At 42.0% G+C, this 127,550-nt stretch overlaps 3 protein-coding genes across 7 annotated transcripts; 1 reads left to right on the forward strand and 2 right to left on the reverse strand.

Annotated features, from left to right (window-relative positions):
* Positions 1-15,490: 15,490 nt before the first annotated feature.
* LOC111149996 (general transcription factor IIH subunit 1) lies at positions 15,491-54,613 on the reverse strand. 2 transcript variants are annotated; one of them, XM_022507297.1, is made up of 15 exons: positions 54,371-54,613; positions 45,404-45,572; positions 42,252-42,444; positions 41,387-41,549; positions 40,148-40,241; positions 38,549-38,698; positions 38,343-38,422; positions 32,210-32,337; positions 32,015-32,102; positions 28,015-28,103; positions 27,533-27,650; positions 23,503-23,593; positions 22,936-23,051; positions 21,396-21,488; positions 15,491-15,965 (listed from the first exon to the last, which is right to left on the reverse strand). In XM_022507297.1, exons 2-15 carry the CDS (start codon positions 45,555-45,557, stop codon positions 15,879-15,881), a joined length of 1,644 nt encoding a protein of 547 aa, XP_022363005.1. In that variant the 5' UTR covers positions 45,558-45,572; positions 54,371-54,613; the 3' UTR covers positions 15,491-15,878. The 2 variants fall into 2 exon arrangements, with proteins under 2 accessions (XP_022363005.1, XP_022363006.1); XM_022507298.1 differs by having other exon boundaries at positions 45,404-45,589.
* A 254-nt stretch (positions 54,614-54,867) lies between these two features.
* LOC111149707 (HPS5, biogenesis of lysosomal organelles complex 2 subunit 2) lies at positions 54,868-102,110 on the forward strand. 4 transcript variants are annotated; one of them, XM_022506933.1, is made up of 23 exons: positions 54,868-55,013; positions 60,810-60,973; positions 66,289-66,399; positions 66,566-66,630; positions 67,526-67,718; positions 69,356-69,489; positions 73,112-73,324; positions 73,809-73,880; positions 78,456-78,544; positions 82,055-82,233; positions 82,695-82,853; positions 83,636-83,822; positions 84,487-84,610; positions 85,854-86,003; positions 87,331-87,408; positions 87,906-88,483; positions 91,170-91,290; positions 91,486-91,641; positions 92,414-92,533; positions 94,202-94,315; positions 95,688-95,794; positions 99,095-99,365; positions 101,202-102,110. In XM_022506933.1, exons 2-23 carry the CDS (start codon positions 60,866-60,868, stop codon positions 101,260-101,262), a joined length of 3,390 nt encoding a protein of 1,129 aa, XP_022362641.1. In that variant the 5' UTR covers positions 54,868-55,013; positions 60,810-60,865; the 3' UTR covers positions 101,263-102,110. The 4 variants fall into 4 exon arrangements, with proteins under 4 accessions (XP_022362641.1, XP_022362644.1, XP_022362642.1 ...); XM_022506934.1 differs by lacking the exon at positions 54,868-55,013 and adding an exon at positions 55,092-55,110; XM_022506935.1 differs by lacking the exons at positions 54,868-55,013; positions 73,809-73,880 and adding an exon at positions 55,092-55,110.
* Positions 102,111-113,963: 11,853 nt separating this feature from the next.
* Positions 113,964-116,255, reverse strand: LOC111149536 (serum amyloid A-2 protein-like). The gene is made up of 4 exons (XM_022506629.1): positions 116,222-116,255; positions 115,677-115,768; positions 114,660-114,798; positions 113,964-114,273 (listed from the first exon to the last, which is right to left on the reverse strand). The coding sequence occupies exons 2-4, from the start codon at positions 115,762-115,764 to the stop codon at positions 114,111-114,113; spliced, it is 390 nt and encodes a 129-aa protein (XP_022362337.1). The 5' UTR covers positions 115,765-115,768; positions 116,222-116,255; the 3' UTR covers positions 113,964-114,110.
* Positions 116,256-127,550: the final 11,295 nt, after the last annotated feature.

The following is a 127,550-nucleotide window of genomic DNA, read 5'->3' on the forward strand; positions in this document are numbered from 1 at the left end:
GATCTCTGCCTACTTGTGATCTCTCTCTCTGTCAAATAAATAAATAAATAATCTTAAAAAAAAAATAGAAGGGCGCCTGGGTGGCTCAGTGGGTTAAAGCCTCTGCCTTCAGCTCAGGTCATGATTCCAGGGTCCTGGGATCGAGCCCCACATCAGGCTCTCTGCTTAGCAGGGAGCCTGCTTCCTCCTCTCTCTCTGCCTGCCTCTCTGCCTACTTGTGATCTGTGTCTGTCAAATAAATAAATAAAATCTTAAAAAAAAAAATAGAAACAGGAACTGAGTCTGAGCCAGGTGAAGGAGCTTGCCCACAGTCCCACGGCCAGATGTGCGGTAGCTGGGCTGCAGAGGCCTGCGATCTGAGAGGCGTGGGGCAGGCTCCAGAGTGGAAATCAGGAGCTTCCACCCCTAGCAGCAGGAACAATGGAGAGTTCCTCTCAGCAGCCTCTCAAGGACATTGCCAGGCCATCCTGAAGAGGACTCTCTCCAGAGCGGCAGACTCTCACTGAACTAATGAAGCAGAAAATGGATGGGGTTTCCATGAGGCATTGCTGCCTAGAAGCTGCTCCCTCACTGATGTGAGCAGAAGGAATGTATGGAGCGCCAAAGTGATTTTCTCTGGGGCAGCTCCCGCCAACCTGTTTCGGGGCCATTTTGCTAAGACCTGAGGGTGGAGGGGCTGGGGAACTCACAGCCCAAGTGGGCCCCTCGGAGGAGGAGGCCCTGTGTGTCTCTCTGTCCTGACCATTCAGAACCCAGACGTCTCCCTCCTGCCCCTGCCACACAGAGAGACGTTTTCTCCTCTCCAGGAGAGGGATGCACAGCGGGGCCTCCGTCTACGCGGGGCTCCTCTAGGCTGCATCAAACTCCTTACCCTTCAGAAAGACGGTCTCAGTGGGAACCTCCACTTTGGGCGCCAGACAGGACTTGGGTTCTAGCCCTGACTCTGCTTCTACTGCCCATATGTTTCTGGGCAAGTCACTTCACCCCTCTGAGCCTTATGCAGATGTGAGAGAGAAAAAATAAAAGAAGCCATCTGATAGTTTTAATGCAAGAAGGACTTGGCACAGGACACTTGCTCAATAAGCCATTTCCTTATCTCAGGAAATGAGCTGAGGAGAGAGTTGGGTTTGTGGTCTCTGTTCTGACAGTTTGTCATTTATTTTGGACTGTAACTGGTTCACAGACTTCTTGGCCCTGCACTGAGACCTGGCCTAACCTCTTCCTCAGGTGAGGGCTGCCCCAGGACCTGCATATAATGCCTCCCTTATTCAAGTTTGTTTTGGTTGGTTTTCTTGGGGGAAGTGGTGTTTTGATTTTTTTTTTTTTTTAAAGATAGACAACTTGGGGTGCCTGGGAGGCTCAGTTGGTTAAGTGTCTGACTTTGGCTCAAGTCATGATCCCAGAGTCCTGGGATAGAGCCCCACATCGGCTCCTAGCTCAGCAGGGAGTCTGCTTTTCCCTCTCCCTCTGCCTCTCCCCCTGCTCATGGTCTCTTTCTATCTCTCTGTCTCAGTAAATAAATAAAATCCTTTTAAAAATTGTTAAAAAATAAAAACCATTTTTTTTTTAAGATTTTATTTATTTATTTGACAGACAGAGATCACAAGTAGGCAGAGAGGCAGGCAGAGAGAGAGAGGAAGGGAAGCAGGCTCCCTGCTGAGCAGAGAGCCCGATGCGGGGCTCGATCCCAGGACCCTGGGATCATGACCTGAGCCGAAGGCAGCGGCTTTAACCCACTGAGCCACCCAGGCGCCCCAATAAAAACCTTTTTTTTAAAAAAGATTGTATTTATTTATTTGACAGACAAGAGATCACAAGTAGGCAAAGAGGCAGGCAGAGAGAGAGAAGGGGAAGTAGGCTCCCTGCTGAGCAGAGAGCCAGATGTGGGGTTTGATCCCAGGACCCTGAGATCATGACCTGAGCCGAAGCCAGAGGCTTAACCCACTGAGCCACCCAGGTGCCCCCCCCAAAATAAAAATAATCTTAAAAAAAGGGGAACGTCTTATTACTTAGGATTATAGTCATATATATATAAGCTGGGCCGGGCTGGCCAGGGAAGGACTACCAGTTCCTAATTTCTTATAGTGCCTCTAGTCCAGGGTATAAAATACATGGGTGTTCCTTGACACCCTAAGCTGGCCATGCTGCCTGGCCATTGCCAAATGCAGGCCAGTTTCTGCCTCTTGCATGCATTCAGAAAGGCAGCCTCTGCCTGGGAGGCCGGCTTTCCTCAGCTTTTTTCTCATGGGTTGGAAAGACAAACAGCCATGCAATGTCCAGACAGCCACTAAGGGAGGGACACATCTCCAGGAGACAGGTTCTGATCAGTGTCTTTCCCCAACTATGGCTCTTTGCTTTGGCCTCATACTACTCTGGGTTTGACTCCTAGCTTTGCTACTTACTGTGAGAACGTGGGCAGGTTATTTGATCTCGTGGAACCTCTGAGTTCTCGTGGAACCTCCTCTAGAATGGAGATAATACCATTTTCATAGATTGTTGTGAGGTTTAAATGCAAAGCTCTGGGCATAATAAATGGTGCTCAAGGGACGCCTAGGTGGCTCATTGGTTAAGTGTCTGCCTTGGGCTCAGGTCATGGTCCTGGGGTCCTGGGATCAAGATCCCTCTGCTTGTGTGCTCTCACTCTCTTTCTCGGACAAATAAATAAATAAAATCTTTAAAAATAAATAAATAAATAATAAATAAATAAATAAATAAGGGGTGCTTGGGTGGCTCAGTTGGTTGGTTAAGCGACTGCCTTTGGCTCAGGGCATGATCCTGGAGTCTTAGGATCAAGTCCCGCATGGGGTTCCCAGCTCAGCAGGGAGTCTGCTTCTCCCTCTGAGTCTCCCCCTTCTTGTGTTCTCTCTCTCTCAAATAAATAAAATCTTAAAAAAAAACTAATAAAACAAAATAAATAAAATAAAATACAATAAAATAAATGATGCTCAAGAAATATTAGTTCCCTTTTCTCTTCCTTTGGGGAGATCTGGAATGTTGCACTCTGGGACACTTTCTGGGAAGCTCTCAAGAGTTCCATCTAATAAGGGGGACAACCTGCAGGAGCCAGGAAAGACCTTTGATACCACATGCTTCCCAACTGGCACTGCCTTGTTGGGCTGGAGATATCCCAGGGGCAGTTCTAAGACAGGCACAGAGCCAGTTGCCTTCCCTGAGGCTAAGAACTAAACACACCGGAAAACTGTCAATTACCAATTCCTCCCATATGCTCACCTGGCAGCTCAGGGCAGCAGGTGCAAAGGTGCAAAGGAAGGGAGGTCCCTGGCAGCAGAAATACAGCCCTAAGATGGAGGCAGTTTCTAGGAGGTCTACTTTGTTACTCCAGCTCTGGCCCCCCGCAGATAGCCTCTTGCCATTCAGAATCAGCTAACTCAAACCAGGGCAGAAGCATTTCTAACACTCATTCCACAGAAACAAACTGATTTCGGTGAGGAAGGCTACCACTGGGTGGTCCTTAGTTTCCATTCCAGTTTGTGGACCAGCAGTAGGAGACGAGCATACATCCAGGGCTATTTTGGAAAGCGATGTGTTAAGTCTCCCTTCTGGATCATGCAGCATTAGTTCGTTGCAACTCAGGATTAGTGTTTACCAAATTTTAGTCATCCTCACAATGCTTACCATGCCTGACTAGCACCTATACTAAAATTTATTCAACAATTTCCCCCTTCCTTCTTCCCTCTCTCTCTTCTCTTCTTTCTTTCAAGTAGGCTCCATGCCCCATGCTGGGCTCAAACTCAGGACCCTGAGATCAAGACCTGTGCTGAGGTCAAGAGTCACATGCTTATCTGACTGAGTCACCCAGGCGCCCCTGAACACTTTCCTTTAAATAGATTCACTGTTTTTTAATTCATTCTTAGCAAAATATGGGCCTGATATACTAGTTATACACACACACAGAGTAAAATACACAGCTATTACAATTGTGAAGTGCTCTTTCATCTGATACTTAATCAAGCCCTTGGAGGTGTGCTGACCATGATTTAGAAAACACTGGGCTAGTGAAGAACTTAGTAAGAGAATACTTAGGAACATGTTAAGAACTTTGGCCTAGGGGTGCCTGGGTGGCTCAGTTATTGGGCGTCTGCCTTCGGCTCAGCTCATGATCCCGGGGTCCTGGGATCAGGCCCCGCATTGGGATCCCTGCTCCATGGGGAGCCTGCTTCTCCCTCTCGCATTCCCCCCTGCTTGTGTTCCCTTTCTCGCTGTGTCTCTGTCAGATAAATAAAATCTTTAAAAAAAAAAAAAAAAGAACTTTGGCCTACTGTATCACAAGGAACTGAGGCCAGCTAATAGGGGTGTGTGTAATACTGATTCAGAGCAATCACCTTCTGGGGCCTCTAGTCATGAATTGATGACCATTCACCTAGACCTAAATAAAATAAAATAACTCCCAAATTCATCACTAGTGGACCTTTGGTTAAACATGGTGGATTGAATTCATATGTTTATCTTAGCTTAACTAAATTGATAGGAAAAGAACACACAAAGGTATAATCACACAAAGATGGAAGAGATTGGGAGAGGAGACCACCACAGGTGATGTCTGCTGACAAGCTTTTACAAAGTTGAAATCAGCATGACTCACACCAGAGTGAAATCCAAGCATCCCCAGGACATGGTGAAAAGGGAGAAGCTGATTTCCCCTGCAACTAGGAACTGGAGGTAGCAGCTACTGTGGAAGGTAGAAGTAAAGTGTGGGGCTGGAACAAGGGATGCAAGGGACTGTTGGGACCCCTAGATGCCTATCACCACCCTGTGAAATGAAACAACTCTTTCCCGTGTCTACCCTCACTGAAAATGGGAGGTTTAGTCTTTGGGAAGATGAATCAGGACCCAGGCACAATGAGAGGTGTGGTGAGTGGCCCTAAATACAGGAGCAGAAAAGAATGTCTGTATGCTGAATAGAATTCCTGAGGCAATTCCCAGAAAGCAACTAGGCTAAAACATTCCCAGGTAGATACATGGAAGCACCTTCCCCAGAGAGACTAAATGGCCTCAGAGAGAAGTCCCCCAATACTGACATTTGCAGTCGTGGGTGGAAAGCAGGCTTCCCTCCCCAATGACCCACAGGAAGCCCTCTACCTGACAGGCCTGCCTCTGCACATTGAGCTTTGAAGCTGCTTTCAAGTATCTCACTCAAATACAAGAGCTAGCTGAGGGGTTTTATAGTTTTTTCACTGTTTGGAGAAGTAGTCACAGGAGTGTCAGAAGATCAAGCAAGCTGCAGACTATGATGAGGTTTTCCCAGGAAAGACAAAAATGTTGGTCAATGCTAAGTGAAGTCAGTCAGAGAAAGACAAATACCATATGATTTCACTCATATATGGAATTAAAAAAAAAAAAAAGCAAAGGGAAAAAAGAGAGAAAAAGGAAAACCAAGAACAGACTCCTAACTATAGAGAGCAAACGGATGGTCACCAAGGGGAGGAGGGGATGGGGGGGGATGGGGAGATGGGAGAAATAGGTCATGGGGATTAAGGAGCACACTTGTCGTGGTGAGCACAGGGTGACAGAACTGTTGAATCACTATACTGTACATCTGAAACTAATATAGCACTGTATGTCAACTAATTAAAAACTTTTAAAAAAAGAAAGAAAGAAAACACAAGTTGGTTCTAGCCCCCTGCCTAGCTGCAATGTTGGTCTTCTGTTTGCCCTGCCGGGCCACTCTCCTCTTCCCCAACCCTGCTCTGGGCCCTGGGGGACGACCCGAATGAACCACACAGCAGCGGTGCCCCACGCCCTCTGCCTCTGCCTTCCCTGGAGGAGACTGGGAGAGAGGGAGAGGCAGACCTTCTCCCCATGGGACCATGGGTGGGCTGTGTTCCTCCTGTCTTCTCTTCTGGGAACCACTACGTCAGGCCTAGGCCTGGTAGGTTGGGGTACTACCCTATTCCTACAGTTTCTCTATACTCTGCCCACACCTTTGTAAATAGTCCCTTCATTAACCTTCTCAAATTCCCCAATTTGAGGGTGCCATTTGTTTCCTGCCAGGACCATGACTGTGGCATGGAGCAATATTTACATAATCAAAATGTAAACCCTGACTATTGATTATCAAAAAGCTGTGAAATAGGGGGAGCCTGGGTGGCTCAGTCAGTTAGGTGTCTGCCTTCGGCTCTGGTCATGATCTAAGAGTCCTGGGATCCAGCCCCACGATGGGCTCCCTGCTCAGCCCGGGAGTCTGCTTCTCCCTTTCTCACTCTCCCTGGACTCTCTCTCTCCCTCTCTCTCTTTCAAATAAATACATAAAATCTTAAAAAAAAAAAAAGGCTGTGAAATAATTATATTGGGATGGAGAGAGGGAAATGGGAATAATGATATAAGAACACTAAATCCTCTACTACCAAAATAGAAAGTCAGCAGATAATAACAAAATTCATAAATTAAGAAAAAATTGTATGTAAGTGAAAGGAGTTGAAAGTGATTGATTCTGTGAAGAGAGAATACAGAGCAGGGAGCAGTGGTTTGGTAGACATGTTTTGGTATGTGCCTTGTAGTGCTCTTTTTTTTTTTTTTTAAAGATTTTATTTATTTATTTGACAGAGATCACAAGTAGGCAGAGGGGCAGGCAGAGAGAGAGGGGGAAGCAGGCTCCCTGCTGAGCAGACCCTGGGATCATGACCTGAGCCGAAGGCAGAGGCTTTAACCCACTGAGCCACCCAGGCGCCCCTACTTCTGACTTTTTAAAATCACAAGCAGGTTGGGGCACCCGGCTGGCTCAATTGGAAGAGTACATGACTCTTGATCTCAGGATTGCGAGTTTGAGCCCCACATGGGGTGTAGAGATTAAATTAAAAAAAAAAAACCACTTAAAAAAATAAAATTATGAACAGGTATATCTTTGATAGAGAACACAATTTTTAAAAGGTCCAATGTCAGGAGAAAACAGGACAGTGAAGGCCCTTTTATTCTTTTGAGGACCTCGCATATAATGGATGCTTAGTGGTACCAACAGAAGAGTTTAAGCCTGTGTGGCTCTCCCTACCAGCTTTATTATTTATTATTTTTTTAAAAGATTTTATTTATTTATTTGACACAGAGAGAAAGATAGTGAGAGAGGAATTATAAGCAGGGGGAGTGGGAGAGGGAGAAGCAGGTTTCCTGCTGAGCAGGGAGCCCAAAGTGGGGCTTGATCCCAGAACCCTGGGATCATGTCCTGAGCAGAAGGCAGACGCTTAACGACTGAGCCACCCAGGCACCCCTCCCTTTTAAAAAAAAGTTTATTTAATTATTTGAAAGAGAGAGAAAGCGCACAAGCAGGAGGAGCAGCAGGCAGAGGGAGTGAAAAGCGGGCTCTCTGCTGAGCAGGGAGCCCGATGTGGACCTAATGCAGGACTCGATGCCAGACTCGATCCCAGGACCCTGGGATCATGACCCAAGCTGAAGGCAGACACTTAGCACAGTGAGCCACCTAGGCGCCCCTCCCTGGCAGCTTCAGCTCCAAGAATCTGTCCCCTTCATTGCACATCAGGAGAATGAAGCAGTCTCTCGGCTTCAGAGCCATCTGTGCTTGTCAGTGTGTGGCCTGACAGAAATAAAATAGCTCTCCCTCGCTCCATTATTTATAGCAGGTAGAAGAGAAAGTTCCAGCCTGCCTGAGCAGGGTGGGGAGACAGGGCCCAATCGTTTGCAGCTGCACAGATCTTACATTCAAGAGCGGCATTCGGCATTCGAGTCAGCTCTCTGCTCCCAAGTTCGGAGTCAGGGGCTTTAGGAGAGTTGTTTGACCTTCTCAAGCCTCGCTTTATTCTTAAGTGAGCCTGCTGAGGGCACGGTCGATTTTACCCATCATCTAAGTGCCTTTTCACAACTGGAGACTTTATAAGGTGGGGACTGCGGACTGACCCATAGTAGGAGCTTGGTAAACCACTGCTGAAAGAATCCTGAGCGTTAAATAAGAATATACTTATGCATGGCGAATATCTGGCAAATAGACCTAACAGATATCAGTATCTTTCTTTCATTCTCTGCCTCAGCTGCCTATCAATGTTGATATTATATACTCGCCGGAGTTAATAAGATTTGAGCTGAAGATGATGATGATGAAGATGCTGATAATAAATGACACGCAGAGCATTTATTGCTTAATTTGTGCCAAGCAGTATTCTAAGTACTTACATTTATTAACTCATTTAACTACAATAAATCTACAAGTACTATTAGTATGCCCATTTTACAGATGAAAAAACAGGCATGAAGAGACTAAGTACTCACACCACTAGTAAGTGGCAAGGCTGAAATTTGAACCCAGGCAGCTAAACTGTAGAGCTTGACTGCTTAATCACGTTAGGCTTTTTACCAGTCTATTCATGTACCACAGAAAATGGACCACTATCATGTTTTTAAAGAAATTACTTCTTGTGGGGTCCCTGGGTGGCTCAGTCGGTTAAGCATCTGCCTTTGGCTCAGGTCGTGATCCCGGAGTCCTGGAATGGAGGCCCGCATCAGGCTCCCTGCTCAGTGGGCAGTCTGCTTCTCCCTCTGCCCCTCATCCCATTCGTGCTTTCTCTCTTGCTCACTCTCTCAATTAAATAAATCTTTAAAAGAAATTAAAAAAGAAATTCCTTCTTGCCTAAGCTACAATTGTAGATATCAAATCACCACATCGAGGTCTGTGGACGTGTTCACTGAAGCCTGTTAATGACCTTGTTTTGAAAAGAAACCCTTTGTACCTATTGAATCAAGTTTCAGGGTTGCTCTCCAGGTAACTTTCTCTTTTACCTCAAGTTTGGGCCCAACCTCTATCTTTTTATTTTCATTTTGTGATTGTTAGTATGTACTGTTAAGGAGTCCACTTATATCACTGTCACAAAGCCCAGGCTGGATCCTAGTGGGTCCTAGAGGCAAGTACACCCTGCTCTGGGCTTTCTGGTTATACCACTGTCTGCTCTCCATCTCAGCTGAAAACCCAGGCTCAGGGGCACCTGGGTGGCTCAGCCGTTAAGCATCTGCTTTCGGCTCAGGTAGAGATCCGAGGGTCCTGGGATGGAGCCATGCATTGGGCTCTCTGCTCAGCAGGAAGCCTGCTTTTCCCTCTCACACTCCCCCATTGAATTCCCTCTCTGTCAAATAAATAAAACCTTAAAAAAAAAGAAAAGAAAAGAAAAGAAAAGAAAACCCAGGCTCACGAGGCCTCAAATCCTGACTCCCTACTCCAGGAAGATGCCCAAATCAACTACGTAGGAGGCTTTTTCAGTGGAGAAGACGACTTTGTCTTCCTAGCAGACAAACCCTCTACTTTAAGAGGCAAATGGCAATCCCAAACCACGGACAGTTGGGACCTGCACATGCCTCAATCCCACTACTATTTTAAAGAAAGTCTCAGCAAGTAGTTAAAAGATAATAGTATGTGCTAGTATGTGCTTTCCTTACACTCATAAATGCAAATCTTTTTTGCTCTAAATATCAAGCAGTATGAAGTGCAACATTAATTTGGAATGCATTTTGGATTCTAGTTTATAGTATCCTTTGGTTTGCAGCTGTTCTTTGACTTGTATTTACATGTTACACCTCAGGCAAGAACACAGAAGCCTCTTGTTCCCCAATGAAAAGAATTTATTTTATAAATACTGCGAGGTGTGAAATAAGTCATAAGCAATTTATACATAAAAAAGTTCCTGGGGCACCTGGGTGGCTCAGTGGGTTAAGCCTCTGCCTTTGGCTCAGATCATGATCCCAGAATCCTGGGATCGAGCCCCACAACAGGCTCTCTGCTCAGCAGGGAGCCTGCATCTCCTTCTCTCTCTGCCTGCCTCTCTGCCTACTTCTGCCTACTTGTGATTTCTCTGTCAAATAAATAAATTAAAAATCTTAAAAAAAAAAAAAAGTTCCTAATTTGGAGAATGCAGGGTACCACACAAAGTGACTTTGGAAGGTGAGCCATGATAAGACTCAGGCAGTACTTTGGGGGATTAAAGTACAGAAGAAAGCACTTTTACTGTTCTTTGGGACAATTTTCTTCCTTTTAGGTTTTCAACAATGAAGTCAAGCCACTGTGTGGCTCAGTGAAAACCGGTATCAGCTTTAAGGACAGCAAATACTCACACAGCTCTCACATGTGCTGGACTCTGCTCCAAGCGCTTTATCACAATGTTACGATATTCTATCACAACCACCTTATCAATAAAGTACTATTATAATGCCTATTTTATAGATGAAAAAAATGGAGGCACAGATTAAATTGTCCAAGGTCACACAGCTAGTGAGCTATGGAGTTGCAATTCGAACCCAAACAGCCCTGCTAGAACATGTCTCTACTGCTCACGAGGCTGCAACCACTCCCAGCTGGGCACACTGTTTTTCTCTACTCCCTATATCTGTGGATGCAAATGTTCTTGGTGATAGGATCTGATTGTACATATAAGGCCAAGCAATTTTTGTATTCAGGCCAAGAATAGCCTGTTCTAATGGATAACCAGGTGCCAGAACAGTACACTAATGGATAGGACCAAAATTTACAAAAACTTGGCTTGCAGAAGTAGGACCATAAATGGATTCTCTAAAGAGACCCATTATCAAGGTTTATCTTAAAGATCATGAATGTATGCACAGACATCTCTTGCCAGAAAAATCTCAGGTTGTAGACTAGAAAAACAATGTTTTTTTAGATTTATTTATTTGAGAGAGAGTACACACGTGCACACGAGAGGGCAAGGGGCAGAGGAAGGAGAGACAGACTCTCAAGCAGATTCTGCATTGAGTATGGAGCTTGAATGGGGTTTGATCTCACGACCCTGAGATCATGACCTGAGCTGAAATCACAAGTCAGATGCTTAACCAACAACTGAGCCACCCAGGTGCCCCAGAAAAAAAAAAAATTAATTTTGAGTGAAGAGAAAAATATCCATGAGAATATGCACTGAGGGGCGCCTGGGTGGCTCAGTTGGTTAAGTGTGACTTTAGCTCAGGTCATGATCTCAGGGTTCTGGGATCAAGCCCTGTATCAGGCTCCCTGCTCAGTGTGGAGTCTGTCTTGTTCCTCTGCCACACCCCCCCGCCCCAACCCTGCCCATGCTCTCTAATAAAAAAATAAAATCTGAAAATTAAGAAAGAGAGGTGCTGGGTGGTTCAGTCGGTTAAGTGTCTGCCTTCAGCTGAGGTCAAGATCCCAGGGTCTTGGGATCAAGCCCCACATTGGATTCCCTGCTCATTGGGAAGTCTGCTTCTCCCTCTCCCCCTACTCATGCTGCCAAATAAGTAAATAAAATCTGAAAAGAAAAAAAAGAAAAGAAAATGCACCGAAGATTGTCTCAGCAGAGTGAGATTTGGTGATAAGGGTATAGAACCACCTTCTAGTTTATATACTTCAATACTGTTCGACCCTTAAAAAAATTGTACTTTCATAATAATTTTTAAAATGACACCAATGGTAATGATTGTATAAGTCATTCATTTTCACAGATCTGTTCACTACAGTTAGCTACTAGAATGAGAGAAATAAATCTGAGTAATAAAGAACTTTGAGCTCTAACACCTAGTGAACTTGAATTTGACACCTGATGGGAGGGCAAGTCCAGTGAGGTAAATGTGGACGTTTTTGTAATTATAACTAGTGTATAACTGAGGGTTATTTTTTAATCCAAACTGACCAAATTTTGTTTTTTGAAGTGTTCAGTCTGTTTGCATTTAATATAATTGTTAACAGGTTGGATTTAAGTACCATCGTGCTATTTATTTCTATGACTACAGAAAAGTATAATTTAAATTTAAGCCAGAATTTATCTTCGACTTCAGTCTATTCCTAATATCAGCCATCACAATACACAGACCAGGCTGCTAGGTGGCCAGAGAGAGTCTGTTTCTCAGGTTGTATTCTCAGTACATTGTTGGGATGGGGGTGGGGGAGCAGTGAGAGGAATTGGAATGAGTCTCTACCTCAACAGGTCCAATTCTACATTTGTCGTATGTATTAGGAACTCTATGAAAGATGATGGAAACTGGATTCTATGGTTCCAAAGCTGGAATTCTAAAGTCTTTTCAGTGACTTGAATACCCTCAAGCAAGAACACAGACTGCAAACTGAGGGCTGACCACCCCTGAACCCGGTTCTAGACAATGCTCTAACTCTGGACAGTTTAAGCACTGAAAATAACTGAGATTCCCTTGGCCTCAGGAACTGGGAGAACAGCTGAGTCTTCAAGAAGCTAAACTGGGAAAGGGCAGAGGTAACACACTGAGGAATCCCATGCAAGTCTTGACACTGGAGACAGCAAATCTAAGTTTAAAACGGGCAGCTTTCCATCCCAGGGCCGCTGTTGGCTCCAGATGGTATATATACCAACTGGACATCAATTTCTGCATTAAACTGCACCCCCCGGAGGAGTGGGTTACCTATCTATTTCTAGGTACAGGTGTAAAAGAATTCTTTAGTTTCCCAGACTGAAGTGGGCATCACAACATGGCTATTCATTTTGTAGTGTAAGTCCAAAGCAAACTAGCATTACGGACTTTCTTCTTCTTTCCAGAAGAAACTCATCCTCCTAAGGAAGGAAGCGCTTCCATTATATTCTGCAGCCCACCGGGCTAATGGGACCCATTAGGCAGACTAACTCTATACTGTGATTTGATATAAAAGCAATACAGGGGGCACCTGAGTGGCTCAGTGGGTTGAGCTACTGCCTTCGGCTCGGGTCATGATCTCAGGGTCCTGGAATTGAGCCCCGAGTTGGGCTCTGGCTCAGTGGGGAGCCTGCTTCCCCCTGCCCCTCTCTGCCTGCCTCTCTGCCTACTTGTGATCTCTCTAAAAAAAAAAAAAAAGCAATACAGAATAGAATCAGAGGTAGTAATAAAATGGCAGTCAAAAGAAAAACTAGCCAAAGGAGGCATGAGTTGGGGAATAAAAGCTTCCAACTACACAAGGATCTTATTCCTAAGGGACTGCACAGCTTAGAAGTTCGGGGTAAATCCCAGCTCTGGCACTTACTGGGTCTATGAATCTGGGTAAATCACTTAACATCTAAACCATTTCTGGGGTTCCTGGGTGGTTCAGTCGTTAAGCCTCTGCCTTCAGCTCAGGTCACGTTCCCAGGGTCCTGGGATGGAGCCCCGCATCAGGCTCTCTGCTCTGTGGGAAGCCTGCTTCTTCCTCTCCCTCTCCCCCTGCTTGTGTTCCCTCTCTCACTGTCTCTCTCTCCCTGTCAAATAAATAAAGTCCTTAGGGGGAAAAAAATTCTAATTTGTAAAATAATCTGTTTAACCTACCCACTTCACTGTTATTGTGAGAATGAAGTTGACATACAGCCAGAAAAGCACTATCTTTTTCCACAGTGGAAAGGTAGGAAAAGTAATAGGCCTAAATGGCAGCCAAAGTCCACTTTATTTATTTTTTTTTTAAAGATTTTATTTATTTATTTGACAGACAGAGATCACAAGTAGGCAGAGAGAGAGGAGGAAGCAGGCTCCCTGCTGAGCAGAGAGCCCGATGCGGGGCTCGATCCCAGGACCCTGAGATCATGACCTGAGCTGAAGGCAGAGGCTTTAACCCACTGAGCCACCCAGGCGCCCCCCAAAGTCCACTTTAAAAAGACACCAAAGATCAAATACTTTAAACACAAGCTAGACATGAAATTGAGAGCTATTTCCGGTGAAATCACCCTTAAATCCTTCATTTCCTGGGAGAGTTGGTCACATACCTTAAGAATGTCTTTACTTATCCCCTCCTAATTTCCAGAACTCCTCTTTAATTTGGACCTAATTTCCAGTCTGATTCTTTTAGGGGTTTGGCCTTCCTAACTGTCAGACTTTTAATCTACAACCATCCAACCCACCCTCATAAAAACAACTTACTCAAAATTTTCTCTGACATAACCCATGCCTAAAGGATAAGGTCTGAATTTCCTACTTTGGCATGCAAAACCATTCACAACCTGAATTACACTGATTTCCCCAGTCATTTACTTGTCATTCCCAATCCTCCAATCTAACACACTAGGGTCTTTTTCCAAGCCCTCCTACCTTCATCATGCTTTGCCCTCTTCAACCTGCAAGGCTTAGCTAAAATATTACCTCTTTAGTAAAGAGGTACCCAGTTCCCCAAAATGGTTTCTTTTTTCAGTCTCCATTACATTGATCACTTAATCTTTAACAGAGCACTCAACAGAGCATTTGTTTACAACTGCCTTTCCCAACAAACAAACTCTTCTATTTTGAACATTCTTCTACCTGACCCATCACTATTGCTTAGAGTAACTGTCGAGATAAGACATTTGAAAAGCACTCTGTAAAACTGTAAGGTATAAGAGATTACCACTACTATACGGATCTGAAGGAGAAATGGGAAGACTGAAGCCAAAAGGGAGGTTGCCCCTTTTCTTTTACCAGTTCAAAGTTCAGGTTTTCAGCCTGTTGTAGCCATTATATGAAAGATGATCAGGGTTTCCAGTTACAGAATCAGTCACAAGGATGGAAGGTACAGCATACAGAATATAGTCAATGGTACTGCAATAAATGGTGACAGATGGTCGCTATGCTTGTGAACACAGAGCATAACATGGAGAGTTGCTGAATTACTATGTGGTACACCTGAAACCCAGATAACATTGTATGTCAACCATACTCCAATAAAACAAATTTTTTTTTAAAAAGCAAGAAAAAAAAGGAAAGACAACCAGCTTGTACAATGGCTTTAAAAAAGAATGAGTGGCCCACCCAAATAAATGTAACCCATGAGAAACCACAAGATGTCTTAACAGTTAAAAGAGTATCTATAAAAAGTTTTACTTTTTAAATATAAGACATCTATAAAGTCTTAAACAGGGGTTGATCCTATTAGGAACAAAATATGGCATGATTCCAGAAACAATGTTTTTTTGTTTTGTTTTGTTTTTTTGTTTTTTTTTGCATTTAGGCTTTTCAGTCACTATGCAATGATTATCGGTTCGCCAAGGACAGTAACAGATACTGGAGAAAAGGAGATATGAGAAACATCTTTTATTTTTTTCTAAAGAAGTGAAAATAAGTAAGATTTCTTATATTTCTCACTCATAAGATTTTTAAACTCTTAAAAATGCAATTTCCTCTTTTCAAAGCACATGCCATCTTAAAAAAAAAATCTTAGCAATGTACATTTGCACTCAAAGAAAAACATGCAGCGCCATTGTCTTCTGACAAAATTCTGCATAAAAAACCCCCACGCAACTTTCTGCAAGTTATGTTCCCTCTTAATCATTTAGGGACTCCAAACCACAAACATTCAGTGCAACATTTATTGTTTCTTATTTCCGTAGGAAACACAGGACCAATGATGTCTTCTGACTATAACTGTTTCCTGATGGTTGAGCAACAGTCTCCTTCTGCTTTACTTGAAAGTACTCTCTTAACCTGCTGATGTAAGGGACAACTAGAATTCAGTACAGCTTGAGGATCCAAGTGGAGGACGGAGGAGAAATACTTAAGGTGTACCCTGTGCCATAAACTTAGGAAAAAAATTTACAAAGGAAAAAAAAACACCTCAGATTTTATCAATGCACCCTTTTAAAAAGTTTTTTTTTTTTTAAGTTTCTGAAAGCAGCTTAATGTGAATCAAAAGCAGTTCCTGAGTAACTGCAGTAAACAGTGTCTCTTTAAGATATATATATGTGTGTGTGTGTGTGTGTGTGTACACACACACACACATGTATCTGCAACTTAGCTCATTTTGGTTCTGCCTTAATTTACCTCCCCAGCTTTGAGTTTAGTCACAGTTCCTTTCCTTTCAGGTCACAATGTGCAAGTACAACAGCATCAGCTCCAAGAGTTGGCATGGTGCAGATGTTCGTCACTTCTGTGTGATCACTGGCATGTCTCAGGCCAGGTTTCCAGAGTCACTGCAGGTCACAGTTCTCTCAATTTCACAAAAACTTGCGAGAGCCACAGATCCTTCACGTTTTCTTCATGAGACGCCGTGACTGCCACTTGTGGAGCTTGTTGTAGGCGGTCTGCAGCATCTCTTCTATGTGACTTACCAACTGAAAAACACAGCAAGACACTTAAGCAATAACTGGGCAAAGGCAGGGGAAGTGAATGCCTCTGATCCAGATCTGGCACATACTTCGGAGTGTAGTTTCCAAGCTCATTTGTATTACCCCAATGAGGCAACTTGCAAGCCCTCGGTGAGGGTATCTGCAGACAGGTTTTGTATAAAAGGTTAAGAGAGGGTGGGATAGAGGCTGGAGTTCGCCTGCTTGGTTTGGACTGCAGTGTCTGGCTTGTCATTAACCGGCTATAAGACAACAAGGAAGTTGCTACTGGGCTCTAGGCTCAGTTTCTTCTGTCAAGTGAAGGAGGTGTACTAATATGATGACTTCTAGATTAAACACTAGTCTGTGGGCTAAAACCAGGAGGGTGGCATCAACATTATTTTATAGAACAGGTGAAAAAAATGCCTTGCTCTCCTGAAGATTCTGATGTAGCAGGTGTGGGATGAGATCTTTGATGTTCAAAAAGCTCCTGTAGCTAATTTTGCTGCACAGCCCATCTTGTGAAGCACTTTTCCAAGTTTTTAATGGTCTTTTCCAGCTCCAATGTTACAGAATTTCAATATAACGCAGTAGATTAAAGAAAATATAAATGGTGTCAATGCTTCACATAGGTACTATTGTCATACCTTAGGTCAGGACTATGTATCTTGAGTAGAAAAGGATTTTACCCTGTCATGGATATAACTAGCAGTCAACAAGACCACACCGATTTAAGCTGCTAAAGACTCCTGAAGGAAAATGTCTTTTTTTGAAGGAACGTTTCTTTGTGGAGATGGACAGTGTTTATGTGGTTGGAAGTTAACAGTCTTATAAAATCTGTAAATCAGTTCTGGCAGTATGTGGATAATGGACAGGAAGTCCTAAATCCTTGTAGTATGGCAATGAATTAGATTCAATCTGAGGCAGAATTAAAATAACAAGGGGCACCTGGGTGGCTCAGTGGGTTAAAGCCTCTGCACTCCACTCAGGTCGTGATCCCAGGGTCCTGGGATCAAGCCCTGCATCAGGCTCTCTACTCAGCAGGGAGCCTGCTTCCTCCTCTCTCTCTCTCTGTCTGCCTCTCCGCCTACTTGTAATCTCTGTCTAATAAATAAATAAAATCTTTTTTTTTTCTAATAAATAAATAAAATCTTTGGTGAAAAAAAAGAATTAACAAAACAAAACACTCTTATTTACCCCATCTGCTATCACTATGGTGGGGGAGGCGATGAAGTATTAGGCTATTTAGTTCTGTCTGGAAAATACATAAAAATAATTTAATTTGCTTGATGGTCACCAGTGGTTCCATAATGCCAATTAGGAGATGAATGCCATACCCTCATGTAAGGCTGTACAGGCATACCTTATTATGCAACATTTTATCATGCTTATGTGTTTTTATAAACTGAAGGTCTGTGACAGCACTGCACTGATTAAGTCTATCAGTACCATCTTCTCAGCAGCATTTGCTCACACTCACTGTCACATTTCGGTAGTTCTAGCAACATTTCAAAGTTTTTCATCATTATACTGTTATGGTAATCTATAGCCAGTGTGACTTTGCTGTTTCTGCAATTGTTTTGGGGCACCGTGAACCATGCCTGTAAGATGGCAAACTTAATAGATAAATGTTCTGTGTTCTGACTTCCACTGAATGGCTGTTCCCTACCCTACTCCAGGACTCCCTATTCACTAACACGTAATACTGAAATGAAGCCAATTAATAATCCTATAATGGCCTCCAAGTGTTCAAGTGAAAGGAAGAGTCACACATCGCCCACTTTAAATCAAAAGGTAGAAATGATTTAGGTTAGTGAGGAAGGTGTTGTTGAAAGCTGAGAAAGCCTCACTGTGCCTGTTCGCCAAGTTGTGAATGCAAAGGAAAAGTTCTTGAAAAAAAATTAAGTGTTATTCCAGTGAACATATGAATGGATGGTAAGAAAGCAAAACAGCTTTATTGCTGATATGAAGTTTTAGTGGTCTGGTAATGAAGAGGAAGGCCCTAATTCTCTTCAGTTCTATGAAGGCTGAGAGAAGTGAAGAAGCTGCAGAAGAAAAGTCTGAAGCCAACAGAAGCTGAGTCATGAATTTAAGGAAAAAAGCAGTCTCTGTAACAGGAAAGTGCAAGGTGAAGCAGCAAGTGCTGATGCAGAAGCTGCAGAGTTCTCCAGAAGATCGAGCTAAGTTACCTAATGAAGGTAGCTACACTAACCAAAAGATTTTGAATAGAGACAAAACAGCCTTCTACTGGAAGATGCCATCTAGGACTTTCAAAGCTAGAGAGAAGGCAATTCCAGGCTTCAAAAGTTCCAAGGACAGGCTGATCCCCTTATTAGGAACTAATGCAGTTGGTGACTTTGTTTTAGCCAATGCTCACTTACCATTTGATTACCCTAAGGCTGTTATAATTATAATAAATTAGAATTTATTATAAGGCTGTTAGAATTATAATAAATCTCTTCTGCCTGTGCTCTATACACAGAACAAAGCCTGGATGATAGCACATCTATTTATAACACGGTTTAGTGAATATTAAGCCCACTGTCGAGACCTACTCAGAAAAAGATTCCTTTTGAAATATTACTGCTCACTGACAACGCACCTGGTCACCCTGGAGCTCTGATGGAGATGTACAAGATGAATGTTGCTTTCATACCTGCTAACCCAACATAATTCTGTAGCCCATGAATTTGAGTAGTAATTTTGACTTCTAAGTCTTACTATTTAAGAAATACAATTCATAAGGCTTTAGATGCCATACATAGGGATTCCTCTGAGGGATCTACTCAAAGTAAAATGAAAACCTTCTGGAAAGGATTCACATTTCTATTGGCACCTGGGTGGCTCAGGTGGTTAAGTGACTGCCTTCAGCTCAGGTCATGATCCCAGAGCCTGGAGTTGAGGGGCTCTCTGCTCAGCGGGGAGTCTGCTTCTCTCCCTCCCTCTGCCTCTCCCCCTGCTTTTGTGTACTCTCTCTCCCTCTCTCAAATAAATAAATAAATAAATAAATAAATAAATAATATTAATTAAAAAAAAAAAGAAAAAGAAAAAGAAAGGATTCACCATTCTAGATGCCATTAAGAATAGTCGTGATTCATGGTAACAGGTCAAATATCAACATTAACAGGAATTTGAAAGAAGCTGATTCCAAACCTCATGGTTAATTCTGAATGGTTCAAGACTTCAATGGAGGAAGTAACTGCAAGGTGGTGGAAACAGTAAGAGAACTAGAATTAGAAGTGGAGCCTGAACATGTGACTGAATGACGGGCATCTAAGGAGTTGCTTCTCAGGGACGAGCAAAGAAAGTGGTTTCTTTCTTTTTTTTCTTTTTTTTTTTTTAAGATTTTATTTATTTATTTGACAGAGAGATCACAAGCAGGCAGAGAGGCAGGCAGAGAGAGAGGAGGAAGCAGGCTCCCCTAGAGAGCAGAGAGCCCGATGCGGGGCTCGATCCCAGGACTCTGAGATCATGACCTGAGCCGAAGGCAGCGGCCTAACCCACTGAGCCACCCAGGCGCCCCAAGAAAGTGGTTTCTTGAGATGGAATCTACTCCTGGTGAAGATGCTGTGAAATGACAACAGCAGGTTTAGAATATTACATAAACTTAACTGATAAAGCAGCAGCAGGATTTGCGAGGACTGACTCTGAAGAAGCTCTAATATGGGTGAAATGCTCACACACAGCACTGCATGCTACAGAGAAACTGTTTATGAAAGGAATAGCCCATTGAGGCAGTATATTTCACTGATGTCTTATTTTAAGAAATGGCCACAGCCATCCCAACCTTCAGCAGCCACCAACACAGAGGTAAGACCCTCCACCAGCAAAAAGATTATGACTCTCTGAAAGTTCAGGTGGATAGAAGTTTTAGCCATTTTTAATTAAGGGACGTACTGCAGTGCCTCAGTTGGTTGTGCGTCTACCTTTGGCTCAGGTTGTGATCTCGAGGTCCTGGGATCAAGCCCCATATGGGGCTCCCTGCTTCTCTCTCTCCTCCCTGCTTGTGCTCTCTCAAGTAAGTAAATAAAATTTTAAGGAAAAAAAAAAAAAGGGATATACAATGTTTTTTAAGATGTAATGTTACTGCACACTTAATAGACTACAGGAAAGTGTAAACCTAACTTTTACATGCACTGGGAAACAGAAAAAATCATTTACATCACTTTACTGCAGTGGTCTGGAACCAAATCTGCAACGTCTTTGAGGTATTGCACGTACATGGCCTGAGTCCTTTTTACCACAGTGTTCCAGGCAGTTACAATCAAGAAGGGCAAGTGAACTGAAACTTATGTGTTGTCCTTGCTCTCTTGTAGGAAGGTACTTCAAGCTGCTTTCCTGATTGTAAGTAGTACTATCATTTTGAGAAAAACCACTTAGAACATTTAGGGAATAAACACCAAAAACCTTACTGATGAAGAATTTTCAGCTTTCAATTGTAAAACACCTTTTGATTAACCTACTTATTGAAATACTAAATCCTAAATTTGTATATACTCTTCCCCTTCATCTCAGAGAAGACCGCCGGCATAACAGATACAAAAAATTGTCTCCTGCAGGTTGCTCTAGCCTTGCATTAAAAACAATGTTAAAATTCCTGGACACAAAATGACACTTTTCATTTGCTCCCTCACCCACAGCCCCACCCTACTGTAAGCAATCAGGGAAGCAGAAGGCAGACCATAATGCAGCCACTCTGAGGTCTCCTGTTATAGAGTAGCAATTCTGTCCTTCTTTGCAGGGTTAGATTTGTGCTTGCTCCTCAGGTTTTCAAAATAGTAAATTTTTAGGGACATACACATAGGTTCTAAATCTACAGAACAAAGTGTAGAGACGATTGGGGCTTTTGGCGGGCTCAGCTGGTAGAGGATGCAACTCTGGATGTGGGGTTGAGTTCAAGCCCCACCATGGAGACAGAGTGTTTTAAGTAAACCAACCAACCAATCAACCAACCTCATGGAGTTATTACAAATGCTGGGGTTAGTGGTGGCCTTGGAAGACTGTGAAGAGGGAGGGGTAGGCAACTGGATAGGGAATATCTATGGGTATTGGTATTGTTTCATTTCTTATGATGGTTTGTGGGTAAATACTTGTTTTATTGTTTTAAAAAGTGTTAGGTATTTTATACACTCTTCTGAATGTATGATACATTTTGTATTTAAAAACTAGTACTCAGAGGGGCACCTATCTGACTCAGTTGGAAAAGCATGCCACTCTTGATCTCAGGTCGTGAGTGAGAACTCCACACTGGGTACAAAAATTACAAAAAAAAAAAAAAAGCAAAAAACCCCCAACAACAAAAAAACATACTCTGAGCAACAGGGAAAAAAAAAAAAGAAACCCCAAATGTATCTACTCATTCACATGAAAACAAAGTTAATTTCACCATTTTGCAACACAGAGAAAGAAAACCAGGCCAAAATCATATTGTTGCCTTACATTTGTGCTTAAATACTGTCTCCGAATTTTTTCTTGGAATGGGCAGAGCTTCGTAACTTGAAATCGTTCCAAATTACTTTTCATTTTTACTACCTACAAAAGATGACAAAAATAATTATACAGAAATCTAAAAGAACCTATAGGGAACAAGAGAAAAACACACATAGGAAGGTTATTATTATTACTTTTTTCCACTAGATTAACTGGCTTCAGGCAAAGAAACAGTATTTACCACCACTCAGTGGTTCATAAACACTGTGGTTCATAATTCACACCCCTCTCAATATTTTTTATGTATGTGTATAAACATATTTATTATACTGTTTTAAAATTTTACTTAACACGAACATCTTTCAGTCATTAAATACTCACTTAAGTCATCATTTAAAATGGATGCATTGTATTTCAAAGTATGCATAGCAAATGCTTCTTAATTATACCCCTTCTGGTAGCTAATTAGGCTACTTCCACATTTGCTTTCAGAGACAGTGGTAGAGGAACATCTCTACTGCTAAATATTCTTAATTATTTCCTTAGCTTAAATTCCTAAACACTGAATTTCTGGGTCAAAGCATTTTTTAAAAAGGTAGTATGAGTAATGGAAGAAAGGACTCTTAGCAACCTGGCCATCACTGGTAATTTTAAATTTTTTGTTATTTTAAAAACCACAGATTAAAAAAAGTTCTTTCACTGTAGCTTTAAAGATAATTTATTTGACTACTAATGAGTATGAAAATTTCTTTCTTCATCTCATTCTTTAGTGAGATGCCTGTTGAAAGTCCCTTGCCTATTATTATTATTATTTTTTAAAGATTTTATTTATTTATTTGACAGAGATCACAGGTAGGCAGAGAGGCAGGCAGAGAGAGAGGAGGAAGCAGGCTCCCCGCTGAGCAGAGAGCCCGATGCGGGGCTCGATCCCAGGACCCTGGGATCATGACCCGAGCCGAAGGCAGAGGCTTAACCCACTGAGCCACCCAGGCGCCCCTTGCCTATTATTTTTAATGGTGTATTTAACCTTTTCTCTTAAGAGTTGTTTAAAAGAGTAATCTATATAGTTAAACTATTACTATTAATACTATAAATATTTTCCCATTTGTCAACTGTCCTTTAATTGGTTAAAAGAGTATTAGTGTTAAATAGCTAGTGCTATATTTGTTGTCAATCTCAGTCTGAATTTCATTATTTCTACAAAATATACCAAATAAGTAATTTTATTGATGTGACTTGTTTGGGATCTCCGTTCTTTATTTGCTCCCAGTGGCTTACAGCTTGACACAAGTTTTAAGATGTACAATCATTAAGTTATAAGCTTGTCTGAATCTCAAGTTTCATCATCTATAAAATGGGTTTGAATACCTACTCCATTTAGGGTTTGAATACCTACTCCATTTAAGCTGTAGGCTTAAATTAACGTATGCAAGTAGCTATCCGAGTGTCTAGCACATGGTAAACACTCAATACAATTTTTTAATTTCAAAATAACACGTCGCTAAGTGATACTACCACACAGCTGGCTGTGCTTGGAATCAATTCTGACCTTTTCTTCTAGGAATGGTGTATTAACAGGGAAGCAGGACCAGAAGTGCCGTAGAAGTTCCCCAACAGCCACATAAAGGTGTTTCAATTCAGACTGAATATCATTTGGCACCATCTCTGCAGAAAAAAGAATAGGATAAAAGTTATTTCCACATATGGACACTCTCTGAAAGAAGGACCACTCACAGAATAAATCTGCACATGTGCACTTAGCCTATGCCAAGCCAGGACGTGCTAACCTGAGGTAAGGTAATGATTTTGTTGCTATGTTAGAATTCAAATTCCCTGAGATTTTGGAGCAATTTTCAGGTTTCCCTTTATTCTAAGAGGTTAGAAAGCAAAAAAGAAAGCTTTTCATATGATATAGGGAGACTAACAATGTACCACTGTTTGTAATATTAAGATAATCATGAAACCAAAGCTCTTTTCTAAATAGATCTCAGGATCTATATGCATAAAAACAGAAGTGTCAGAAATGCCCCAAAGAAAATCCAATCTAATTACTTTAGCATTCCTCCCAACTCGCTCTTTAGCGCTTTAATCAGTGAGAAAGTGGCTCCACACGTACGGTTTATGGCTTGCTGGGTCCCTCCCTGCATAAGTGCTCCTCCGGGTGACAGCGTTGTGATCGTACTACTGGCAGCGCTACTTGAGAGAACCTGAAAGAAACGGACACACAAAGTGGGTTTCCTCTTCCTGCCATCTTCCTTACTTCATTATTTCAGTTTTACAGCATACATCTTTATTCCTGTATCACAATACATAATTTATAGCAGCCAGAGTGAAGGACTTCGCTTGAGGCCAGAAACACAGTGCGCACAGAAAGAGAGTATCTACCAGTCTTCCAGCAATACTGGGCAAGACTCTAGACCTCAAAACTCACCCTTTTGCTGAGTAAAAGCCCTTTCTTAAGCACCAACTCAACTTGCGAAGTAAAACAACACATTAACATATACTTGCCGGCAGCTGGGGAAACAAAAACCTCAACAGAGCAGAAATAGATCGTCTGTTACTTTCCAAGGAAGTGAATACAACTAGCCAAAGGGGAAAAGCATACTCCCCACTCTGTCAGTATCAACAGTTAGGGAAGTAATTGGCCTATCTATTCAGTGACTGCCTAACAAGTGCCAGGCACTGTGGTTACAGAGGAACAAATCATTCGGTGAATAGCTCAAGTGCAGGGTTAGTATGTCTAACGCTTTTCTTTCTTTCTTTCTTTTTTTTTTTTTGAGAGAGACAGCAAGAGAAGGAACACAAGCAGGGGGAGTGGGAGAGGGAGAAGCAGGCTCTCTGCGGAGCAGGAAGCCTGATGTAGAGGCTCGATCCTAGGACCCTGAGACCACAACACGAGCCAGATGCAGATGCTTAATGACTGAGCCATCCAGGCGCCCCCGTCTAAGGCTTTTCAATGATGTTTTTGTAAGCAGAAATCCATGTGTATATGGACTGGATGAAAACAAAATTTCAACTTGGAGTAAGCGTACAGAACATGACAACCATGAGTCAAGGGAACATGGGCGTTCATGCCATTCCTACTTCCTTTTGTCAGAAATGTTATGACATGTCAGAAACAGAAGCTTCAGTGATTGATGACTAGCCCTGGGCTGCACTCAGGTATACACACCCAAGGACAGAGAACTTCTTGGGCCTTTCTGTCTCAATCCATGCATCTAAGATACAGCATTATTTCTGGGATGCAGAATAGGTGTGGGGAAGAATTTAAATATCTAAGATGGACCACAGCTTAAAAAAGTTAGGATGGTCTACTTGGGCCCAAGGGCCAGATGTTGGACAATTATATTCCAGAAAGAAAAAGTAGCCAAGTAATGCCAAATTTATTATGTGTGCATATATATACATATATGTATTTCTCAGCTCTGCCCATGGAAGGGACAGTAACACCAGCAGCAAATGATACCCCAACAGCAATGAGTACACTGTACCCAGGTCGTGGTTTCTTTTCTTTTTTTTTTTTAAAGGATTTATTTATTTATTCTACAGAGAGAGAGAATCTCAAGCAGACTCCATGCTGAGTACAGAGCCTGATGCGGGGTTCAATCTCACGGCCCTGATACCATGGCCTCAGCTGAAATCAAGAGTGGGATGCTTGACCAACTGAGTCACCCAGGCACCCCCAAATCTTGGTATCTAAATCTACCCAGCACTAAAGAAGATTTTGTGGCTGGAGTGGGGAAAGCTTAAGACAAACCTAGAACATCTATCTCATTGTTCCATAAAGTAAGGTACTCAAAAAGGAGGTGCTCAAAAATTGAAGAAAACACTGCCAGAATGTTGATGTTTACAAGAAGCATGGGTACATTTCTGGGGGTGAAAAAACTGCTTTTTTACTTGATTGTGTAAGTGGTTACACAACTGTTTATGTTTATTAAAATTTCCAGGAGACTGAAAAAAGGTAATTTTACTGTATGTAAATCATACCTTGGTTTAACAAAAAACCAAAAAACAGCAACAGTTCATAACCCAAAGAATAACCTAAGAAACCATGACTCCTCTGTGATATAATTAATATGCAAGAAGGAAAGGGAAGCTCTTTGTCTTAGCAAAGTGTCACCACATGTAGAAGGGATGATGGAATTAGAAAATCACCATTTGGGGCACCTGGGCAGCTTAGTCAGTTGGGCGTCCAACTCTTGACTTCAACTCAGATCATGCTTTCTGGGTCGTGAGACTGAGCCCTGCATCAGACTCTACGCTCAGTGTGAAGCCTGTTTAAGATGCTCTCCCTCTGTCCCTCCCACTGCTTGTGTACTCGCTCACTCTTACCCCATTTAACCACCACTACAGTAGTAACTGTTTCTGGTAAGAATCACCAATGGATTCTACAAAATTCACGGCTAAGAGTTTGATACGAAATACAGTTTTTATATAGTCTCAAAGTATCTCTCAAAATAACTCAGTACAAAGGGAAAAACAGTAACGTTTTGGTTGAGAAACCAGGTAGATACTACCTTACCCGAGTGATTGGAAGTTAGGAAAAATAAATACACGCCTCCTGATATGATACACTAAGGATGACACCTCACTTCTGTGATATTCCTGCCAAAAACGCATAATGTGAATCCAATCATGAGGAAACACTAAAGAAACTCAAATTGAGGGAATTTTACAAAAAACTGGCTTTTACTAAAATATCAAGATCATGAAAAAACAAAGATTGAAAAATGGTTCCATCTGAAAGGGCACTAAAAAGACATGAGAACTAAATGCAACTTATGAACCTGACTTGGATGCTGGACCAAAAAGTTTTCTTTGCTGTAACGGAAATTGGTGGTATAACTGGTAAAATTTTCCTAAGACCTAAAAGGTTGGATAATAATGATAATAATGCTTTATCAATGTTAAGTCATCATTTCTCTAACTGCATTATTTATGAGAGTATCTTTAGTAAATACAAACTGAAATATTTCAGAGTTTCTACTCTCAAAATGGGCCAGAAAACTTTTTTTTCCCCCAACTTTCTATAAATCTGAAATCACTTCAAAATAAAAAGTAAGAAAATAACTTTCAATATGTGACAAGCACTACAAGACATGTATGAACTCTGCCTCAGGGTTTATGAAAACAGACACCCTCCCTGCCCCTGCCCCAAATTTGTTACTGAGCATGTTGAGATTGCTTTACAGAGACAATGAAATCTGACCTGAGTTTTGGGTAATTATTAGGTTGCAGAGGCAGAAACAGGTTAAAGGTATTCTAAGAAGAGAGAAAGCCTGAGCTTTCTCTCTCAGGCTTTCTCTCTTTTCTAGATAGTTTAGTGTATTAGGCTGGAGAGAAGACTCTTGGTTGTATGTGGAAGGGAATGGTAGAGATACAGCTGGAATTGAAACTGGAGACGTGGATTAGGGCCAGACTGTAAAAGCTCTGTGTGCCAGACAAAGGCATTCAGACAATTGCTATGCCAATGAAAGGAGGCAGTGAAAGTTTTAAGCTGCAGAGTGGTAAGATTAAATAAAATTGATCATGTCTGCCTAAACCAAGGAGTCAAGAAATACTGAAGAATGGACAGGACTTCCAGATCAACTTAAGTATGAATAAGAGGGATGCCTGGGTAGCTCAGTGGGTTAAGCATCTGCCTTTGGCTCAGGTCATAATCCCAGTGTCCCGGGATTATGCCATATCAGGCTCCCTGCTCAGGGGGAGTCTGCTTCTCCCTCTGCTTGCTGCTCCCCCTGCTTGTGCGTGATCTCTCTTGGACAAATAAATAAATAAAATCCTTAAAAAAAAGAAAAGTATGAATAAGAGCTATAGATAATAAGCTCAATTTTATGTATTCTAGTTTGAGGTTATGTAGAGTATCTAGACAGTGATGTCCAGTTTTTTGGAAATCTGGGAAATTTCCCCAATAACACTGTGTACGTGGGAGGAAAATAATTAGCAATCACAAAACTCATCTATTTTTCATTATCATCTTAACTTTAGATACTTCTGGAATGTGCCAAAAATTTTTTTTCAATTTATTTGTAGAAATATGTCTTTAAACCCAATTAAAACAGTTTATATAGTTCAATTTGGCTATACTCATAAACTAAGGAAAGAACTATGGGAATTCTGGTTTTCAAACAGTACAAGTCACCCACCTGAGTTAATTTGGGTGTATAAGCTTCCATTTCTTGCCTAATACTTTGAAAAGAATTAATAATGTCCTGACTTGTTGCATACTGTAGTGACTGGATTGGAGTTGGACCGTGATAATACCTAAAGATTAGCAAAGAAGAAAGAAATTACTAATCACACAGAATAAACAGCTGTCCTTCAAATATTTTAGCAGTCTCCATGTCCCCAAAGCAAAAAATAATATATTTAAACAGATTTGAGTAAAATAACTTAATTCCCATAAGGGCAGTAAGAAAATTGCACAGAGAACTACATTTTTATCTTGGCTTTGATCATTTAAGCATCCTTTTCTGAAATGCACAAATTAAGTTTTCAAGGAAAAAAGATAGTTTATTCTTATGGTAACAAAGAGACTTAAAACTTGAGTGCTATACTTGTGGAATATACTCTGCAGTGATTTGTGTTACGTAACTGTTGTGCCCAAGTTAATATTGACCAAACTTACCTATCTGACTTCTTGAGGTTTAGTGCAATCGTTTTTATGGAATTATTTTTCCCCAAGTCTTCATATTCAATAGACTCTTGTAACTTTGCCTGCAATTATCAACATAGCACTTTTTATGGTACTTTTCCTTATAAAAGTAATGAACATGATTGAAAAAGTACAACTATACACAGGGTAAAACATGAAGTTTTACCACCATGAACTTCAATTCCTAGAGATGACTATGCTAACAACTGGCACAACTCGTTTTCTCACCAACCGCTTACAATACCTGCTTTCCTACAATCTGGCAGGTGAAAATGGTGTATTTTCCTATTCTTCCACCAAATAAGCAGGACTAATTTATTACGTGTTGTAAATACTTTTTCTTCTCATTTGGTGTTGTTTGGTTTTAATTATTCCCTTACTGCTTATTCTTCTGTGGATTAATTTTTTGCTTAAATCTTTGATCCATTTAGTATTTAATTTGGAATAAGGAATCTGAAATTCTTTTTACTCATCAGTTCTCCCAACACCATTTGTAAAATAGTGTGTCATTTCCTGTGGATCCTGAAATACCATGTTTACTATATGTTATTTAATTTCTCCAGGTATTTGGGTTTACTTCTGTGCTCTTTATTTTGGTTTTACTAATCTGTTTTCTCCTGTGCTAGTAAAAGACTGCTAAATTTCTATAGCCCATGTTAATTAAAAAAGATATAGGAAAGCAATCTACATGGTCGTTTGTGAAATTAATTCTACAATATTTCATCCCTTATATAGCTATGAAATTCACCTGATAAACCCTCATCTGTAGCTACCAAGAGTAGAATCAAAACATTTCAGTTATTAAATATCTCTCAAAAAAGGTCAACCTGAAAACTTAATTTTTTTTTTTACTACTTTCTCAACTCTCCACCTTTCCACCAACTTCAAGGCATACCAAAATCTGACCTTCATTACTTTTTACAAACATCAAGCTCATTCCTATCCCTGCTGCTCCCTACCTAAGTCATGTCTCTAACCTAACCTCCCATGATAACCCAAATCCTACACTTGTGCTAAGGCCTCATTCGGTGACCTGACTCTTCTACTTAACTGGAAACTCCATTAAAGTAAGGACTCTATTACTACTTCTGAATCTCCCATTCTATAAAACCCTTCTGTAGAACACACAACAGACTATTTCAAACTATTGATTTGAAAGAACATCTAGAGTCAGCATTTATTATTGAACATAGTGAAAATTCACAGAAACCATGATTTTTGACAAATCTTTAATGACCAAAAATCAAATGTACTTAGTGCCACAGTATCGCAAAGAAAAGCATCATTTCCTAGATTTCATCTTAAACTCCTCTTTCATTTTAATTTCACTTTCCTTAGCCAGAAAAAAAAGTATTTATTCAACTCACAAATATTTTTTAAAGGAGTGCACTTGTGATGATCACCGGGTAATGTAGTATGTAAGCACTGAACCATTAAGTTGTAGGGATGCCCAGGTGGCTCAGTCAGTTAAGTGGCTGCCTCTGGCTCAGGTCATGATCTCAGGGTCCTGGGAGTGAGTCCCATGTTGGGCTCCCTGCTCAGCAGGGAGTCTGCTTCTTCCTCTCCTCTCCCCGACCCCTGCTCATGCTCGCTCTCAAATACATAAAACCTTTAAAAAGAATAAACTGTATACCTGAAAACAAATACTACACCATATGCTAACTAACTGGAATTTAAATAAAAACTTAAAAAGAAAAAAATCTTATTGGCTTTGTTAAATATTTATTCATTTGAGAGTGAGAGAAAGTGAGAGCATGAGAAAAGGGGAAGGTTCAAAGGGACAGAGAGAAGCAGACACGCCACTGAGTGGGGAGCCCAATGTGGGGCCCAATCCTAGGACCTCAGGATCACACCTGAGCTGAAGGAAGACGCTTAACTGCCTGAGCCATCCAGGTGCCTGTGGCTTAGTTTTAAAAGTGTATATGCGAGGGACGCCTGGGTGGCTCAGTGGGTTAAAGCCTCTGCCTTAGGCTTGGGTCATGATCCCAGGGTGCTGGGATTGAGCCCCACATCCAGCTTTCTGCTCAGCAGGGAGCCTGCTTCCTCCTCTCTCTCTGCCTGTCTCTCTGCCTACTCATGATCTCTATCTGTCAAATAAATAAATAAAATCTTAGAAAAAAAAAAAGTGTATATGCGGGGTGCCTGGGTGGCTCAGTTGTTGGGTGTCTGCCTTCAGCTCAGGTCATGATCCCAGGATCCTGGGATTGAGCTCCACCTCAGGCTCCCTGCTCGGCGGGAAGCCTGCTTCTCCCTCTCTCACTCCTGCTTGTGTTCCCTCTCTATGTCTCTCTCTGTCAAATAAATACATAAATTCTGATTTAAAAATAAATAAAAGTGTATATGCCTGTAGAAACATTAAGTTACTGAAGCATGAACCAAAGACTCATCTGTAATTCCTTTACAGAAAGATAACCATTTAACGTATTCTTTTGAAGGTGTTTTTAAAAAGTTCATAAAGTTTTTTTTACAAGTGAAATTGTATCACATAGTCTGTTCTGTGAACTTTTCATTTAATTTATGAATTTTTATTTTCTTTGATTCCTAGTATAAATAACACAAAAACTACAAGTTTTATTTTGAAAGACTTTTGATTTCCTCTTCCCTATAGACACTAAACTCTCTGAGGATAAGAACTCTTACTCATTTTTGTTTCCCACCCCTTAATACTTGTAGCAACTCAAAAATGGTTTCTTGAATTTATTTTTTTTTTCTTAGATTTTTATTTGACAGAAAGAGAGAAAACAAGTTGGCAGAGAAGTAGGCAGAAGGAGAAGGAGAAGCAGGGAGAAGGAGAAGCAGGCTCCCCACCAAGAGGAGAGCCCGATGTGGGGCTCAATCCCGGGACCCTGGGAGATCAGGACCAGAGCCTAAGGCAGATGTGCAACCAACTGAGCCACCCAGGTGCCCCTAATTTCTTGGAATTTAATTTTTTTATGAAATAAACTTTTTTTTTTTTTTTAGATTTTTTTTTTTTTTTTTTTTTGACAGACAGATCACAAGTAGGCAGAGAGAGAAAGGAGGAGGAGGCAGGCTCCCTGCTGAGCAGAGAGCCCGATGCGGTACTCGATCCCAGGACCCTGAGATCATGACCCGAGCCGAAGGCAGAGGCTTTAACCACTGAGCCACCCAGGCGCCCCTTTATGAATTAAACTTATGTGAACTCTTTTTTAAATTCAGAATGTCATTAATCCTTTTCAAGTTATTCATGACCGCATCAGTCTCTACTATATGGACATACCAATGATATTAGTACTGGAATGTTTGCGATTATAGTAATTGAAATAAGTATTTGTATCTAAATATATGCACATCTTTTCCTCTTTAAATAACTCTCCAAAATGAAATGCTGTCCCAAAAATGGAATAAGGGCAAGACAAAAATTTTAATACATATTGCCTGATTGCCCTCTAAGAAACCTTTATTGTACTTATTTTTATAATTGGGGAGGAATTTGAAAACACAGAGAGGTAGAGTAGCTTGGCAAAATTGCAAGGAAGGAAATATGGAAGTAGATAATTCTGTCCATATTCCCACACAGCCCCAAATGATTTCTTCAACATTTAGTAAGAACACATTTCTAACTCTGAAATGCTAGGTTTGATATGAGGCCCCAATCCTATCTTTTAAAATCATATACACAAACCTTTAGGTTTTCTTTCTGTTATTTTGCCTTTGTTGAATACTCTTGCCCAGAACACAAACTGTATGTCAATATGTGTGTACGTGTCCATGTGAAGGAAAAAAAGAGTACAAAACCAGTAAGAACAGTTAACAGGAGTGCATGGAAAGCTGGTTGGCAAGTTAAAACCGAGGAGGTACTCTTTAAAATGTTCTACAATTTATGCCAAATGCTTAATGTCTTGGTCAGAAGAATGGAGTCACCTGAGGTAATCGAGGATTAACATAAAATTCTAGCAGTTATACAGGCTGTCAGAAGAAACCTGAGCTCTAAACCTGAACTTTTTACCCGTACCCTTTTGACTGCTGGCTGGAAGCAATCTGCATCTCCAGAATTTCCATCGATGCTGCTGGGCTCACCATTTTGTTCATTTTGTGCTTCTCTTAAAACAAAGGAGGAAATGTTAAAAATCACAAGCAGAACAATGAGAAAATTTCATCTGGCTACCTTGAAAAGCTCAGTTATTGCACTTTTGCATGTATACTTAACTGTTTCCTGAGACCTGCTGCCAGGACCATGGCACTGTGATGGTTAAACCTCTTGATGATGGCAGCATTACTATTCTCCTTTATGGACTTAGAATTAGAAGTAGATGGCATGGAAGAAATGCCATAGCCCTAAAAGAAACAATTTGGAAGATTAAAAATCAAAATAAAGTTCTGGTTTTCTTCTCCATTATGAGAGACACACTTAGCTGAAAATATTTTCTGGAGGATTGGACTGTATTAATTCTGAGCATTACTCAATTTTTACAGATAAATATTTTTAAAAGTTATGTACACAAAAAATACAACATTCTCCTTCTGGCATCAAAAGAACAATCTTAATCTAAAATGATAAATTTTGGGGCACCTGGGTGGCTCAGGTCATGATCCCAGGGTCTTGGAGTTGACCCCACATCGGACTCCCTGCTCAGCAAGGAATTTGCTTCTGAACCCTCTGCCTCTGCCCCCTGCTTGTGCTCTTTCTTCCTCTCTCAAATACATAAAATCTTTTTTATTTATTTATTTATTTGAGAGAAGAGAGAGACAGTGAGAGAGAGAGCATGAGCAAGGAGAAGGTCAGAGGGAGAAGCAGACTCCCCATGGAGCTGGGAGCCTGATGTGGGACTCGATCCCGGGACTCCAGGATCATGACCTGAGCCGAAGGCAGTCGTTTAACCAACTGAGCCACACAGGTGCCCCCTCAAATACATAAAATCTTAAAAACAAAACAAAACAAAACAAATTTAAACTGCATATTTAAAAAAAAAAAAAGAGTTAAGTCATCTCTACACCCAATGTGGGGTTCAAACTTAACCCTGAGATTAAGAGTTGCATGTTCTACTGACTGCCCCAAACCGTAAATTTTTTTAAAAGAGTTTTGGATAAAGTTAGCAAAATATTTTTTTTTTAAGATTTTATTTATTTGACAGACAGAGATCACAAGTAGGCAGAGAGGCAGGCAGAGAGAGAGGAAGGGAAGTAGGCTCCCCGCAGAGCAGAGAGCCCGATGTGGGGCTCGATCCCAGGACCCTGGGATCATGACCTGAGCTGAAGGCAGAGGCTTTAACCCACTGAGCCACCCAGGCGCCCCTAAAGTTAGCAAAATATTAAATGAAGAAATAGAATACAGTGAAAAAAAAAAAAAAAAAAGGCATGGACTCTGGAATCATATAAATAGGGATTCAAATTCTAGCTATATAATTTTTTAAGTATTATTTAAGCAAGGATAGTCAATTTTTCCAAGCTCTGTAAAATAACTCAAATGTATATATATATTTTTAAATAACTCAAATATTTTCAAATATGTACTGAGTTTGTGCTAAGCCTTACAGACAGCAAGTTAATATTTTGTGCCAAAGGAGCCAGAATACTAGTTAGTAGGGTCCTGGGCTGTAAGCCAGTACACAGTTAAGGCTTCTATGTGCTAAAAGAGAGGAAGTAGCTAATCCCACTGGAGGAGAGCAGAGGTAGGTTCAAAAAAGCTTGAGGGAGCATCATAACTCGATCCAGTTCTTACAAGCCAGACACGAAGACAGTAACATTTCAGGGAGAGGAAACTGCTTAAATATAGGTGTAAAAACAACATAATGCATACTGTGTCACCGGCTTTTTCTGTACTGCAGTCACATCTGGAATGAAGGGTGGGTCAGGGATTGGTGAAACATAAGGCTACAATGGCTAAATGAAAGATTATGAAAAGACTCACAGCATTCATCCGTTTATCACATAATTACTGATGCCTTTTCTATGCCATGTGTAGGGGACAGGCCAGTAAATAAGAGGTACCCTCACAAAACTTATACTCTACTAAGAGAAGATCTCTTTTGAAAATGACAAGTGGCATCAAGAAAATAAAGAAGGGGGGCACGATACAGCGGCTGGACGGAGAGGATGAGCTACTTCACACAGTGCTTAGGGAAAGTCTCTCCTGAACCAGTCTGAACAGCTGTCTTAAAGATGGTAGAAGCTGGTTAGGGAGGGACGCCTGGGTGGCTCAGTTGGTTAAGCCGCTGCCTTTGGCTCAGGTCATGATCGCAGGGTCCTGGAATCAAGTCCCACATCAGGCTCCTTGCTCCGCAGGGAGAGTGCTTCTCTCTCTGCCTCTGCCTGCTACTCTGCCTGCTTGTGTGCGCGCGCGTGCTCTCTGACAAATAAATAAATAATTAAATAAAATTAAAAAGAAAAAAAAGAAGCTGGTTAGGGAAAAGAGCAAGAAGGAGGAATAGCATGTGCAGAGACCATGAGGTAGAGAAAACTTGGAACGGACCTGAAAGAAGGTATCTAGAGCATAAATGAGTGTAAGTGGCCCATACTGAGGTAGAAGCAGGCAGAGGCCAAATCAAGAAGAGCCTTGTAGAAGTTTTAAGTTCAATGAGAATCCACCAAAGAGTTTTATGCAGAAAACTACTATGATCTGATTTATAACTTTTCCTGTTAGGGGAAAGTAACTACAGGGAACAAAAGTGGAAACAGGAGTCTCAATTAGGAAGCTAATGAAAGCAATCAAGACAAAAATGGCGGTAGCCTAATAACAGTGAGAGGATCTAAGTGTGGAGATGGACAGATGTAGACAAACTGGAGATGTATTATACAGGACTTGCTAACGAACTGAATGTTGGAGGTGAAGGAAGAGGAGGAATCAAGGAGGTTCCCAGGTTTCCGCTTGAGCAACTTAGTCCGCGGTAATTTTTTTTTTTTTTAAGATTTTATTTATTTTAGAGAGAGACAAAATGTGAGCACGGGCGCATGTGCATAAGTGGCAGGGGCTGGGGTCAGGCAGAGGGAGGAGAAGCAGATTCCCCATGGAGCAGGGAGTCCAACGTGGGGCTTTAGTCCAGGACCCCGAGATCATGACCTGAGCTGGAGGGAGACACTTAAACGACTGAACCACTAAGGAGTTCTGATGGTAATGTTTTTTTGTGTGTGTGACACAGAGAAGACCCAGGAACAAATAGGTTTAAGAGAGGAATAAAAGGCTCCATTTTACATCTATGCGGAGGTGTCTGTGAAGTATTTAAGTGAAGACTGCAAGTAAGTAGGTGGGATGTATAATTTTGGAATTCTGGGGTCAGAGAGACAGGGTTACCTGGATTCATCATTACATATTAGTATGTATGTATGTATGTATGTATGTATGTATGTATGTATTTATTTATTTATTTATTTTAAAGATTTTATTTATTTATTTGACAGAGATCACAAGTAGGCAGAGAGGCAGACAGGAGAGAGGAGGAAGCAGGCTCTCCGCTGAGCAGAGAGCCCGATGCGGGGCTCGATCCCAGGACCCTGGGATCATGACCCGAGCCGCAGGCAGAGGCTTTAACCCACTGAGCCACCCAGGCGCCCCTACATATTAGTATTTAAAGCAATGGAATGAAGACAACGTATTCAGAACATGTACCAAAGTCTTATCAAGGGAGAATTACAACACCCAGAGGATGATAGAGGAAAAAGAGGCACCAAAGGAAAAACTGAATCACCTAACATTTCTATTATGGGGATTGGTTATGTAAATGTTTACATTTCCATAAAACGGAATACAGGGCACTAAAAAACATAAATGACAGTAACACCTATTATTTGCTGAGCACTCACTGTGTACCACACTCTTCTCTTGTAGCAATCCTATAAAGTCAACACCTTCTTTGTATTGGATTTTTTCAATTGAGTTATAATTGACATATTAACATTTTATAAGTTAAAGGTATTAACTTGGGGTGCCTGGGTGGCTCAGTGGGTTAAGCCTCTGCCTTCGGCTCAGGTCACGATCTCAGAGTCCTGGGATTGAGCCCCACATCAGGCTCTCTGCTCAGCAGGGAGCCTGTTTCCCCCCACCCTCTGCCTCTCTGCCTACTTGTGATATCTCTCTCTGTCAAATAAATAAAATCTTTAAAAAAAAAAAAAGGAAAAAAGGTATTAACTTGCTATTTATATATTGCAATAGGACTAACCTAAAGCTGACATCTGTCATGTCATGTAATTATCATTTCATGTTTTGTGGACAGACAACTAAGATGTGGCAACTCTGAAGTTTATAAAACAGCACTGTTGACTATATGCTGTGCATTATATCTCTAGAACTTATCTACCTGCTAATGGTAAGTTGGTACCCATAACAAACATCTCCTCAATTTTCCTACCCCCTGCTAAGGTCAGTGGGGAATTCCGTGGGGAATCTGCTTCTCCTCCCTCTGCCTGACCTCATTTTATAAGAAAACTGGGCTTAAAAAAGTAAAAAAAAAAAAAAAAAAAAAAAAAAAAAAAGGGAGCATCTAAGCCAGGTAGTTTGGTTTTATAGTTTATCTACTTAACAACTATGGTTTAGCTGGAACTAATAGTGATAATAGGCAAAGTGAAGAACAAAATCACACATAAATATGTGTAATATATAATTTTTTTAAAGTTAAAAAATTTGAGTAATCTATACCCAAAGTGGGGCTCGAACTCAAAATCCCGAGATCAAGAGTCGCATGCTCTTTCAACTGAGCCAGGCACCCCAATATACCATCATTTTCATTTTTATTTTTAAAAAGTACTAATGGTGTGCCTGGTTGGCTCAGTCAGTTAAGCGTCTGCCTTGGGCTCAGGTCATGATCCCAGGGTGCTGGGATCAAGTCCTGCAACGGGCTCCCTGCTCAGTGGGGAGTCTGCTTCTCCCTCTCTCTCTGCCTACTTGTAATTTCTGTTCTCTCTTTTTCAAATAAATAAACAAAATCTTAAAAAAAATTAAAAAAAAAGGCACTAAAATCTCTTCCCCGTATTAAGCTATACCTCTAAGCTTCACAAAGCTTCATTTTTTTTCAGGATGATTTAGGAGGGCCATGTTTTAATATGTTGAAATTCACCAAGGAAGTGCCTGAAGGTGGAGAATTACCAATAAAACTCAATCTCATTAAGGAAACAACTCATTTTGGCACCAAGGATTATTTTCCGCTAGAGACTGTAGGTCAAAAGTTTAACACTGATTTCCTTACCTTGTGAGTACCATACACTAAAATAAAGGAAAAAATTTAGAAAAAGAAGACAGGAAGGTTTAAGCATGTGTATATGGCCAGCAGAAGAGGAGCCAAAAGAAAGGTAAGAAAACGAAAATCTGAGTGTTAAGAGAGTAACTGAGGAAGGTAGGCTCCTAGTTTATAAGTAGGCACAGGGATGGAACTTGCCTCAATCAAAAGGGATCCCATCTTTCCCCATGACTGGATACATTTGTAAGTCTACGGTCAAGATGCAGAGGTAGGTGGTACATACTTGGTGGTCTACCTGTTGAAACTTAATGGAACTAGTGTGCAGCCAAGGGTCACAGGTGTGCTCAGTGGGCTACAGAAAAACGGTTATCTTTCCTTGGCCTACTGATATTTATTCACATTTCTTTAGATTAACACCAGAGAATAAAGCTGGACTCATAAATATGTTAAGCCTTCACATTACCTAGAGATGTACCAATGGGGGAAAAATTCCTTTAAAAAAGTTTGAGCAAGGGGCGCCTGGGTGGCTCAGTGGGTTAAGCCGCTGCCTTCGGCTCAGGTCATGATCTCGGAGTCCTGGGATCGAGCCCCGCATCGGGCTCTCTGCTCTCTAGGGGAGCCTGCTTCCTCCTCTCTCTCTGCCTGCCTCTCTGCCTGCTTGTGATCTCTCTGTCGAATAAATAAATAAAATCTTAAAAAAAAAAAAAAAAAGTTTGAGCAATTCATACAGGGATTTCAATTTTTCAAGGCAATTTTAATAGTAAACAGTGCTACTGACAAGCACTTCTAATAAAGACTGTTTTCTCTCGTAAGTTCTTTTTAATTAAAATTTGTTTTTTTGTGGGATGCCTGGGTGGCTTGGTCGGTTAAGCATCTGATTTTGGTTCGGGTTGTGATCTCCGGGTCCTCAGATCGAGCCCTGCATCAGGCTCTGTGCTTTAACAGGGAGGCTGCTTGTCCTTCTCCCTCTCCTTCTGCCCCTCCCCCCACTCATGCTCTCTCTGCCTCTCACTCAAATAAATAAAACCTTAAGAAATATATATGTTTTCTGTTTTTAATCGGCTCTATGCCCAGCATCGGGCTCAAACTCACAAACTCTAGATCAACAGTCTCATGCTCTACCAACTGAGCCAGCCAGGCACCCCTCTCAGAAATTCTTTTAATACCACTTACCTCATCTAATGATTTATCTTCCAAAGCTGTCAAATCAAGTAATGGGTTTTTTACTCCTAATGAAACCATTGTTTTTAACCCTAGAAAATGAATGAAATAAAAAGTTGGTCAAGTCTGGCCTTTTTTAGGAATAAAAAATTCACTAACAACATTATGACGAGAGAGCAGCAAATTAAATTTAATGTGTGTCAGGGATGAACAGTTACCTTTTTCATCTATTTTGGCACATTCTGCAAAGAGGTCCTTTGACCCTGTATTCAGCCGGTCCCTGTGAAAATAGTGGGACTGAAAGAAACGTGTCCAAAATTCCTTTTCTGTCATGTTGTGGGGAACATTTTCGGCATATTTCATTTTTACTGTAGAAAAAAACCGTTAATAGTTACATACAGAATTTCCATTTCTTAAAATCTCTCAAGTTAATTGAAATAAAAACAACAGCAAGAACTAGACTGAACTGCTCAACTTCATATACTCTATATAATAATCCTACTGTAAATAAAATATGTAGCTTGAGAGAACAGGTGATATACTACCTTTATGAATCTTAACAAATTACAAACAAAACCTTATCTTGCTCCAAGAGAATTAAAAGTTTCAAAGTTTTAGTAGAAGTACCAAGAATCAATACCCAACAGACTATCAGTTCAGCACATTCCAGAAGCTCACAGTCTAATCAGCAAAGAAGTTAAGAGCATGAGTCTCTTGAGCCAGAGAGCCCGAATTTAAAATTCTAGGCCTGCCACTTATCATCTGTATGATCTTGTGCAAATTACGTAATCTTTCTGTATTTTGACTTCCTCTTCTGTCATGTGAAGGTAATAAGAGCACCCACTTCATAGGGTTATTTGTAATGACTAAATGAGTTAATATAGATAAAGACCTTAAAATGGTGTCTGATATGTAATAAACGCCATATAATTATTACTATCAGAAAAATATGAAAATAATTACAATTTAGTAACTTTTTGAGGCAGACACAAGTTCCTACGGAAGCAAAGGGGAGGCTTGTACCTACCCAAAGAAGTCAGGATTTTATAGAGGTGGCAGTGGGGCAAATACTTAAGCCTTAAGGATTCTCGATATATATTTCCAAAGAAGTAACAGAGAGCAGGAGTGAGGAAGTGTGGAGAGAGAACTGTTTAGTCAGCAGAATAATTGAAGTGGTGACTCTCAACCTTGGCTGCACAGCATAAATGAGTAAGGCTGGGATCAAGTCATTTATACTTTTAGGATGGTTTCTGCAAGGGTTAGGATCAGTGTGTTAGAAAGGTCACTCTGGAGGCAGCCTAAAGGATGATCTGAATTACAGCAGGAGAAACTCATTTATTGATGCCTCTGGAGCAGATCATTTTGTGCAGGTATACTAAAGGGTAAATAAAGTTTAAGAGCCGCTGATGGAAGAATGGGAAAGTCATTATACTAATGTAACTGATGACAGCACATCATATACTGACCCATTAGTAACTACCATATGTTTTCACGTATTTTATTGCACTTCATCAGGAATAAAAGGTAAAGCTTTTTGTTTTTCACTGATGTATTACTGAATTCATCCAAAGAAATATTTTTCTTTCTTTTTAAAGATTTTATTCATTTATTTGACAGAGAGAGATCACAAGTAGGCGGAGAGGCAGGCAGAGAGAGAGAGGGGTGGAAGCAGGCTCCTTGCCGAGCAAAGAGCCCGATGCGGAACTCGATCCCAGGACCCTGAGATCATGACTTAAGCCGAAGGTAGGGGCTTAACCCACTGAGCCACCCAGGTGCCTGAAATATTTCAACTATATGGAAAAATGGATTCTTTTTACCTGCTGGATAGGTCCTAAATATGGACTCAATGATATCAGAAGTTAAATTGTATCTCAGACCATTGCATCCATCCGTTTGGGGCCGGACATCAGCCTAAAATAAAGACCACACATATATGTTCATTAGAATATTGAGGGAAGATGTGTAAGCTCATAATAGACACTGGACAAAGGTGGCAAAACAGACTTTCTGAATAAACTAGAGACAGAAATTAAGTTCCTCACTCTTAACTGTTGGCATTGGGAGAGGACTCAAAGAAACCTGGCTTGGTTTCACACAATATTACTTATGTGTAAAATCTGCTTCCTTGAAAATTCAACATGGTCAAACAGGTATTTTTAAGTGTGGCCAAAGGCAGACAGCTAGAGGAGCTTTACCATAATACTTGTAGAGTTACCAAAACAACTATAAACCTTGGTTACTAAATCAATATTATCTGACTGGTTTCTTTAGGAAAAGGCTTATTAATTCAATTCACTACTAAGCAACCAGGAAGATACTAAATATATAACTGGTACTCAAGTTTTTGTTAAATGCATAAATACCGCTTTGGTTCCACCAGGGTATAAACTAAATGAATGTCACTTTCTAATTCTACAGGTAAGGTATTCCCAATTTTTCACTAAAATACATTTTATAAATCTTATTTCTTCTGTAATACATTTAACTCTGCATTACAAATACAGCAATCGTAAAGACACTTACCAGAAAGTTCTAAATTTAAAAGAATTAGGGGAAACAAGTATTAGTCCAGTTGCTAAAAGATTCTATTTAATTAAGGTCCATTTAATTTCCAGCATGTTAGGGTGAAGTCCCCAAACCAAAAAAGTACAGCTAGCAAAAAGTATCTATTTAAAAAATACTGCATTTATATATATTTTTTAATTTTTATTTATTTATTTGAGAGAGAGAGAATGAGAGAGTACAAGCAGGGGAACAGCAGAGGGAGAGGGAGAAGCAGACTTCCTGCCGAGCAGTGAGCCCAAGGTGAGACTCTATCCCAGGATCCTGAGATTATGACCTGAGCTGAAGGTAGCCACTTAACTGACTAAGCCACCCAAGGGTCCCAATATTGCATATATTTTTAAAATACTTTAGAAGAATACCATAGATAGCAAAGTGCCACTGATTTACTTTAAGGAAATGCTAAGTTTTACAAAAGAAATGGCACTGTTAACACATATACCAGGACTTTCTTTTTTTTCTTTTCCCTTCAGAAATCTGGAAGGGTAACATACCAGAAATGCTGCAGAAATGCCAACGTCTTGCTTATGATTGGATGTAGAACTCTCTGTTGCATTCACATTTAAACGATTGGCCCAGAATTCCTCAGCACTGATCACTTGACTCACAACAAGGTCTTTATAAAGCTGAAACAAAACAGGATCTTCTTGCAGCATTCTGGTGATAGAATATATTGAATATATTGAACTTCTAGAATAAAATGCTATTTATGTAACACTTTAAAAAGACCTTAAGAACATGAAACCCTGAGACACTCAACCTTTTATGAGGCTAGAGCAGCAGAGGTCATTTAGTTCATTTGTTAGTAATTAAAAGAAAAAACATTTTTGGAGGAACAAATGAAGATAAATGGAAGTCTGAAGAAGCAAAGACTAAACTCTTTGAGGGTACAGATTTGGTGTTATTCATCTATCTAGTGACAGCAAGATCACCATGTATTTGTCTGTACTGTATTCTCTTTCACAAATGAAGGTGAAAGGGGAGAGAGGAGGTATGGTTGAGATTTTCCGGCTACCAATTTCTCACGGATAAGCACTTGGAGACTTAAGCATGGATGGCCTGCAAGATACTGGCGATGGAATCATTGGTCTTATCAGAAACTCATTATTTTATATGCATTTTCAACTTTTTTTACAATGTGATTTCTCTCAGGTTCCTCATTCACAAACACACTTCTAATGGTTTCATGTCATCTTTGTGACAGAGAACTGGGAGAAGGAATAAAAGGACCTTATCACCTTTGAGTCTCAGTTGTGTTCCCTGTCAGATGTTAGCCTTGAGGCAGTTAAATTACTTAATGCAGCACAAGGGATAAGAAATAACAAGCTGTTACATGTCTTTATTCTTTTCCCCCTTCACCTGTTTTTCTCTTCCAGCTCTTTATTTGCTTTCCTCTTGAATTTGGGCAGCAGCTGCTGAAGAAGGTCTTTTACTGCATCTCGCTCTTTGACGGCTGTGCTTTCATTGGAAAAATGGAAGTTAGTTGTGTCCCCTGCATGCAACACCAGCTGAAGCTGAATTTTAGCTTTTCCTTCTGGACTGATTTTCTGGCCTAAAAAGAAGCATGAGACAAATTAGATGAGGACACCCAAACTGGAAACTGTCCTACAATAGGCTGCTTCTCCTCCCAAGAAGATTCAGAATTCCTTTGGGCTTTAGCTGCCCTGTTCCAATCTTAATGCTTTTGCAGAAATACCCTCTTCTCAAATAATCCCATATAATCAGAGCACAGTTTAACAACTGCACTGCTAACACTCTGCTTCCTTCTTCAGTATCCTCTTTGTGTGGCACTTCTCACCCACTGCCTCCACCTCAAGATACTAAAGGGCTTTTGTTTCCATTCAACCGGGGCAGATCTCTAAATAGCCAACTAGGAGTCCTGAACCCACCCTGAACATCTGACACCAAAAAACATCATTAATAAAAATGATCTGTCATAATTTAAAAAACTCCAAAACACACCCTTCTCCCTCACTGCCAAGAAGAATACATAATTTTACATTTGAGAGATGTGGTGTCACCACTTCAACCAAGTGATGAAACTTAGTCTCTTCCAAAGTGGGTGTCACAACCTCACACTATTGGCTTTCTGCGGGGATAGAATAGTAAGTAAACACCACCACCCATGTGTTGTTCTTGCTGTGAGGGTTTAATCTGAGTACAATCAAGCCTGTAGACGTGATTTTCAGTTTCTGAGAAATACAGGCCTACACAAATAAATTAAAGAAAACCTTGAGACAAGCAAACAATCAGAACATATGTGACAAGCCTATAAAGACTGAAGAGACTACAACTCCATCTGTGAAGTTAGACTGGTTAAAAAAAAAAAAAAATCAATGCTACAGAAAACATTGGGACAACTAGGGAAATGTAACAGTGTTCTGGATATTCTACGATTAAAAATTTCTTGGTGTGAAAATATTACCTAGCAAAGTGTATGCACACGGAATCTTAAGTGGGACATATCGTATAGGTATGTACTGTGCCATTCTTAAAATTTTTCTTTAACTTTGAAACTTTTCATAATAAGCTGAGGCTGGGAATGTCAAAATACACCAACATAATGGAGAAATTGTACTTCTGAACTAGTGGGCCTCATGGCAATAGTAGATCTTGTCTCTGTCAGAGGAAGAGAGAGAGATGGAGGGGCTTGGTCCCATGAAATTGGAGACTCTTGGAAGTGTGAAACAAGCTCCCTAGAGCTCACAACCCAAACCACCTATCTCCTAAACAAACTTTTTCAATAAAGATGCAGCTTCCAGACCCAACAGTTTGGATAAAATATCTTAAAACCAAAACCAGCAATACAGGGCAATTTACACTGTCAGCCAGCCTACTCCAGTCTTCTATTCTGTTTCTCCAAAACTACCACCCCTTTCTAGGCATCTTTTCTCAGTCATTGCTTTATCCTTTCACCATCTTAGACTTCGCCTCTGAAAGGCGTACTTCTGAATTGGCTTTTTTTGTTTAAGATTTTATTTATTTGAAAGAGAGAAAGAGAGAACACATGTAGGGGGAGCAGCAGGCAGAGGGAGAGGGAGAAGCAGGCTCCCTGCCGAGCAGGGACCCCAGTGTGGGGCTTGATCCCAGAACCCAGGATCATGATCTGAGCTGAAGGCAACTTAACTGACTGAGCCACCTGGATGCCCCCTTAAGTTTTTTAATTAGGTTACTTAACTGCTGATTTTCACCTTAGTAATTTACTACTGGTAACTTTCAGTGGATTCTTTCAGAAATGGGTATTATTTCAAATATTCAACTTAAAACAAAAACTGATCTGGGGCAGATGTAGATTTGGGTCTGTGCTCTCATTCTCAATAACAGAAAAATTGTTGAGAAATAGGAAAAACATATATTCTTTATTGTATGTTGTGGGTATCACAATGAGTGTGTGTTTTGCAGAGCTACAGGATCAGCTTCCTGTTTAAGAGAAATGCTAATAGAGGCAGTTCCTAATTTATGAGTTTCTTCTGGTACAAATTTTAGTTTGTAAGAATACTAGGAGGAACTTGGTGAGGCACTTTTCCACAGAATTTTGAAAGGAGGTAGTATTACCAGAATAGTGGACAAAACACCAGCTAGCTTAGGCAATACCTAACTATGATGAATTTTAAACAGTATTTCCTTTTGAAAGTTAAAAATCTAAGTTGTTTCAGTGGAGACAGAGAAAATCTTGGTCATTTCCAGCAGCAAGTGGAGGTAAGTTCTTAGGGCCACTGTTCACACACAAAGAACATTTATAAATTGAGCCCTTGAATGTGTAAGGTTGACTATTTTTTGAGGTGTCATGTTCCTTGAAATCTACACAGGATTTTATCTAGGGGAAGAATTTTATATCAAAGAAAAAAAATGAATTTGCATTAATGGTTATAGTTCAGATACCACAATTTGCTAAGGATACTCTCTGTATATCTCCTATCTATGTCCAATAAAAAAGTGAGTCAAAAAAAAAAAAAGTGAGTCTATCTTCTCAACAGATGGTGGCCACATAACCAAAGATTAATTAGACAACTTGCTTAAATGATACAATTTTATTAAAGGGCAATCTGCCATAATCCATCATTTTAACGCATTTAAATGCATGAACCATCTGAACCAGTAAATCTACCTCAGGATGTACCTCACACATACAACTTCACAAAGATATTAGCCCACAGAACTATGCTGCAGTACTGTTTGCATTAAAAGAATCATGGAAACTTCCTAGCTGTCCTTCAACAGAAAATTAATTAAATACATGACTATATCCGTTTAGTGGGCTATTATGCAACTCCTAAAAGAAGGTTCACGTGGAGATCTTTACATGACGTAGATTTACATACATAAAACTATACAAACTCCATTATTAATCACAGGTTACAGAATAACATATATTCAGGGAACCCACTTTATATATACTTCAATATGATTTTTTTTGAAACTATAATGAAAAACCCCACAAAGACGGTATGAGCAATCTTTTTATAAAAGACTAACAAATCTTCCATCAGACCTTAGTATAGCTGACTTACATTTAATATCTGCATACATATGGCTGATTGTAAATCTATCTTTGCCTTCAGGTGCCCAAGCGATTCTTTCTGCCATGAGGTATAAAGCTCCATCCTGCTTCTTCTGACGCACCTTCTTCACAATCAGCAAAACTTCTTCAGATGAAGTTGCCATGATGCCTAGAAAGTGCTAACCGAGACAAAAGACTTCACATCTCAATTAAGATTAGATCTGTTGACTTCTGGAGTCCTTTCCAAATCTAAACCTAAACTAATAATGAGAAGGAAAAAAGTCCCTGATTGAAAGTTGAAGATAAAGTTGTATGGCATTATTTATTAAAATCAAATTTAACCACTGATATCATAGGTGTGAATTTACACAACACAGTTTATGACACTCGGAAGTTCTTAAACCATTTCTACATATTCTATTCAGACTATTTTATATTTTACTTTTAGTTCCCCCATAATATTCCTAAGTTTTAAATGTATGATTTGACTACAGATATGCTGGTCTTTTATCTAATCTATATCGAGAATTAGAACCCTACTGAACTTTAGTTCAATTTTGTTTCAGCTGAAACAACTAAGTGCCACAGGGTTTGGGTGATCTTCCCAGAACCACTCTCAGAGCTGATAGCACACCCACATTTCCTGATTCCTGGTCTAAGTTTCTTCCTGTGTGCTTTAAAACAAAACTTTTAACCCTTAACATTTCAGATGCTATTTCACCGATCTTTTAACAAGCAAATGTCTTCAACTGTTCTCCAGGTTTGGGCTGAAAATTCACTTGTATATAGCTAATTCATTACCTAGGAAACAGCTTTTAGTCTCCCTACCTCTACCCCTTCCTTCCCAGTCCCGGGAATCTTTTTTTTTTTTTTTTTAATAATTTTTTTAAAATTTATTTATTTGACAGACAGAGATCACAAGCAGGCAGAGAGGCAGGCAGAGAGAGAGGAGGAAGCAGGCTCCCTGCCGAGCAGAGAGCCCGATGCGGGGCTCGATCCCAGGACCCTGAGATCATGACCTGAGCCGAAGGCAGCGGCCCAACCCACTGAGCCACCCAGGTGCCCCTAGTCCTGGGAATCTTAAAGATTCAACCCAAATCCTTGCGGCTTGGGTGTAGCTAGGCTAGGCTGGAAAGGAATGTGAGGCTGTATGGGCTTAACAGGAAAGAAGCCATGATCTATGGCAATGTCTCTCATGGGCTGAGATGGGGAAAGTGATAGCACAAATGCCCCATATATGTCATTTCTGGTGAAGTTATGACTTTAAGTTTTAATTTCCAAAGAAATGATTTAAAGTTACTTCTTCAGGGATAGCTTAAAATACAATTTCAGAGAAATTAATGTATCTAGGTCTAAAAATTAAATTTGCCATGAGCAAACAAGCAAAACTTTAAAGAAACCCTTTTCCTGGAAGTTAAAACAATTAGGAACAATGAAATACTGAATCCGCCATTAGTTATTCAAATACTTGAGGAACACTTCTATTTGGACATAGTCGGAAAGTAAGCATCAGGAAGAGTAGCAGGCTTTAAAAAAAAAAGGAAAAAAAATAAAAATAATGGAAATCACCGATTCTTCCATTACCTCTTAGGATCAATGAAAAATATGACTGGATTAAAAACACTTTAATTGTAGTTGACACATGGTATTACATTAGTTTCACACATATGTATAATATAGTAATCTGACAAGTTATGCCCACAACTGTAGCTACAATCAAAAAATTCACTCAAGCAGTAATTTAGAAATAAAAAATACAAGTGAAAAGTGAAATCTTAATTTCTCTGAAGTTAATTTTCTGAATTTTGAGTAGCCAAATATTAGCAAGCTACTCTACCTAAGGAATAGGAAGAAAAAAGGGTCAATGTGAATACTTATCATTCAATAAATTTGTTCCGATCCAACAAGTTTAGGGTTATCCAAAGATGAATGTGTGACAATAATGATTTCTGTCTTTTTTTTTTTTTAAGATTTTATTTATTTACTTGACAGAGATCACAAGTAGGCAGAGAGGCAGGCAGAGAGAGAGGAGGAAGCACGCTCTCAAGCAGAGAGCCCGACGTGGGGCTCGATCCCAGGAACCTGAGATCATGACCTGAGCTGAAGGCAGAGGCTTAACCCACTGCGCCACCCAGGTGCCCCATGATTTTTGCTTCTAAAGAGCTTCCAGTTAGTGAGTAAGATATGTATCAGTGTATACAAATTAGAATGTGTGAAGTTCCTAAAGGGAGATAAAAAAAAATGTTCTGAATTACGACTCAGAGGCCATTTCCTCACAGAGGAGGTTTTGCCAAAGGTTTGTCATAGATTTTTTTTTAGTGCGATTAAAAAAATTCAGGTATAAAGACACAAATGTAGTGATCCAAAGGGGCACGTGCACCCAAATGTTTATAGCAGCAATGTCCACAATAGTCAAACTATGAAAGAACCTAGATGTCCGTCAACAGATGAAAGGATAAAGAAGATGTGGTGTATACACACACACACACACACACACACACACACACACACACACACACACACACAATGGAATACTATGCAGCCATCAAAAGAAATGAAATCTTGCCATTTGGAACAACGTGGATGGAACTAGAGGGTATTATGCTGAGCGAAATAAGTCAATCAGAGAAAGACAATTATCATATGATCTCATTGATATGAGGAAGTTGAGAGGCAACGTCAGGGGTTTGGGAGGTAGGAAAGGAATAAATGAAACAAGATGGGATCGGGAGGGAGACAAACCATGAGAGACTCATAATCTCACAAAATAAACTGAGGGTTGCCGGGGGGAGTCGGGTAGGGAGAGGGTGATTGGGTTATGGACATTGGGGAGGGTATGTGCTATGGTGAGTGCTATGAAGTGTATAAACCTGGCGATTCATAGACCTGTACCCCTGGGGCAAATAATACATTGTATGTTAATAAAAAAATAAAAATTTATTAAAAAAAATTTCAGGTATAATTATCAAATCACCAAAATGTGTACATTTTAGGTGGTCTATTTGATGTATTTCAACAATTGTATACATGCATGTACCTTTACTCAAAACAAGACAGAGAACATTTCTGCCACCCCCCAAAATTCTCTCACGTTCCTTTCCATTCAATTCTCTTTCTCTCACCCTCCAACAACTATTTTCTGATTTCTATCACCACAGTTTAGTTTCTGTCTCTTCTAAGTTTTCGTACAAATGGAACCATGCACCATGTACTGTCTTTGACCTTTCACCTAACCTGTTTTTTGAAATGCACCACATTACTTCACGTATCAGTAGTTTGTTCTTTCTTATACCTATGTTAATCATGAGTTGGGTCTTAAATAAATCATGAGTTCAAGTCCCACGCTGGGTGCAGAGCTTACATTAAAAGAAAAAAAAGTACTCAATGCTTACTAACATGTGCCAGGCACTGGGCTAAGTTCTTTATAGGTATTATCTCATTCAGTCCCCAGTTAACAATCCCGAGGTAGGTTCTATTATTAGTTCTATTCTGCAGATAAAGGAAACTGGGTCTAAAAAAAATCAAGATGCTTTCCCAATGCATCAAGGAAGTAGAAGGTTTGAATCTGGGTCAGCCTGACCTTGGAGTTCCACCATGCTATTTTGCAAATATATGTAACTGGAGGGACATATACCCAACTTCATAGTGGTTACCTACTGGTGATGGAATTACAGACGACTTGAATGTTCTTTTTGTTTTCTGGATTATCTATAATAATACATTTTTTTTTCTTTTTCAAAGATTTTATTTATTTACTGACAGAGATCACAAGTAGGCAGAGAGGCAGGCAGAGAGAGAGGGGGAAGCAGGCTCCCCGCCGAGCAGAGAGCCCAATGCAGGGCTCGATCCCAGGACATGGTATCATGACCCGAGCTGAAGGCAGAGACTTTAACCCACTGAGCCACCCAGGTGCCCCTATAATAAATACATATTTTTTTTTAAGATTTTTTTTTTTTTAATTTATTTGACAGAGAGAGATCACAAGCAGTCAGAGAGGCAGGCAGAGAGAGAGGAGGAAGCAGGCTCCCTGCTGAGCAGAGAGCCCGATGCGGGGCTCGATCCCAGGACTCTGAGACCACGACCTGAGCCGAAGGCAGCGGCCCAACCCACTGAGCCACCCAGGCGCCCCAATAAATACATATTTTATAATGAGAAAAATAGTTTTTAAGAAAGTCTTTCCAAGAGTTTATTCCCTATCAAGCCAGAGGTTTATAAGGTAACATGGAAAAAAGTGTTAGTAGCGTTAGTGTAAGAAAACAATTGTTATTTTGTATATTTCTGTAATACATATCAATTGTTTCTTATTTACTTTAAAAATTTAATGTATAGGGGCGCCTGGGTGGCTCAGTGGGTTATGCCTCTGCCTTCGGCTCACGTCATGATCCGAGGGTCCTGGGATCAAGCCCCACATCAGGCTCTCTGCTCAGCAGGGAGCCTGCTTCCCCGCCCCCCGCCTCTCTGCCTACTTGTGATCCCTCTCTCTCTGTCAAATAAATAAATAAAATTTTTAAAAAAATATGCATTGTTAACATTTAAAAAAAACCTTAATGTATAAAGAAAAATTTATAACATTCATGAACTATTTAATACTTTAATACTAATTTTTATATTCATTACAATACAATTAATAAGTTTAAAAAGTCTGTACTATCAGAAGTTACACTGTATACTATACAAACCACATTTTAAGAAACATGAATCAAAATCTGAAAGATAGGAGGGGAAGCTTTATGGACAGGGGAAAGCAGACAATTGTAAGACAATTTTAAGTATGTCCATATATGGGAAAAAAGCAGTGAGCAAGGACCACTAGCTGATAGAGCAAGTCTCCAATTAACTGAGCTTATAGGCACAAATAAAAAGTGCTAGCTTTGGAAAAGAACAGAAAAAACTTTTCTGAGACAAGAAGGTAAGAAAGAAAAGATGAATGAAGACAGAGAAACTGTAAAATGGAGAATAAATCAGGGGATGGAGAGAACCATTAGAGTCAGTCACCAGCACGTAAAACCATTCATATTAAAATACATTTGGTGGGATGCCAGGGTGGCTCAGTGGGTTAAAGCCTCTGCCTTCAGCTCAGGTCATGATCTCGGGGTCCTGGGATCGAGCCCCACATTGGGCTCTCTGCTCAGCGGGGAGCCTGCTTCTCCCTCTCTCCCTGCTGCCTCTCTGCCTACTTGTGATCTCTATCAAATAAATAAATAAAATCTTAAAAAATAAAATAAAATAAAATACATTTGGGAAAACATTCAAAATAAATCAGAGATAAGTAACTGAACATTGGGATGACTAGCCAATTGTCTCACAGCTAACTTGCTTGGCAAATTTCCTTGTTCATTTGTAGCACCTCTGTTAATTGCTCAAGACCAGTTTTAGAAAGTTTAATAAAATTGGTGGGGATATCCTACAATGTCTTCTGTGATTTCCAGATTTTTCTTGAAGATGGCTCCTTCTCTTCTAGAAAGAAGCAAAAACTTCTTCCCAATAAACCTCTGTAAGAGCCACAGAATGTATTGTTTATGAAAAATATTGGTTAGCTCCATCTCAACAAATCAGCTTGAAGATCTAGCTTTACTTAAGAGATTATTTTTTTAGGGACACCTGGGTGGCTCAGTCGGTTAAGCCTCTCCCTTCAGCTCAGGTCATGATCCCAGGACCCTGGGATCAAGTCCCACATCTGGCTCCTTGCTCAGCGGGTAGCCTGCTTCTTTCTCTGCCTCTACCTGCCACTCTGCCTGCTTGTGCTCTCTCCCTCTCTCTTGCTGACTTTAAAGATTTTATCTTTATTTATTAGAGTGAGATCGTGCAGTGGGGGGGAGTTAGGGGGCGAGGCAGAGTGGTAGAGGGGGAAGGACAGAGACGAGCAGACTCTTCACTGAGCACAGAGCGGGTCTCGATCCCAGGATCCAGACGGAGATCATGACCTGGGCTGAAACCAAGACTTGGACATTCAATCAACTGGGCCACCCAGGTGCCCCTGCTTAAAAGATTATTTACTTTATGAAATTATCTGCCACAAGACTACTTTAAATAGCAAGATCCTCCAGTAAAGGGATTAATTCATTTGCAGTTAAATATTTGCTTGAAGTAAATGTACATGCCTTGCTGAGCCTTTGCACATTCTCCTCCTTTCTTATCAACTGGCTTTTAATCATTTTTTTGGTAGTTAGAGTACTAAGTTTCAAAATTACTAGACAAGACTTTCTGTTCTCTGGATAGCACTTATCCCAACTATAATTAATTTTTTTTTAAGATTTTTATTTATTTATTTGACAGAGATCACAAGTAGGCAGAGAGGCAGGCAGAGAGAGAGGAGGAAGCAGGCTCCTTGCTGAGCAGAGAGCCCGATGTGGGGCTCGATCCCAGGACCCTGGGATCATGACCTGAACCGAAGGCAGAGGCTTAACCCACTGAGCCACCCAGGTGCCCCTATAATTAATTTCTAAAGTAATTCTTTTAATGCTTGTCTCCACTGACAGACTACAAGCTTCATAAAGGGAAGAGGATGCATGTAATCACTGTAGTACAGCACCCAGCCACCTATTCGGCCTACATGAAGTCTAGGCCTACATGATGTCTACTTAAAGTCCTTCTTGTTAAAAGAACATTAGCTTGGGGGTGCCTGGGTGGCTTAAAGTGGGTTAAAGCCTCTGCCTTCAGCTCAGGTCATGATCCCGGGGTCCTGGGATCGAGCCCCACATCGGGCTCTCTGCTGACCGGGGAGCCTGCTTCCTCCTCTCTGCCTACTTGAGATCTCTGTCAAATAAATAAATAAAATCTTAAAAAAAAAAAAGAAAGAACACCAGCTTAGTAAGATACATAAGACACCTTTACACATATATCCTTGGCTAACCTCCAGGAAGCATTATAGCTCTTTACTCAGAGATTACAGTATCATTCCTCAGAGATCCCAATAACTGGCTTATAAGGAAACAGGGATAGGAAAAATTTGAAACTGATCAACAGAAACCTTTAGATTACATCTCTTTCTAATGTGCAGAGACAAATGGGGCAGAAACAAGGACAACAGGTGAAATATAAACTCTGTATCAGCTTCTAAAGGAGAATTATTATTAGAGAGAGCTGCTGTATCTGCCAGCATACAAAATGGAGATCTGGAATGCTGCTTGCTATGAGGCAATCCAAAAAAATTTTAACAATTCAGCATTACAGGGAACAAGACCTCGGAAGTATGTAAAAAGCGAACAAAATTGACCATTTTAATGAAAGTTACACACACAATGAAGCTATTAAGGGGAATAACTGATGTAGCAATTTTGAGACCAAGCACTTTTTCATTTTACAGCAGTGCAGGGAGAGGCAGGAGGAGGAAATGCGACAGAGACCAAGACAGAACGAAATGTATGCTCATATTCACTAATAAATACTGCATGCCGACAAGAGTACTACATCAAAATGAGAGAGCAATCAGTTGGTAATCAAAGTGGGGAAGGGAGAGATATTACTTATTAGTTGGATGCCTGATACTGCCACACTGAAGACAGGCTAAGAGAGAAAAGAGGAAGGGCATAAGACACCTCTAGTAGCCATATCCAGAAGGTACAAATAGTGGTCAAAATGCTAGGAAAGCTCAGTCTGGTATTAGGAGGGAAAAACCCCAGCAGCACAGAAAAGCAAGGCTAAAAGGCGGAAAGATAAACCAGCAGGCAGAAGATAAATGCCTCCATGCAGGAAGCCAATCATTTGGTTTATTAAACAGACTCCTCTCTGCACCAATATTCCTAGTATTTTTAAAAAGCTCTCCCTGCATTTCCATGGCTAATTTACATTTGCACGACTCTATGTATATAATATCACCTAAGAGAAACTCACACTTTTAATCTGCTGCACTGCTAGATGTCAGCTGAGTGAGGGCAAAAAAACCAGGTTTAATGGCCTCAAATTCTCTCTCCCTCCTTCCCAAATGAGGGATGTAGGTCTGTTAAAAGGTACAAAGTTCTTTCCAGAGCCCAGTCCTTCTGTAAGCCATAGCCCTGATACTGGAGATTATCTTCCCTTCTGGTGTGACTTCTCCATCTCAGTTGCTGTAGTTTTGACTTTAAAATCCATTTTAGGGTTGGCAATTTTGGCTTATTTACCAAAGCTCAGTTAAGTGGTTTTCAAACTCTTCCAAGAGGGGAAGCCGACTGGGTGGGGCTTAGCCATCCCAAATCCAATTCCACCATGGAATGCTGTTTTGTATACTGGAGTTCACAGTAAGAATTCATGGAGAGAAACTTCTACTCCTTCATGGAATAAATACTTACTTCAAGGTGTAGTTCAAACCACTGAGTTTTTGTATGTTTTTTTAAAATTCGGTCTTCTAATAGACAAAAAGGGTAAGTTTTTATATCTCTCCCCCGCCCCCCACTTGCCGCCAAAATGGGCGTTTAAGAGTCAACTGAATATACTCCCTTAGTTAATTTTGTCTCTGAGAACATTGGGGAATTTATAAAAATAATTATACATTTCTATGGGTTGGTGCTCTATTTTTCATCATTACAAGACAATCAGATTGGGAACAGACCAAAAATGGTCGAGTGGATTGGCACAAGTGTTAAGAAGGTTTTAAGAAGCGGTAGGATTGACAGATGAAGCAAAAGGTGTGCAGACACTACGGTCAAAGCAACAGAAACTGAAAGACTTAACAGCGCATTTCCTAACGGAAAGGGATCCTCTGTCAGGAAGAGGCCTCCACGTCCTTCATTCTCCGGAGCCAAGTCTGATCCTGGCTTTCAGTAAATCTTCGAGTCCCTTGCTCTTAGTAATGGGGCAGACTTCCTACAAGCCAGCAGATTAGGGGTCGCCTATCCCCCGCTTCAGGACAATTGAGGGCTAGCGAGATGCCAGGCTTAGGAGTCGTGGGGACGGCAATAGGGACACAGGGAAAAGGAACAGAATCCACGCCGTCCTGCGGCCCCCGGGCCTGTCAGCTCCTCACCCACCCACCCACCCCCATTCTTCGGTCTAAACTTACCAGGTGGAAGCTACGGCCTTGGGCAGGGAATAAATTAACTGGGCTGAGTCGGGTCGAGTTCCGCTGCGCTTCTTATAGACGCTGCCGGGAAGACGCTGAAACCCAGTAGCCACCGCCGTCGCCACCGCCTCTGTTACTGGGGGGTCTCGCCTCCATCGCTGGCTGCGAGGACTCTGAGGGCACGTGACCGGAAGTACCAAGGCGGGCCTGCCGGGCACGTGACCCAGAGCGCGGCCGCCATGACACCTTCCGCTAGTTCCCTCCCTCCCCCGCCGGTTCCCGCCTGTTTCATTTCCTTTCGCGGGTCTCAAGCTGTGAAAAGTCCCGGGATCCTGGCTGGCTCACCCCTTTAGCCTAAACGTTCTCCGGTCCCCGTTGGCGCTGCGTCTTCGGCCAGCAGCAATCCGTGAACTGCAGGCCGCAGAGAGCGTAATTGCGACCGCGGCCGGAGGGGGAGGGACCACGCGCAAGCAGGGGCGTAACCCGTCACGTGACAAGGAAGTACCGTTAATAGCGTTGTCCCCGCGGTCTCGGCGCTTGTGGATGACGTAAACCGGGGGCCGGGAAGTGCGGAAGGGGAGAAAGACTCACCGGTGTCGCTCTTAGTTGCTTGTGGAGTGTCTGTACCGCTTTTAGTTGCTGGGTGAGTGTCACGGCGGTTGGCCGTGAGAGAGGGTCTGATTCACTGAGAATTGGGGGCTACCGGCCTGGAGATGGAGCGGGGCTGAGCGGTGCTGCTGGTCAGTCAACCTTGCTTTGGAAAAATTGGTTGCCGATGCTTCTCTCCTGGAGAAATTTGAATATAGTATTAAAGACATCGCTGCCAGAAAGTTATTGGTTCCACTAGAAAGCTTCTTGTGCGTAGGGACCGTGTGCAGCGGTGGGTACAAAGCGCGCCGAATGCACGATGCATTTATGAGTGAGTCTCCATTTCTCTGACGAGTTTCTCTGAGGAATTCTCGGATTATTACGTCTTGGGTAGAACGATCCTGTTCTGGAATGGTGGAATCTCCTGTTACTCTTAGCATAGTATCTGTAATTTTTGCTTGCTTCCTTCTCTTTTCCTCCTCCTTCCACGTAGCTAGTGGGGGAAAGAGAACGCTGTTGTTTTCTTTTGACGTGTGAGCAGCAAACACTGGTCCATTGGTAGAGTAAGTATTAGGGTGATGAGAAAAACCTTTTCTTAATCCTACTACTTGTTTATGTTATCATCAAGTTATGCGTGGACGTGGAAAAATGATTATTCGATTTGAACTCAGGAGAACTGGATTGTAGTCTCTGCTCTGGCTTAGCAGAGTTCTGTAACCTTGGGCAAGCCAACCCTTAAGATTGTTGCACTGACTTTGGTAAGCATTTATAGCCACCGTCTATTTGTTTAGGTTTTTTTTTTTGTTTTGTTTTGTTTTTGTTTTTGTTTTTTTTTTTGCTAGGCTAGAGGTGTGCAGGCTTAACAAGTAATATTTAAACTCAACTTTGCAGAAAGGGTTTTGTTAGATGGATGAAGGATCAAAAAAGAGTATCTATTAAACCATGGAGGCACCAAAAGTTTATACAGTGAAAGAGAGACAAAAGATAATCTTGGTATAGTTGGAAAATGGTATAAAGTGGAAGATGAGGCTGGAAAAAGAAGTAAGGATGACATAATAGATTATGTAAGAAGGGGAACCTTTGAAGATTTGTACAGAGATTTCTTTTTAAAAGTATGTATTTGGGGCGCCTGGGTAGCTCTGATGGTTAAGCGTCTTCCTGTGGCTCAGGACATGATCTTAGGGACTTAAGATCAAGCGCCACATCGGGCTCTCTACTCACCGGCGAGTCTCTGCTTCTCTCTCTCCCTCTCCAATCGCTCTCACTTTCCCGCTCTCAAATAAATAAAATCTTGAAAAAAAAAAAAAAAAAGTATGTACTTAAAGGGGCTCCTGGGTGGTTCAGTTGAGCTTCTGACTGTTAATTTGGGCTCAGGTCATGATCTCAGGGTGGCGGGATCGAGCCCCCTGTTGGGTTGAGCGCAGAGTCAGCTTGAGGTTCTCTCCTCCTTCTAACACCTCCCCCACCCCATGCTCTCGCGCGCTCTCTCTCAAGTAAATAAATAAAATCTGTAAAAAAAAAAAGTTCTTAAAAAAATCTTGTTATGGAAAATTACAAACAGACAGACAAAAGTAGATAGGATAATAAAATGAACCCCATGCACTCAGAACCGATCTTTAACAATCGTCAACATCGTGCTATTGTTTTTACAGAGAATTTAAATATGTGAGTACTTTTTATATTCATTGTCACATTTGATTAATAGCAAATTTCAGGTTGAGTTCAGTTCTATTGTATATAAATACTAGGTAGAAAGATTATATTCATTTTATGTGAAAATGTCTTTGGGTTTTAGTTGAGTCAAAAGTGTGACATGGCCACTTCAGAAACACATCAGATGGTATTTTAGGTTGTAATATAGAAACCTAGTGTCCAGAGCCAGGAGGTTACTGTTTCTATTCTATTCTGTGTTATCCAGCTACTTAAGGAATATTATGTTCTATTCTAGGTACCATATTTTCAGGCAAACCTATCTCCTGTGTAGAAGATTGACAAGAATAGAGAGGAATTTGGAAATTGTCATGCCAGAAATGATTGAAGAATTGGGAATGTTAAATTTTTAGAAGACCTAAAAAAAAAATTTTTTTTAGAAGACCTAATAACACTTTTCAGATACTGAAGGGTTGTTTTGGAAGAAGTAAATTTGCTCCCTTAAACTGTAGAAGACACAATTAGAAATAATTAGTAAAAGCTCTAAGTAATAAGATTTAAATATTAAAAGAAAACTAGCACAAAGAAGTATAAATTTGGAGTTGGCTTACCACCATCACCCTGCAACTTTTCTTGAGAACTGACATTGCTTTTGCTGTTTCTTTTTCATTCTCATTTCCCATTAGATCTTTTTTTTTTTTTTTAAAGATTTTATTTATTTATTTGACAGAGAGATCACAAGCAGGCAGAGAGGCAGGCAGAGAGAGAGGAGGAAGCAGGCTCCCCTAGAGAGCAGAGAGCCCGATGCGGGGCTCGATCCCAGGACTCTGAGATCATGCCCCGAGCAGAGGGCGGGGTTAACCCCGCGGCCCCCCCGGGCCCCCCCCCTTTTTTTTTTTTTTTTAGAAAAACAGGAACTTACTAGGTTCTTTTTTACCTCATTAAATTATAACTTGTAGGACACTGAGATCAAGGCCAAATGGCCTATCCACCTCAGAGCTTAGGATAACAAACAGACGAGATAGATACTGTGGGCTTGATGTCATTCCTCTCTATCTTCTTTAGGATTTTATACTATGGTTTTGTTTTTTTCTTGTATCTTCAGTACTTCTCATTCTAAAGACTCTAACCTACTACTTACAAATCGTTTGAGTCTTTCCTGCTCAGAAAGTAAAGAGAGGTTGGGGTGCCTGGGTGGCTCCATTGGTTACATGTCGGACTCTTGATTTCAGCTCAGGTCACAACTTCAGGGGTTTGGGCTCGTGCCCCACCTCCACTGGCTCCTCACTCAGCAGGGACTCTGCTTGAAGAGTCCCTTAGCCTCTCTCCACTTTCAAATTAGTCTTAAAAAAAAAAAAAGTCAAGAAAAGTTTTCTTTTCCACCAGATTTCTTGAATAATTGGAAGGCCTTATCTTTACTTCCTTACCACTCAATAATTTTCTCAAGTCTTTGTTTTCTAGTGTGTGCCACAGCACTTCACAGAAGTTGTGATCGCCTAACACCAAATCCTTCAGTTCCTTTCTGTTGCCTCTCAAAATTTCTTCAGGTTCCTTTGTTTGAAAGTCAAAAGCATTTCATACCTTGTGCTGAATTACTCTTCTGTTTTTATCTTTCATTAATCCATTTGTATCCTGTGTTTCAACCAAAGACTAAATGTGTCTCCAAATGTATCCTCTATATTTTTGCTTATTGCTGCCATTTTCCTTCTGATAAAATTCTACTCAGCTCCAGTGCTATTCCCTTAGGAAGTTTTCTGATTCCTTTGTGGTTCTTCTGCCTCTAAATTCCAACATAGCACTTTGCTTCTCTCTCCCTTTTGAGGGGTATGTGCGTGTGTGTGCATTTTCTCCCTATTTATAAAGTGACTGATTTCTGGAATTATTTGTCTTGTTCCCACCATTGTGCCTCATAGTCACTAAGAAGTCAATAAAATGAATGAGTGAAAAGAATGAGAGATTTTTCACAGGTCAGGAATTCTCAATTTTGGGGGGGAGCATAAAGATTGTATTTATTTATTTTTAAAAAGAGTTTATTGATTTATTTGAGAGAGTGTGCAAAAAATTTACTTATTTATTGAGAGAGGAGGGAGGGGCAGAGGGAGAAGGAGAAGCAGACTCCCTGCTGAGCAGGGAGCCCAACATGGGGTTTGATCCCAGGACCCCAGGATCCTGACCTGAGCTGATAGCGCACCCTTAACTGACTGAGCCACCCACGCAGTCCGAAGGATTTATTTTTAGTTAATCTCTACACTCAGAGCGGGGTTCGGACTCACAGCCCTGAGATCAAGAGTCACATACTACTCCACTGGCTGAGCCAGCCACGCACCCTGGAATTCTCAAATATTTTGCATATGGGACTACTAAAGATTTGTGTTTTTTTTTTTTAACTACTATTCGCCTCGCAGAGATCAAGCTGTGTTAAGAACATTATAACAAATAGGAAATAAGACTGTATTATGTCTATACAATAAAAAAAAATCATAAGTGTATGTGTGTTTTGCCACTGGGAAGGATGCTCCCTGAAAGTTAGGATTTTGTTTTGTCTCCTGGACCTAGAACAGTGCACAGGTGGGTGCTATTGTAACCTAACAAACTTTGAGTTCACTCCTGTAGAGTTTCACAGGTAGAAACTACATGGGGTAGAGTTGTTGCACAAAGGAAACTTTATTTGCAGCAAATAGGGAGATCATGGGGAATAACTTCCAAAGCTGTGACTCCCCAAGCAAGGATGAATGGGTTTCTTTTACTTAGGGTTAGGATGAATATTTAGATAGGGGAGCCTTGTAGTATGTAGAGGCTAGCATAAGGTCGTGCATGCTCCTTAAGGAAACATGCTTATGCATACGTTGTATGTTAAACGTAAAGCAGTCTTGTGCTCCTCCATGGGTGGAGATTTTAGTATTCTACTGAGGTAAAGGTAACTGTGGGTCACTCCCTGGGTCACTGCATGGTTGCTCTGAAAAGGCCTGATTTCCGGGGTTAAGCTCAAACTGGTCCAGGCTGCCTGAGCGGATGGAGCTCCTGGATGGAGCTCCTGTCCGGGCAACGGTTACTGCTTGAGGGGTAGTTTCAGTTTCTTTCCATCATGGGATGTTAGGCCCCTAGGGTTTTTTGCTTGAGTTAAGAGATAAGCTAGAAAGCAGAGCTTAAGGAAAAATGTGGGACAAAGGTCAGTGGGAAAAAGCCCGTGAGAAGTAAAGGTCAGGTCCTAGGGTCTAGCTGGTGACGCTATGTTCATATTTGATCAATAAGTGAGTGAGTAAATACATGTGGTTCTGGGAAAAAAAATTAAAAAGTACAAGTAATTTAAAAACAAAAATAAATGGTTTCTAAATTTTTCTGTACTGTTTGCTTTTCTTAATTTGGCATGTTACAAAAGACTTAGGAAAGTTAAAATTAATGGGTAAGAATTTTCTTGAATTTTACTTCTTTTTTGGAAGTTGGTGCAGTTTAACAAAAATACACGCTTGAGAGTTGCAGAACAGATAAACTCTTGCGTTAGTTTACAATGTCTTCATTGGGTATTTAGCATTTGCTGTTTTGTATTCTTATTCCTATTCATTTGTATTAGTTCTCTTATTAAAGCTCTTTTCTTTGAGTTTTTAATTCCCTGAACCTTACTTCCCACTTAGTAGATGCATTCATTCATTCAGCAGATACTTACTGAGCCCCTGATGGTTTGGAGAAGGAGTTCCAGAAGTCTTTTTCTTTGAAGCACTCTTTGAAGCCAAATTGTTGGCTGGTAACTATTGAGTTTGCTGACAGGGTTTATAGTTTGAAGCCTTTAGAGAACATTGCCTTTTAATGAGAGACTCCGAAAGGCAGAAGAAGACTTACAGCTTGAAGTACAACCGAGGTTGCTATTTTACCAAAGAGGAGCTTGACCAGTTTCCCTCTTAAATCCTACATTGCCTATCCTACCTACTCACACTGTGAGATAAACAGAGTGGGGTAGGATTAGGGAGGACCTTGACATTCTGGACTTGATTATCTGGGAGTTTCAGAATCAGGCAATGATACAGTACAAGGTGATGGTTCCATATAATATTATCTATGTGCTTTCTTTCCACTTAGATGCTAAGTACCTCCAGAGTAGGGATCCTTGTCCCTTTCTCCCTTTCTCATGATTGTCTTTGTTCTCCATATATCCATTAAATATATGCTGACTGAGCAAAGAGCTTCTTAAATTTTATTTTTGCAGGTTTTATTCAGGAGTACTTTGCCTGTCACTCAAGGTGGTTTCGACTTTCCAGCTCAATGGCTTTTGTGCCAGTGATACCGGAGTCCTACAGCCATGTTCTTGCAGAGTTTGAGTCTCTGGATCCATTACTTTCAGCCCTGAGGCTGGACTCCAGTCGTCTAAAGGTGAATTTCTTGATCCTTATATCAATTTCATGTTCATATTCATATATTTTGTGGGCTCTGTTGTATATGCTCCCTGCCCTCTAGTTCTTTATGTTTACTGGAATCTTGGGTATTCTTCCCTATGCTAGTAATATCTTACATAAAGTATCGTGTTCTTAGCTCTTTTTTTTTAAATACCTATTTTTTTTTTAAGATTTTATTTATTTATTTGACAGACAGAGATCACAGGCAGAGAGGCAGGCAGAAAGAGAGGGGAAAGCAGACTCCCCTCGGAGCAGAGAGCCCAATGTGGGGCTCGATCCCAGGACCCTGGGATCATGACCCGAGCTGAAGGCAGAGGTTTTAACCCACTGAGCCACCCAGGCGCCCCTCTTTTTTTTTTTTTTTTTTTAAAGATTTTATTTGCGAGAGAGCATGTGTGCATGTGCGTGAGCACAAGCTGGGGCTGAGGCAGAGGGAGGGGGTGAAGCAGACTCCCCACTGAGCAGGGAGCCTGATGCTCGGCTCAGTCCCAGGACCCTGGGACCATGAACTGAGCCAAAGGCAGATGCTTAACCGACTGAGACACCCAGGTGCCCCCGTAGCTCTTCCTGGATTTACTTTTGGAGCTATCATTTGAATTCTTCTTTCCCATCCTTGAAAACCATGATATTGATTGCTGAATTTTTTTTTCCCTTCACGATAATCTTACTTTTTTCCCTCAGAAAATAATGTATTTGATTGAAAGTAAAATAGTACAGAGTATACCCTGTTGCATTTTAAGCAGTGTGAACCGTTGCAGTTGTACTAAGCTCATTCCAAAAAAAGGAGTTTGATGTACTCTCCAGTTTAGGAAACAGAGCAAAAGCTATTAGCTCTGTGGGAAGAAGTATGTGTTCCCCTCAAACCCTGGGTTCTTCTGATAAACTCAGGAATGACATGGTGAAGAACAAAATTTCATAATCAGTTCCTAAGTAATTTCATTTTTATACTTATGCTCCCCCACCCAGTTACTTTCTCAGCTCTAAGCAAAGGAATGCAGCATAATAGGCAAAGCGAAATGAGCAGCAATCATGAGGGTTGATTTCAGTTAGACTTTTTTAACCACAAGTTATGGGATGTCCTACTTGGTATAGCATGGCTTAACCAATAAGGATGTTTATAACGCTGTTGGAAGTTAGTGTTTCTGCGTTTAGTGTAGTGGCCCAAGGATGTCACTGAGGTACCGGGCTCTCCCATCTTTCCTGTTCCACTATCATCCATATATTGGTTTTTAGTCACAGTTGCAAGATAGGTGTCCAGGCTCTAGTCTTGATGTTTCCATTAGCATCTCAAGCAGGAAAGATGGGGCTATGGGCAAAGGCTCCCCCCACCCCCTGCCGCCCCAGTTTATTATAGATTTTTTATTTTTAAATTTTATTACTATTTTTTTATTATGGTAAGTCTACTTTTTTTAAAGCAGTTTTTTTTTTTTAAGATTTTATTTATTTATTTGACAGAGAGATCACAAGCAAGCAGAGAGGCAGGCAGAGAGAGAGGAGGAAGCAGGCTCGCCGCTGAGCAGAGAGCCTGATGCGGGCCTCAATCCCAGGACCCTGAGATCATGACCTGAGCTGAAGGCAGAGGCTTTAACCTCTGAGCCACCCAGGCGCCCCATAAAGCAGTTTTGTTTTTTTTTTGAAAGATTTTATTTATTTGAGAGAGGGAGAGATAGTGAGAGATAGCACAGGAGCAGGGGAGAGAGGGAGAAGCAGGCTCCCCGTTGAGCAGGGAACCTGATGTGGGGCTCAATCCCAGGACCCTGAGATCATGACCTGAGCCAAATGCAGACTTTTAACTGACTGAGCCACCCAGGTGCCCCATGATGAGTGTACTTTTAATCCTCATTTCCTATTTTCCCCATTCCCCCACCCAGCTCCCCTCTGGTAACCATCAGTTTGTTCTCTCTCATTAAGATTGTCTGTTTCTTGGGGTACCTGGGTGGCTCAGTTGGTTAAGCGTCCCGCTCTCAATTTCGGCTCAGGTCATGATTTCAGAGTTGTGGGATCCAGGTTCCCACTGGGCTCCATGCTGAGTGTAGAGCCTGCTTGGGATGTTTTCTCTCCCTTTCCCCCTGCTCCCCTCACCCCCTAAAAAAAAAAAAAAGAGAGAGAGAGAGAGAGTCTGTTTCTTGGTTTGTTTCTCTAGGTCTTTTTTTTTTTTCCTTTGCTTGCTTGTTTTGCTTCTTAATTCCACATGAGTGAGATTATATGACATTTTATCTTTCTCTGACTTACTTCACTTAGCATTATGCCCTCTAGCTCCATCCATGTCGGTGCAAATGGCAAGATTTCATTCTTTTCCTATGGCTGAATAATACTCCGTTGTAGATATATACCACGTCTTTATTCATTCATCTGTCGATGGACACTTGGGCTACTTCCATAGTTTGGCTGTTGTGATAATGCTCCAGTAAATATAGGGTGGTGTATCCCTCTGAATTAGGGTTTTTTAATTTTTTTTAAAAAGGTTTTATTTATTTATTTGAGAGAGAGCAAGAGAACATGCACTGAGGGAGAGGGAGAAGTGGACTCCCTGCTGAGCAGAGAGCCCGATGTGCGGCTCAGTCCTGGGACCCCAAGATCACAACCCAAGCTGAAGGCAGATGCTTAACCGACTGAGCCACTCAGGCACTCTTGTCGTAACTCTTCTTTTTTTTTTTTTTTTTTTTTTTTAAGATTTTATTTATTTATTTATTTGACAGGCAGAGATCGCAGGCAGAGAGAGAGAGAGGGAAGCAGGCTCCCCGCTGAGCAGAGAACCCAATGCGGGACTCGATCCCAGGATCCCGAGATCATGACCTGAGCTGAAGGCAGCAGCTTAACCCACTGAGACACCCAGGCGCCCGTAACTCTTCTTTAAATGTTTCACATTTTTTTTTAAAAGATTTTATTTATTTATTTGACAGACAGAGATCACAAGTAGGCAGAGAGGCAGGCAGAGAGAGAGGGGGGAAAGCAGGCTCCCTGCCAAGCAGAGAGCCTGATGTGGGGCTCAATCCCAGGACCCTGAGATCATGACCTGAGCTGAAGGCAGTGGCTTAACCCACTGAGCCACTCAGGCGCCCTAAATGTTTCACATTTAAAGATGTGAAGGCATCTCGCCCTGGACCTCTGTTGGGAGTTTTTTGATTACTGTTTCAGTTTTCATTGCTGGTAATTGATCTGTTCAAATTTTCTATTTTTTTCCCCTGGTTTAGTTTTGGGAGATTATATCTCTAGGAACTTACCCATTTAAGTTGTTCAATTTGTTGGCATATAGGTTTTCATAATACTCTGTTATAATATAATACTCTGTTATTGCTCCTCTTTCATTAGTGATTTCCTTTATTTGGGTCCTCTCTCTCTCTGTTTTTGTTTGTTTGTTTGTTTGTTTGTTTTAATTGAGTTTGGCTGTATGTTTATCTATTTTGTTGATCTTTTCAGAGAACCAGCTCCTGGTTTCACTGATCTATTATATATTTTTAGTTCCTATGTCATTTTCTTCTGCCCTAATCTTTATTATTTCCTTCCTTTTGCTTGGTTTAGGTTTTATCCTTCTTTTTCTGGCTCTTTTAGGTATGCAGTTATGTTGTTTGAGATTTTTCTTGCTTCTTTTTGATATAGGCCTATATTGCTATAAACTTCCCTCTTAGAACTACTTTTGCTGTATACCAAAGATTTTGGACTCTTGTTTCCTTTTCTTCTCTCTCTCTTTTTTTTTTTTTTTAAGATTTTATTTATTTGACAGAGAGACACAGCAAGAGAGGGAACACAAGTGGGGGAGTGGGAGAGGGAGAAGCAGGCTTCCTGCTGAGGAGGGAGCCCAATGCCAGCCTGATTCCAGGACTCTGGGATCATGACCTGAATCGAAGGCAGATGCTTAACAACTGAGCCACCCAGCCCCTTGGACTGTTGTTTTCATTTTTATTTGCTTCCATGTAATTTTTTTTTATCTCTTCTTTGATTTCTTGGTTGATCCATTCATTGTTTATAGCATATTATTTAATCTCCACGTATTTGTAGTCTTTCCAAATTTTTTCTTATGTTCGATTTCTAATTTCATAGTATTTTGGTCAGAAAAGGTGCATGGTAGGACTTTGATTTTGTTTTAATTTGTTGAGACTTGTTTTGTGGCCTAATGTGTGATCTGCTCTGGAGACTGTACTATGTGCACAGTGTGTATCCTGTTGTTTTAGGATGGAATGTTCTGAGTATGTTAAAGTCATCTGGTCCAGTGTGTCTTTCAGAGCCACTGTTTTCTTGTTGATTTTCTGTTTGGATGATTTGTCCATTGATGGGAATGGGTATTCAAGTCCCCTACTATGATTGTATCATTATCCATTGTTTCCTGAAGGCTTTGTTTTCTTCACTCTACCTTTTACCTAGTAAGGTATACCTTTCTAAGAAACCCTAGCAGGCTGGATTTTAGTCACATAGCTCCCCCTACCTTCAAGAGAGACTGGGTAATGGGGCACCTGGGTGGCTCAGTCCGTTAAGTATCTGCCTTTAGCTGGGGTCCTGATCTCAGGGTCTGGGTTTGAGCTCCACGGTGGGCTCCGGAGCCTTCTTCTCTCTCTCCCTCTGCCTGTCTGTGCTCTCACTCTCTCTCTCTCAAATAAATAAATAAATAAAATCTTAAAAAAAAAAAAAAGACAGCTTGGGTAAATGCATTTAGATTTTCCAGTTTCTGTGGTGGAAAGCTAGGTTGAGAGATTTGGGAGTGTCTGTTCATCAGGCAAGCAGCAAATTTTGTCACAGGGTATTATTGAGTACAGTATGACCACTATTTTCTCTGGTGGATAAGGAAAGGGATCATTAAGCTGAGGGCTGGGGAAGACATAATTGACCTGCATCTGTATCCTCCACAGGCCTACTTGTACAAAAGCTATGGGTAGTTTGAGTGCTAATTATGTAGACTAGAAATGATTCACGTTGAGTAAATGGTTATAGCATTTGCTTTATCCCCTGGAGACTTACTTGATCTTTCATCTTTGTGGTCAGCATTGGAATGACCTAGCCAAATTAAGCAAAAGATAAATGGTCTGATAACTGGATTTTGCTAAGAGAAAATTACTCGTTTGTACAATGGAGCCTATTCACTCATTTTGAGATTCAGTTAAACATTTAAAACCAAAATGTTCTGTATGTTTCACTATACTAGAATGAAAGGGTAAGTGGCATTATGTGGTGTCCAACTGGGCAGGGAGTAGGGTGGGGGGAGGAACCTGCTACACAGATCCTTCGTATTCGTTTCCTGCAGTTAATTTGGTTATGTGACTTTGATGATCTCTTGCTTGTCTGTTTCCATGTTTTTAGTGCACAAGCATAGCTGTGTCTCGGAAATGGTTGGCTTTGGGCAGTTCAGGAGGAGGACTCAATCTCATTCAGAAGGAAGGCTGGAAGCACAGGCTCTTTCTTTCACACAGGGTAAGATTAAAGGTAGTCCTGTCACCATTTGGAATATCTTTTGTTAAGTTCCAGTTTCTCTGTTATGAATAATCATTTGGAGTCAAAGAGGAATGTAAATCTTGAGATTTAAAAGTAAAAAATTAACGTTTTTGAGAAGCCTAGTATTCTTCCTTTTGTGTTATAGGAAGGTGCAATTTCTCAGGTTGCCTGTTGTTTACACGATGATGATTATGTTGCTGTAGCTACCAGGTGAGAAACTGCTTTAAAATAATGTGATCTTTTCTAAATACATTTAATTTAATTTTACATTGTGTATTTTACATTTTGTATTTTTTTCAAAGATTTTATTTATTTATTTGACAGACAGAGATCGCAAGTAGGCAGAGAGGCAGGCAGAGAGAGAGGAGGAAGCAGGCTCCCTGCTGAGCAGAGAGCCCGATGCGGGACTCGATCCCAGGACCCTGGGATCATGACCCGAGCAGAAGGCAGAGGCTTTAACCCACTGAGCCACCCAGGTGCCCCTACATTTTGTATTTTATATTTTATTGAGAGTGAGCACTCAAGCCAACGGAGAGAGAAAAAGAATCCTAAGCAGGCTCTCTGCTGAGTTTGGAGCTCAGTGCCATGTGGGGGGGGGCTCCATCTATGACCCTGAGACCATGACCTGAGCCAAAATCAAGAGTCAGACACTTAACTGATTGAGCCACCCAGAAGACCCTCTAAATACAGTTTAAATTGACAGATGTAGTTGTGTGTTTGTTAGTGTGGCCAACCATCCTGGTTTGCCTATGACTGTCCCAGTTTTAGCACTGAAAGTCTTGTGTCCTAAGGAAATCTTTCAGTTTCCAGCAAACCAGGACAGACAGTTGGTCACTGTGGGTTATGGAAAATGTCAGTATGCGGCAACAACATTTCAGTGGCCTTAAAAGAGTAGGGTAACTGAGATAATTTAGAACATCTAAGTTCTCTTGTACTGGATTGGTGGACTAAAGCAAGGAAATTAGTACCTTGACTTTCTACTTCCTCTTTTTTTGAAGTGCAGGAGTTTGCATGTATATTTTATATAATTGATACTGTGATACAAAGAAATTGCACCTTTTTCACCATTGCCAAATGTCTGCTTCTGTGACTCATTTTCTTGCAGTCAAGGTCTCGTAGTTGTTTGGGAATTAAATCAGGAGCGTCGTGGGAAACCAGAACGAATTTATGTGTCTTCAGAGCACAAAGGCCGAAAAGTTACAGCTCTCTGTTGGGACACAGCTATTCTTAGAGTTTTTGTAGGTGATCATATGGGGAAAGTTTCTGCCATCAAACTTAACACTTCCAAACAAGCAAAGGTAAGAAACAGTCCAGTTCCTTGTGTATGTGGGTGAGATATAAGATACTGTCTTATAGAATTTCAATTGAAGAACACAATTTTATCTACTGTATTTCTTGGGGGACTGATCTAGAGCCCAAGCTATTAATTTTGAGGAGACTTGTTTGTGTGTAGTAAATATAGTAGCCTGATTCAACTTGATACGTTATTAAGGGTGGCTTTTGTGAGCTGACTTTCAGTAATTTGCACATTGTCTATTACAGTACTCTGTAATTCACCTGTATGATGCACTTAAATTAAGCATTAATACTAGGCTATTAATAAAGATAAGATTCTTCTCTTTTTTTGTTTTTCTTTTTGAGAGAGAGAGAAAGAGAGAATGAAAGGGGGCAGGGACAGAGGGAGTGAATCTTTCAAACAGATTACTTGCTCAGCACAGAGCCTGATGCAGGGCTTGATCCAGGATCCATGAGATCATGACCTGAGATGAAACCAAGAGTTGGACGCTTAGCTGACTGAGCCACCCAGGCACCCCCCCCTCCTTTATTAGTTGTGTGAACAAAATGGGAAACATAGAAATGGTATCAGTTGTCCAGGCTTCTGTTCTCCTGGTCCCTATTTAGAAGAAACTCATGAGTCTAGGTACATTTTTTCTCAAAATGGATGTAATGTACTGTAAATTGAATCTTAAAGGTACTTCCTGGATTGTGCTCAGCTGTATGGGTCCCAGGCTTCCTGCTACAGTTGTTGGAGCAGAAGGGTTAAGTTTCAGGTTATCCTAACAGAATGCTCCAGTCTCTCATTAAGGCAGAGCAGACCAAATTCTTACTGTCCCTCTTCTCCAAAATTGTTATAATGGGGAGCTTGGCTTATTTTCACATAGGATCTTTGAAGGAAAAGAAGAAATCTAACTACCATTGGCTAAATTATTTTATTTTAATTAACACATCAGAATATTCTTCTGATTTGGTCATGGTAACCCATCAAAGTTACCGCTTGATGCCTAACTTTTTTTTTAGATTTTATTTATTTGACAGACAGAGATCACAAGTAGACAGAGAGGCAGGCAGAGAGAGAGGAGGAAGCAGGCTTCCTGCTGAGCAGAGAGCCAGATGCGGGGCTTGATCCCAGGATCCTGGGATCATGAACTGAGCCGAATGCAGAGGCTTAACCCACTGAGCCACCCAGGCGCCCCCCCCCCTTTTTTTAAGATTTTATTTATTTGACAGAGATCACAAGTAGGCAGAGAGGCAGGCAGAGAGAGAGATTCCTAACATATTTTTAATCCCCAAAGCATTTGGAACCTTACAGGTGCTATAGCCCTAATTTGTCTTTTTTTCCAAAGGAAGAAGTACTGTTTTCTGTGTGACAAAGTTCTGTCACATGTTCCAAAACTTGCTTTATCTTTGTCATTCCAGTTTCTAAGATTAGATAACCAGAAACAGAGCCTTAAGAGTTGTCTTCTACGGTTATGTAACCAAGTATGTCACAGCTTTTAAATGAGTGGAACTTCTATATCCTAATAGGCAAATTAAATTTTGGCCCATTTGAAATTTGTTTTTCTGCTATCCAGTTATTTTCACTTAAAAGGTAAAGAGAAGGAGATTATACGGGTATGTAACGATGAGTCTTCTTTCCTTGTCATGTCTCTTTTAGGCAGCTGCTGCCTTTGTGATGTTTCCTGTCCAGACAATAACAACGGTTGACTCCTGTGTTGTGCAGTTAGATTATTTGGACGGAAGACTCCTTATATCTTCACTTACTCGATCGTTCTTGTGTGACACTGAGAGGTATATTGGCCAACCATGAGTCATAGGTGATGCAGAGTTCTGGAACTCTCAGAGACTCAGATGTCATCTAGCCCAAACCCCTCTGTTCAGTAATACAGATGTTGATGAGGAACCAGCTGTGTGCAAGCTGATGTTAGAGAACAGGAGAGACAGGAGACAGAGACAGTCCAGTGGGCGACTGAGACAGATGTTCAGTTAACTCCGTGAAGGGTGGTCACAGTGCCATGAGGGGAGGCCCAGCAAAGGCCTGTTTCAGTATGGGGGCTCAGGAAGTCTTCCTTGATTGAATTTGTTGTTGTTTAGAGTTGTGTGTTTAATAGCATTGTACTGATTGGGTGAAGAATAATTAAGAACTTTGTGATGCTGACAGATATTTTACCAAAATCTCCAGGGTGGAGGCAAAGGTTCAGTGAATGGCAAAGGAGGAGTGTGTTAGAGGTAGCTGTGAAACACCAGAGCCAAACAGGAAACAGCTTGGGATAAATATTATGTACCCCTGTGCTGAAGTTCCTCAGCCATTCTCCCTGCAGGGAAATTTTCACTCCTGATTCTATTTTCCCAGTACCATATTCTCCGGGACCAGCCACCCTTTTGAATATTTATTAAGGAAAATTTTGAGCCTACATGAAAGAGAATTTTATATTGAACCCCTGTGAACCCACCAGGCAGCTTCACTAATTTTGATGATGGTTTTTGGTAGGCTGAATTTGGAGTAAGAGGAGAAGGAAGGGACATTCTAGCAGGGAGGAACAGCCTCTTGGGGAAAAGTGAGAAAGAATTTGGCATATTTTAAAACCTGCCAGCCTGGCTTAAGTAGGGCAGTTGGGGAAGATCAGGTTAGTAAATTAGCACCATAGTGAGAGCAGCAGCCTTAAATGTCACATAATTAAGTGGATTCTCAGGTCATTTTAAGAAGTTGTGCATATCGAATGTCAGGGTTTGAAAATTGATTTCCTTAGAACTATTCAGGCTTGGAAAGTCTTTGTGTATTTCTAGGAGTTCATATGTCTCAATTAGAAGGCAGCTATTCTAGAAAGCAGGAGATTATTACAAAAGGTTTGAAGGAAGTTTCTGCAGAGTCAGGGATGGTAGAGGGAAGGTTGGGGAGAAGGTATACTTTGTATTTATTTTCTTGGATGGGAAAGGCACATGGAAAGGAGGCCAGTTACAACAGGTGGCAGGTGTCTGAGATCAGAGAACCTAGCTGGACAGCACAGAGGCAAGGCCTTGAGATGCACATGGTCAGTTTACATGAGTTTGTGGGAAGGAGGATGTACTTGGTTCTGACTTGTCTTAGACTATAGCTCAGTGATGAAGTTAGACTTGGAGAATTGGAGATCATCTAGTTGTCACCCTTTCATTCTTACAGATCAGAAAGCCTAGGCATCCGAAGTGATAGAGCATACCTGATATTACCGTGCTGGGAAGAGGCAGGCAAGACTAGAACCTTTCTGTCTTGATTCTCTGCCTCTGCTCTTACCTCACAGTTCCCCCAAAACAACCTTGACATTGGACCTTTGGCCATTAACTCCACACTTGAGGTTTTGGTAAAGTATTTACTAGCTTCACCAAGTTCCTAACTATTCTGTAGATTTTCAAGTTTACCAAGGGACCCAATATAGAAAGATATATGAAAAGCTTTTTAAAATAAAGAGCTAAATAAGTAGAGGCTTATTTTTCCTTCTGTGCAGTAGAGTTGCTCATCATCATTTTCCCATTCACAGGGGCGTGGCTAGAGTTGGTTATGAGAATAGCATAGATTCTGCTGTTAGAATAACATGTTAAAGAAATGCCCACTTCCTGTTAAGTGGAATTCAGTTTGGGAGGACATGGATAGTACAATAATTTTAAAAATGCATTTATATTTAAAATTTTTTGTTTCAACCTATATTCCCTCCCAACAAACAGCATTTTTTTTTTTTTTAAATAGGCTACACACCCAGCATGGAGCCCAATGCAGGGCTTGAACTCTTGACCCTGAGATCAAGACCTGAGCTGACTGAGATCAAGAGTCGGACGCTTAACCGACTGAGACATCCAGGCACCCCAACATTTTTTTTAAATGGGGGCTCTTAATAACTAATTGAAGTGATAGATACAAATTTTCTTCTCCTGCCAGCCACTCGCTATTTTCTGTTAGTATTGTTGATGAGCAAGGTGGATCCCAGGAAGGAATAAAAAAAAAATAGAAACAAAGAACTATAGGGTACAGGGGAGAGAACATTGACTAATGGAGCCTGACAGTATAATTTCAAATTCTGGCTCTACCACTTTTTAAGCCTTGCTAAATATTGGTTTCCCCATCCAGAACATAGAGATAGTTCTAAGGATTAACTAAGGTAATGTATATTAATTACTTAGCCTTGTGCCTGTTACATATTGTTTGAAAACATAGAAAGCAAGGTTAATGAGCATATGAGTAAGAATGAGTTGCCTTTATTTGTTCACTCAGCAAACATTCATTGCCCTCTTCTGGACCCTTAGTACTGTATTAAGCCACAGAGGTTATAACGTAAGCAAGAAATAGATTTTATTTCCCAAATAACGTAATAAATCCCTAGCTTCTTAGATTGCTCTGTATGCGTTTCGAGGCACTTTCACATCATGATCTCATGATATGTACCGTTCTTACAGTTTTTCATAGTACGCAGGTACACTATGAGGTTATGTTTGATTCACGAAACAAATAAGTACAGGGATATTTATTGAATTATATCTAAAATCAGCTTGTAAATTCACACTACAGAGCATATTAGATCATTCTCTAATAGAGGAGTTTGAGTATATGGAACACTGCAGTGCGTGATCAGTGCTTTCTGTAGGCCAGATGCTGTGCCTTGAAATTCAACTAAAGAGTAAGAAATGGCTTTTGTCCTAAAGAAAGTCATAATCTGTTGTTCTGATATACACAATTGCCATATATAATGTGGTAAGCACCCAGGGAAGCATGGAATTCAGCTTATGGGCATCAAGGAAGTCTCTCAGAGGAAGAATGGTGTAATGAAGTCCTGAAGAATAAGTAAAGCAGATTTTAGGAAGAGACCTCTTTATGTTGTCACCTTCCATGTTCTCAGGCAGTATACTGAGCTCTTCTATTTAGTTCATGTACTCATCAGGAAATAGTGTTCAAGGTTGCCATGTTTCAGAAGGACTTGGCCTTTTGAAGAAAGAGTGAGGAGTTTCCTGGGTGTCGGCAGTGGGGACGGCTGCGAGACAGGGTGGGAGAGGTAGCTTAGCAACTCCCATGGAGAGTCCACCTTTTACAAGGTGATTAGGGATGGATTTTTTTAAAATAACTTTTCAGTAAGATTTAAGGATGTATGAAATGGTTGGCTGGCACTCATTTTGTAGATTTGAAAGGGGATTTCAGATAGAATTGTGAGCCCCTATTCTGTGGGTAATAAACTGAGTACTAATGTGACTTTGCTTCCTGTTGTAGAAATAGTCAATGGCAGGTCAAAGCTAGAGCCCTGTTTTGACCTTTCCAAGGTGCTGCTCTTTCCAGTATACTGCTACTATGGATATAGAGAGGACATTATGGCCATGCTGCTTTGTAGTACCATTGTTTTTAATTTTTTTTTTTAATGAGTAAACTTGCTTTCTTTTCCTTTTTGGGAATCAGAGAAAAATTTTGGAGAATTGGAAGCAAGGACAGAGATGGAGAATACGGAGCTTGTTTCTTCCCTGGAAGATGTTCTGTGGGCCAGCAACCCCTAATATATTGTGCTCGCCCTGGCTCCAGGATGTGGGAAGTGAACTTCGATGGGGAAGTTATAAGTACACATCAGTTTAAGAAACTCCTCTCTTCACCACCTCTCCCTGTGATTACCCTAAGGTAATGATTTGTGTGGCTGGTAGGGACTATTTGAGGAGTTTACGTGTAGGAGTTGGGTTGAAATCTCTGATGTTCTAGATTAATCTAGAATAAAATCTAGTTAAAGATTTTATTATGCCTTCTAAGAGTGAAGCAGAATTTTTTTTTTTTTTTTTTTGGAAAGAGATCACAAGTAGGCAGAGAGGAAGGGAAGCAGGCTCCCCGCTGAGCAGAGAGCCCGATCCAGGGCTCAATCCCAGGACCCTGGGATCATGACCTGAGCTGAAGGCAGAGGCTTTAACCCACTGAGCCACCCAGGTGCCCCTGAAGTAGAATTTTTATTAAAGATTTAGAGAAACCAAAAAGTCCTAACCAGTTATCTTTGGTATAATTGAAGTAGATTGAATAAAGGTAGATGAATTAGATGCAGCAAAACTTTTCCTATGTAGGGAACAGGATACTTTTATGTTGTGATTCAATCATTAACAGACTGTTTACTTCCTAGATCAGATCCTCAGTATGATCATACAGTTGGGTCCTCCCAATCTTTGTCTTTCCCCAGACTCTTGCACATTAGGTAAGTTTCTCCTTTTGAGCTTTCAAAAAAAAACAATAATGAACACTTTTTCTCTTTGCTGCATGTTCACAGGCGGTTAGCTTTTTTTTTTTTTTTTTTTTTTTTAGGATTTTATTTATTTGAGAGTTTAAGAGTGAGTGTGAGAGTGAGGAAGAGAGAGAGAACCAACCAGGGGGAGAGACAGAGGGAGAAGCAGACTCCCCACTGAGCAGGGAGCTGACGCATGGCTCCATCCCAGGACCCCAGGATCGTGACCTGAGCCAAAGGCAGACAGTTAACTGACTCAGCCATCCAGGTGCCCTGGCAGTTAGCGTTCCTTCTTTCTTTTCTTTTTTTTTTTTTAAAGATTTTATTTATTTATTGACATACAGATATCACAAATAGAGAGGCAGGCAAAGAGAGAGAGGGAAGCAGGTTTCCTGCTGAGCAGAGAGCCCGACGAGGGGCTCAATCCCAGGACCCCGGGATCATGACCTGAGTCAAAGGCAGAGGCTTAATCCATTGAGCCACCCAGGCCCCCGGCAGTTAGCTTTTTAAAAGGTTTTTGGATTTAACTGTTTTTGAGAATTTAGGAAATGCCTGTTACATGAAGTGTTCTAAGAGGAATATAAAGATCATGGATGTATGTTGCTTTTTTGGGTTGCAAATTGATCTCAACCAGTTGGACAGTCTGTAATTATCAGGGAACTTCTGATAATTAGAGCTATGAACTGTTGATACTCTTTCTTTCATAATCTCTCCTTTCTGCTGGGAGGTTACAATGAAAGCAAGTTTCAGACTGAAGTCAGCCACACATAGATATGTTTCTTAGCAGGTATGCACAAACCTAATTATAGAACTTTTTCTTCTAAGCTTGGGAAACTTTCAGCTCTGTGTCCTTTAGTTGCTCTGACAAGTAAGTACCTTGCATGAAAGATCTGCTTGAAGCACGTTCAGCCATATTCTAACTTTTTTTTTTAAGAGTTTATTTATCTATTTGGGGGGTAGAGCACAGAGGGAGAGTGCAAGGGAGAAGCAGAGCCCCTGCTGAGCAGAGCCGAATGTGGGCCTCAATCCCAGGACCCTGAGATCATGACCCAAACTCAAGGCAGATGCTTAACTGATTGAGCCACCTGTGTGCCCCACATTCAGCCATATTCTAACATTGGGGTTCAGCTAGCCTTCCAGTTGGATTAGGTGCAAAAGTCCACTAAGTGGCAGCACAGAGTGCCACTAAAGGCCGGGTTTGCTGAGTCTTACACCTTGTTCTGCCAATGTTACAATTTCCACCCAGTCTGTGTGTCTTGAACTCATTTCATCGATGGATATTATTTCTAGTATCCCTTAGGTTAATGCATAAGATCTCTAATGCAGATTCAGAGAATGTTATTTAGAGGTTTTATAGAGTAGTCTGATTAGATTCTTTCATCAAAGGCTAACTAACTGCTCTTATAATGTGATTAAAAAAAAAAAAATACTCTTGGGGCGCCTGGGTGGCTCAGTGGGTTAAAGCCTCTGCCTTCGGCTCGGGTCATGATCTCAGGGTCCTGGGATCGAGCCCCGCATCGGGCTCTCTGCTCAGCAGGGAGCCTGCCTCCTCCTCCTCCTGTCTCTCTCTGCCTGCCTCTCTGCCTACTTGTGATCTGTCAAATAAATTTAAAAAAAAAAAAAAAAAATCTTTAATAAATAAATAAATAAATAAAAATAAAAATAAAAAGACCAAAAAAATCCCTCTTCCTTTATGGCACTTATTATGACTTATGATTACATATTCATATAACATTTACGCTTGTTTTACTCTTAGTAAGTGCTGTGTGTCTGTTTTGTTCATTATATTCTTCTCAGTGCTTGGCCTAGCCTCTGGCACATGACAGACGTGGGCTGACTGTGGTGTGATTGGTGAGGAAGCCCTTTACCCAAGAGTATGTTTTCTAACGGCAAGGCCACAGTCGCTAGGTTCTCCTGGTAGAGTTGTTCTTTGAGTTAAGCTATTTAAAGCTCCTGTTATAGTCTCTGCCATAGCATACAAAGCCCTTGATGATCTGGCTCTGCCTACTGCTCAGTTTAAGTAGTAATTAATGCCGGTTTGAAGCCTCTGCTGACTCTTCCAGCAGGATGAGATTAGACACTTATTCCCAGGCACTATTGTCACACTTTGTTGATTCCTCTGTCACCACCAGTTTCACTGTACCACGAATATCAATCCCAGCACCAGATTGTCAACTCCTTTGCTCTGGGCTTGGTCTTAGGCACACAGAAGTCTCTCAAATAACAGCTCAGTTAAAGAATTCAGTGAAGATTTTTTTAAAAAACATGAGTAGAAAGGCTTTTTGTTTCTGTTTCTTTTTTTCCCCCTACCTCTACACTTGTGTCCAGTGGTAACCTTTACTATTACACCCACAAATCCCAAAGGAAGCAAATTTATATACTTTGTTTTCTTTAGGGTAAACAGTATTACTTTCCCTTCCTTGGACTTGCAGTGCTCTTAGGCTGTGTCCTAGTCTGTTTATTATCAGTGAAAGGACAAGAGGATAAGTGACCTGTAAATTGCAAAGTATCAGCTCTTACCTAAGCTCCCCTCCTAAGATTTCCTAAGGAAGCTGAGTATCAAAGTTTAGTGTCGAAATCATTTTGTTTATCTACTCAGGGATCCTTTGGCTTCTTATTTTTTTTTTCTTCTTTGGCTCCTGAAGGTAACCTTCTGGTTTTTCTTCCTTTAGATTAGCATTCTGACCATTTCTTCCATCTTTGTGTCAAATATTATTTTCTCATAGGGACAGTGACCTGGTCTTATATTGACAAAATGTTTAATATTTGTGTGAGGACCCAGTTCCTATTAAATATCACTCCTGGTGTTTCATAGCCACATAGTACCATTTTTAGTACTCTTGGGAGTATAAATTTTAAAAAGGTCCCTGTTTTTGTTTTTGTTTTTTTCTAATTTATTTATTTGTGTGCATGTGCAAGCACAAGTTGGGAGGAGGGGCAGAGGGGGAGAGAGAATCTCAAGCAGGACACTCCCCCACCTCCCCCACCCCCCTGCTGAGCATGGCGCGTGACACAGGGCTCGATTTCATGACCCAATATCACAGTCTGAGCCAAAATCAAGAGTCGGATGCTTAACCAACTGAGCCACCCAGGCGCCTCAGTGTTCCTGTGTTTAAGATTATAATTTGTTGGAGATGTGGTATTTCGACACAAAGTGAGGGTTGCAGCAGTACAGTACATGACTAAGTACCGTATGGACACGGGGGACAGGAAGTAGGGTGAGCACAGGAGGAAGAACAGTTGCCGTGGGCTCTTGGAGGATCCCAGAGGGGAGTAGCACTTCTGTGATCCTTGGGAGGCCGCTGGAGTGAGCATTATAAGCTGGGACGCCCTGACTGAGGGGAAGAAGCAGAGATGACCCATTGGTATCTGAGAAACAGTAGCAGCCTTGAGAAAGAGTATACAAGTAAATACAAGCAAAGGGGTATGCGAAGAGATGAGCAGAGATGGAGAGTACCAGAGGACTGGAAAAGCTGGCCCAGGAAAAGTGCAGTGTCCCAGAGTCCAGGGAGGTTAGATTCAGGAAGGAAGGAACAATCAGCAGGGCTGGCCCCTGCTTGAGCATCAAGAAGAAAGGAAATAAGGAAGAGTCATTTGGTTTGGCACTTAGGAAATTTATGACTTTATGAAAATGCAGTTATGTGAAGTAGTCCAGATTCTGGGTAATAGTTGGTGGATGGGTCACTGAGGGTAAATGAGGGAAGAAGTGGGATTCTGTGAGGTGTAGAGAAAAAAGTCCAGCTCTTGTAGCCAGACTGTGGTTGGGTGTAATATTTCATCTCTCCAAATTTCAGGTTTTTTGTTTTTATAAAATAGGGAAAAGCACATCTGTCTTGGTGAGTGTCTACAAGCTAAGATAGAGACTTTGATAAAGCTCCTGGCAGATGGTTGATGAGTTTTTAACATTTTATTGCCTGCACACAACTAAGGGCATCAAACTATTACCATCCCCATATGTGGCTCACTAGAGCAGTGATTTGTGGTGGTGTGTTGTCTGTTTTAAATGTGCCCTTTTCATACCAGTGGTGGGAAATTTAGATGCTTTAACAAACATTAGGTAAAATACCAACCTTTTCTTTTTTTAGAAGGTTTTTAGTGTATGTATCTAAATTTTTCCCAGTTTGGTGCCATATTATGCTATTTTTTTAAAGGACTCTTGTTAGGTGTTATGACTTGACTAACTGGATCACTGTTGTATTTTCTTTTCTTTCTTTCTTTTTTTTTTTTTTTTTAATGTTTTATTTATTTATTTGACAGAGAGATTGACAGCCAGAGAGGGAACACAAGGAGGGGGAGTGGGAGAGGGAGAAGCAGGCTTCCCGCAGAGCAGGGAGCCCGATGTGGGACTCGATCTCAGGACCCTGGGATCAGGACCTGAGCCAAAGGCAGACACTAATGACTGAGCCACCCAGGCACCCCTGTTGTGTCTTCTTTCTACAATATTCCTTTAATAGCTGATGTGAGCATCTGAATTCAGGGAATTAGATCATAAATTTCTGTATCCAAGCAAACTAGAATTCTCTTAACTTCTTCCCTTTTCTTTTGTAGTGAGCACTGTGTGCTGACTTGGACAGAAAGAGGAATTTATATTTTCCTTCCTCAGAATGTTCAAGTTCTTCTCTGGAGTGAAGTCAAAGGTAATTACATTTTTCTTCCTTATGTAATTTATTTTATTTTATTTTTAAAGATTTTATTTACTTATTTGAGAGAGAGAAAGACTATGAGTGGGGTGAGGGGCAGGGGGAGAAGGCTCTCCACTGAGCAAGAAGCCAGATTGAAACACCCAGGTGTCCCTTTCCTTATATAAATTTTAATCTCTTGTTTGTGAAAGATTCAGTGATCTTAAGAGAATTCTCTTGGAGTGTGAAAAGTAGAAAAATAGACTGAGGTGGTGTTTCTCTTTAAGATTAATGTCAGGGGGTGGCTCAGTGGGTTAAAGCCTCTGCCTTTGGCTCAGGTCCTAATCCCAGGGCTCCTTGCTCAGCAGGGAGTCTGCTTCCCTTCCTCTCTCTCTGCCTGCCTCTCTGCGCACTTGTGATCTCTGTCTGTCAAATAAATAAATAAAAATCTTTAAAAAACAAAAAAGATTAATGTCAGGGGTGCCTGGATGGCTCAGTCAGTTAAGCATCTGCCTTAGGCTTAGTTCATGATCCCAGAGTCCCGAGATCAAGCCCCATGTCAGGCTCTCTACACAGTGGGGAGTCTGCTTCTCCCTCTACCCCTCACCCTGCTCGTGCTCTCTCTCTTACTTGCTCTCTCTCAAATAAATAAAAATCTTTAAAAAATAAAGATTAATGTCATAGATGTTGTCCATTGTAATGTATTTCCCAAGCATGTACTTGGGAATTTATGTTCAGTTATTCAGTTTTTCATGGATAATTTTATTTTTTATTTATTTATTTTTTTAAGTAGGCTCCATGGACAGAGCCCAACATGGGACTTGAACTCAGAACCCTGCTGAGATCAAGACCCGGGCTGAAGACTCAGCTGCTAAGCGACTGAGCCTCCCCCAGGCACCCCTTCATGGATAATTTAAAATATAATTTTCACTTATTCTTAAATATTAGTAACCACTGCTAAAGATTGAGTGGGTTAATTTTTTCCTTCTAATTACCCTGAATCTTTATCCGCATTAGAAGTCTTGCTTTCGCTTCCATTTTGTGTCTTAATAGTTTGGGGTTCAGAATCCTTGTGGAGGGGGGCACCTGGGTGGTTCAGTCAGTTAAGTGTCTGCCTTCTGCTCAGGTCCTGATCCCAGAGTTCTGGGATCGAGCTCTGCATTGGGCTTCCCTCTCCCTCTGCTTGCGGCTCCCCCTGCTTGTGCTCTCTCTCTGTCAAATAAGTAAATAAAATGTTAAAAAAAAAAAAAGCCTTGTGGGACTAACATTTGGGTTTTTTTTTTTAGTTTAAACCAAAAATGGGAGAAATCTTGCATCATTAGCATTGCTACTCAGTATATCTTTCTGGAATCATTTTCTATTGCAGAAATATAAGAAAGAGGAACCCTTACTTCCTGACCTGATTAATACTGATTTCTTGTGGTTTAAGTTGCTAAGGTTGTCCCTCAAAAACAAGATTGTTTTTTAAAAATTGACATACAGGGGCGCCTGGGTGGCTCAGTGGGTTGAGGCCTCTGCCTTCGGCTCGGGTCATGATCCCGGGGTCCGGGGATCGAGCCCCGCATCGGGCTCTCTGCTCAGCAGGGAGCCTGCTTCCTCCTCTCTCTCCCTCTGCCTGCCTCTCTGCCTACTTGTGATCTCTGTCTGTCAAATAAATTTAAAAAAATAAATAAATAAAAATAAAAATTGACATACACACTGTGTGAGTTTAAGGTGTATACAAAGTTTTGATTTGATACAGTTATATAGTTAACCCTTGAACAGTGTGGGACTTAAGGGGCACAGACCCGGGTCCTGCACAGTCGAAAACCTGCATGTAACTTTTGACTCCCCCAAAACCTAACTACTAATAACCTGGTGTTGACCCAAAGCCTTGCTGGTAACATCAACAGTTGAGTAACATTCTTTATATATTATATGTATTATTTGCCATATTCTTACAAGAAAGAAAGCTAGAGACGAGAACATTATTAAGAAAATCATAAGAAAGAGCAAATACATTGACTATACCGTATTAATTGAAAAAAATTCGTATATCCATGGACCCGTGCAGTTCAAACCCATGTTGTTCAAGGATCAGCTTTATATTGCAATATGATTACTGTCTTTTGTGATGAGAACTTTTAAGATCTAGTCGCTTAGCAATTTTGCAATATATGGTACAATATTGTGAACTGTAATCACAATGCTGTGTGTTAGATCTCTAGAACTTATCAGCTAATTGCAAGTTTGTACCCCTTGACCAATATCCCCCACCCCTCCAGTCCCTGGTTTTCACCATTCTTCTCTGCTTCTACTTGTCCTGCTTTTTCAGGTTGCACCTATAAGTGAGATCAAAAACTAGTTTTTTAACTCCTTTCATGATGTTCTGCCAAGATAGGTATTTTCTCATGAACTGTTGATGTACGTACTGTGTTAAAATCTGTTTGTTTCCATCAGATTGTAACTCAGAAATGTTGTCATCTGGTCTCTGATGTCGAGTGCTCTCTTAAAGCCCCAATTTCTTTTCACAGAAAGTAGCATTTTATTTTACTTATTTTATTTTACCATTACTATTTTTTTCCATTTATTTTATTTTATTTCTTTTCAGTGTTCCAGCATTCATTGTTCATGCACCACACCCAGTGCTCCATGCAATAATACATGCCCTCCTTAATATCCTCCACCAGGCTCACCCAACCCCCCACCCCCTGCCCCTCCAAAACCCTCAGTTTGTTTCTCAGAGTCCACAGTCTCTCATGGTTTGTTTCTCCCTCTGATTTCCCCCAACTCACTTCTCCTCTCCTTCTCCCAATGCCCTCCGTGTTATTCCTTATGCTCCACAAGTAAGCGAAACCATACCATTAATATTTTTAATTCCGGTAGAGTTAACAAGCAGTTTAATCTTAGTTTCAGCTGTACGATATAGTGGTTCAGCAGTTCTCTACATCACCCTGTGCTCACCACGACAATTGCCCTCCTCAATCCCCACCACCCATTTCTCCCATCCCCCTACCACCCTCCCCTCTGGTGACCATCAGTTTGTTCTCTGTAGTTAAGAGTCTGTTTCTTGGTTTCTTTCTCTTTTTCCTTTGCTCATTTGTTTTGTTTAGAAAGTAGCATCTTTCACATAGAATTTTAGAGAAGAGAGATGTGTTTTTGTTTTTGATCTTTCTAGAAGTGTCTAAAATATTTCTTCATTGAATTGTAAGTATAATAGCAATGAAATTCAGGCGAGCCAAACTCAATATAAAAAATGAATTTATTAGGGGCGCCTGGGTGGCTCAGTGGGTTGAGCCTCTGCCTTCGGCTCAGGTCATGATCTCAGAGTCCTGGGATCAAGCCCCACATCCGGCTCTCTGCTCAGCAGGGAGCCTGCTTCCTCCTCTCTCTCTGCCTGCCTCTCTGCCTGCTTGTGATCTCTCTGTCAAATAAATAAATAAAATCTTTTAAAAAAAATGAATTTATTAGAATAATTTCCATCCTTACCAACATGGAGAAGGAGTATGTGATTAATCTTCTGTGTGTTCACCCCTGTGGGTTTTGTAGATATTCAGGATGTAGCTGTCTGCAAGAATGAGCTGTTCTGTCTGCACCTCAATGGGAAAGTCTCACATCTTTCTCTGTTGTCTGTGGAACGCTGCGTGGAACGCCTGCTGAGGAGAGGCCTGTGGAACCTGGCTGCTCGCACTTGCTGTCTTTTCCAAAATTCTATTATTGCCGGCAGAGTGAGTCAGAGTGCTTACCTGTTCACCTGGGTTGTTGGAACCGCCCTAGTTTGCAGGAGTGGGCTGCAAAGTTGCCTGTCTTCATTAGCCCTGTCTGTATGACCTACACATGAAGCAGCAATAAATCCCTAATGGAATCTTGCCAGACAAATCTAGAGGTGGGTGGTGGGTAAGAAAAAGGGTATACTTCCCACTGAAGAAAAAAAAATTGCATTTTCTCAGAAACTTCGTTGAATTTCAGGCGTTGTTTTAAGGGGGTTGATTGTGTGTATGGTGACTCTTAATTCTTAATTCCTAAGATAATTCCCATTAAGTCTTTCTTGAGCTTATTAAACGTTTTTAAAGCACCTTTGAGGTTTTATGGTCTCTGTTAGACATTTTTCAGCATATTGGCCATTGAATTTAGATTTAGTTATAAGTAGTAAGCTGTTCTATTTGGTTTCTGCTTACCCTTTCACTAGGGAAGAAAATCTTTGACTGTAGATAAATTGGAGCATTTGAAGTCTCAACTTGACGTCACAACCTACAGTGATCTTATTTCTCAGCTGGAAGAATTGATCTTAAAATTCGAGCCTTTGGATTCAGCTTGCAGCAGTAGAAGAAGCTCCATTTCGTCACATGTAGGTATTTTTACTTTTTAGAAGGTCTATCTGCACATTAAGGTTTCTCTTCCTTAGGTTGTACGCACATATCTCTTCAGATCCCAGAGCTTATCTTCCTTTCTATATAGTAGATTTGGGGCGGGGGGAGGGGTGCCAAGACGAGGCTTTCTTTCAGTTGTTGGGCGGCCCTCCTGAAGCAGCCATTTAGGTGTGTGTTGGAGCCATATTTTGTTTCATCATCATTTATTTATTATGTTCTGTTTCCCGACGTACCTCCTATAGCCTCCAGTACAAGTTCAGTTGCTCTTAATCTGTGATGCTTTATCGTAATTGGAGTCATAGTGCAGTTCAGGGTTATGTCCCTGCAGCCCCGTTCTCACTGCTGGGATTCACGGACGCAAGCTAGGGAAACATGGCAGTATGTGAGTGTGAGCCAGAGGCCAGGGACCTAAACCTTGCTCGCCAGCTGGTTCTTTTAAACCAAAATTGTTGGGGTGCCTGGGTGGCTCAGTTGTTGGGCATCTGCCTTTAGCTCAGGTCGTGATCTCAGGGTCCTGGATCTGAGCCCCGCATCGGGCTCTCTGCTCGGTGGGGAGCCTGCTTCCCCCTCCCTCTCTGCCTGCCTCTCTGCCTACTTGTGATCTCTCTCTGTCTGTGTCAAATAAATAAAATCTTAAAAAAAACAACCTATCATTGTTACTGACTTGCTACCTACTTGTATTGGTTGTTCTCTTAAAAAAACCATTTTTGTGTTAAAAAGTAAAGTTTCACTTTGATTTTTTGGGGGTTCTTATTTTTAGGAAAGTTTCAGCATCTTGGACTCTGGTATTTATCGTATCATTAGTAGTAGAAGAGGCAGTCAGTCAGATGAAGATTCTTGTTCGCTTCATAGCCAAACCCTCTCAGAAGATGAGAGACTCAAAGAATTTGCCTCACATCAAGAAGAGGACCCACCAGATCAGTGTTGGGGCTCACACGGAAATGAAGGTAATGATGACGTGTTTTGTTGGTTGCCGACAGGAAGTAGTTATTTTCTGTGACTTCTATTTGCCAGGATTAACTTGTGCATCAAGTTTTCTGTGTGGAGTTAATAATTTTTATTATGTTGATAGACTTTCCATGTAGATCTACTTGCCACTGGAAGAATGGGTTTATGTTTAGTTGTGTTTTCCCCCCCTCCTGTTTAGGTTAATGTTGATATAGTCCCTAATTTTGATCATGCATCAGAGTCTTGGAAAAGTTAAAGAAGGTCATTAACCAATGGAGTAGAACAGTTTTATCTTGACTAACCAAATTATTTTCCATCAGGAATGAAAAATTACTACAGTTTTGGGGGCCATTGCCTTCACTTTTCGATGTTCGAATATTCCTGTGACTGAACTGTTGAGAAGAGATAATAGAGACTGTAAACCTTCCTTTTTGACTTATGGGGATTCAGGGTTAGTAGGAAAATGAAGGTACCTGCCTAAGTGTTTTATATGTGGACCATCCCATGCATCTTGTAAACTTGTGTTCTGCTCATTCGTATCTGGGTCAGTTGTGATTTGGTATGGAACCCTTCATTTCCTTTGGTTTATTCATTTCAAAAATTTTTTTAAAGATTTAAATGATTAAATTTTGTTTCTTTGTCCCCCCCCATTCCATTTATCAGACAGTGTTTCCCATGTTCCCGGGACATCTGAGACAGATAAGAATGAAACTTTTCTCCCCTTCAGCATTCCGCTTTCATTTCGTTCTCCATCTCCTCTTTTGTCTCTTCAGGCTGTCCGGGAAAGGTACGTTAGTCCTGTCACAGAATCCCGTTTCTTGCTTCCCTTCAGTTGTTACGTTAGGTGCTTTTGTGCTGAGAATGGAAAGACATTTTTAAAATTAATTTATTTATTTTTAAAAAGGGTTTTATTTATTTGAGAGAGAGAATGCACCTGAGTGAGAGAGAGCTGGGAGTGGGAGTGGTATGGGGTGGGAGGTACAAGTGGAGGGGCAGAGGTAGACGGAGAAGCAGACTCCCTGCTAAGCAGGGAGTCTGATACCTATGCAAAGACTAGGAGCTTGGTCCCAGGACCCTGGGATTTTGAACCAAGCAGAAGGCTGATGGTTAACCGACTGAACCACCCAGGTGCGCCTGGAAAGACATTTTCAATGAGAAAAAAAAAACAAAGTCTCTAGGTTATTTCTCATATAAACTCTTATCGAGGCTATTAACTTCTCATTTCCATCTTGGGCAATGTAGCTTTCCTCTTTGAGTAGTTGGATGTTTGAGTTGTTTTAAAATGTGCTCTCCACCCAAGAAACAGAGCAAAAGTTTGAAAAATCTGTTGTTTTCCTTTTCCCTGATAGGAACAGTTTCCATATATCGTTATTCATCTCTTGATCCTTTCTCAGTTTAGGCTCAGAATTGGAGACTCTTTGGAGGTCTTTCTCACTACTCTATGGGCCTAGAATTGGCACTTGAGTTTGAGAGAAAAGATTTTGTAAAGTTTCTTAACTGCTTATCTGAGTCTCCCTGGATACAATTTTATGTTTTTTGTTTTTTAATTTTAACTTTAATTCTAGTATAATTAACATACAGTGTCCTATTAGTTTCAGATGTATAATATAGTGATTCACTTACCAGCTGCAGTTTTGCTTATCCTTGGAGGATATGTTGTGACTAGTTAGCCACTGAGTCTCATGGAGAAATTCTATTATTTCTCTGGCCAGAATGGGGCAGGTGATCATATGGCCTCCTTTGCCTAAGTTGACAGAAACCGTGTAGACATAGCTGGAGTTAAAGACGTTTCCTTTAGCACCAAATCAAAGCAGTTTAGTAAAAGAAGTGACTCCTTACTATACTGTAAATTTTATGTGGGCCTTATATGAAATTTGTGGTTGATTAGGGAAGTTACTATAAGCATAGTCTTTATTAAGTCCAGATTGCCTTTCTAGGACTAACAGGAACAGAGCACTCAGGTACTGAATTTTTTGTTTTGGGGAGTAATGAGGTTTTTTCATATTAGTTTTTTGGTATTTGACTTCCAGCGTTTCTAGTTTTGTACGTAAAACTACTGAGAAGATTGGCACCCTTCATACAAGCCCTGATCTGAAAATAAGACCAGAACCCAGAGGTGAGGAGCAGTTATGTGAAGAGGAGATGAGTCCAGTCACCTGCCCAAAGGAAGACGACACTGAGTAAGCTCTTGCATATATATCTGGGTAAATTCTAGAGGACTCAGCTGTCATTTTGAAGAAAGGCTTAGACTCTGTGCTATTGAGAAGGCACACATATAACCCTGTTCATTATAGATTGTGTAGCTCATAAAAAATGTGAATACCATTAAGTAAGTGTTAGAAAATGACACGAGTCATTTTTTTTGTTTTTTAAAGGTTTTATTTATTTATTTGACATGGGGTGGGGGGTGCGCAAGAAGGGAGAGCGATAGGCAGAGGGAGAGGGAGAAGCAGGCTCCCTGTAGAACAAGGAAGCTGATGCGGGGCTCCATCCCAGGACCCTGGGAACATGACCCAAGCTGAAGGCAGGTGCTCAGCTGACTGAGCCACCTAGGCACCCCCTCCATAGCACATCTTTTGAGAGAGTTTTAATTTAGTACCTCTTTCATCTTTGCCCTGCATAAACTCCCAACCTCCAAATCTCTTCAAACTTCTGGGATGTTAGAGTATTAGATTAAGAGGATGACCAATGATCAAGACTCTGTGCTTCTGACTAGTATGTGACCTTGGGTAAGTCACTAATGCTCTCTGGCCTGTAGTGCATTTTGGTCTTGTCATGAACCTTCTTAGGGTATGCTGGTGGCGTCTTCCTTATGAATGGAGTTGTAGCAGAGCCCTTGCTCTGGCACAGTGTGAAGTGTGTCCATCTGGTCTCCGCCTTAACACATAATTCAGGGGATCTGAGCATTAGAAGCGTGCAGGCTCAGCATTTACCCAGGGATTGAGAGCCCCACAGGCCCAGTGTATGTAGACAGTCAGATGAAACAGAAGAGTTTGGCGAATCCATGTATATATCGGAAAAACAGTACAACTATAGCTGTGGCCTTGAAAGGAGCCCTCAGTGTGACCTTAGCCCCCCCTTTCCAGCCTCATTTCCAGCCACATCCTTCCAAGTGCTGTAAATTCCAGTCCTGTCAGAGCACTGGGTGGGGATACTTCACTGCCTTTCTTTCTTTCACCTGCACTATCCTCCCTCCCCACCCCCATTATTCTTCTGAACTCACAAACTGCCTCCTCAGAATAATAATTGCTTTCATTGTGCGTTAATAGCACAATGTTTGTGTTGCTCTTTCGGATTTGCTTTATTCTCATTTGTAGTTAGTTGTTTGCATACCTTTCTTTCTCACTAAACCTTACTCATCTTGAAGCCATAGACCATTTTTTAATACTCCTCTGTTTGTGTCCTGTAATATTAATATTAAGTACAATATTTGCCACTTAGTAAGCACTTAGAAACATCTGTTTAAGGATGCGCTAATCCCCTGTAACTCTTTTCATACTTTTCTAGGGACAAAAAAGAAGTAATTAGTCAACCTCTGGAGGAAGACAAGCTCCAAGAGCTCAAAGTAGCAACAGCAGAAGCAATGTGAGTATTTATGAATGAGAGAGTTTTCTAATGAATGGGAATGACTTTGAGGTCATCAGTAGTGGTTCTGAGACAGTGTGGGGCAGAGGTAGTCTCATTTGCAATTGAAATTCAACAATTAGTATTAAAGTTAGCACTCTCTGTATTGTCATCTTGCTGAGATAATTGTTGAAGAGTTGAAAAGTAACATTTATTCCTAAGAAATGTTTCATCCAGTAGGTTTGTTTAGCATGAAATAATGTGTTTTAAAAAAAAACACGTGGAACGTGGGATTCCCGGGTGGCTCAGTTGGGCATCTGCCTTCAGCTTGGGTCATGATCTCAGGGTCCTGGGAACAAGCCCGCGTCAGGCTCTCTGCTCAGTGGGGAACCTGCTTCTCCCTCTCCCTGCCTCTCTGCCTACTTGTGATCTCTCTGTGTCAAATAAATAAATAAAATCTTTAAAAATATATAAAAAACACATGGGGCATAAATTTCATATTTGTCTGTGTCGCACAGGACCAAGCTAGAGGACCCACTGGTTTTGTTTGAACCCACGTCTCTGAGGATGATCTTACAGGAGTGGCTCTCGCAGTTAGAAAAAACGTTTGCCACGAAGGACTTTACAGTTATTTCAGATACTGGCAACTCATCCATGACATCAAACCAGGATATGCTGTCATTTGAAGAGTCAGAAAAGGAAATGTTAGATGAAAACAGTGAAAAAGAAAAGGGGGACTCTTTAGGCAATGAAGAAAATGTTGCTCCAACAGCGTGTGAATCTACAAATAGTCCGAGGGAGCCCTCGGATGACCTTTTCCAAGTATGTTCTCCGCGCAGCATAGCCAGCTGTCTTCGGAAGGACCTGGCTGAACTGACAACGTTGTGTTTGGAATTGAATGTGTTGAATCCTGAGACCAAAAGCGCAAGTGGACATGTGGACCACACTTCGCAACAGTCCTGTCCTGGAAGTCTGGCTTGCCAGTTCATAAAGAAGTATTTTTTTCTCCTGGACTTGAAAAGAGCAAAGGAGAGTATCAAGCTTAGTTACGCTAACAGTCCTGGTGTTTGGGATACTTTTATTGAAGGACTGAAAGGTAATAATCAGATTGCCTTATCAAATAGAAATTAGTACAGAGCACAATAGCATCTTAGCATGTTCACATTTAAAGAAAAAGAGTGAAGTACAAAATCACTTCTATTCTGGCCAACCCTCTGTTTCCCACTCAATTTAATTTTTAATAGTTCTTCAAACATTGATTTCATTTGCAATGGTATTATAAGAAATTCATTTTATTTCATGCTCAGTCATACTCAAAAAATGTACATAGCAGTGTTGAAGAAGTTGGGTTTACCATAAAATGTTTTATAAATGTATAAATAGAAAAACAAAATCCTTTATGTAACTTACTAATGCAGAGGTAATCTATGCCATTTATTGAGTACTTACTGTATGTCAGGTATAAATATTTCAATAGGCATCATCTCATTTCTTCCTTATAAATGTCTTCAGAGTAGATGGTGTTATTCCATTTAACGGGGTAAGAAACGGAGGTAGAGAGAGATTGTAATAGTTGAGTAGGCTGAATTGCTGAGTAAATATCTCCTAATAACTCAGATACAGTAGAAGTATATTTCTTGCTCCTGTCACTCCAGGACAGGTTCCAGGCGAGTGGGAAGCTCTCTTTCATGTGGGTAATCCAGGGTTCAAAGTTTCTATCATTTCTTTGAACTCTGTCTTCCTTTGGGCTTGTGATTGAGGATGGATTGCTATGTCCCAGGGAATGCATGTGGAAGGGGCAGACATGCTGTGCCCTCTTAGAGGCCTGATCTTGTAGTGCCTGACATCTTGTGTTTTATGTCCCATTGGTGAGAATTCTATCACATGGTTTCCCTATTCGCGAAGGAGAGTGGGAAATGTAAGCTGTCCAGGTGTCTAGAAAGAAAGGAATGGTAGGGGCTAATAGCTTGTCTTTCTGCTTCAGGGATTTTGGTGGGCAGGCAGCAGTCTCCATTTCACACTTGACTGAAAGTGTGTGTCATCCTCCTGTGGAAACCAGCTTTCGTACCTCAGACCATGTATGCTCTTTCCACTGTACGGTCCCATGTTTTGGAATAATTGATTTAGACTGGAAACACACCTTTCATTCATTACCAAAAGCTAACAATCACAAGTACCTATAGATTTTTATATTGTCTTTATAAACTTAAAGACCTTCTGGTTTTCCAGAAACATGATCTGTGGTTATTGTTCTGCTTCAGTTCACATTTAAGAGTTAACAGCATACAAAATGATTTCAGTTTCTTTCTCTGAGTTGAGGTAGACTTTTATGTTAAATAAGAAAATTTATTTCTCTTCCACTAGGTTCAAATGTTTCGCGTTATTACTTAGCGGAACTTTGCAATATCTGTCTCTTATGTGATCATACTCAACCCTGAAGAGAGTCTCATCAGCCTGAGTGGTGGTTAACTTATTACCAGAGCTGGAGAGAGCCAGTGGGTTGGGTGCTTTGAGGTGATGCAGCTGCTTGCTTGACTTCAGGGGGAGACGTTTGGCTTAGCCCCCACCCAGTTACAAAGCTTGCCCTCTCGTCTCCAGCTCTAAATGCTGGCTGCCTTCTCTGAATTTGTCCAAGTACTTACTGCCTGACACAGTCATATAGACAATAATGAAACTGTGGAATGATTTTCAAAAACCCGTGTATCAGAAATGGAAGGTCTGGTTTTCAGAGAGGATCTGAACAGGTTCCACCCTTTTGCTAGTGATATAATTAAGGAAAGCAGCTTTTGGAGCTGTTCTTGGGGATTTGTCTTCAGAGCCAGGTGAAAACTACTTTGAAAAACTCATTTCAAAGGCTCCTGGCTGGCTCAGTCAGTGGAACATGAAACTCGAAACTCTTGATCTCTGGATTCTAAGTTCGAGCCGCACGTTGGGTGTAGAGATTACACCCAACTTTAAAATCTTTTTAAAATCTTTTTTTAAAAGCCCTCACCTTAGATTCATGTGTGCGTGTGTGTGTGTGTGTGTGTGTGTGTGTGTGTGTGTGTATTTTTAAACTACAAGTAGTTTAGCTAGGTCATAACTCACGCTTTTCTTTAAATGACCTGGCTATAATGGATGGTTATTAAAAATAGGTGAAATTTTAAGTTAATTTATTTTGTCCAAGAAGTTCGAGCACGGGCACTGGTTCTAGGAAAAATGAGAAATTTGGCCTTGATGGTAGATATATAACATATATGTGTTAGACACACACACACTGTTGATTTAGTATATAACATATATATTCTAATATATGTTATCCTTATTTGAGGGTGATAGTGGCTTATATTATTGGTTATATGTTCTTATTTAAAAATTGCAATGTGCTTTGCCTCCCAATTTGATTTTAAGGTCTTTATTTTTTTTTTAAGATTTTATTTACTTATTAGAGATCACAAGTAGGCAAGAGAGGCAGGCTGTGGAGGGGGGGGAAACAGGCTTCCGGCTGAGCAGAGAGCCCGATGCGGGGCTCAATGTGGGGCTCGATCCCAGGACCCTGAGATTATGACCAAGCCGAAGGCAGAGGCTTAACCCACTGAGCCACCCAGGTGCCCCTAATCTTAAGGTCTTTAAAAGTAGGCTTTGTGTCTTACTCTTTTTTGTCAGTCCTTCAGTGCTTAAACATTGTGCCATGCACCCAGTAGGTCCATGACTAATGATTGTTGAATGATTGAGTTTATTGTGTTGAACTGAATACTCAACAGCTATGAGATGAAAGGAAAAGGGTGTGCTTTATCTTTCAGAAATGGCAAGCTCCAATCCTACATATATACAGATGGAAGAAGGAGACCTATCAACAAGAATAAAGTTATTGAATGACTCAGTTCCCTTTGACAATCCTTTGTTGATTGCTCATGCTACCCGGTAAGTTGTCATGTATGTTGTTTATATGAATAAAGCACATATTTTTTTGTTTGTGTCTTAATCTCTAAAGTTTTACTCAGTCGCCTGGTGGGCAGTTTCTTGTTGTTTTTATTTCTCATAAGTGCTTAGATGATGTAACCAAGTTACATCATCTGGTTGAAGTTGGGGACTTACTTGTTTTGTTTTTAAATGCAGATTGTATGAGAGGTTTGGAGAATCTGCCCTTCGGTCCTTAATCAGATTTTACCCATCTATCTTGCCTTCGGATGTCATGCAACTTTGTCATCATCATCCTGGTCAGTTTTTGGCCTACTTAGACGGTCTGGTGAAATCAAGGCCTGAAGATCAACGGTGAGAAGGCGAGAACATTTGCAGATTCCCCTTTGTGTTGAGGGGATATTGTTTCCCTTGTAGAAGCCATTGTAATGTTTTTACTGCCAACTGCCACGGAGCTGAGGTCCCTACCATGAAAGAGGGTGATTGTAGTCATTATCTTTCTGTCACAGTCCATTGCACACACCATAAATGTGCGCAGACTACGCTTCTCTTCCTCCCTGCTCAGGGATTCTCAGGTGACCAATAAGGTGATTTTATTCTTAGTATAAAATTAAAGCCCTGCTTCTGGTCCTCTGCTAGGGCAGATAAGCTTCTTTGTTGTCAGGGCTGGTGAGTGCATTTGTTGCCCCCTCTTTACTGATAATATCCCATCTTTTGTGGGATCTCATCTTTTTGTGGATCTCAGTTCCAGTTCTTTATCCCTTTTTTTAGATCGAGGTCTCATTTCCTATTTCCACATGGCCCTTGGTTGTTGAAACTAGCAACAGCCCCCCCCCATCACCCCTTTTTATCCTCTGATTAATTTACATGTGCCATACTAGCCTTATTTCTCTCTCTCTTTTTTTTTTTTTTTTTTTTTTGGCCCTTGGACATTTTCTTTATTATCTTGAACCCACCTGTTCATTTAAAAGGCTGTCAGATTTTCACCTGCATTTCTAGACATTTTGTAGCAGAGCATTTTCATCTACTATTTTTATCCCCTAATAACATTTTCTTCACATTCCCACATTTTATGTCTCCTTTCTCAGTGTGAAGATTGGTGATTTTGTCCCCAACTTTCTTTTAGGCCATCCTTCCTTGAGTCCCTTCTACAACCAGAGTCTTTGAGATTGGATTGGCTGCTTTTGGCCATGTCCCACGATGCTCCCCCAAGCACAAGCATGATGGATGATGAAGGAAACCCTAGGTACAAAAGTTCTCTTTCTAAGCTCTGATTTTCTTCTGGAATGGAACGACTAGTCACATACAGCATTCTGGGCTTTCGTCAGGGAGAGCTATGGAAGAGACTGACTCAAGTCATGATAGTAATGAGATTGTATTTCTTAGTGGTTCTGAACATTTTTTGAGTTATAGATCTTATAAGGATCTGATAATTCCTTTCAGAAAAATACACATCTCTGCACAATTTTGCACATGATTTCAGATTAAACTGACCATCTGAAGCTCTTTCATGGATCTATATTAAGAGTCTTTGACGATTCAGTCTATATTAGAGGGAAAAAAATTGCATGTTTTCATACTGGAAATTTCTAGACATAGCTTGATTTGGGACTAAAAAAAATAACTATTCATTGGGACGCCTGGGTGGCTCATCTGGTTAAGCAGCTGCCTTCAGCTCAGGTCATGATCCCAACGTCCTGGGATTGAGTCCCATGTCCGGCTCCTTGCTCAGCAGGGAGCCTGCTTCTCCCTCTGCCTCTGCCTGCCTCTCTGTCTGCCTGTGCTCACTCTTATCTGACAAATAAATAAATAAAATCTTTAAAAAAAAAAAACTATTCATAAAAAAATATGCATTGGTACATGTAATGTATTAGAAATGTTCCTTGTGTTTTCCTCTAGCAGAAGCTTTTTCTTTTTTTTTTTTAAGATTTTTATTTATTTATTTGACAGAGAGAGATCACAAGTAGACAGAGAGGCAGGCAGAGAGGAAGGGAAGCAGGCTCCCTGCTAAGCAAAGAGCCCAATGTAGGGCTTGATCCCAAGACCCTGGGATCATGACCTGAGCCGAAGGCAGAGGCTTTAACCCACTGAGCCACCCAGGCGCCCCTAGCAGAAGCTTTTTAAAAGCCCCTAAGTGCCTATCTTATATGCCTAGACAAAAGGTCTAGAATGACATACAGTGGCTGTCTGTGAGTGATGAATTATAGGCTTCTTTCTTTTGCTTTTGAATAATTAAAAGTGTCTAATTTTTAAAAATAGGCAATTGATTTTACTGGAGAAACAGAATTGGCATAAATTAAAATTACATATTTGAATATTATGATTAGTAACCTCAGTCAACCAGCAGACTATGCCCAAAACTTTAAAGACATCTAACCAAGCAAGCACCAAATGTTTGCAGAACCACAGCAAAATTTTAAGTACCACAGTAGATTAGTGATAAGGCCTTTGTCCTATAAAAGTGTTTAGTGCCTTCCATGTCATAGAAATATAGTTAGCTGCCTTTAGCTTTTTTACAGAGCTGATCCTATCCAGGATTTATGACGAGAAACTAAAGAGGAATTGTTACCCAAAATTCGGATGAGTGGAATACAGTGAGAGAAAAAGTATAACGAGATTTACATATAATTAGATGAATGTAGTTACAGAACAATTAGGAAATAAAACCTGTCAGTGACCGATATACATATAAAAATTTTTTAAAAAGAATAAAACTTAGGAAAAAATAAATAGGTATTTGTACAGAAAAAAAATAGCTATTTTTAATTTTTCAAAAGCCAAGTAGAAATGTTTGAAAAATACAATAGTAATGGAACAAGTAAAATTAAACTCTGTTCTTATCTATTAGATAATGAATAAACATTTTGTAGAATGTATTTCGTATTCCATTTACTGAGAGCTTTTTACTTCACAGGCCTCATTCACACTTGTCTTCGTGGGGCTACAGTCAGCTGATGCTACATCTCATTAAACTACCTGCAGATTTTACAACCAAAGAGAAAATGACTGACATCTGTAAGTCTCATGGGTAAGTGAGAATTTTTTTTAGAAGCTGAAGTTAAAGATTGGAATCATCTCAGTTAATAGCTTTGCAGTGAAGGGCTTGAATTGGTATGCTTTATCATTTGGGAATTCTCTTTACTATGGAAAAGTATCTTTTGTTTTAAGTGCTAGTAAACATCTTTTGCCTTTTAAATTTTGTGTGTATTTTTTCTTTGTGTAGAAGACACTGGCCCTTGCAAATTTCTCTTTCCCCCTGGTCCTTAGCTAGCCCCAGTTCTCAGGCACTTAGATGGTATTTAATTAAGCACCAGACTGTGTGATAAGACTTATAATTGGTGCAGGGTTCTTGAGAAGCCAGAGATCAGAATATGCCCAGTAGAAGTGCTGGTGAAGAACTTAAGGAGGAGGTAAGACTTTGGAGGTAAAAGCCCTGAAGACTGGACAAGATTTTTATTGATAAAGGAGCCCAAGACGAGGAGGGCAGGGGCATGAGAAACTGACATCGCTTTTTGTCTGTACCACATATCAGTTCTTTATTGCCTGGCAGTGTTATCTTATGGCTCCACCTGGATTATAATCTTTTGGAGATAGGGACCTGTGTCTTCCTTTTTTCCTCATAATGCCTTAATTCAGACAGTGGTAGGTACTTGATACATATTTGTTCTGTGATAATAAGGGATGAGACTAGCCAGGTGTGGTGGGTGATGAGATGATATAGGACCTTGACAGTTCATCAGAAGAATTTAGTTATCAGTAGAGACCTTTTAGACTTTGGGGTACAAAAATGGCATGATAAAAATGGAGCTTTCTGGAGATCATTTCTGGTGTCATACGTGAGAAGGGTTGGAGACAGGAGGGCCAGCTAGGAAGTTGTTGCAGTAATTCAGGTACGACTGAATTGGTGATTAGTAAGTAGGGCAGCAGAAGGAGCACATTCTGAAGGAAAATGCAGTGGGACTTAGACACAATGGGTATAGCAAATGAAGGAGGGGGAAGAATCAAGGAAAACTTCCATAGTTTGCATATTTGGGGAAGAAATCTGAAAGTTTATGAAGTATATAAGATTACACATTTCATAATTGGTGCATGGCCTAAAATGTCAGTATTTATCTCTAGCTTTTATTGTTTTTTTTTTTTTCTTTCTTAAATACTCCAGATCAGGGCTAATAGAGCTGTCTGTAATAATGGAATTATTCTACTGTGTTGTCCAATATGGTAGCTACTAGCCACTGTGGCTATTGAAAACTTAAAATATGGATTGGTCAGCTGAAGAACTGACTTTTTATTTTATTTAAATTTAAGCAGCCACATGTGGCTAGCGTCTACTATATTGGGCAGCATAGCTCCAGATAAATTCACTGTTTTGATTCCTTTCTTCAACTTTATTCTCTTTAAAGTTTCTGGCCTGGATATCTTTCTCTTTGTTTGGAGCTGGAGAGAAGAAGAGAGGCCTTCACCAATATTGTGTGCCTGAATGATATGAGCCTGATGGAAGGGAACAATGGTATGTAAATCCCAACTGGTTACTCTTGGTTATATTTTAGAAGTCACTACAGATTTTTCAGTAAGAAATTTGATGAACATTTTGATGATCCCATATGTAATTCTGTAATTCTAGCTAGCCATCAAATTTGTGGATGTTTGTTTTTGTTTTGTTTTGTTTTTTGTGGGGTTTTTTTGGTTGGTTTTCTTTTTTTCTAAAGATTTTATTTATTTGAGAGAGAGAAAGTGAGCAAGAGTGAGCAGGAGCGAGGGGAGGGGCAGAGGTAGAGGGAGAAAAGGGCTCCCTGCTCACAGGACTCAATCCCAGGACCCTGGGACTGTGACTCAAGCCGAAGGCAAACGCTTAACTGACTGAACCACCAAAGCATCCCGCAGGTTTGTTCTTTTTCATTTATTTTGTTTGTTTTTATCTATATCACTTAGTGTATCACAAAATCATAATTAGGAATAAACTATAGGCATCTTTTTTATTAATGAGTGTCTGCTTTGTGTTAGGCACTATACTAGGTCTTTTTTCATTGCTGGTTAAGTGAGATAACAAGCTGTTGGAATAGTTCCTGTTATTTCTGTTTTATAGAAGTTACAACCGAGACCTAGAGGAAGGAGAGTTAGTTTCCCCAGAGCCATACCACTGGTGGAGCAGGTGTTCAGACCCAGGTCTGATTATCTCTAAAGTTTGTGTTCAGATTCTTTTCTCAGAATCGTATTGCCTTTTCCACAGCCAAATGTTAGATCATCAGAATGAACTTAAAGTAGAGTGGCAGTCAGCTTTTCCTAAGCCTTCATAGGTATTTAGATAATTAAAAAAATTTTTTTTAATTTTCATCAGTCCAGCCTAGATACAATGGCAATCAGAAGGCCAGGCTTAGGTAATGGTATCTGAGGCCTGAGAGTCTGTCGTGAGTGTTCTGTAGTGTTGCTTTATTCGCCTCCGTGCAAAGATGCCAACCGTGTGACATCAGGGTCCTTCATTCAGCAGTGTGACCTACAGCCTGGTTCAGCCTTGTTGGTGTGGGAGAGGGAAAGTTCCATCCGGGCAGAGAAGCCAGTGACTGGCAAGTGTTAGCTTCAGTTGTCCCAACTGTCACAACGATTACTTAGATCATCTCTGTTTCAGAAATGAAGAGGAGGGCTGGGTGGTTCTGCAGGACTAGAGCTGTAGACATGGATACACTCCTGAAAAATAACCAGAACAGTTATGATAGGCGTGGTTTATATTTTTCAAGTTCTATCAGGATATTTATTATATATAAAAACTGAAAATTCAGGGGTGCCTGGGTGGCTCAGTGGGTTAAAGCCTCTGCCTTCAGCTCAGGTCATGATCCCAGGGTCCTGGGATCAAGCCCCACATCGGGCTCTCTGCTCCACAGGGAGCCTGCTTCCTCCTCTCTCTGCCTGCTTCTCTGCCTACTTGTGATTTCTGTCAAATAAATAAATAAAATATAAAAAAAAAAAAACCTGAAAATTCAGGAAGCATAAAGAAGATAAATATCACTTAAAATCCTTTCTGCCCGGGGCGCCTGGGTGGCTCAGTGGGTTAAAGCCTCTGCCTTCGGCTCATGTCATGATCCCGGGGTCCTGGGATCGAGCCCCGCATCAGGCTCTCTGCTCAGAAGGGAGCCTGCTTCCCCCCTTCTCTCTGCCTGCCTCTCTGCCTACTTGTGATCTCTGTCAAATAAATAAATAAAATCTTAAAAAAAAAAAAAATCCTTTCTGCCCAGATAAAAGGATTCTGAATATTTTGTTAAAGTAATAATAGCAGCTGTTCTTACCCTTGGTCTAATAAATGGGGGTCTTTTCTTGACACTTCTGTTTCCCTGTAACTCATAATAATCACGCTTCAAGGCATGTTGGTTTTACTGCCAGATGTAGATCTGTCTGTGTACCTCCTTTGGCTCTACCACCAGCTCTCTGGTCCTAGCTACTTGCCCAGATGGCTGCGGTAACCTCAGAATTAGTGATCTGGTTTCTGTTCTCTCCCACATTTAATCCATTTTCCCTATAGCAGCCAGAAGCATTCCTTTTTTTTTTTTTTTTAACATTTTATTTATTTATTTGACAGAGATCACAAGTAGGCAGAGAGGCAGGCAGAGAGAGAGAAAGAAGAGGAAGCAGGCTCCCTGATAAGCAGAGAGCCCGATGCAGGGCTCGATCCCAGCACCCTGGAATCACGACCTGAGCTGAAGGCAGAGGCCCCAACCCACTGAGCCACCCAGGTGCCCCCAGAAGCGTTCTTTTACAAAAATTGGATGATGTGGCTCTCCTTGAAGCCCCTTATGTAGAATTCAGAATAAAATTCAGGCCTTTGTGCACTGTAGGCCTTTCTTTGAGTTCTTGAATTCAAGTTCTGTCCTGTGACAAGTTGCCTTGCATGTTTCCTTTGTCAGAAAGGCAGACTCCTTCATCTTCTAGGCCTGATGCCCTGTGACCTCAAGCTGCCCATATGTGAGCCCCAGGCATGTGCTCTCTGAGCTTGCCAGGTCTTTCAGCTGTCTGCTTACCTGTCCCATCCTCATGGAGCCCTTCTCAGATCCTTCCCCAAATCTGTCATTCTAATGGTTTCCTGATCTTTTTTCTTTTTTCTTTTTTTTTTTTTTAAAGATTTTATTTATTTGACAGACAGAGATAACAAGTAGGCAGAGAGGCAGGCAGAGAGAAGGGGGAAGCAGGCTCCCTGCTGAGCAGAGAGCCCGATGTGGGGCTTGATCCCAGGACCCTGGGATCATGACCTGAGCCGAAGGCAGAGGCCTAACCCACTGAGCCACCCAAGTGCCCCTTTTCTTTTTTTAAAGTAAAGATTTCATTTATTTATCTGGGAGAGAGTGCACGCAGGAGAAGCAGGCTTCCCCTGAGCAGGGAGCCCAATGTGGGACTCGATCCCAGGACTCGGGGATCATGACCTGAGCCAAAGGCAGATGCTTAATGAATGAGCCACACAGGCACCGTGGTTCTCTGGTCTTTATCACACTTGGCCCAGTTTATAAGTACAGATTTATTTCTGTGTTTATATGGGTTCTGCCCCCTTTACTGGACTGTGAGCTCCACAAGAGTTAGCGCTCATCATGTCTGGCTGGTCCCGCACAGCACCTTGGGTGCCTAGCCTAGGCTATACCTGGGAAATTCCTGAGTAAGTGGGTGAATGAAGAATTTTGGAGCTAATTTTATGACTTCTCCTTATCGTACATTACTCAACAAATGTTCAGAAGCAACTTTGTGTTAGGATGGTTTTGACCATGTCCTGTACGCAGGCAGAGTGCTTAGAGCCATTAGAGCCAACATTTGTGTGTTTCTGTGTGTGTAGGTTGGATCCCAGAGACTGTGGAGGAATGGAAGCTTCTCCTACATCTCGTACAGAACAAGAGCACAAAGCCAAGCCCCCAGAAGTCACCAAATGGGAACTTCAATGATGGGCCTTCCCCCATCAACGTGGAGAATGTGGCACTCCTGTTAGCTAAGGCTATGGGCCCAGATCGGGCCTGGTCCCTCCTACAGGAATGTGGTTTAACCGTGGAGCTGTCAGAGAGGTTTACCAGAACCTGCGATATCCTAAGGATTGCTGAGAAAAGGCAGAGGTAATAACTTGTCACGCCTTGTCACGCCCTTTCCACAGGTACTTGGGGAATGTGGAAGCTCACAGATTTTCAGAAGGGGGTGGGGCTCTAGAGATGACTCAGCCCAGCCTTTCCCTAGTAGCTGAGGGGGCTGAGACTTCTCTGCTGCTGAAGGACGAGCCTAAGGTAATGCTGTGTTTCACAGTCATGACCGAGACCCTTACGGACCAATGTGAACACCCAGAGCTGACGTGTACTAGTTTGCAAAGACAGCACCAAATGTCACATTGTCTCAGGGCTTTTTTTGTTTTTGTTTTCATCGTGGTAAAATACAGATAACGTAAAATTTACCATCTTAACCATTTTTAAAGTGTCTGATTCAGTAGTGTTAAGTATATCCATATCATCTTGCAAAACTTAAACTTTACCTATTAAGCAACTCCTCATAACGGCCTCTGTGTGGCTTCTGGCAACCACCAGTCTGCTTTTGTCTCTGTAATTTTGACTTATCCAAGGGAGGTATTCCCCAAGACCCCCAGTGGATGATACCTAAAACCATGGATATATTGAACCTCTATATGTACTGGGTTGTTTCCTATATAGGCATACCTGTGATAAAGTTTAATTTATAAGTTAGTGAGAGATTAATAATAACTGATAAAATAGAACAGTTATAACAGCATACCGGAATAAAGGCTATATGAATGTGGTCTTTCTCTCTCTGTCTCTCTCTCCCCCTCTCCATTTCTTGCTCTTTCTCTTTGTCTCCCAAAAGATCTCATTGTATCATACTCACCTCTCTTCCTGTGATAATGGGAGTTGATAAAATGCCCACGTGATGAGATGGACTGAGGGGAGTGACTTAGGCATTGTGATGTAGTGTTCAGCTACTCTTGACCTTCTGATGGGATGTCAGAAAGAGGATTGTTTGCTTCTGGACCATGGTTGACTGTGGGTATCTGAAACCACAGAAAACAAAACTGTGGGTAAGGGAGGAGGACTACTGTATTATAAGTATCTTATATCAGTGAATTCATGTGGTGCTTTCCTTTTTAATGACTGGCTTATTTCACTTACCATAGTGTTTTCAAGGTTCGTTCATATTAGAGCATGTGCCAGGATTTCCTTCCTTTTTAGGGTTGAATAGCAGTCCATTGTGTGGACGTACCACATTTTGTGGATCCATTCAACGTGGGATGCTTCCCCTTATGTCTCTTATGAGTAAAGCTGCTGTGAACACAGACGTACAAATGTCTCTTTGAGACCCTGCTTCCAATTCTTTTGGGTGTGTACCCAAAAGTGGAATTGCTAGATTATATGGAATTCTATTTTTAATTTTTTGAGGAACTGTCATACTGTTTTCCATAGGGGTTACCATTTTACATCCCCACCAGTAGTGCAGAAGGGTTCCATTTTCTCCGTATTCTCAGTTAACACTAGTTACCTTCTTTTTGACAGTACCCATCCTAATGGGGGTGAGGTGAGAGGATACTGTGGCTTTTATTTGCATTTCCCTAATGATTAATGGTGCTGTGCATCTTTTCATACACTTGTTGGCTGTTTGTATATTATCTTTGGAGACCTCTGTTCATGTCCTTTTTCCTATTTTTTAATCGTATTGTTTTTCTTTTTTGAATTTTTTGTATATTCTGAATATTAACCCTTTACCAGATACATGATGTACAGATATTTTCTCCTATAGGACAGAATGCCTTTTCACTCTGTTGATCTTGTCTTTTGATGCACAGATCAGTCAACTTTTTGAATCCTTTAATTTTCTGTGTGTTTTAAAAAGTGTCTTGTAAAGAAAGGACAACAAAAACTAAATGTGCTTGTTTCTTTTCTTTGGGATTTCAGAGCCTTGATACAAAGCATGCTTGAAAAATGTGATCGGTTTCTCTGGTCTCAGCAGGCCTAGTGGAAGAAGATTGAGCAAATGTCACAACGTTTTGAGAAAAACTGAATCATGCTCCCAAACATCCTGAGTGCATTTGCTGTTGAAGGAAATGTACCACCTGAAAACCCTGCCACCTTCCAGGGTGTACTTTTGTCAGTGTCCCTCACTTCTACGTTTGTGGCTCCATCTGTGTCCTCAGTGTTTCTCACCCAGGATTGAACTTTGAAAGGAATCAGTCTTTGTTTGGTGAAATGAAGTGCCCTGGAATCAGAATATGAAAGTTCACAGCCATGCCGGCCTTATTCTGAACGACAGTATTACCTTCTCCTTGCTGGTGGATTAGGATAATTAGTTTCCTGTTGTGACTGTCATGGAGGGAGCAGAAGTTTCTCCTCCCGGTTCCATGAAGACGGATAAAGTAACTGGCAGGAGTTGAATTCTTTTTACATTTTAGCTGGAATAGTTGAGAAATTACTGAAATAAGACCTGGCAGAATGGAATTAGCACATCAAAGAAGTGAAACATTGAGCATTCAAGTTAGATATTTACATTAAATGACCCCATATTTAAATTGAACTAATTTAAAATATATTTTTCCTAGTATTTGATGTTTTCTAATCTGAACCTATATACAAATGACTAATTTATTACTGGAAATGTTTTATCTCTAATCTTTACTAAACGGTGGCCCAAAGGATCATGCACTTTTAAAGATTATTTTTTAAAAGCCATAATAAAGGAAAGCAAAGTACTAACAAAGACGGTAGTAGGTGCTTGTGTCATTTAAGCCATGTACTAGAATGCCTTCCTTAGGCTCCTGTACCTTTGTAGCACATTAACGTTAATAATAAATGTAAAATCTGTTTTTATTTGAATAGATACAAGGTTTATTGTGAGCAATTTGCTGGAAGGTGTGGGTAACCTCAATGTGGAGTAAGAAAAGTTGGATATGTTGAATGATTCAGTCATAACACTGAGAGCTACAGACAGAAATGGCTGTCAGACTTCCATCTGATATTCGGATACTATGTAACCAGATGGGTTGAAGAGATTGTCAGGGACAGGAGGCTTACAGAGTTTCATAGAGTTTTGGGAAGCATAAAAAACCTAACGATTCTTCTCAACAGTGGGGGTAGGGTGGGTGGGTGGGTGGGTGTGTTTGTGTGTGGTTTCCTCTTACCAAGCAATTCTCTGACACCAGTTGGGTGGCTACAGTTCAACCCATTTCTGACACTACTGACCCAGAGGTAGCATCAGATCCCACAGGTAAAGGGCTCAGTCCTAAGAGTGCCCTCCATTTTATTTTTTTAAATTTAAATTCAGTTAATTAACATATAATGTGTTATTCAGAGGTAGAGATCAGTGACTCATCAGTCTTATGAACACCCAATACTCATTACATCACGTGCCCCCCTTAATGTCCATCACCCAGTCACCCCATCCCCCCACCTCCCCACCCCCGCCCTCCGCTTTGCACACTAATTGCATGTCCAGGTTGTTACCTGTACTTCTGACCAACTGGCTATAAATCAGAGGTCCTCATGATCCCTTCCTTGGGTTTGATGATTTGATTAAATTGCTAGAGCAGCTCCCAGAACTCAGAGAAACAGTTTGTTTACTAGATTGCCAGTTTATTATATAAGGACAGCTCAGGAACAGCCAGATAGAATAGATGCAGAGGGCAAAATTTGGGGAAAAGTGTGAGGAGCTTCCGTGCCTGCTCCAAGCTCCACCTTCTCTAAATATGACATGGTCACCAGTCCGGAAATTCTCTGAATCAAGTTCTTGGGGTTTTTTATGCCTTCGTTACAAGGGCGTGGTTGATTAAATCACTGGTCACTGACCATCGAACTTAATGTCCAGTCCCTCTCTCCCTCCTGAGGTCGGGGTGTGGTGGTGGTTTGGAGGGTGGGACTAAAGCTTCCAGTTCTCTAAATCACGTGGTTGGTTCTACTGGCAACCAGCCTCCATCCTTAGGAGCAGTCCAAATGTCACCTCATTAGTACTACAAGACACCTCTGTGGCGCTCATCTCTTAGGAAATTCCAAGGGTTTTTAGGAGCGGTATGCCAGAAATGGGAGGAAGGCCTAGTACATATTTCTGTCAGTCACAATATCTTACCTTCCCACTAGAATCAGCTGGGTTTTGTCCGTATCGGATTATGTCAAATGTTTGTCTGTACTGAGGTAAAGGGCAAGATGCCTCCCTTCACTGGCCTTCAGCTTCTGTCTGTCTGTCCAAAAGAGGACCCAGAAGAAATCTCAGAAGGAAATGGCTTGAACTGGCCCGATGGTGCAATCATTTCTGACAGATTGCTCTAAGGGATCATACAGCAGTCCTCATTTGCCAAGAGGGTACAGAGAAATTTCTGGCATTAAAAAAATAATAAATAATAAATAATTTTTAAAAAAATCACATCCTCTGAATTTATTTTCCAAAGTAAACCAAGCAACAGCAAAAAAGCCCCTTCAGTTAAGCAATAAAGTTTCAACAGTCAAGCGGATATTAGGCAGTATTTCCCAATACAACTTGTATCTTTCAGTGGCCTAAAAATTCTAGAGAGTGATGCAGGGTGGCCTCACTTTCAACAGGGCTACAGGGTAGCGTAGTGGATAAGCGCTTGGGTGCGGAGGCGGGCTGTCTAGCTTCGAATGTTGTTCTGCCTCCTCCTAAATGACCTTGGAGAAGTTACTTTGTTTCTCTCAGTTTTCTCATATATACGATGGGGACAGTAGTAGCACTCAGGATGGTTTGAGAAGTGACGGAGGTCATGAATGTGATGAAAGTGAAGCATGGAGCAGGTGCCCGGTGCAGAGAGTGCAGGGAGAGCCATCTCTGGGTGACACATGAGACTGAAGTTCGGGGCAGTAGAGCTTGTGACAGTGTGCGGGGAACACGGGTTAGCTGTGGTGCAAAAGGGCTGGAATATCCTTGTGCCCAGTAGTGATCAGACACGAGTAAGCTGGTTTGTATGACTCCGAGAGAATGGGAGGACCAAAGTTGAAGTTAAGAATGTCCTTGCATGTGTTACATTTGTCCCTGTCCTGCCCAAGGCTTGGAACCTTGTGGCCGTCCTTGCCTCTCCCCCTTCTCAACTCTCACGCACCATCCCTAGGGAAATGCTCTCCATTCTGTGTTGGTTGTGTTTTTCCACTGGTCATTTTTTTCCCCCACTTGCTGTTGCCGCTGGTCCACGTTCTCATTCCTTCTTGCCTGCCTGGACAGTCGGAGCAGTTTTAATGACCTTCCTTTCTTCACTTCCAAACTCTACCTTCCCTTCCGCTACCACTCAGTGTCAGCTCCTTAAAATAGAAGCACCTAGGTATCCCCCAAGTCAGGTGACTCACAAACTTGCTACACATTGGAGTCACCGCAGGAGCTAGTGAAAAATACTGATGTCGGGGATCCTGCCCCAGGCCTGGGATCTGCAGATCAAGGGTCTGATTTAATCCTCCTACTCCTACATTGTTCCTAGATTTAGCTGAAGAGTGATCTTGAATTCTAGAGAAAGCCCTGTCTTGGTCTCATGGGAGGTTAATGAGAGATCCACTGCCAGATTTCTTGTCCTCTTGAGGCACAGCTTTAATCGGGCCTCTTCCCCGTCTGTAACTTTTGGTGGCTCCCCTCTGCTTTCCGAATAAAGCCTGAATCCTTGAGCTTGTTGTTGAGGCCCGTTGGTGACTTGTTTCCAAGTTCAGTTTCTCGGTTCCAGAGTTTATCTCTCATCCTGGGTTCTCTGCTTCTGGACACACTCCACATGTGAACCTCTGGTTGGGCCCCTGCTTAATTAACCTCTGAATGGCAAGTGTGGGTTATCTTACATTGTGATAAAATACGCATAACACAGACTTCATCATCTTAACCATTCTGTGGCTGAACAAGGGGCTGACATCTCTCCTAGTGCCCGGAAACAGAAACTTTAGAGTGGGGTCAGAGCTTTTCCTACCCCTTCGTTTAGAAGACTCTGCATACCACTAAACTTCTGAACAACACTGCGGAGTTGCGACACAGAGCTGCTGTGTGGTGTCTGGAGTTTCCAGGCAGCCCTGGCCTTCTGGATCAAATACAGATCACAGAAGCAGCCTGGAAAAAAATCCTTCATTGTAATTCTTTCCAGAGGGCTCAGAAAAATACTGACTGGCACCACTGTGGCCTAAATACAGAGAATGTTTTCCCAGATTGTGGTTTTCCCATCTTGCCTAAGCAATACATTTTTCTAGATGGGCAACTCTGAATCATAGTGAATATTCAAATTGATGTTTCCCTCTAGTGATGTGGGCAATATTTATACCTGTTATCAGTAGGTAAAGCCTGGGTTTAGTGACTTAGTGTCAACGTTTTGGGGTTTTTTTTTAAGTATTTTTTTTTTTTAGATTTTATTTGTCAGAGAGAGCGAGAGAAGAGAGTGAGAGAGCACGTGCGCACATGCAGGGGGAGCACCAGAGGGAGAGGGAGAAGCAGGCTCCCAGCTGAGCAAGGAGCCCAATACAGGACTCGATCCCAGGACGTGGATCATGACCTGAGCCAGAGGCAATGTGCTGACCTGACTGAGCCACCCAGGTGTCCCCACCATCTTGGAATTTTAAATGATTTCTGAATAAGGTTCTCCACATTCTTCTTTTGCTTTGGGAACCCCATATTAAGTAACTGGCTCTGGCTGCCACAGTAGATCTAAGGTGGAGTCTGAGATTTTACGTTTCCAGCAGATTCCCAGGCCATGCTTCCTTGGATCGCCCTTTGGGTAGCAAGGCTCGGGCTAAAATCTGGTAAAGCAGCAATTTGGAAGGAGCCAAGGCCCCGGCAGGTGGATTACTTGCCACATTGAGCGGAACATAAATCTTTGCATTCCTTAAGCTTCTCAATCTCTGTTACAGCAAGTTAGCTTTGGTCTAATTGAAGGAAGGGAAGTAGAGCCAGTCTCACAGCCTGTTCTGTTCTCAGTTTATTTTGGCTTAAATAATTATGGAGAAAGAGCCTTCTGTGAAGTGTGCCTGGAAACTGGCCTCTGTCCATGTCAGACTCAAGCTCAGGTTCTCTGGTCCCCCTCCTCCAGTGCTGGTGGGTGCCAACTGGAATGGCCCTTATGACCTGGGGGACTGGAGAGAAGATGGAGCCAAGGCCGTGCCACTCAGGCTGACCAGAGTTCAGTCTTAATATTTGGAGGCAGGCCCTAGCTAACAAAAACTTGCTTCTTATTGCCCTTGAAACTTACCCTCCACTGGGGACTCCTATATTGTGAGTGGCTCATATATTCCTCGGATCCTCTAACTGAAACGGTCATCACATCACCCTGATTCTACCCCAACTTCTAAAAAACAACTTCTGTTGTAAGAAAACAAAAGCAAGTTATCTTAAGCAAAATACTGCAAGGTGTGCAGCAGATCCAGTCTTGTTACTAAGAATGTCACCAACCCCTGTAGCATTCCCAGTCTCTCAAAGAGCACTGTGCTCCAGATCCTGTCCCCCTGGGGTGGCCTCTGTCTGTGTGGCATCGCTAGGTTCATGGCTCCCCATTTCACAAGTTCTTTAGTTTACATTTCTCTGCCCTTCCTGCTTCCCTCCCCCTCCCCTTGGCTAACCAGTGTGCCTTTTCCTCTTCTCTCTCTCATCTTCAACCCTAAGATCCCATCAGTGCCTACATTCAGGAGTGAATTTACTCTCCATGCCTTGGAGATCCCTGTGCTTTTCCATGAGCTTTAGGAAAGCACAAGGTTGTGGTGTATCAGGTCTGGCTTATGCGCTACCTCAGATCCTCTGGCCCCCTCGTCTTCCTGCAGCCCCTTCTCTGACGACTCAATATGGGCTTGGGTCCCTTTCCTGCAGGAGCAGCTGGGTAGCACCTTGCTTTGGGTCTGCTCCATAGGGCTTCTGTTTCCCAAACTAGGGAAACCCTCGGGTACTCACATGTGCACAACCACGAAATGCAGGAAGGCTAATATTCTAGGGTTCACATTTGACCAGTAGAGATGGAAACCAGTTGATAGGTGCTTTTCTTTTTTGAATCCTGGTAGATAGCACTCAGGCATCTGGTACTGCATCTTCAGGATGTTCCAGTGGGATTGAGCTCCAGCTCTAAGGCTCCTACTTGTGGCCTGCCCTATAATACATCCTTCTCTTGGCCATGCTCCTCCCCTAGTCTACACCCCTCTCTCTCACGTCTGCTCCATGGGGTTGTTTCCCAGTAAAGTACCTGAGAACCTAGGGGAGGCGGTGGGAGTGAGGAAGGCAGGAGGTGGGAAGATTCTTCTATTTGAGGCTTTATCACTTAGACTTAATCTGCTATTCAAATCAGGGGTCCATTAGGTAAGAAAAAGTAGATAGATTGTTTCTCCCCTGACATGACCCACTTTCTATCCTTCCTCCTACCCTGATGCCCTCAGTTCCCCCAGAACTAAGCCCCTGACCTACCTCCCTACCTGCAGATGCAGCTCAGCTCATAGCTTGCTATAGAAAGTACTGGAGGCTCCTCCCTGTCTAACCTCCAGGCAGCCATCCACCTATAACCTGGGGGACAGGGGAGCATGGCACGTCCATATTTATCCAATAGTGAGATCCAGAGGGTCCAGGGCCTGTTCAGATGGTGGCCCAAATGCCAAGCAGGGTCCAAGCTGTTCTATTAACTGTAAGTCCCTATCACAGAACTGGGGAGTCTTATTATTATTTATTAATACTGTCCAAGGAAGTAGTGGTGTAGGTTAAGGGAGGAGCCTCAAGCCAGACTTCCTGTGTTCAAATCCTGGCTTTACCACGCATTAGCTCTGTGATCTTGAGCAGGTTACTCAGTCTCTTTGCCCCTTAGTGTCCTCATCTGAAAAATAATCTGCCCCATAGAGCTGTGGCCAACTGGGACTAGAATGAACTCAGTAAATATTAGCCATTATGACTAGTATTATTATTAAAATACTCTCCTGGCTAATCCCAGTAATCCTGGTTTTTATTTTTTAACCAAAACATAGTTAATATTTCACACTAAACATAGCTTTTCTTTTTTCATATGGAGATGGTAATAATATTTTTTACAAAATTCCCTATGCATAAGATAAACAACAGATTCTTTTGTTGTCTTATCAAGATAATACTACACAGAATTTTTTAAAAACTCCCCTGGGTAAAATGGGTATTACCTGAAATGACTGCATAGTATTCCATTTTATGGTCATATTAAATCATTCATATTATTTGATGAATGTTCTCTCCTTCCCCCACCCCCCCGCACCAGGCCCTAGTCTGTTATTTACATTTTTTTCCTCATACAGTTTTTTAGTTGAGATGTAATTCACATACCATAAAATTCACCCTCTCTGAGTGTTCAGTTCAGAAGTTTGTAGTATACTCACAATATTGTGCATTCTTCACCTCTGTGTAATTCCAGAATATTTCCATCATGCCAAAAGGAAACTTCATACTCTAGCAGTCACTCCCTACTCCCCCTCCTTCCAGGCCATAGCAACCACTAATCTTTCTTCTCTGGATTTGTCGTTTCTAGAAATTTCATACAAATAAAATCATATATAACCTTTTATGTCTGGCTTGTGTTATTTAGCCTAATGTTTTCAAGGTTCATTCACGTAGCATGTATTAGTACTTTATTCCTATTATGGGTGAATACCATGCCATTGTATGAATATACCACATTTTGTTTAAACACTCATTAATTGATAAATACTTGAGTTGTGTCTATTTCTTGGGTATTTTGAATAATGCTGCTACTTTGGTCATAGAAGGGACAATGCTTTTCCTTAATGAAATAGACACAATGAGTATAGATTGGTCTTCCTTGCATCCAGTGCTTTTTCCAAAGTCTGTGGACTTACTGAATGCCTTATGCACTACCATGGTATTTGTTTTATACAGTATTACTCTGGTTAAAGAACCCGTCTGCAACAAATAAAACGTGGCAGTGGGACTGTGCTCCTGGAATTCACTGGTTTAACCATGTTCCTATTATCCTGAAGTAGCCGGCTGGGTAGAGTGGTGGGATAATGTTTTGAAAACTCAGCCACAGTTCTAGCTAAAGAGCAACACCTTGAGGGGTGAGGCAATGCCCCCCACCGCCGCCCTTATGGTATGTGCTTTAAATCAGTTTCCAATATATGGTACTGTTTCTCCCATAGCCACAATTCATGAGTCCAGGAATGAAGGCAAGGAAGTATCATGTTAGTGGCTTCTCTCACTATTACCCCTACTGATCCACTAGCAAAATTCTTTGTTTTCTGTCCTTGTGACTTGAAGTTCTGGTGGTCTAAAAGACTAGATCCAAAGAGAGGAACCACCCAAGGGAGAGAATATTCCACTTGTAGACAAGAGCTTGAGCCCACACCTGTGGAGTTCCAGCCTGCTCGTGATCCGCCCTGCTTGGTTGCACGGAAAACAGGTCTTCGCTGTAGACTTTGGGCCTCCTTAGCCAGCCCCTGCCATTGCATAAGCCAATTCCTTGTGAGAGATCTAAATCTAGACCTATCTCTATGATCCTGTTCCTCTAAAACAACTTATAGTACCAAATTCTGAATCAGAGTTTGACCAGAGAAGTGGAACCAATAGGCCATAGATGTATATACTAATGGCCTTATTACAAGGAGCTGGCTTGCACAGTTGTAGGGGCTGGCCAAGCAATCAGGAGAGGCAGGCAGGATGGCATGATCCAAGGGAAAGGAGAGCAATTGTAGGCCCAGTGCCTATTTGCAGAGCAGATCAAGGAAGAGTTAAGCCTTTTTCTAAAGGCCTTCCGACTGATGAAGTGAGTTCCACCTAGGATAATCACCCATTTGATTAAAGATAATTTATTAAGGACTTCAACCATGTGTACAAAATACAGCAGCATGTAAATTAGTGTTTGAATAACCGAAGGAAGACGTGTGAATACAGCAAAGTGGCTCCGGCTCCCCTTCATCCTTTAACCCTGGGCAGGGAGTATCTCCTATGCGCCATCCAGTTGGCCTCACGGAGAAGTGTGAGGGGGATCGTTCAGCCCAGCCAAGTGGACACATTCAAAAGCCATGACTGGGAGTCACAGTTCTCATTTTTAATGAGAAAGCTTGCAAAGCATTGCTAGAGGAAAGGACTTTTTCTATGATAAAGTGAGATTATGTCAGTTTAGATGGAACTTCAGTGAAGATTTTGGTATAGATTTGGATACTGATCTTTAACATGACCACATTCTGCAGACCAAAACCCGTATCAAATACCAAATACCCTCCACACATCCCAAACACTGCTCCCAGGCCTGCCATCGTGTGCAGAATACTTTTCTTCCTGCTTCATTCATTCACTCAGTAAGTGTTTATTGAGCATCTACCATGTGCCAGGAGCTCTGGTAGGTACTCTGGGTAACGAGGAGGACATACAACAAGATAGACATGCTTTTTTTTTTTTTTTAATGGAGTCTTTTTTTAAAGATTTTTATTCACTTATTTGACAGAGAAAGATCACAAGAAGACAGAGCAGCAGACACAGAGCAGGGGAAGCAGGCTCCTTGCTGAGCAGAGAGCCCAATGCAGGGCTCGATCCCAGGACCCTGAGATCATGACCTGAGCTGAAGGCAGAGGCTTTAACCCACTGAGCCACCAGGCGCTCCGATACACATGCTTTTTGCCCTTTGTGATGGGTCCTGGGGACAATAATGTACAATAATAGCAGCTACAACTGCATTCCCTCGGGTTCCTCACCCCCCCGCAAATGTTCTGCATCTCCTCACTGCCCTCTGTTTACCTTCCTCCCTTTCTCAGGAGTACCTCCTTGCTTCTTTTCAGGTTAACCCATCATCAGTGAGCTTGACCTCATCCCCTCCTTCTGACTAATCAGTTAAAAAGTAAATTATTTCGGGACGCCTGGGTGGCTCAGTTGGTTAAGCAGCTGCCTTCGGCTCAGGTCATGATCCCAGCGTCTTGGAATCGAGTCCCACATCGGGCTCCTTGCTCATCAGGGAGCCTGCTTCTCCCTCTGCCTCTGCCTGCCATTCTGTCTGCCTGTGCTTGCTCTCTCCCTCTCTCTCTGACAAATAATTAAATAAAATCTTTAAAAAAAAAAAGTAAATTATTTCAACCATTCGTTCATTCATTCAGTGTTGAGGTTCTGTTATGCCCCAGATACTTTGCTTAGTGCCAGATACTTAAAGCTAAATAAGACAGAAATTGTTATAACCTAGTAAGGAAGCTGGACCAAGAAAGCCATCAAAACAAAAAACGGTAACAGAAGAACGTAAAGCAAGAAATGAAAAAAACCACTACACATTAATAATAGGAAAGAGAGAATAGCTACAGTAGGTGACTCAGAGCAGTCAGAGAAGGACTCTCTGAAGGGAGAGTTCCCGTGAGAGACACAGGCTAAGAAGGGAGCAGCCATGGGAAGAGCAGATGGATCGAGTGTACGAGGCGCCATGGCAAATTAGAGCTTGACCTTTTGGTGGAACTGAGGGAAGACCATGGGCCAGGAGGGTGTGACAAAGGAGCGCGCGAAACCATGAAGGCAGTTGAGGGCATCTTTTAAGAAGGCGGGAGAAGGCAGGTGGTGCCGAACACCCAGGCAGCCACTCCAGCCTGTGGTCCTGGCTCTGCACCCATGCTCTGTGCAACCCCGGACACCGTCCTAATTATGTACCTCCCCACTGGGGTTTCTCCAGCTAACCGCAAAGACTCCGTGTGGCTTACATCAAACAAGGCACGTACAGTATAGAGGATGGTTTGGCATCTGCAAACAAAGAAAATGGCAGCTACTCTGTGTAATTAGTATTCACCAGCCTCCCCCACCCCAGCAGAGCTGGGGTTGCCTCCCGTGTGCTTCCACTGAGGCTCTTTATTAAAGCGTGTTGTAAGTGTCTATGTACACACCTGGCTTCCTTTCTAGAACATCGGACCTTGTCAGAAGAAAAGTCATGTAGAAAATAGGATGGAGGGCGCTTGGGTGGCTCAGTGGGTTAAAGCCGCTGCCTTTGGCTCAGGTCATGATCTCAGGGTCCGGGGATCGAGCCCCAGATTGGGCTCTCTGCTCAGCAGGGAGCCTGCTTCCCCCTCTCTCTGCCTGCCTCTCTGCCTGCTTGTGATTGCTCTCTCTGTCTCTCTCTCTCTCTCTGTTAAATAAATAAATAAAATATTTTTAAAAAAAGAAAATAGGATGGAAGTGTATTATGAACTGTAAACTACTGTTCGGTTGGGAGTTACGTTAAAGAGGCTTGGAATCTATCTGGGGGAGCTGACACATGAAAGGAACGGAGGGCATGAGGTAAAGACGAGCCCGCAGGTATGAATGAAGCTCTGTGAGAGCCCATATGCTGCCCGGGCTACTGGGAAGGTTCTTCAAGGAAGTAGAATTTTTATTGGGATCTGAGTTCAAGAACAGTAGGAATAAAGATGAGAGAAACTAATGTGAGAGGCATTCCTCAGGTAGGACCAAGAGGGGCACCTGGGTGGCTCAGTTGGTTAAGCATCTGCCTTTGGCTTGGGTCATGGTCCCGGAGGCCAGGAAGGAGCCCCAGGCCAGGATCCCTACTCCGCAGGGAGTCTGCTTCTCCCTCTCCCTCTGCCATTCCCCCTGCTCTTTCTCTGTCTCTTAAGTAAAAAAAAAAAATCTTTAGAAACAATGTCATCAGAGACAGGGGCTGCTGTTGGGGAGGCCAAGACATCACTTGCCAGAACCCCTGGGATTAGGCTTCCCAAAAGCCTGATGGAGAGAGGATGCTGAGGGACAAGGTGCAGAGGCAGAGCAGTGGACAGGACACAGGTGACTGGGCAATGAAGAGAAGGGGACACATAGAGGTCTGGGAATAGCAACAAAACACCTGGAGAGGCCTCAGCACGGTAAGAGTAAGAGGCAAAGAGAGGTGAGAGAGGTCTTGTCCTCCATGCTGTGGGTATCAAAGGAACGAGCCCATGCAAACCCCCTCCCACCCCCCAGATTAGAGACCCTGTTATTTGTCAGCCGGTCAGGAGACAGAAACTGAGCAGTGATATGAAGAAGGAGGGTTTAACATAAAGAATTATTATATAGTTGCAGAAGATTGGCTATTAAGGGATAAAAAATAAAGGATGAATTCAGGACAGACCCTCCTCACAAGGCTGACTTTAAGGTCTTGTTAGAAAGTGTGTGGCCTTGGTACTTTGCTTGGCAGCAAAAGTTTGCTGGGTGCCACAAGTCAAAGTTGATGAACAAGAAAGTCTCTAGATGAGGTGACAACAAAACTTGCCAGATGTTGATGATGTCACTGTGCCACCATTTCCTGGCATGTTTTGTTCCTGGGACCTTTTGTGTGAAATAAGGTGGAGAAAAACTGCTCTGGACATGTTTCTTAGAAGGCAGGGACAGAAACTGGTTTTCACTGGATTTGAAGGCCCAGCTAAGAACCAACAGAGGATCAAAGTGACAGTGGCCAGATCAGGATGCCACCATCCCGTCCTCCCAAGGCTGAGTCCCCTGACCCCAGGGACAGAGAACACTAAGGCACAAGACAAAAGGAACTAAACACTGAGGACAGAGAAAGTGACAGGACACCACGGACAGCAGTGAGGGGTCTGGACGTGGAAGGACCTGGAAATAGCACAAGTGCAACTAGAGGGGCCTGGACAGGGGAGCAGGTCTGATCCAGGAGGAAGGGTGTGGGGTGTCTGTCCTGTGTCATGCTCAGGTGTCCCCACTACACCAAACCCAGGCTCTGCCTGCTCGGGGTGGGGGTGTCCATCCTTCACTCCTGGGGAGCAAACAAGCAGTCCTTATACCCAAGAGTAACACACACTTTTCAAGTCAGTCTCATTAAGCATTTATTAGACACATATTAAGTGCCCTCCCCCAGCCTCTGGGGACAGAGAACTCAATGACTGGGTGTTCCTGCCCTCAGGGTCCTCACAGCCCATCTCCCCAGGGCAGAGCCAAGGGAAAGCTCAGTACTTGTCAGGCAGGCCAGGGGGTCGGAAGTGGTTGGGGTCTTTGCCACTCCGGCCCCATTCGTTGGCAGCCTGGTCAGCCTTTGAGTCCTCCACTCCGTGGCCGCTGTCTCCATACTTGAAAAGGTCTGTGACTCTCTGAGAATGCTCTCTGGCGTCACTGGAATGGAGGAAGGCAGGTAGAGATTCATTAGGGGCTGCTGAGCAACAGGCCCCCACTCCCACCAATCCCTTCTCTTTCTGAGGGATGGCTGAGAGGAGCCCAGGCCAGAGGGGCTGAAACACCGACCCTGCTCCACGCACACCCCAGGTCAGCCCAGGCTGGTCCCCTTGCCCACAGCAGGAGGGTGGGAGTCCCCCATTCCCACTGGTCTTGCTCTGGCTCTGCCAGCCACTCAGACCCCACACTGGGCACAGAGGGGACGGTGGCAAGAGGACCAGGAGCCCCTGTCTCTACAGGAAGCTTCTCTAGGATTGGCCCCTCCTGGCTCTCTAAGGCCACCATGCTCAGCCAGGCCATCCCTGCATCCCCGGGGCCCTTGTTACCTGATGACTCTAGCGGCCCAGGTGCCCCCAGGACCCCTTTGTGCAGCATCATAGTTCCCGCGGGCATGGAAGTATTTGTCCGAATTTTTGTAATTGGCTTCTCTCATGTCACAGTAGGCTCTGTACATGTCCCAAGCCCCTGCAAGAGAAGGACAAGTCAACAGGGATATCAGGTGGACAGAGAGCCAGTGGCAAACCACAGGGAAGAATCAAGGAACGGCCAATCTCCCACCGACTCGAGATTTCTGCTCCAAGTCTCCCCTCCTTCCCCTTCATGTGGGAAAGATGCCTGCCTCACCAAGATGTCCTGAAGTCAGAGTCGGAGAGCACCTGTCCCAGCTTGAGCAGAAGTGTCCCCGTTGGCCCAGAAGCCTCCCAGTTCGCACTGACGGGGTCATGGAAAACCCTCAGCCCCGGGCTGACCAGCATAGCTGGTCACTGCCCATTGCGTGAAGGTGCTGAGTTCCTAGTGCAGGCTTGATAGATGGTTGTTAGTCTCCCCTCCCCTTTCTTTTTTTGCTCCCGTTAAGGGCCAGGAAAGGGGAGGAAACAGATCTCCCAGGGACAGCATCACTGACAAGAGGAAGCATCAGGGAGAGCCACGCTGGAGGTGTCTGTAAATTAGTCAATCAGGAAATGGCAGGAAGGGTGGAAGGGAGGGAGGGAGGAAGAATGGGAGGAAGGGCTGGCTGAAGGGAGGGAGGGAAAGGAGAAGAAGGAGGGACAGCTTTAATCAGACACTGTGCCTTTTGTCTGCAGGAAATTCTGTGCCATTTCAAGACTCATTTTGTGTCTTCTAGTCGAACTGACACTTCAGCTGGGAATGATGATGGCTCCTTCTCTAGTAGGAGTGGACACAAACCCTGTGCCTTTCGATCTGTTTCATGAAGAGCTCCCCCAAAACCGGGCACATTCTACCACAGAGGGCAACACACCTAACGCAGTAGCTGAACCCTTGCAAGTGCTCAGGGCAAATCCAAGTGGCCCGTGGATGCCACCCCCGTCCTGTGACCTTACCTTGAGCAGCCTCACTGATGAATGAATACCATTGGCTGCTGACCCCCAGGACCAAGGAGCAGAAGATGAGGCCCGTAAAAAGCTTCATGGTGCTGAAATGAAGGAAGGAGAGGGTCAGGGGGCAAGGACAGGACCCGCACCCCCTCGGGGATTTGCAGGTCACATGAAGCCTGGTGCCCGTTCCATTTGTTCTCAGTAGACTCTCCGGGTCCACGCAGGAAACACTGCAGTAGGTTCTCACTCAGAACCACAGTCCCCAGGGCTGAACCCTTCAGCCTGACCCTAGGCTGGCTAAGAGGTCCCCAGGGTGGCACTGATGGGGCAACAGGGCAGCTGGGACCAACTTGTCCCAGCCTAGAGCAGCCTGTCATCAACCAAAAAACCTTATCATCCACAGGGTCTACTGGGTGCCACTCTGCGAGCACAGACCTCATACGGGACAAATACAAAGCAGAATTATTATTTTTCAAGGGATCTACATCCTGATGGGAAAGAGAAAAGAGACTCTGTTCTACATCCAGTCCCTCTTTGGAGTAGCCCCTCACCTGAGTTCTGGTGGAGCAGAGCTGCTGGTCCCTGCCTGCTGGGGAGAGGTGGCTGGTATTTATACTGAGCCCTCCCTGCTGGGCACACGGGAAGAGAAGAAAAACCAGACTTGGTGCCCGGAAAAGTCTCCCCAGGTCATGGCCCCTAGAGACCTGCAAAGGAGAACTTACGGGACACCGGTGGTTTTCTTCATCCACAGGTCAATTCCCGGTTGTGCAATCCTGAGGACACAGGTTGGCTGGTTGTGCTGGCGGCCGGGGCTCCGGAGGAGGGTCCCGCTGTCAGAGCTGGAGGGGCTGTGGAGAGGAGTGGTGTGGAGCCTGAGGGGGTGGCCCACTGACCCCTGGAAGGTGTGTGGTTAGGTAGAGGAGAGCTCCTCTAGCCAGGACCTTGCTTCCCTGCTCACTTCCTCAGGCTGGTCCCTGCCGGGCCAGATGGCAGATGTGCTAGAAATGAGAAATGACACGCTTTGTGTTCCTGCCTAAAGCTCTTGGACTGGTGAGCCCCACCAAGTCCCTCGGGTGCCCTGGGAGGTCCTTGCCCCAGTCTATGTGCACCTGCTAAGCTTTCAGCTCTGAGGCCCAGGGAAGCCCTGCTCAGCCGGCTCAGCCCATGAGCACATGCATTATGGAAGCCGGTTCCTGGGTCGGGAGTATCTAGTCGGAGGGATTCTGTCTCACTTCACCCAAACTTCGAGTTACCTCATCCTGGAGTGAGAGTATTGTTCAATGAATTTGCAGCTCAGCTGGGGTTCCAGATGGGGAAATGAAGGCGGTGGGAAGATCCCTTTGTATTTTCCTACCGTGAGGGGTCACTGTCTTCTCCCTGTCATTATGAGACCGAAGTACTACCAGCAGCGTCAGCCCAGCTCTGCAGGGGCTGGTGAGGGGTGACGGGGGAGAGCGGAGTCAGTGCCCAGCCCTGGTGAGGCCAGGTTAGAAACAAAGGCTGTAGGACATGTCAGCTCCTGCTGATTTCTTCCTCTCTTCGCTGTCTTCCCACCCTCAGGGCTTGGCATTTATAGCCACCAGAGAAAGCTTAGGAAGGGCAGGGCCAGGAAGGAGGAGGTAAAGGAGGGTAATGATCTGCAGGCAGCAAAGAGTAGCTTCATCCTGCACAGCTGTGTTCCACCTGCTGCCCTCGGGCCACTCACACCCTCCCCTCTCCCCAGATACCACTCCCCACCATGTTAAATCCACTGGGTGTCATACATGTTAGAATTTACGCTACACACACACTCACACACATTCTAGGCTGACTTGCCCCAGGGAGAACGGCATCACAGGAAAAAGTTACCAGATAGTCAAGCAGCACAGTTGCTTTTATCAAAGAAAAACAACCAACTAAAAATATACTACTAGGTGTCCCAGAAGTAATGGGTTGGAGAAATACAAAGAAACTCATAAAACACTTAATAAATATCATTGAAAGGGGTAAAAGATAATATGAAGAAGGAACCATCAATTTTGAAGAAGAATCAAATGGAAAGACTATAAATATAATATTGAATAAAAACACCTTAATAAAGGGATAAATAATGGATAAATGCAACCCAATGGTAAAGTAGTTGGCTACTTTACTTCAAAGTAGTTGGCTCTAGGATCTTTCCCAAGGAGCAACAGAAAAAGAGATGGAGTTTATTGGGAATTTTCAAAAGACATAGAATAGCAACAGAATTATCATTATAAATCACCAAGAACAGAAAAATGAACCACAGAAAGGTAAAAGTAGTAGAAAATTCCCAGACTCAGAAAGAAAAGAATATGTGGTAATATGTTTGGTAAGCTGGATAAAGTAAACATATTTCTGGGAAAATATAAATTCCAATGTGGGTACAGGAAGAAATAGAGAAATTACACAGAACAATATACAGAAGTAAACGAACATGATGAAGAAGGTCCCCACTCATTCCCAAAATGGAGTTCAGTTTCACAGATGCGTTTTACCAAATGTATACATGTCATTTGACAAAATAGAAAAATAAGGAAACTTGTCAACCCTGCTCACCCTCCCTCACATTCCTTCCCTCAGAAACCACAAAAAAGGCTCTCATCCACATTTTAGCACCTCACTCCCTCTGCCTTCTGACCTTCCCTGGGAGCATCCCTGGGTGCTGCCATCCCCTCCCCGTGACATAGGGTCCCACCTTCAGTTGGGATCTGGGAGTAAAATACTACCTTGTTAATGATAGTCACCTCCTGATCTATTTCTTGCCATATCTGAATAATAATATAACCTATATTTTTATTTTTTTAAAAGATTTTACTTATTTATTTGAGAGACAGAGATCACAAGTAGACAGAGAGAGGAGGAAGCAGGCTCCCCGCTGAGCAGAAAGCCCGATGCGGGGCTCGATCCCAGGAGCCTGGGATCATGACCTGAGCCGAAGCAGAGGCTTTAACCTACTGAGCCACCCAGGCGCCCCACAACCGATATTTTTAATACAGAAATCTTATTGTTACAAGTATTGCACGCAGAAAAGAGATCTCAAATTGTTGAAAATGGAAACAAAACAACAAAAGCAAGGACCCCGCACCCGTCGTCCCTGCGAAGGGAAGCCTCTTGAGGGAGACAGGCGGGAATACTAGCTGAGAGGCGGAGCAAGGTGTTGACCCTGATGCATTAAAGAAAGCCAGGATTTGGGACGGAGTCGGGGTGAAGGTCTGAGGAAACACAGAGGTATTTCCTGGCCTAATGACTCCCCAGCTGTTGAGGGATCCCAGGGGATTGGAAACATTTTCCCACAGAGCTGGCATAATAGGCTGGTCTGGTGGAGGTTGGAGAAGAGATTTGGGTCATGCTAGAGCCAGCGGGGCCATAGGAAGCCATAGGCTCACTTCTTCACGGGCCCTGAAACCTTTCTCACGATCCAAATGCCAGTGGTTCCAGGCCTTTCTCAAGTGTGCCAGGTGCAGAGGTGGACACATTTGTATACCACGATAGGCAGGGATCCAAGCAGGGGCTCAAGTCAACATTGTGCCCAGGGTTTTTGAGTGGCACTTGCCAGCTTCGCTTTGAAGATCCAGTGGGGCTGGATCTCCTTGCTGTGAGTTCCCCAACCCTGGATGTAAATGTAGTGAGCCTGGAGCTTCCTGAATCAGAAAAGTGGGGGGTCCTACTCTGGACAGTATGCTCATCCAGAAGGTCCACTACTGGGATTGTAGAAAGAGATAATTTGTCAAGAAAAATGTGTGTCTCTGTTTAGGCAGAGAATGAGCTTTAATTAAAGGAAAAATGGAAGGTAAATCTCTTGGGGCTGAGAGTTCTTTCTGTTTACAGAACCGCTATGGTGTCGGTCATGTCTCTCTGAAGGTAAGAGAAGCCAGGGAGTTCCGGGATGTTTAGGACCCAGAGAACTAAACAAGCATTCCTTATTTTGCTAACTAAGCAGATTGAGACAGACTCTCTGGTAAATCTGAAAATTTGACTTTGCTCAATTGTAAGCGGTAAATTTTCCAAGTTAGATGTTCCTGCCAATGAATGTGACAGAAAAAGGAGCCTCTTTTTCACATAACATTTTATTGTCTCTCTAGAATGAAAACTTCTTCTCTAAAATTGAGAAACATACTTAATGACCTAGGTATTGGAATAGCCTAACTAGTACAAAAAGGTTTAATGACGATTCATAAGGTGGGCTCTTTGGTAACACTTGAAATTTACTTATTTACTTACTTTCCTTTTAAGTTTTCACTCTTTAGTCTCCATCAGTCAGAGAAACACAAATGCTATATGACTTCACTCATGTGGAATTTAAGAGAGGAAACAAAGAAAAAAGGTGATCGCTTGAAATTTAAACAAAACTTATGAGCAATTACTAAAAACTTCCCCTCCCCAAATGAGTTTTTAATTTCACCAACACTGCACAATTCCATAAGAGATTTTGGGTTTTGAGTGGTTTCTAATTCACTACCCCCCATTGCAAATGTTTAAAATGAAAAGAAAGAAAATATTTTAAGGGGCGCCTGGGTGGCTCAGTGGATTAATCTCTGCCTTCAGCCCAGGTCATGATCTCAGGGTCCTGGGATCAAGCCCCGCATTGGGCTCTCTGCTCAGAGGGGAGCCTACTTCCCCCTCACTCTCTGCCTGTCTCTCTGCTTACTTGTGCTCTCTCTCTCTCTCTCTCTGTCAAATAAATAAATAAAATCTTTTAAAAAAGAAAAGAAAAGAAACTATTTTAAAACACAACGCGGTGTATTTCTGTATGTTGGCAACACCAGTTCCGGACTCTGACTCGCTGTTGCTCATGGTCGGCTGGTGACTGAATCCCACCAGGTCCTACTGTGTGCCTTTAGCCATCCCACCAGGCAGAGGCCAGGAGGCTTCAGAAGATCAATAAGCCCTGGCTGACAGCCTTTGGGGGAAGAGACCCGGACCTAAGTACAGACAGGTTCGAATCAGGGTTTCCTGGTGCCTAAGAATGCTGACTGACAGCTCCAAGCTGTGAGGGAAGTGTTCTCTATTCAGGAGGAGACGTGGGCTTCGTAAGAAGGGATGCACACCCAACAGAATTAGGAGTCCGCATCCTCAATTCAATGATTAGTCCCTTTACACTCCTGATGATCAGCTTGTTAAGTAGAAGCAACAGAAGAGAAGTCATTTCTCTTGTCTTCCCAATTGCAGTAATCGGTAGCCTGGTGAAGAACTAGTAAAGGGTCAGGAGATCTTTTGACAGCTGAGCCACTTATGATTTTTTTTTTTTTAGATTTTATTTATTTATTTGACAGACAGAGATCACAAGTAGGCAGAAAGGCAGGCAGAGAGAGGGGGGAAGCAGGCTCCTTGCTGAGCAGAGAGCCCGATGTGGGGCTTGATCCCAGGACCCTGAGATCATGAACTAAGCTGAAGGCAGAGGCTTAACCCCCTGAGCCAGCTAGGCTCCCCGAGCCACTTATGATTCTATTAATGTTAAGGAGAACATGATGGGAATGAGTAATGATGTTAGTACTTAGGGACTATGGTTCTTCAGGAGAGATAAAAATCTTAGGAGGATTGGTGACACCTTGTCTTCTCTTTTCTCTCATTATACTTTCTGTACACATACTCTTTTGCATTTATTTACTGGGATCTTATAGATTTACCATCAGGTAAGAATGAATCGTCTTTCTATGTATGTATAATCATTTTTACTCCCCAGTCACATGACTCATTTTCACGAAAGCATAGCCTGGGTCTGGTTATTTCTCTCCTCTGCCCATACCACCCCCCCTCCCCCGTGTATGCCCAACAGCTAATCTGGTGATGGTTGCATAGAGGGCAGTCAACGAATAGTTGATAAATGAATAAATGAAGGAACGTGTCATTGTAGGGAATTTTGAAAACCCAGAATAACACTAACAAGACCCACTACCTAGAAACATGGATCACTGTTTGATGTGCAACTTCTCAGGCTGTGTTTCACGGTGGGAAGATGTCTTTGAACATTTGAAAAGTGAGATCATATTCTATTGCACTCGTTTCCCCTTAAGACATTATCTATGTTGCTCCATTTCTCATCAAATGCCCGCCTGCAATTTGAGTATATGTAGAAACCGTACTGGGTCTGTCTGAATCTGGGGCTTGGCTCTTGACTTCTATGCCATGCTGCCTCCAAATCCAGGTGGTTGGATTTTAGGATCTGTGATGGGAACTCAGTGTTACAGTCTGTACTGGAAAGGTATTCTGGTATTTCGCAATGGGACATTCTGTTAAAGTTGAGCATGGACTAATGGAATGGGGCAAAGTCCAGATTTCTACTACCAGAAGCTCAGACTGCCATGACCCATGGCATTCTCCCAACCAAATCATCCAACCTGGAATTTCCATAAACCACTCCTCATTTTTTTTAAAGATTTTATTTATTTATTTGACAGAGAGATAGAGATCACAAGTAGGCAGAGTGGTATGCAGTGGGAGAGGGGGAAGCAGGCTCCCCACTGAGCAGAGAGCCCGATGTGGGGCTTGATCCCAGGACCCTGAGATCGGGAACCGAGTCTAAGGCAGAGGCTCAACCCACTGACCCACCTAGGTGCCCCACTTCTCATAATTTTAAAGGGTGTACAGTTTCCCAGAAAACAACACTTGCTAAGTTATGGAGGCAAGGAGCTAGAGCAGAAAAAGCACTAGTCCAGGCATTGTACAGTTCTGGTCTGTGAGGGATTCATTTATATTCTCTATAGCTTCTCCATCTGAAAGGGGTTTGGAGGTAGAGTGTTTCTTGCTGAGCAAAAGAGAGTCATTCCTAGGAGATGTGGTAGATCAGCCTTCCACAGTCCAGCATCTCACACTCAGTCCCAAAGTAATAAATAACCCGGCCTGCTGTCCCTAACCCGTATGTTAAACCACTGCTTCCTTTACCCTTGTTTTTATGTCCCTGCTTTTGCTGGACCTAAAGTAATTTCTTTTTGGGTCAGGCTCAACCCTCTCTGTGCTCTGTCTGCCCATTCACCACTGCCTTCCCATGAGCCCTGGGCGAGAAGGCTCTGTGGGGAGTACTCCCCTTTCTCATCGCCTATTTCCTTCCCCTGTTACAAAAACCTGACACTTGCCTTTCCCATGTCGGTTCCACTTTATTGTCATCTTTTCCCATGTAGACCTCCTGCAATTGCTGAACAAGAGAATGGGAGAGACGGGTCTACATCCTCTTTGCTCCCCACGGCCATCTGCACATTCTTTACCCCTGTTAGAGTAAGCAGTCAGGTAGGTTTTAACAGGACGCCCAACAGTCAGCCAAAGGGGGATTCCTGGTCTGCTATCAGGGGAACGCGAGAGACTCGTCCTGGCAGCACTCCCAAAACAAAACCACAAGAAACAGGATCAAACAGATGGTCCCAAGACAAAGAAGGCTGAAGACCCTCACCAAGTAAGGGAGAAAAGGCGAGAAACTCTGCTCCCCCCAAATCCCCTCCCCCATGTAATAAATATTCCAACCCCTAGTTAACAACTCAATAAAAGAGAAAAAGAGACACCCAAACTCCAGGGTGTGTAGCTTTCCCTTGAGCTCACCAGCTCTCACGTCTTGGGAGTATACTCTTGCTTTAATAAACTTTCCTTCTTGTACCACCCAACTGTTGTGTCTAGTCTGTCTTTGAATTCTTTCTTGTAACAGGACCAAGAGCCTCTGGCAACATCCCAGGACTGGCTGAACAGAGGCCTCAGGGTCCAGGGGTCTCCCCAGTCCACCCAGCAACACCCCCAATGCTCTTTGGAGTGCCTTCTCCTAAGTCCCCATCAAATTCTTTACTACCCATTCTCCAGCTTTACCAATGTTATCTGCACAAGTGATTTCCCAAATATGGAGATTGTCAAACACAGGCAGTCCCGAAGTCCACTCCAAACTTTCAGAAATCAGAACCTTCAAGATTCTGGCCTAGGAATCAGCATTCATAAAATGCCCACCAGATGGTCTTGATAGAGACAATCTAATTAGTACTGTTTGAGGACAAAGCCTCTCTCAATTACTTTTGTTGATAGATCTCCCCACTCTTCTCCCACCTTCATGGAAAATTTCCACTAGTCATTCATAGCCCTCCTTCTGTTCTTGGCTGCCAACATTCTTAGTGACATTAATAATATTGCTGAACCTTCCAGCATCCTGGTATCTAAGACCTTGGTCTTCCTAAAGCCCTGATATACAAATATCTGGGCAAGGAATGTTCCAGATGAAAGGAATAATTTTCCAAGCCCCCAGGGTGAGATGTGCTTGAGAGTTTGAAGAACAGGGAGGAGGCTAGTGTGGCTGCAGCAAAATGAGTGAGAGGAGAGAAGTAGGAAATGAGGTGTAAGACTGAGTAGTCTTAGAAGCCATTGAAAGAGCTTTGGCGTCACTATGGGTAAAACTGAGATCCTCTGGAGGGTTTTGAGCAGAGTGACATGGCTTGCCTTTGTGTTCTAACAGTCAGGTTGCTATGTTGAGAAGAGACTAGTTGGAGGCAAGTGTGGAAACACAGAAGTCAATTAAGAATTCATTACAATAATCCAATGATGGCCCGTAATAACAGGATGGACATGATAGAGTAAGTGTTAAGTATTTGCTTTCTGGGTATACTCTTTTTTTTTTTTAAAGATTTATTTATTTATTTATTTGACAGATCACAAGTAGGCAGAGAGGCAGGCAGAGAGAGAGGCAGGCAGAGACAGAGGAGGAAGCAGGCTCCCCGCTGAGCAGAGAGCCCTATACAATACGGGGCTTGATCCCAGGACCCTGGAATCTTGACCTGAGCCGAAGGCAGAGGCTTTAACTCACTGAGCCACCCAGGTGCCCCTGGGTATATTCTTTGACAGTAAATTCAACCATTCTAAGTAGGCTGGGATTTTATTGCATGCAAACAATGTCCGTGTTCATCTCTAAATGGCACATCATTCTTTCAAAGCTTTTCCATTCTTCTTAACCTCCAAACTCCACCATCTCACTACTTCTATCCAACCACGTAGATCACTTCCCCTTCACTCACTCATTGTTACATTCAATCAACAAAAATCACTGAGAACCTGTTAGGTGGGGTGCTCTGCTAGGTGTAAGAGATTTAGCAGATTGTCAGGGAAACCAGACAAGGTTCCTGTCCCTGGGTTTTGTGCACTGTGGGTCCAAACTCAGTAATGCAAACAGGTAGAGACTGATGAATCCTGGGACAAATAAAACACCGGTGTTTCTGGTTTCCTTCAACTCTCTGTCCTTCATCTCTAAGTATATCTTCCTCATTCTCTTCTTTCTTTCCTTTATTAGGAAAAGACCTGCTCCTACTACATTCTGGGTAACTCCATCCTCAGTGGTCCTCTCAGCCCTCAGACCTTGGAGTACATTTATGCCCTCATTCACTCTCTCTTTGTTACTTCTCTCCCTATACCTCATAACCCTCCCTCATCTTTAAATGAATCCTCCTTTGACCTTCACATGTGTGTTAATTCAGTTAAGTCAATAAGTATTTACTGAGTGGTGAGATCCAATTTCCCACTAACTTCAAGTCTGCACTTTGGCAACTGAATGTGCACAGGGAAAATCGTGGTGATTATTCTCACTTTAAATTCGTGATCATTATCCTCGAGCTTTCTTGCAATCCCACTACACTTCCCAAGTTTACTCACTTTGCCATTCTCCTAGATGACCATATTTCACTTTTCTTCTAGAACTTCTGCCATGCCTCCTCTTCCATCCTCCTCTCAGCTGATGACTCTGCTTCCTATTTCACTAAAAAATAGAAGCAATCCAAAATGAACTTCCATGGGCTCCGACCACCAAATGTACCGATGTACCTGCATTTATTCACAGAAACTCCGTCTCTCTTGTTCCAGGGGGTGACCTGCAGGCAACAGTGACACATGTCGCTACTGAGTGATCAAGACACAAACATCAATATCCATTCAAAAATTTAACTGCAAACACAGTCTCATATTATCAGGACTTGGGTGATAGAAAGTTAGGGTAACACAGCCATCTGTGTACAGAAATTCCAGTTCCAGTAGAAAACGCTATCATCTAGCTCCTTGAATCTGAATACAGATAAATCTTAGATGGATAATTTTAAATTTATTCAGCCCCCAAAATTCTGGTATATTTTATTATGCAAAAATTATTTGCATTCATTATCTTTTTTTTTTAAACTCAGGACTTGAACTCATAACCAGGAGATCAAGACCCGAGCTGAGATCAAGAGTTGGACATACACTTAAATGACTGAGCCACTCAAGCACCCCTGCATTCATTTTTTTTAAAAGATCTTATTTGGGACGCCTGGGTGGCTCAGTTGGTTAAGCAGCTGCCTTCGGCTCAGGTCATGATCCCAGTGTCCTGGGATCGAGTCCCACATCGGGCTCCTTGCTCAGCAGGGAGCCTGCTTTTCCCTCTGCCTCTGCCTGCCATTCTTGCTCTGTCTGCCTGTGCTTGCTCTCTCTCCCTCTCTCTCTCTCTCTGACAAATAAATAAATAAAATCTTTAAAAAAAATAAAATAAAAGATCTCATTTATTTACTTAACAGAGAGAGAGAAAGCGAGAGCACCAGTGGTGTGGTCGGAGGAGTGGCAAGCAGAGGGAGAAGCAGGCTCCCTTCTCAACAGGGAGCCTGATGTTGGACTCGATCCCAGGACCCTGGAATCATGACCTGAGCCCAAGGTAGCCGCTTAACTGACTAAGCCACCCAGGCGTCCCACGTATTATTTTTTTTTTTTTAAGAAAAACATTTATTTATTTATTTATTTATTTATTTTAGAGAGACAGAGAGAGAGCAAGAAAGAGTCAGTTGGATGAGGGACTAAGGCAAATTGTTCAAGGATGGTATTTCCTGTAATCTGAACCTCCAAAAAAGAAGCCAACTTGCTTGTCTGGACCCATTATTTGTCGGCCTGGTAATAATGTTATAACAGATGTAATTGACATTCTCTGTCCCCAAATGATACCTAAACATATAAGATACTTTGTGACGTCGAAGGGAAACTTAGCATATCTCTCTTCTCCTATATGCTAGATTTCATATTTGAAACAAGAGGTTGAGAATTTGAGATTCTGTATTTCATTCATATTAGCAATAACAGCAAGACAACAGTTGACTAACTAGACAGGACATTGAGAGTCAAAAAGAATAAATAGTACTTGCTGTCTTGTCCTAAAAGATCAGGCAAAGGGAAGGAGTAATAATAAGCTTAATTCTGTTTCAGGAAAATAATCAGCCTTTCTCTTCAATCAGTCTTTAGAGAGCTTGGAAAATGTCAACTGTGTACGCTGAACTATAGTCTGCAGAATTCTCTTTTTATGTCTGTCTGTCTGTACGTATATATTTAAGAGAGAGAGAAAGAGAGAGAAATTGAGAGAGTATGAGCACGGGAAAAGGCAGAGGGAGAAGGACAAGCAGACCCCCAACTGAGCAAGGAGCCCAACCTGGGGCTGGATCCCAAGACCCTACGATCATGACCTGAGCTGAAGTCAGATGATTAACCAACTGAGCCAGCCAGGTGCCCCAGATTGTCTTTTAGAATGTTTCCAGTTAGGAAAGGGATACAAGGTACAAGGGATAATTTCTTTGGAGAGTTGGAGACTATGTTCATATATAAACAGACCTCATCTTGCTGGGCAGACCCTGCCGATATTTCTGACTCACAGTGAGAAGAGAACAAACAGTGACACCCCAGGAAATACTAGTAAAAGCTTTCCCCTAACTTTCCCCTGACTGGGAGCCTGACCTTTCTCCAAATGCGCTGCCATTTACTCATAATGGATGTTCTATCATAGGTTTCTTAGGGTTACCGTTTTAGTCCCTTGCACCTAACACTCTCATTCCCACTAAGACATAACTCCAGGATTGAGTAGGTGAGGCAGAATCCCTCCGACTAGATACTCCCGACCCAGGAACCGGCTTCCAT

This window comes from Enhydra lutris, unplaced genomic scaffold (assembly GCF_002288905.1).
Source record: "Enhydra lutris kenyoni isolate GAN:26980312 unplaced genomic scaffold, ASM228890v2 scaffoldscaffold22, whole genome shotgun sequence".
Lineage (NCBI taxonomy): Eukaryota > Metazoa > Chordata > Mammalia > Carnivora > Mustelidae > Enhydra > Enhydra lutris.

Excerpts from the sequence above, each read along its gene's own strand:
- LOC111149996 (XM_022507297.1), bottom strand. The coding sequence starts at position 45,557 with ATGGCAACTTCATCTGAAGAAGTTTTGCTGATTGTGAAGAAGGTGCGT. Across the intron at positions 40,242-41,386 it reads GCATTTCTGCAGCATTTCTG|GCTGATGTCCGGCCCCAAAC; the intron begins GTATGTTACCCT and ends TCTTTATTTTAG. Across the intron at positions 28,104-32,014 it reads TCCAGCCAGCAGTCAAAAGG|GCAAAGTTACAAGAGTCTAT; the intron begins GTACGGGTAAAA and ends TGATAATTGCAG.
- LOC111149707 (XM_022506933.1), top strand. The coding sequence starts at position 60,866 with ATGGCTTTTGTGCCAGTGATACCGGAGTCCTACAGCCATGTTCTTGCA. Across the intron at positions 60,974-66,288 it reads TGGACTCCAGTCGTCTAAAG|TGCACAAGCATAGCTGTGTC; the intron begins GTGAATTTCTTG and ends CCATGTTTTTAG. Across the intron at positions 83,823-84,486 it reads GGGCTCACACGGAAATGAAG|ACAGTGTTTCCCATGTTCCC; the intron begins GTAATGATGACG and ends TCCATTTATCAG.
- LOC111149536 (XM_022506629.1), bottom strand. The coding sequence starts at position 115,764 with ATGAAGCTTTTTACGGGCCTCATCTTCTGCTCCTTGGTCCTGGGGGTC. Across the intron at positions 114,799-115,676 it reads CATCAGTGAGGCTGCTCAAG|GGGCTTGGGACATGTACAGA; the intron begins GTAAGGTCACAG and ends CTTCTCTTGCAG. Across the intron at positions 114,274-114,659 it reads TGGGCCGCTAGAGTCATCAG|TGACGCCAGAGAGCATTCTC; the intron begins GTAACAAGGGCC and ends CCTCCATTCCAG.